We start from the raw sequence: 142,545 nt of genomic DNA on the forward strand, positions 1-142,545 counted from the left end.
CCGCAGCAGCAGGCGGGGGCAGGAGCTCTGCTGGGCGCGACGCCGGGGGTCGGCGGCCCCGGCTCGTAGAGCATGGCCGCGTTCGGGAGCCAGGGCTCGCGGTCGTGCTCACTGCAGCTCGGCAAAGCGGAGGGTCTGGCCTCGCTGCCCCTCCTTGCAGAGGAGGGGGGGAGGCACCTCATGGAGCGTAACAAAGGCGGTACCCAGGACAAGGCGTGAAGGCGTTTGCTAAAGGTTTCTGCAGGCGCTTCGTGGGAAGCGGAACCGCTAGAAAGCGGGTAGCTGCAGCGTGACAGCACCTTGATGTCTTGGAAAGAGGAGAGTAACTGGAAATTCCTAAATTAGCGAAAGTTACAGGCAACCTGTTACGATCCCGTTTTTCACTTTCCTTACGCTTGATGCTGAAACTCTGTAATTCTCTGCTGTAAGTGTCGCTCCTTGTGACTCATCTAAAGGAGAGCATATTGCCTTTTTGGGGAAAGACAGAAGGCAGCGCTGTCACACTGCTTCCTGGGCTTGCTGCCCGAGAGCATTGCATCAAGAACGTACAGCGGCTTACATCAGCTGCTTCCGCCGCTGGCCCCATCGGTGCGCGTACGCTGCTCTGGCTGTGGAGGAACCATATAGATTTCAGCGGGTGCTGACCTCAGGGAAGTTGCTAAAGCCACACGAAGTTGTTGGCATTTACAACTTCTGATTTTGCAGAGCAGATGATGGCGTCTGGACAGATTTCTCATCTGGTCCGTATGGCTGAGATGATGGGAATTGCTCTGCCAGGGCGGTATATAGAAACTACCATACAGCGTGGGTTCATGCAGTAGCAGCACTGCTAAGGAGCAGCTGGTACGTGTAGAACGAGGTGAAGCTCAGAGGGAGCTTTCCAAAGAGGCCGAATCTCCGGGAGGGGCACCCAGGGGTGTTTGTAAACCCTGGTGAGGTGCAGCCCGAAGGGTGGGCAGGCAGCCCCCAAAGCAAGCTGGAGCCGAGGGGGGCTTGTCCCCAAACCAGGGAGGGAAAAAGTGGGTTCTCTTACTCCCTGCCCCCATGGAGGAGAGGGACTGCGGCACAGGCAACGGGGGGTTGATGCCCCTGAGCTGGGTTTTATCTCAGCCTGCGCAGGAGAAACCTCTCTGTGACCTGAATAACTTGTGATGTGAGTGACCGGTGCTGTGCTTCCCCTTCCTGCCGCTGCGGCGTCGCTGGTGCCGCGGCCGGCACGTCTGCGTGCGTGGCACAGCCGAGGCCGGGCACCGGTTTCGTCCCTGAGTGTGGGAAAGGGGCAGAAGAGAGCTCTGAGAAATGTGGGAACTGCTGGAGCGTGTGTTAGTTAGCCAGGTCCCTTTTTTCTTTTGTTGGAGGATTTAAACACCTTCCCTTCTGAAAAACTGCCCTACGAGGTGCTACTGCCCAAATTCTGCCCTAAAATCACTGAACTGGCTTATAAGGGTTGGCCTAGATGATCCTTAAGGTCCCTTCCAACCCAAACCATTCTCTGATTCTATCATTAAAACTAGCCTGAAGTCTGGCTTGTCTTAGGGTCGCAATTCCAAACCCTTGTTTGCAATCCTCCGGGCAAGGACCGTGCTGTCGTTCTCCCCTCTTCTCCTGCCCTCCCCGGGCTGCAGGCACCAATGCCCTGTGTGCCGCTCGGGGAGCGCGGGCAGTGGCCGGCCTGCCTCGTGAAGGGACGTGGCGCTTGAATCTGTTGGTGTGTTGCTTGGTTTTGGTTTGTGGGCTTCCCCTCCCCTTCCTCGCCGAGTTCTGCTGTGGGCACGTGTGGAGCCCTGAGTCACCGCTCGCTCCTCACATCTCGCACGTCCGCATCGCAGGGAGGCTGGAGGCTTTCCCTGCAGCACCCGCGCCGGCGGGAGGGCGTTCACAGCAAGCACAGTGCTCCAAGGAAACTCTGCCAGTGAAAACTTGGGGTTTTGGGTTTTTTTTTTTTTTTTGCAAGTTTCGAATGTACTTAAGAAATTGTATTGCAAGACTGGCTGTAAAAGTTGCTAAAGACTTGTCTATCCTCCTCAGCGTCTGGGTTTTTTTCTTTAAATAAAAGGTCCTTATCTCCTCTGCCAACTTGGCAGCAAAGATTGCAGCTGATTCCTGCATTCAAGCTATGTTTTTCTCTTCTGCAATGCTTTGGAAAATGACCATTGCAGAAAAGATAGCTGGAGGAGACAGCAATTAGACAGGGAAAGTTCAAGGTCACCGTACCTCCAGCCAGGGCCGGCTGCACGGCGAGGCTCCCGGCTCCTCGCGGTGTGGGACGTGCGCTGTCCTTCCAGCCCGGAGAGCGATGAGCAGCGTAAGCTGTTCAGGCCCTGCACAAACACCCGTGAGCAGCGTGTCTGTGCAGTATGCAATCCCAGAAACAAAGGTCAGCGTGGAGTGTTGGAATCGTGACATTTTGCCTAAAATGAGGGGGTTTTGTTTTGTTGTGTGAGAGGTTTTTTGGTTCGTTGGTTTTTTTTTTTGAGGCAGGATTTTCTTTGCCTCCTGAACCTTATATTTGAAAGTCTCTTTTCCAACCTGAGGGCTAGGAAAGGGTACTTTATATTCGTTAAATAAAATGGAGATGTCTATGCAATCCCAAAGTACTAAGAGCTGGAGCGGTAGGCACAGCATAGAGCCCAGGATAATTTTGAGGGTTAACCAAGCAGCTGATAATCATCTGTGGCAAATGCCTCTTATAGCAGCACTCAGATTGTGTTGATTTAATTAAATAATATTTAATTCCATTTTGTTTTAAATTTGAGTAACAAAGTCTGTGCAAGCTCGTTGTGTGGACATTTAAATTGGATTAAGAGTGGATAAAAGGATTAATGATTAACTCTAACTTAGACTAATTTTAGCTGTTCCTAATCTTTAGGAGAGTCTGCACAAGGAGGTTGTCAGGTTTAATTGCAACTTCGATTAAACCAGGTTTTATATCTGGGAAAACTGCATGAGTTTAACGTCATCTGGAAGAAGAGCTCTGCCTGAATTCTCAAAGCAGCGTAAGCACCTGAGGCTTAACCTAAAAATTGCCGGCCGGGGGCAGGCCGAGATGTGTGACCGCTCAGAGCGGCTCAGGGAGAGGATGCTCTGCCACCCAGCTCCGCTCACCGGCTTTGCACGTGCTGAGCTCGATCGGCGCCCAGTGCACGGCACCGGAGCCTCCCACTCGGCTAAAGCTGCTTTCGAATTGCTTTGGAGGGTGCAGATGAAGTCGCGCTGCAAGCACTGGGGCAGCTCTGCCTGCAGGAACCCAAATTTAACTCTCCTGCCGGCGTGGCTCATTTTGCACGGGGATAGCCTTGGTGATGCTCTCGGGAGTGGGAGCGCCGGGAGCAAGAGCTCTGCCCTTGCTGTGGGCGGACGTGCTTCAGGAGAGGGGCGGTGAGCGCTTCCAGCTCTGCAGAAGGGCTGGAGAGGGCTCAGCTCCCGGGGCTGGCGAGCCGCGGGGCTCCGGTTTCAGCTGCGTCCCTTGGCCGGCGCACAGCTCCGTGCTGGCAGTGGGGTCACAGGCCGCTGTCCGTCCCGGGCAGGGGCACGGCAGGCGCTGGGCACGCTGCGGGTGCGTGCTGGTGGCGTGGGGGGGAGAGCACAGAGTGAAGGCCGGTAAATTTGGAGTGTGAGATGGACACCTGGCTTGGCTGCAGTGACCGGGCTGATTTGTGGCTGCGCTCTGCTGTGGCGTCTCGAGGAGCAATAGCTGCGTCCTGGAGAGGAGGAGGTCGCAGAGGAACGGCCGCAGGGACTTCGGTGCTTAGCACCTAATATTGCCCCTATTTCATGCAGCTTTGTGCCCGGGTGCTCCTCCAGCCGACCTGCCATAGGCCTGGCCAGGTTGTCTTCTCTGAACCCAAATTATGTATCCAATATTTTTTTCATTTAATATTACTTATCTTGGAGAAAGACGTTCACACACAATTAACCCAATGCTTTTGTGCAGGAATTGAGCCTGGGGACCCATCCTGACCGAACTGGGAGGCCAGCCCCGTGCCGAGTGGCACCTTGGCCGCTGGATGTCCCTTCGCACCAGCCCCGGCTGCGGCTCTGGGTTTTGCAGAGTTGCGGGGGGGAACTTGAGGCAAAATGCCAAGGTGACCTCTGCCTGTTGGTGACATTTCCTAAAATGTGGCATAGCGTTGTCGCGGCAGGAGCACTGCTGAGGTGGAAAGATATGTTGCCTCATCTTCCACATGTCCGTGCACGGATAAAGGGTCGGGCCCTGCCGGACTTTGTCCGTGACAAGCGTGAGCTCCGCAGCGTGCACAGGGCAGCAGTTGCACAGTGGCTGTGCCTGGAAAAAGCAGGAGAAGCCAAGGAGCGGTCTGGGATGCGGGGCTGTGCTCACCTACTCCAGCCCACCATGCTGCCCGGGGGAGGGAGCAAAGATGGGGCAAAACACTTGCGTTTTACCCCGGCGGGACCAAACCCATGCGCAGCCAGTCCCTTGTTTCAATTCCAGCAGGCAGGGGGAGGAACAAGGTGGCAACCAGGAGCAGAAAATAGTGTGACCTCCGTTTCAGTCATCACTCACGGTGTCAAGGAAGATAGGTGGCTTAAAGGGGGCTCCTAAGCACCCCGTTAGTTTAAACGTTCTGCCATTGATAGAATCACAGAATCGTTGAGGTTGGAAAAGCCCTTTAAGATCATCCAGTCCAACCATTAACCTACACTACCAAGTCCACACTAAACCAATTAAGGGTAGACTAGACTGAACCATGTCCCCAAGTGCCACCTCTACCCATTTTTTGAACACTTCCAGGGATGGGGACTCCCTCACCTCTCTGGGCAGCCTGTTCCAATTCTTGACTACCCTTTCCATGAAGAAATTTTTCCTAATTTCCAACCTAAACCTCCCCTGGCACAGCTTGAGCCCATAATGATGGTTGCAGGTGGAGGCGGGGTTGCTGTGCTGAGGGGCTTGCTGGCCGGCGGGAGCGCGGAGACCCCCTCTCTGCTCCATCACCACAGCCTGGAAAAGCCAAAATCCTCCAGACGGCAGCCGGACGCTTTCCTAATGGAATATTTTCTCCTTCAGAAAAAGGAGACATGACAAAAATAAGGATGTTCCCCTGCAAGGATAATTTTCTCTGTGGAAAGCAGGCAGGCTTCCCAGCCCGCTGACCCTGCCAGCTTTGCTGCCCGTACCGGTGTGCGCCTTGGGGGCTGTGCCGCGGGAGGTGGGCAGCCGCAGACCGTCCGGCTGCACGCGGGGTCTTGTGCCAACCCCGTGTGTGTCCGGGCACGTGGATGCGGGAAGGGGCTGGGGGAGGGAAAAGGAAATGTCTGACTTTAAGGGCAGCTAACGACAGCCTTGGCTTTAGCTTTAACCTACAGCTCGTGCATCGCTCCTGACGGACACCTCGTCCCGCCTTTACCGGGATTTGGGGCAATCGCTGTGCGCGGACCAGCTGTCCTCTGGCACGTGGCCAGTTGCAGCCAGTACGCAGCGGGCCCCACGCCGCTGTGCTGGGGAGGACCCGGCCGCCCCCGAGGCAGCGCGCAGCCTGCGCCCCGCTCCTGCCCGCAGCTGGCACCGGGCACATGCCACAGCGGGGCCGTGACGGGAGGCAGCAGCCTACGCAGGCTGAGTCAGCGGGCACTGCCCTCCGGAGCCAGCTGCCAGGGTAACTTGAATTTAAACCTAAGCTAGGTCAGCTGGCTTTTGGTTCAAAGTTTTATTTGCTTTCAGAGCAGGTGGAGGGTTTTCAGGACATGAATTGGAATTTCATTAGAAATTGCTGAAATGCTTTTAAAAGAAAACATGACACTTAGCAAAGATGGTGTTTTAACTCATTTGCATGTGCTGGGATGAAGAGGTGGTGGGCTGGTCAGGTTTTAATTAAACAGAATGTCTTACCTCTGAAAACACCTGTCCTGGTTTTGGCTGGGATAGAGTTAATTTTCTTCCTAGTAGCAGGCATAGTGCTGTGTTTGGAATTTAGTAGGAGAAGAATGTTGATAACACGCTGATGGTTTAGTTGTTGCTCAGCACTGCTTATGCCAGTCAAGGACTTTTCAGCTTCCCCTGCTCTGCCAGGGGCACAAGAAGCTGGGAGGGGGCACAGCCAGGAGAGTTGATCCCAACTGCCCCAAGGGCCATTCCATACCATACGGCGTCATGGGCAGTATAGAAACTGGGGGGGTTGGCCGGGGAGCAGCGATCGCTGCTGGGAACTGGCTGGGCATCGGTCGGCAGGTGGTGAGCAATTGCATTGGGCATCACTTGCTTTGTGTATTGTTATTACTATTATTATTATATTGTTATTATTATTATTTTACTTTATTTCAATTATTACACTGTTCTTATCTCACCCCAGGAGTGTTTCTCACTCTCACTCCTCCGATTCTCTCCCCCATCCCATCGGGGCAGTGAGTGAGCGGCTGCGTGGTGCTGAGCTGCTGCCTGGGGCTGAACCACGACAACACCTTCCCAGGTTTCCCTCTCCCCACGCACCTTCAGTGCTTCCAGCTCCCGGTCTTGCACCTCCTTCCAGGTTTTTGCCACGAACGTTTGCGAGTGGCTGGCAAGAGGCAGCCGGGCTGTGCCCGGCCTAACGATGGAGAGCCTTTGGGGTTTCATCCCAGCGCTGGGAAGGCAGGGGCCGGAGGGGACTGGCACTCCGGAGTCTGCCCTCGCCTGTGCCAAGATCCTGCTCGGCATCAGTAAGCAAATCACTCCTCTGCCTTATTTTTCCATTTGTAATAGCAGCTGCCCAAATAGCAAATGTGCTTTCAGGAATTGTATTCCGGCCATTTATTAATCCTTCAATGAAAAATGCAACAGCAGCACTAAATATTGTTTAATGTTGATATGCTCAAGCTATAAAATTATACTCTATTAGCATCCTTTTTCCTTAATGGAGGTTTTAGGTTTCAAGAGATTAAGTGTTCTTGCATGCAGTGCTCTGCCCCTGATTTCCAGTTACCCTGTGTTCCTCTGAACTCCAGAGAGAGAAGTTAAAAACGGATTGAACGTGATCGTTCCAGACTGGCCAGTGCTGACTACCTAGTGTCACACTTCAGCAACTGAATAGAAAGCTGCTGAATTTGATGGTGTCCTTGGAAAAGCTCCCGAAGGAGTAAAGTACTCGGGTGCCTTTTCCAAACAGAAACCGAATGTCGGATCAGAGGAAGTAAAACAAAGCTACTCATGCAGGAGTCACATCCTTTTCAACTTTGGCTGCCACCGCCTGAGTGTGCTCATTCCTGAGTTCACTCTGGGTGCAGCACCTGGGGAGCTGCCCAAGGATGATGAACCCACGGTGCCTCCCTCCACCGCGGCTCCGTCACTGCTCAGATCACACACGTGCACGGCAGAGCCAGAGCTCAAATGATCCTGCCCACACGAACGTCACCGGCTGCGAGGCGGCAGCGGCTCCGTGACGGTGCGGAGCGGGAGCTGGTCGTGCATCTCCTCCTGGAGAAGATGCTTCCAGCAGAGTAGTGTCCACTGACGCCGTGTTAGGGCAGGGTATGTCCCATGACTCAGAGCACAATTTCCTGCAGGAGCTGGTTTTATTTGTTTTCCAGGGAATGTCTTACCCACCCCCCCCCCCCCCCCCCCCCCCCCCGAGGCTTGTGGGCTCTGACACAGCTCGGCACAGGCTGGTGCAGCTGTAGGCTAAACTGAAAAGGCACTGGCAGTCCTGAGAGCATCTTTCTTGTCCCTCTCCTGATCACAGGGGGTTGCTTCAGCTTTTACATTTTATTTTTTGTAGTGCATTTTCACCATTAGGTCTCTTCTGTACGTAGCCGGCCCTGCTGTCTGGATGTGTCTCAATCTGTAATGCATCTCCACGCGCTGGCAGCCGGGACACCGCTGTCACCTGCGCATGGTAAAGTGGGCAGCGTTCCGCCCGAGCAGCGTTCGAGCCTGGATCCCCCAAGTCCCATCAGGGACACAGGGCCGGGTCTGGGATCCCCTGCACCGAGCCATGCTGTCCCTAAGCACCCAGCTGATCCCAGCTGCTTTTTTTTCTTTCCTGCTTTTATCAATTTGCTCTAGATATTCTGTAAATGAGACTATTCCTTGCTTTTGTTCTTGTTTGAACTTGCAGAGCCTGAAATTCCAGGTGATGGTTTACCTCGCTTTGGCAAGTCACTGGGGGCGGGCTGGAGGTTAGGAAAGGATGGATCAAGGTATTTTGGATAATTCATTTGAACACCTTGCAGTTGAGGTAGCATTTTCCAGTCCTACCCTTGTTCGTGTGGCAGAGCTGCAATGTCCTGTGCTGTACAGTAATTTGGGGTGGAGCATCACCGTTTCAGAGCGTGTTAATGCTCAGCATCGCTGGCTCTGGCAGGATGGATAGGTGGCATTTCCAGTCTTTCAGAGAGCAGCTTCAGCCTCCCGGGTGGCCTGCCGGTGCTTTAGGCTGTGGCTTTAAACCAGGCAGAACAGGCGCCCAGCAGTGGATGTTCAGTCAAGGCTTGCCAGAGCGCCACGTCCAGCGTCACCAGCAGCCCTGCAGAAACCCAAACGGGTCAGACCTTCCTCTCCTTTGCCTTCTCCAGCACAGTCACTCTACTAGAGGATGAAGTTAGAGAGATTGATGTGATTTCTCGCAGAGCCTGGGGTAGGTGGTTAGCACTTTACTGCACCAGGTTACGCTGTTGTTGGGTTTGACGGCGCAGGGGTCCGCTCGCAGCCAGCGTGCAGGAATGGTGTCGGCAGCTTGTGGCACGTCTCATCTCTGGCTTTCTCTGCAAAACGTTCCAGCATTTCTTCCCGCTTCCTTTTTGCTGCCAGCGGAGATGGGGAGGAGGCATCTTCACTGCAGGAGCAGGAATGTGGTGTTACCGCATTGCTGAGCGGTAACAGGGTAAGGGCAGGCACACCCAGCGCTGCGGGCACACCTCAGCGGAGGCGGAAGCTGAGCCAATGTTTCACATACTGTAGCCTAAGGGACAATATTTTTTTTACAGCTTCCCCATGTACCCTGTCTCTGAGCTCCTGATCCTCAGCTTGCACGCGCCCGTGTCGCTCGGCGCGAGGACGGGGAGGTAGGTAGCACACGTAGCGAAGCAACAGCAGCAAAGATCCGGAGTCGTCTGACGCGGTCTGCTGAGCCCCCCCGCCAGCGGGGCACAGGATGCGATCTGGGGGTCGTTTCAGTAAAGTAAATGGGAAAGGCTCGATGTAAGTTTTTCTGAGGATGGAAAACGGCATTTTAGCTGAAACGCAGCACGTGAGCGGTGCCCGGGAGCGCTGTGTATGGGGCGGGGGGTGGTGGTGGCGGCTGCGTGTGCGAGCTGCTCTCCCAGCTGCATTCACCAAACAGTCGCCAGTTTAAACAGATTTGTTAAAAACTTGTTTGCTGGCACAGTAAAAAAAAAAAACAAAACAAACAACCAACCACCAACCCCCCCCCCCCCCATTTACAATACTGTTTCTATTAATACTCATGTAAAGCAACAGTGACCACTGAAAAGCGTCAAGTGCAAGAGAGCTCCGAGTTAGGTGCGAAGGAGGGGAGAAGGGCTCCTCATCAGCTGGGGGCCTGGCTCTTCCACACTCCCAGGCTGATAACTAGAAACCATCCCGGTGCAATGTATGGAGTCCTTTTGGAAATCCTGGCACTTTTCTAGGTACCCAGACAAGAATTAAGTTTCTTAAAAAATCTGACGACTCTGACTTTTTTCACAGCTGGTGCGTTCACAGGATTGCGTTTTGTAGATAATCCTCAGGATCACCTTATGTAGTTTTGTGTCTTGAGGAATTCCGGTGCTGCAGGCAGGAGAGGGGCTGCGTGACTGAGTCTGCCTGTAAAGCCCCGTCGCGGTGCTCAAGGTCGCCTTCAGGCTGAAGTCCGATATGTGAGCACACTGTGATTATAACTCAGGTGGACATCCCTAATTAGGCTTCAAATGAGCAAGTTTAGGCGCTGGTAACGGTGCTGCCTTGTCACCACGATGCTAAGCATGATACGCAAAACCTGCCTGGGGGCGGGGGGTAACCATTCGGGTGTATCGCCCGATGGCGAGCCGTGCAGCGGCTCTGGACGGAGCTGCTTTCAAGCTGACTTGGCGATGTCCCGGCGGTGGCCGCGCGAGCCCCAGGCGGGGTTACCTACAGATGGGCTTTCGCTTGCTGGTTACCTGCAGAGCAGCTGGTTCACGCTGCGGTCATCCTCGTCCGAAGTGATTTATGTTTGCAGCCGTGCGCCCTGTCTGGGAGCTGTCATGAGTTATACGGTAACTGGGCGTGTATGTCTGAAGATCCCTGAATCACTCCCTTTATCATTACTGCACCCACAGGCACCTTCTCTCCCAGGTGAGGCTGCTGCATGTTAAAAGCCGGGAGAGGAGAGCGCCAAGGCTCAGAGGGCTCTCGCGGTTGCAGATCGGCTGCCGGGTGGCGCGGGGGGAGAGAGCCCTCGCTGCGAGCCGGGGACGCGTGGGACACCGCGGGGACTGGGGACGCTGCAGGGACCGGGGACAGTACTCGCGCTCCCGCAGGGAAGAGGGCAGGTGAGGCTGGGGCTGTTGGGGCTGTGCTGGCAGCTCTGCCTCCCTGGGCTCTCCCGCAGGGCTTCCCCGCAGAGACCCTGCAGGAGACACTTATTCTGCAGTGATTTTTTACGGGTTTCTTCTTTTCGTAGAACAAGACTTGGGGCTATCGTGTGTGCTGGTGAGTTTTGATCTGGAATCGAATCTGGAAACGCAGGGCAAAGGGTGGGGCTGGAGAACAGAAAGGGCAGCGTGCCGGGGACCAGGGCTGTGGGGTGCGCGTGGGGGGTGCGCGTGTGTGCACGCTCATTAGGGCATCGGTTCTGGGTGTGCATTGCGACCTGGCATGGGTGCCATCCCCCTGCCCGCTGCCAATCATGGTGCTGGGGGCTGCGGCTTCTCGATGTCCCCAGGGAGCCGGACAGTCAGAAATTACGGCTCTGCTGAGAGCAAGGTGCTGTGCCGGTGCCTGCGGTTCACTTCAGTGATAATATTAAGATCCAAAGATAGCGTTTGGGGAAGGGGGCAATCTTTTATACACTTTAGGAGAATCTTGTGTACGCTTTGTGAGTTAGATGAAAAGCTGGGATTCTTTGCAGCTCAAAAATAAATACAGGCTGAGCATCTGATTTTGCTCTTCATTATTCTTCATTTTTCACCCATGTTATTCTGTTGTAGATCAATTAAAATTATTTCCCCGTAAACTGAGAAGGAATGTGAAGGACGTGGACTGAGCTTTAGATTGGCATTTTCCGCTCATTTTTGCTCATGCTGCACATTCTTCCCTAGGCGTGTCCTTGGCGGTATGGAGTCTCGCTGCCAGCTTTGGCCATGGGCATTACTTGTCCTCCTGGGTAAGGCTCACCGTACAGTGTTTCTAAAAGGATATGGGGGGGAGCTGGCTAAATAGAAACGCTGCTAATGTAAGCTTTGTAATTAGCAGCAGTATCGTGGCAGCGGCTGGGAGACCGATGTTTGATAATAGCGCTGGCGTTTGGCAAAAGGCTGCTCTCTGACCTGAGCAACCGGCTACAGAGGCAAACAGGGGGCACCAGCCAGGGCTGTTCAGTAGGATGGGCGGGGAACTGAGCATCCCTGCAGCCCAAGCACTGCGGTCATGGCAAAGAAGAGTTTCAGAAATAACTGTTAGTACAAAGCACTTTGAAAGTGCCTTTTTCTTATTAAAAATAAAGGCAATTCAGGGGCAAAAGGCTGTGTCCTTTTTGGCACCTACATTTTGTAGGTTTGTCCCAAGCGTTGACAGTAGTTGGACTGCCGTAGAAAACGGCAGCCGTGCTGGTTGATGACTGCGTGCCGCCCTGACACAACCCCAAGTCCCGTTTTCCTGCTCTTCCAGCTGCCCCGCGGCCGCCGGGCGCGCAGGGAGCCTGCTCCCGGGGAGCCTGCTACCCCCCCGCCGGAGACCTTCTGCTGGGACGAGCCCATGACCTGAGAGCCTCCTCCACCTGCGGCCTCACCAAGCCCGAGACGTACTGCACGCCCCACGGAGAGGTAGGCTCGCCACCTCGCGTAGGGATGCTAACGCACCTGTCCTATCCTTCCTAGCCTTTTGCAGGGATGCATTTAACCTATTTCAGGTATTTATCCCGCTTCCAACCGTGTTGGGCCATTGCACCTTCCGTGGTGTCCCCTCGAGCCCTTCTCTACCATCCCCACGGTCGAGAAGAGGAGCTGGGCACAAACGCGGTGGCAGGGAAAGGGCAGCAAAGCTCTGGCGCGAAGCACTGGAGGCAAACCGGAAGCTTTTGCGTCCAAAATATCCCAAGCCTTCCTATCCCTGGCCTTTTTAGTTATGAACTAAACTTGTATTTCACTTGTCAAAAGTGGGAACGTTTCAGGTCTTTCACAAAGACTTGGAAAAGCTTCTGAACCGAACAACTGTTTTCAATTACGCTGGTTGTGCGGGGGCAGGAGATCGTGCTCGGGGAGCGGGATAACGTTTCAGCCAGCTGCGGATTCCCAGGCTCCAAAGCTGCCACCAAATTAGAGTTTAAGGATCAGTCTGCCTGAGCACAGAACTGAAAATGCTACAGGGGTGATGTTCCTGATGTGAGCACTTTTTAAAGCCTTTCTCTGTCAGTCTGGCAATGTTAACCCCGTCACTGCCGGGGGAGGAGCTCAACAGGGAGTGGGTTCAATGCAGGACAGGCAAAAAGGGTCTTGGAAGAGATGCTTGAGAGAAAGGAAATGGCAGACCTCTGGTGAGGCAGTGTTTTCTACAGTGAAGTCCAGCTCGAGTGAGTCAGCATTCTTCTGGTTTTCGTTCCCCTTCAAGTTGAAGGCCAAGATGTGGCAGTAAGTGCATGTGTTACAGAGCCGGTGTTCTCGCTGGGCTGGAGACTTTTTTGCTCCTCTATGGGCTCAGGGATGGCTGGGAGCTGTTGGTTGGTGTGAAACTGGGGCAGCTCCCTGGCCTGGATGGGCATGAGTATCGCGGCCTCCTGGGTGCTGGGCTGCAGCATCTGTCCTTCGTCAGGTCGTTCTCCAGGCTGACAGTTGCGGTCAGGCATTTCCTCCGTTCAAGCTCCCACTTGCTTTTCTCAGAACTCCTTTTGCTGCTCCCAGGGAGCGGGGCTCTTTGCTCGCCTCCCCAGCAAACCCCTGCTGTTCTCAAGGGTGCTGTGGCCCATGGACAGCAAAAAAAAAAAAAAAGAAAGCAATTATTTCTGCTCTGGCTTAATTCTTTTTTTCTTCCTGATTTCTGTTTATACTTGAGGAAAATTGTACATAAATGTACTTCTGAAATCTTAACACTGACTTTTGGTGGTGACTTTTGCTTGAAGAGGAGGCTTGTACTATGGGAAGCAAGTGTCTGCAAAACCTCGATGAAGCTGGTTGTCCCAATACCAGCTGGAGTGGGCTTGTTATTCCCTTTGCCTGACCTTGAGAGATCACTTGGAAGGGCCTTCAGTTGTGATCATCTGCATCACTTGTAATCTTCAAAATGGAGACTGGGTGCCTCTCCGATGGCTGTGATATACCTTGAGCAGAAATGATCTGTTCGGTGCAGAATTAGTGAGTGAGGTCTCGTGGCCGTACTGCAGAGGAAGGCAGATAGCAAGATTGCAGCAGTCTTTTGTAGTCTTAAAGTCCTTAAACTATTCAGTTTTCATATTCCTTATACCTTGCCTTAAAAGTACGAGGGTTAAAAGGGATATGGAACAATATGTTAAGTTGGATTCTCCAATTCTAGCTTTGGGAATGAGGTCTTTGCTTCCTTACATGCCCACGTATGTGATCGTTTCCTTTACTGAAATGAGAGATGCATCATTACTGCTAGGAAATTCCTCAAAGACCCTTATTTCTGTTCTGCAGCTGTGATGACTAATGGGAGTTATGAGTATACCAGCTCCTATTTTTGCAGGTCCCTATGCAGTGAGCATTTCCTAATTTTTTTCCTCCCTCTTTCTACTTCCCTAATTTAAGCAAAAATTAATCCCCTGAACTCAATTTTCCTATTCCCTCCCATCCCACAAAAAGCACATTTAACTTATTGACTCTCACAAGTCTTGCTCTTGTTTTGTTGCCAAATAGGTACAAATTTGGAGTCTGTTTTGCAATCTCAGCAGAGGGCATGGGACGAGGGGTTGCTCTCGCTGGCTGCCGGTGCCCTCGTGCCAGCTGGCGGGCGCACGCTGTCTGGCCTCGCTGCCAGCCCCCGCTGGCCCCAGGGCCCTCTTTTGCAATTCTGGTGGGTCACTTGCTGTGGGCATTGATTTCGGCCCCTGCTCCATTGTCTGCTCCATCTCCGAGTCCCTCTAACCTTTATACTGTGCACTGCTGATTGCCCCATCCCTTGGCTGGAGGCTTAGTCCAGTGAAATCCAAGAGGGACGCTCAGCATTGCCATTTATAGCGCAGGAGACTGCAGCGGTGATTAGAAAAGCGATGGGGGGTGGAAACCAGGCAGACCAATGTTCTGGCCTGGAAACCACTTAGTGCTTGGGAAATGGCTGTTGCGAGTAGAGCAGGGGAAGCAAAAGCAAGGGGGGAAACTGAAAATAAAAGAGAAAACATAAGTGAGCCTGGATTTGGAGTCATAAAGGCGCCGATGTGTGTGGAAAAACTCATTGACCGAGGTGCGATTCAAGGCCCAGTTAACTCATCTCTTCAGTTCAATGCGAAGTACAGCGCCTTGGTAGGAATATGGAGTAGCTCATGCTGCCTAGCGCTAGCCAAGGGAGGGCATGGTGTGGCTTTCATGCAGATTAGCAGGATCCCGGTCCCCTTGCCTGGCCCTTTGGAGTGACAGCACGAGGGCTGCGCGCCCCTTCGGCTCTTTGCCTCGCTACTGGCAGCAGCGGTACCCGCACCGTGGCGTGTTTGCACCCAGCACGAGTAGCACTCCTCTGGAGGGAGAGCGCTGCTTTCCTCTGGGCTGGTGCAATGCTTTCAGCATAAAGATGTTTTCAGAACTAGAAAATAGCTACAGACTTTTCCGGATGTTTTATTAATTTTGAAGAGTACCCAAAGCACCCTGCACATTGCTGTGAAATCTCTTGCTGGAGAATAGGCAAGAGAGGAGCGAAGCTGCGTGTCCTTGTGCTTGTGTTGCTGCTCCGTTTCCTGCATCCTGCGGTGGAGCAGTTTGTGTGCGTGGTGACTGCGTGGGTCCTCACGCCCCGACCCTGGGAGGCTTTGGATATTAAAATGCTGTTTGCATAAGGTCAAGGACCAAGATTTTCTGCCTGCTCTCACCTGCTTTTCATGGGCACTTGGTGGATATGAGCAACAAAGAGTGGGAAGTCGCCTTTATTGCCCCTTGTGTCGTGGTGACATGGGGTCATCCAGGTAGGAATCTAGACGAGAGGTACCCGAGAAGCCTAATCCCTCAATGAGTTAGTGGGAGGCAGTGTGAGCCCCTTGGGCAGGATTGCTCCCGGTGTGGCAGAGGATTCCTCCTGCTGACGGATGCTCGCAGCTGCCTGGCAGGGGTTGGTCTGTAGCATCTCTCCCTGTGGTGTCTCAGCACTGAGTTATCTTTGGCTGCTTCCAAAAATACGGGCCAATGCCTGCAAAAGAGAGTATGTGGAAGACTAATGCTTCTGTCTGCCTTATTGCTGCCGTCTGATGGTTACATCTGCTTGCCCACCTGCATGAGTCGGTCAGGGAGCTTGGTCCTGATCCAAAACCTGCTGCCTGCCAGGTGCTTCAGCGGCCCTAGGCATGTTGGAACAGGGGAGACCGTGCTGAAAAGCCACTGTGCCGCCCAGCTCGTGTGCTTTCTAGACCCACTTCATCAGTCAAACTCAAGTCTTTTACACAGAAAAATGCATCCACAAAATCGTGAAATAATTGTGGTCAGATGGGACCGCAGGAGATCCAACCCCCTGCTGAAAGCAGGGCTTCCAGCTTTGGGTATTGCTTCATAATGTCGAGGGTTTACACCGAATAATCTGTATTCCAGACCTGTTGAAGGTAATATGGGGCAGCTCTGTGTTTATCTCATTTCTGGCATTCAGACACACCCTGCTCTTTGCTGCAGGGATATGTCCCTACCTGTAGTGAATGTGCAGAAGAAAAAGCCTATTTCCCATTATATTTTTTCTCCTCCACCTCCCTTCTCTGTATCTTCTTTTGCCACATGACTGCAAATTGACACACATGCTGGGACACATCATGTCGTTCCCTCGCAGACAAGCCGCAGAGGCACCAGGACCCCGGCGATGGGTGCGGCGTGTGGCGATAAGCTGGTGCAGTATGGGGTTTGCAGCCTGTCGTCCTGGCAGATTTTAAATCAAGTTTCACTGAGGGGAGATGATGAGAACAGACGGGGTGAGGAAAATGGGCACCCACGTGCTTGCTCTTAATCAAGAGAAATGAACTTCTTTTCCTTAAACCCCCTACCTAGGATGTTTGTCCAGCTTGTGTCTTCCCCCAGCTCCGCTGCTGTCTCTGAATTTGGGGGTCACTGATAAAACCAAGCTGAGGGTCAGAGCCCTCTGTTCATGTTTTGAGCATAACCTCGGAGCTCGCTTCCCAGTGTCACTGTTGACTGGCCAAGCAAGGATGTGACATCAGATGTGACGGCTAAGAGATGCATCTATGTTTCAAAATGGAAGCACAGTCCAGTTTAGCAAATACCAGTTGCTGAGAAGTTTAACCACGCCGACAAAACCATGGGTAACTTCTACCACGTTTTCCCATGGAAAATGTACAGAGTACTTCACAGGCAAGACGAGCCCTGCTCCGTGAGCCTGGCGTAGCGATGTCCTACAGCTAGCGTTAACAGGGAAGGAAGGTGGGCTGGAACAGAGAATTGCATAACTTGGCTTTAACAGGTGCCTTTGTTCCTAAGGTAGTTTATTCTTGCTGCCCATCCTATTTCTTAATAGCCTGCAATCTCTCTGTATGCATATAAATTCCCACTGCCTTCCAGCTTGTCCCCAGATAAACTTGGAACGGTAATTACTGTCCCTATACAATATTAATTGTGCAAGACCACGCAAGGCTCTCGTATGGGGGGCTGCGTGCCAGGAGCCCGACTGACACAGTGCTTGTCGCTGACGCGGAGCTGGGTTGAATGCAGGACCACCAAGGTCTCCGCAGCTATGAAAGGTCTTCATTCCATGACTGGAGAGAAGCAGCTTCCCATTTTTGCTGATGAATAACTTCAGTTTATTTTGGGTTGCGCACCTATGCCAGGAGGTTTTATTTCAAGGGCTCTCTACTCGTATTAAAATGGCAGCTAGAGCTACTTAAAATACTTTGGTCTGAGTCCATCAGCTTAAAATTGTTTGCGGTTTTCTGCCCCTGCATGAGCGGGGGAGCATGGGAGGCTGGCCTGCAACTGGTTCACAAGGTCAGAGCAGGAGGAGAGCGGCAAAAACCCGCAGCGGAGCTGGGGAGAGCGTGCGGGCGAGGGCTGGGGCTGCACCCGTGTCGCTGCACGCACCGTGCAGAAGCGTCCCAGCATGATGTAATACGCGGGCACTTTTACAGAACTTGGTGGTTCTTCTACGTGGATTTTTTTTTTTCTTTTCCTTCCACCATTTATTTCTAAAGCATGAATCTGTATTCTCAACATGCTAGCTTTTCCTTTAAAACAGCTGCCTTCTGAATTACCTTTCCTGGAAGGAATTTTCTTTAATCTTTGAACCTCCATAACCTGTATTTTGGGTGACTCTTAAGAGCAGCCTGGGGGCACGGAGGGACGGTCAGTGGTTTCCGTGCAGACCTACAACTCCTTTTGCCTTCCTATTGGCCTTTGCAGCCCCGCATCCCATGCCCACCCAAACATGCCGGCTCTCTTTCGCCGCAGCAGCCCACGGGGGGACCACGTGCTGTGGGCTGGGGCTGGCCCAGGGGCCGGTGGCCCAGCTTAGACCGTGCCCTCCGTGCTTCCAGTTGTCACGTACTCCCGCAGCCTGGTCTATTCCTGGCAAGCCCAGCTCCGAGGGATCTACCGAGCCTGTTGCTATGCTGGTAAAAAAAGAAGGGGAGAGCTGGGGAAAGGTGTGCCTTGGAGACTCTCCCCTCAGCCCGGCGCTGGGCTGTCATTTTTGGTAATTCCCTCTGTCCCGAGGAACTTTGAGACACATAGGTCACAGTCGGTAATAGCAAATCCTCCTGTTGTGCAATAGAGGAGTTTCACAATTTGATCCAAGGACGTGAAATGAATTTTGCTTCCAGTGTTAATTTTAGCCTTAATTAAAAAGCGAGGGGGTGGGGAGAAGAAGTAGGCAAAGATTTTTGCAGGGAGCAGAGCCCCCGGGCTGCCTGGGGAGGGTCTCTCTCAGTTGAACCTTCGTTATTGCTTAGCACCACGTTTGAAGCGTGGCTGCAGCTTTATTGCCAACCTTGCATTGCAGCTACTGGGAGGCACAGGTGACTCCGGCGGTGTGAACGGTGAATAAGTGCGCGTGAATCACTCCTAATGAATAATTTAGCCAAGATTAACCTTTCCCCTTGCAGAAAGCCTTTCTTCTCCCTTTGCTAATCATGGTCAGAACTGCTGTGAAGTTTAATCATTATTGGGAATTGTTCACTAGATTATTTCTGTGGATAATTCCTGTAGGTTCCTGACAATTTGCTGCTAGTAGTCGTTATCTGAAATGAATTCTTCTGCCCGGACCTGATTATATTATTTCTGATTCTTACTGGCAGAGGCAGGAGGAGTTGGTAGAGCCAGGGAAATTGCATGATTATATACTTTAAATTCTTTGTTTGCTTACTCTGCAATATCGTTATAAATATTGTAGTTAGCCAACTCCTGTTCTGGGATATTTATAGACAGAGAACATAAAGACTGTGGAAAATGTTATGGAAACAGACCAGGTTTAAGTGAGGATCTCTCCTCAGTGTCTTCCCAAGTGTTGAAAGGTTCCCAGGTCTGGGGGGAGAGCAGAGTCAGGTCTGGGCTTTGCTAGGAATGAAACCGCCCCACGACCTGAGCTCGCACCAGCCTGCCGCTGCCCTCGCCGCGTGCTGCCCTCTGCTCCCGGGGCGTCAGCACGGCCACGGGCTGGGGGACCCGCCGGCCACCGTGGCCTGGTGCGTCCCAGTTAGTGCTTTCTGTTCAAAGCCAGCCTTTGCCTTGTGTGGTTTTGTGTGAGAGAAAGCAAAAAGGTAACTCTGGACAAGGCTTTCCATGACTTTTTTTTTTTTTTTTTAAGGAAAAAAGCTAGTTCTTATGTAGCCGAGTCCTTTTTTTGTAGAAATAGGAGTCTTGGCTGACTTAGGTGAGCCTGTTTTAGGACTAAGGAAATATGTGTGAACTGTGAATTAATCTTTTAAAGGGGAAACCAGAAATTTTGGTGCCACCGTCCCCCCCCGGCCACGACCTCCTGCTGCCTTTCGGAGGCACAGATGTCTCCCGACCCCAGCTTGTGTGTCAGGTTGTGTTTGGATTGGAATCGGCTCATTTGTGTAAGTATCGGATGGGGAGATTTTCACACAGAGGTGGATATGAAGTGCTTCTTGTCACTTGTCACCCGATGTCCCTGCTCTGCCACTGAAAGCTGATCGCATCAGTGGGGTCCCAAACATGCCCATGCCTCTGCTGTCACCTTATGCCTGCCCCAGGGACCGCCAGCCCTCACGGCAGGGTGTCCCGTTGCCTTCCCGGTGTCAGCTGTTAGACCTTGTGCCAAATGCGCTCCCCTCCTCTCCCTCAAACCCGTTTTGCTCCCAGGGCGACCTTTCTGAGCCGTCCTGCTCTGTGCCATCAAGACCAGCGCCTGCCATCGCTGGCAAACACTGTTCTTAATCTCCCCCGATTCCCTGGGCTTTGGGATGTGTCGGTGTGAGGCGCGTGTCCCACTGCTCCGTTTGGGAGGCTACTTTACTGCTCACGTCATCGACAACTTCAATTTCCAGTTGAAATGTTTCATGATCTTATCGCTCTCTACAACTCCCTGAAAGGAGGGTGTAGTGAGGGGGGTGTTGGTCTCTTCTCCCATGGAGCTAGCGATAGGACGAGAGGAAATGGGCTCAAGCTGCGCCAGGGGAGGTTTAGGTTGGAAATTAGGAAAAATTTCTTTACGGAAAGGGTGGTCAAGCATTGGAACAGGCTGCCCAGAGAGGTGGTGGAGTCCCCATCCCTGGAAGTGTTCAAAAAACGGGCAGAGGTGGCACTTGGGGACATGGTTCAGTCTGGTCTACCCTTGACTGGTTTAGTGTGGACTTGGTAGTGTAGGTTAATGGTTGGACTGGATGATCTTAAAGGGCTTTTCCAACCTAAACGATTCGATGATTCTATGTCACTTTTGCTTTCGGGACAGTGTTATCTGCAGCCCCTTGTGTTTGCTCCGCTCTGAGCGTGGCCGGTACCAAGCACTTCGGACGGGGCCTCCCCGCGTCCCCCGTGGGATGCTGCTGCGGGCTCTGTCATCACCTGCTATTTTAACATCCCTCTGGGACCTGCCCTTCCCCACCTTGGCCTCACCCGCGTGTCTCCCCTCCGTTTTGCAGTGGCCCTCGCCCAGGCTGCTTGCCCACCCCGTGCCCGCATCTCCTCTTGGCCCGTGTCCGGACCTTTCCCGCTCCCCCCTCTTGCTCAGTCTCCTTCCTGCTGCTTTCTACGCATTTCTGAGCCTATTCCTGTGCCTTGCGCACCCGGCGGCCCCGTGCTAGTGGCTGCACGGAGCGTTGCTTGGTTAGTCAAAATTTGGGTATTTGTTTGCTCCTCGGGGACCCGGTTTTCTCCCATCCCTGCGTTCCCCGTGCTATATCTCTGTTTGCTCCTTGAATCACTTGCTCAAGTGAAGGGCTGAACTTTGAGCCGCTCGACTTCCCTCCCGCTGACTTCTCACCCGCTGAGCTGTTTGCTCCCACTCTGCTCCCAGGGGAGAGCGCAGCGGGGCCGAGCATCGCCCGGGGCTTTTGGATGCGAGAGAAAGGCCCTTCTGTTCCCCCAAACAAACAGCCCCTCCACTGTGAGGAACAGGCAAACTGGTCCTGAAAAGCTGCAAAGAGCTTTCTATCAAGTGGTGTCACTGTGGAAAATGGTGGGTTTGCTTAAAAAAAAAAGGCATTTTTGATGGTTTGTCAAAAATGCATTTTAGTCAAAAGCATTTTGGTTTTAGTTTTTAGTCCATAAAAGTTGTGTTTTTTAACGAGGTGTGAAGGGGGCCACTTGAGTCCTGCGTATCAGTAGCCTTATTGATCGTGGTTCTCCAGATCTCTAACAAACCAGCTTTCCTGATGCCATTTGTTCCTCGGTGAGTCCACGCTGCGCTTGGGCCCCTCGCCTCCAGGGTCTGCAGCGGGGTCTTTCCCTCCAGCCGAGCCGGGGTGGTCGTGCCCACATGCCCTTTCTCTTCCAGTGGAGCATGAGATGCTGCCGGTGCGACTCGCGGCTGCCACACGCCTACAACGGCCACCGCGTGGGGAACGTCCTGTCCTCCGCCGGGCACTCGCGCTGGTGGCAGTCCCAGAACGGTGAGTACTGCGCGCATTGGGGTCCCCCTGCAATAAACCGCACTGCGGGGAAGAGGAGGAGGTGTTGAATTCAATAGATTGGAAAGAAAGGAGGAAATAAATGACTTGGCTCAGGCAGCGAAGTGGTTTATTTTCCCGAAGTCCGCAGCCTGCACCTCTGAAGCTGCCTCTCTGTGCCCGCAGGCGTCGAGCGCGTCTCTTTGCAGCTGGACCTGGACCAGGCGTTCCAGCTCGGCAGCATCCTGCTTCACTTCAGGGTTCGTGCGCAGCATCCCTGCTTGCGGGGAGGTCACGGACGAGGGTGGATGGGCCCCGCTGGCTCTCAGCGAGATGGGGGGATCTCGGCGCACGGCTCCCTTCGGGCTCCTGAGAGGAAGCGTGCCAGGGTCCCTATCCCTCCTTTTTCCCTGTTTTTCATGGCTGTTCCCCCGGGTGTTTTGGGAGGAGCAGAACAGGGTGGTGGGTTCCCACTGCGTGAACATCTGCTGAAAAATCTCCTCGGTGCAGATGCGTACTTTGTGGCTGCAGCAGGGCTGGCCGAGGGGAGGGGGACCCGGAGGCTGTGGGTAACCTGGAGGGGGGGGGATTGCTCCAGCAGCCTGCGGAGACCTGAGCCTGGAGGGAGGAGGAGGAGGAGGACAGGCATCCCCAGGGCGGGGTGTGCCATGTTACAGATGTGCCTCTCCCCGCTCTGCAGTCGCCGCTGCCCGCCGCAATGCTGATTGAGCGCTCCACCGACTTTGGCAAGACCTGGGAGGTGTACCAGTACCTGGCCTCCGACTGTGCCGCCGCGTTCCCCCGCGTCCCCCAGGGCTCCCCCGAGAGCTGGCAGGACGTTCGGTGCCAGGCGCTGCAGGGGTACCCTTTGCATGGGGGCAAGGTAGGATCTGTGGGGTTTTGCGGCAGGGGACTCCCACGTGTGCCCGTTCCCCCTCTGTGACCCTGGGTTCGGGGTGGGCGGCCTGCGCAGCACTGCAGAAATGCGTGGTGGCATGGAAGCATTTTCCACGTGTTACACCTGGCGAGGGATGGAGCCCGTGGACATCCAGCACTGCTGAGGGGAGTCCGAGGATTCCTGCTCCCCTGTGAGGAAAGCCCTCGCTGTGCTGTGAGAAGCGTGGTGTTATGTTGGTCTTCCTGCAAAATCCTCTGCAACTCTGAAGTCTTTTCTCCGTGTTGTGATGTTCTGCAGAGGCAGGTCCAGAGCACGTTCTGCCCAGAGCATGAGAAGAAAGTACCTTGTGTTTCCTGCTTTTTAACGTTTTTTTTTTTTTTTCCTTCTAAGGTGAAATTCAGCATCCAAGACCTGGCGTCTACCATCACTACCTCTTACAGCCAGACCGTCGACAGTAAGTGACCGGCCTCTTTCATCTCGAGAAAGAGAGAGGGGGACGAGGCACATGGTTCTTCCTACACGTGATAGAGGGTGCTGAGCTGGGGTGACCCCGCAGCGGAGCGGGTCCTGTGCAAACAAGGCCTCGAGCTGCATGTTGGGCTGCTGCCCTGGTGCCTCCGAGGCGTCAAGGAGCAGCGTTTGGTCTTTGCTGATGACTCGGTTCCTGCTCCTCATGCCGCTGCCTCTGTCTCTTGCTCCGAGCCCTCCACACAAATCGTAATGCATTTCTGCAGCCAGTGCCTGGGTGCCTGCTGCCCCTCACGCCCTCTCCTCGCTCCCCAACAGAGCTGGGACAGTTCACCAACCTGCGGATCAACTTCACTGAGCTCCCCCACGTTGCGCGCCAGGGCTACCACTCACCCAGCACCTTCTACGCTGTGACAGAGATGCGGGTGCTGGGGAGCTGCTTCTGCCACGGACACGCCGACCGCTGCGCCCCTTCGGCAGACCTGCACGCCGTGGTGAGTGTCGGGGCAAAGTTAAAAGCCTAGAGATGAGCTCTGTGGTATCGGACCATCCCTGAACCCCAGTGGGAACGTCAGGCTCTGCCACATGCCCAGGCATGCTCCTCGGGAGACCTTGGCTGGGATGCCCAGCACTGGGGTGTGGGAGTCTTTCCCCTGGCCAGAGGCTGCTCCTAATCAGGGGAAAACAATTCCCCGTCTTGCCTGCAGTAATGGGGTGGTGGCTGCGAGACAGCAGCCTGCGGTACCTCCATGGAACCCCCCTTTTTGTGTCGGGAAGAAGGTGGAGGGGCTTTGTAAGGAGTTATGAAGCTCAGTGGCTGTGGGAGGTCGTGCTCTGGGGGGGAGCTGCTCCTGCCAGCGCTGGGTGTCTCGGCTGGGTGGGGGACACGCAGAAGGTGCCAGCAGGCTCCTTCCTGCCCAGGAGGGTTTGCCAGCACGGGCTGTTTGCTGTTATGGGATTCTCTCGTCTCCAGTTTATGCTTGTCTGCTTTGCCTTTGAGCGTGGTGGAAGAGGTGGTGGGAGTTGCTGTGGGTGAGGAACAGCCTGTCCCTGATGCTGCAGCAGTGCTGTCTTGGGTGCTGGAGCTTCATCTCTGCTGGGGAAGGGTCTGGAGCACAGGCCTTGTGAGGAGCGGCTGAGGGAGCTGGGGGTGTTCAGCCTGGAGAAGAGGAGGCTGAGGGGAGACCTGATCGCTCTCTACAGCTCCCTGAAAGGAGGGTGTAGTGAGGTGGGTGTTGGGCTCTTCTCCCATGTAGTCAGCGATAGGACGAGAGGAAATGGGCTCAAGCTGCGCCAGGGGAGGTTTAGGTTGGAAATTAGGAAAAATTTCTTCACGGAAAGGGTGGTCAAGCATTGGAACAGGCTGCCCAGAGAGGTGGGGGAGTCCCCATCCCTGGAAGTGTTCAAAAAACGGGCAGAGGTGGCACTTGGGGACATGGTTCAGTCTGGTCTACCCTTGATTGGCTTAGAGTAGACTTGGTAGTGTAGGTTAATGGTTGGACTGGATGATCTTAAAGGGATTTTCCAACCTCAACGATTCGATGATTCTATCTCCACGCAGGGAATGGGGGCTGTGTGGGGGCAGGAGCAGGGTAGGGGGGTGCTGGAAAGGCAGTAGGAGGATGAAGCTGTGAACCGAGCAGTGACCATCCAGGAGGGCTAAAGCGTTGTCTCTGCAGCAGGTCCAGGGGCACTGCGTGTGTCAGCACAACACCGCCGGTCCCAACTGCGATCGCTGCGCCGCCCTCTACAATGACCGGCCGTGGGCACCCGCCGAGGACGACGATCCCCATGAGTGCCAGAGTACGGCGAGCCTTTCCCTCTCCTCTTCCTGAGGCCTTTTCTAAATCCTCCCTAGCTGTGAGCAACGGGACTGGGAGCGAGCTCAGAGACCTTTTACTGGGACACTTCGTGGGGCTGGATGTTAACAGGGATGTCTCTGCAAAAGGCACCCCGACACGTTTGCACCCTGGGCTTTGCCCCACGGGGCCGTGGCTGGGCGATGCCCCGGGCTGCGCCAGCGCTCGCCATGCTGTCCAGCTGTGCCAGCGTGGTCCTGGGGCGCTTAGCGGGTGTCACCGTGTCACGCGGGGGACTTGGGCACCCTCTAGTGCTGGAGCCGCCGCTGTTGGAGGGGTTTGCAGGTTGCAGCACGAGCTGGGATGTTTAGTTGAGGTTTTTTTTTTTTTTTAGGGTGCAACTGCAATGGTCACTCAACCTCGTGCCACTTCGACCCGGAGCTGTACCGTGCCAGCGGAGGGGCGAGCGGGGGCGTCTGCGACAACTGCCAGCACAACACCGAAGGCAACAACTGTGAGCGCTGCAAAACTAATTATTTTCGCAACCAGCGGCAAGATCTCGCCCATCCTGAAGCCTGCCTGCGTGAGTGCCTGGTTACCCGCTGCAGCACCTTCCCCAGATCCCCCCATCCGCCCCTCGCGCCCCTCAGCAGTGCTGTTTCTTGCACATTTCCAGCCTGCGAGTGCGACCCGGACGGCACCGTGCCGGGCTCCATCTGCGACCCGCTGACGGGGCGCTGCGTCTGCAAGGAGAACGTGCAGGGGGACCGCTGCCACCTCTGCAAGCCGGGGTTCGCCCAGCTGGCCAACGGCAACCCCATGGGGTGCCGCAGTGAGTACACCCTGAGACAGCCCCTGCTTCCCGGGGTGCTCCCACCCCGCCTCTGCGCTCAGCACCCTCTGCGGCTCTGAAAGGGACCTGGGTCCCGGCCAGCTTTGATTTGGGGTTTCCGAGCCAAAGGCCCATTTTGTAAAGGCTTATAAAACCTCCTTGCTTAGGCTGTGGCCTGTCTTGGGTATAAGTTTGGTAAAAAGCACCGGGAAAGCTGAGTTTGGGGCGCATGTAGGGCTGTAAGCCCTTTCCCAAGTGCCTCCGCGGGTGCGCAGGGCCCGGGAAGCCGCAGGTGATGCCGGAGGCGATGCCGTGCGGGCCAGCAGGGCTGTGCGCGGCAGAGGGCAGCCGTGGCTCGGGTCAGCATCGCGTGTGCGCCTGGGCTGGAGGGATGCTGAGGCCTCTTGGGCTGCCGAGTCCTGCTGCGGCGCTTGAGGAGGCAGCGCGGTGTTGGGGCAGGGGTGCGGGTCCCTTGTGCCCAGCTCAGGTGTGAAGGGAGAGACAGGAGGGCTCATCTCCGGGTGACTGCAAGGTCCTTCTGTGGACCTGGCTTCTGGGAAGCCGGGCTGGTGCTCTGCACCCGTTTTTAATATGACAAACCCCTCCCCGGTTCAGGATGCACCTGCAACGCGCTGGGAACGCAGCAGGACATGCCCTGCGACGACGAGACGGGGAGGTGCTCCTGTCTGCCCAATGTGGAGGGGAACGACTGCGACCGGTGTGCGGCCGAGCACTGGGAGATGGGGAGCGGCCAGGGCTGCCGGCCCTGCGGCTGCCACCCACACGGCTCCCGCAGCCCCCACTGCAACCAGGTACCGCCCAGCCCGCCCTCAGCGTCCTCAGGGTGGATTCGGCATATTCCAGCGATATTTCTTTTTCATTTCCCTGCCTTCTTTCACGTGTGCACCTGCAAGCCTTGCTCTCTTTTTTTCCCTGTCCCAACTCTGCAAACGCTGCTGTGAGGGGCTGCCCGGGGGCAGCGGGGGGGTCAAGCTGCACGGCCGAGAGTGCCGCTGCCAGCGGAGCCGCGTCCCTGCTGCGCAGCACTGTGCCGGGGATCGCTCCGAGCATCGAAACCACCGGCTGGGGCGCTCCGTTGTCCTGTCCGTGGGAGCCTCCACAGAAGGGCTGTGTATCCCCTAGCGTGTCCTGCTCTTTTCCTATTTCCTAGAAAACACTGTGATAGGCTATTCAGGAAAATGAAAGAAGGTGGTAATTATCGAGGGAAGGTTAAGCCATTTTAAAAGGCCTGATATTTAGTAAGGAATTCCTAATAAGAGATATTCACGCAAGCGAGGCAAGTTAATTACCCTCATTTGTCAATGAAAAGCATATGTGTCACTTCAGGCTTAAGAGACAACTGGGAAAATTAAATGTAAAAAAAAAAAAAAAAAACCAAGCCATGAGAAATTCTAAGAGCCAAAGGTGGGTCCCAAATGAGCTCAGTGCAGGGAGGAGACCTGAGATGGCAAACTGGCTGCTTGTGGGCGATTCCTTTGTCTTTGCAAAGCAGAATTTTAAGCTTTGTTTCAGTGCGTGGGCTGTTTGGAGACTGTTTGCGTCTCCATGGCTGAGCCTGCAGCCTGGCAGGAGCAGCACGGGCACGTCCTGGGACACAGGCTGGCTGGAGAAGATTGTCCATGTGCTGGCTTTAGTGCTCAAGAGCAGTGGAGGGGGGGCTTTCCCAGGAAAGCCTCCAGAGCTGGGTCTCCCTGATGTGTTTGTCTTTCCTCAGTTCACAGGACAGTGTCCGTGCAGAGAAGGCTTCACGGGACGGACGTGCTCTGCCGCGCAGGAGCAGGTTTGCCCAGATAGGCACTACGGAGACGTCCGGGTAGGGTGCACAGGTAGGGAGCATCCATTGCATTTTGGCTTGCTGTTGCTTAGCACTGTGAAATCCCGGGTTATCTGGGAAAGAGCACCTGGCCCGTGTCCCAACATCAGCATTTCCCACGCTATTTCGCAAGAGAAATTTCCTCTCTGGAACAGCTTCTTAGTTAATCCCTGTTGTTATCCCTCATCTCCAGGTATCCACTAGTCCCCTCCCAGCAGCCTTGGGCGAGCCCCTGGGCCGTGGCGGTCAGGGGCTGGGCTTGGGGCTCTGCCCGTGCCACCTCCTTCCCAGACGCTGCAGGGGCTGACGGGTGGGGTTGGACTTCAGATTGTGTTGGCATCCCATTAACAGGGTCTGAGATAGATATATATATAGAGAGATATAGATTAAAAAAAATATAAAAATATAAATAAAAAAATATATGTGTGTATATATATATAAAAAAAATTATTTCCCCCCCTGCCTTTTGGTGGACTTCACCTCTAGATCTCTCCACCTTTCTATCCCCCAGAGTGTGACTGCGACTTCCAGGGCACGGAGGATGTGGGGTGTGACAAGACCACGGGCCGATGCCTCTGCCGCCCGGGTGTCACGGGCCCCCGCTGCGACCAGTGCCAGCGGGGCCACTGCAGCACCTACCCCGGCTGCGAGCTGTGCCACCCCTGCTTCCGTGCCTACGACGGGGACATCCAGCGCCTGCACCTGCGCCAGGCTGGCCTCAGCAACTCCACCTCCCGGCTGCCCCTCGGGAGTGGGGGGTCCCGCTTCGGCGCCCGCCTCTCGCAGGCGGAGGGCAACGTGCAGCAGGCGGAGGGCATCCTTGGCCGCTCTTCCGCGACAGAGCAGAGCCTGGCCCAGGTGGGCAGCGCGCTCGCTGCGATCAGGTGAGGGTGATGCTGCTAACGGGGCGCATCCCTTAGCCGGGAGGGGTGCTGGCTTTTTTCTGCGTGCTCACTCCACTTGTCACGCTGAGCAGCTTGCACGTGTTCTGCTTTGTTTCTGTAACTGCAAATCCGGCTCCATTCACGCGGTGACGGTGATGCAAGAGGGCAGCGCTTCCACGTGTACCTGTCCTGTGCAGAATGTTGCGAAGGCGGGAGGCCAGCGGACAGGCTCCGGGTGGTCGGCACCTTGCCCGGTGCCCACGTGGGCACGGCGCTGCGAGCTGTGGCCCAGCCCTGCTCTCTGCTGCCTCTGCAAACGTGCGAGGCCGTGGCGCGTCCTCAGCCATCGGCTCTCGGGGCTCCCAGGTGCCTCTTCACCGGGCGTTGCAGCGTCCCAGCACGAGAGCCCCCTGCTCTCTGTCTACAGGTGCTTTGCTCTCTACTTGAACTCACGTTTTCTGCTTTTTCTCTCCCAGAGAGCAGGTCCGAGGTATAAATCCTGACCTTCATTTTCTGGATGAGACTGCCTCTCTGTCGAGGGTGCTCGAAGCCCTCAGCAGCAGCTTGCTTATCACTAATACCCAGTATCAGAGCAAGAAGGCCCAGTTTGAAACCAGCCGCAGCACAGATCTGTCAGGTACAGTGCTGTAGCTGTAATAACTCTTAATTTGCAGCCGTTAATTTACCTCAACGTGACTGTGCCTGGTGGTTTCCCACCAGCCGGGTGGATGAGATGGAGTTTTTAACCTGCTGTCAGCTTAGGAACAGCAAATACATCTTCCCTCCCCAACGAGAGGGATGCTTTCTACCCAGCTTCTGGTCCGTGACCCAGGATTTGACGCTATCGGGTTATTTGCTCCAGCGTTTTGGGGCTGGGCAGCTTGCTCCGCAGGCACCGCGTTCCTGTCCCCCGGCCAGCACAAACTCTGCTGCCGGGGCGCAGCGGGAGCGGTGGGATGGGGATCCCCGCTGGGGTTGTGTCACCGAACCTGGGAGGAAGCTGAGATAATGAAGGCTGTGCACAGATGGAAGGGATGGAGGGGTGGGGAAGGGAGCCAGGCGGCTGTCAGGCGCTCAGGGGAAGAGCTAATTAAGGCCTGTGATGGTGCTGGTGGTAGGCTGCCATTGTATCCCTGCTACAGCTAATGCTCTCCACGTGCCTTGTTGCTGCCTCCCCCTCCCCGCTGCAGCGCACGGCTCAGCCGGCCGGCGACGTGCGAGCTGCGGCCAGCGGCCGCTGCCTGGGCAGGTTTGCCTTGCGCCTTGCCATCCGAGCAGGGCTCAGAGGTCCGTGTCCTGACTGCTCCCCTTCCAAGCTGTGCTGGAGGGGAGTGGTGTGGCCGGCTCGGGAGCCAGGGAAAGGGCTCCGAAAGCGCCCTGTCCCGCCCTGCCAAAGCCCTTCGGGGCTGCACGGAGCAAAGCCCAGGAATCCAGCATGTGCACGTCGTCTTGCTTTTGTTCTGTTTCAATCTTTTAGCCCCAAACCAGAGTTCAGTCCTTCAGGAAAGCTCTGTAGCTCGCTGAAGGAATGGCTGAAAGCATCTGGAAATAAAAGGAGCTTTTTCATTGTGCCGTAGTGACTAATCGCTCCGGCTCCCTCCTCTCTGCACACATCCACTCGCAGGGTATAGTCAATGCCTTCGTTTAGGTAGCTATGCTGCATTTATGAGTCACGCGTGCATTTGTCATTTATCGGTTTTATTCCTGCAGGAGCCTTCAAGACAATTAGATCTGCTTACCAGACATCCAGCAATGCTAGCAGCCTCGTCGCCGGTGCCTCCGGGCTGCTGGCCGAGTCCCGGGAGAGCCGCAGGAGCGCCATGGGGCTGGAGGGGGGGCTCGCGGAGTCTACCTCCAGGCTGCTGACCCTGAAGGGCGAGATAGCCTCATCTCCCAACCTGACCCCTGTCATAAATAAGGTGAAGATACAAAGTGGTTTTATGGCTTCCCCGTTGCGCACATCTAGTTTTCAGGAGGGGCCCGTAGTGCTCAGGAGGCAGAAGTCTCACCCTGCAGTCATGCATCTTTCCTCAAACAGTCTGGCATGGCACAAGACAAAGTCTCTGTCCAGAGAGACTCATAAATGGCATCCAGGCGACCTGCTGCTTTGGGACGTCAGTGGAGAATTGTCTGAGCATCCCTTGCCTGGGGATCGCAGATACCGAAGCATTGCCCACCGCCCCCTCCCAAGCACGCACTTTTTCCTCCAAGGACTCTCTCACGTGTCAGTTCTTGTATTTCAAAGACCCACTTAATTTCTGGATGAGGTTTCTTTTATTTCTCTGTTGCTGCTTTGTTATTGCCATGGAGATCCGTTTCGGTGTCTCCTAATGCACGGTTGCTGTGGAGACCACCAACCTCCCCTCTTTGCTTTTCAGGGCAGCAACACATTCCCAAGCGACCAGCCTGCGCTGGTGCTTGCACTGGCTCTGGGTTTGCACGTGCCCCTGCTGCAGTGCACTCTTTGGTGGGTGGTAACTCACCAAGATGCCATGCAATTAAAATCACTGATGTCCAGGCAAGAGAGCAAGGTCTTCTCATCCCATTCTCTCTTCCAAAGCAAATTTCCCTCGTGGCAGGGGAACCCTGTCCAACCTGTGCAAGAATTTCTGTCCTGAGAGTAAATGGGACGTTTGCTCTGTGCAGACATGCTCTGTTGCTCTTTGTGAGCTGCTGGGGTTTAGCTCTTGCGTTGCTCTCGTTTATGCTCCGGCTTGGGGTGACGAGGAGATGCAGACCTTGTGTTGCTGTCTCAGGTGTGGGCATTCAGCACTGCCGTACCTGTGTGTAGCTCTGGCTGCTCGTCTCCGACACGGTCATGGTCTCTGGTCATTTGGGCTGTGCTGCATGCATTGCCGTCACCCCGTCAGGAGGGCTGGCTCCGTCCCTGTTGCCGTGCGGAGCCCTGGCTGCACAAGCCCAGCAAGTTCCCCAGCTCCCTTGCTGAGGGTCCGTCGAAACTTTGGCCCCTGCGATGTGCTGGTTTGCCTTCCCGAGGGCACCGAGGCCTCGGCAGTGAGGTGAGTGCCCTCGCTGCCCCACCGCTCTCTCCCTCTCCAGATCTGCGGTGGCTTCCGAGCGGAGACGTGCACGCCTGCCCGCTGCGAGGGGCTGCTCTGCCCCCGAGATAACGGCACTGCCTGCGGGGCCGGCCGCCCCTGCCGCGGCATCTTCCCGCTGGCGAGTGGGGCCCTCGCCACGGCCGGAGAAGCTGCCAGGGAGTTCCGCAGCCTGAGCGCCCGGCTCCGGGAGACGGCGCAGCTGGTGAGTGCGGGCAGCGCTGCCAGTCCCGCGGCCGAGCCCCGCGCTCGGTCCTTCGGTGCCAGGCAGCAGAGCCTGGGGGGGGCAGCTGTGGAAAGAGTGAACTGTGAAGAAATACCCAGTCTCAAATTCTATTTGAGACATGATCTTGCAAAGGTAAAGTGAGTTTTCAAATTTGTTCAAAATCCATTTCAAAGGTGTTTTAAAAAGCTAAACTGTACTGCCCCTGTTTGAGAGCTTACTTTGCAAATCCAACGCTCAATCTTTAACATTTACCATCCTTTAAAGTAGTGGCATGTTAAGAATGGGGAATAGCGTAATTTCAAAGTGCCTTGCGCGGTTCACTCAGAGTTGAGGTAGGGCTGCTGGGATTCCAGGTCAAGAAGAAATGGCTCCATCAGGATATCCTTGTTTGCAGATTGAAATGACAGAGACGTCTGCAAATCAGATTCAAAGCAATACTCGGCAGCTTGTGGACCAGATGAGTCTAACAAGGACCCAGATAGAAGGAGATGTCCAGCGCATCCAGCAGTTCATCCAGCAAGTCCGAAACTTCTTGTCAGGTAGTGCTCTGTGAGGTGTGAAGTATGTATGTGCAGCTTGACTTGTGCACAGAAAAGAATATTTTTTACACTGATATTACGTGTAAGAGCATAGTACGAGGGAGTCAGCTGAATAGCTCACCCCAGTTAAACTCTTGGATATCCAGTTTATCTGCACATGGGTATTTATGTAGCAAAGGTAATGCACGTCCTCTGAGACGGCAAGGCAGGCTTGGATAGTGTCTTCTGAAAAATGGAGAAGACATTTCAGCAGTACAAAAGTCCATGATTTTGTCAGGAGTTGCAGTTTGGCCAGCTGACTTGCTCAGGCTTGACTGTGCTGTTCAGATCCACCCAAATTAATCCTGGCTGTTTGATCTGTGTTGGCTTCCCTGGGATATCACCGGGCAGACCCTCCCTGCTTCCTTCTGGGGACGCTGGGGGCCATCTGTGAGGTCCGTGGGGCAGGAGGTACCGCACAGCCTTGACTTTCTGTGTGCAGGGCTTCATGGAGGGGTCTTGCAACATCCCCCCTGTGAACTGCTCTCAAATATTACCTCTAAAATGATGAACTGAATTAACATAAGTGGAAAGCTGTGATAGAGGAGGTGGTCTTTTGTCTGTAGCACAGACAACAGCTTGCTTTGGGTCCTGCTCTCTGCCGCAGAGCCTTGTGCCGTCTCTGGGGCTCGAGGACAAACCCATCCCTGCGGCTGGTGCTCTCCGAAGATTTGCAGTCAGCCTTGACCTGATGCAGAAAAGTTTACCGGCAACGCTCGCTGACCAGAGATAAACATACAAATCTTCTCTGGATCAGACTATTAATCAGTCGAGAATTCCTTGTTGTCCTATAAACCAATGGGATGACTTATTGTTCGCAGACAGATTGTAATAACATAATGAGCCTCATGAGCATTAGCTGAATAAGAAAATCAGATCATTTGGTGCTGCCTGGTGTTAATGATGAGTGAAGATATTTCTGAGCTAATTGCTGGGCTAATGTCCCTTGGGCTTTGCCTGCCTCCGATTCCTCAGTTGTATTATTTGTGAAATAAAAAAATAAAAAAAGGCTCGTCTTGAAACACAACCTCATCTGCTCAGTGAGGTCCACCCGACTCTGCTCTGGGCTTAGCCATGGTGTTCTTGTCACCAAATTAAAGGTATCATTTTGGTACTTTCCTGCAAGTTTTGCCGATGTGAATGAGAAGTACGTTAAATTCAAGGGGATTAAATTCAGGGTGGATCCTGGTAGCTGTCTGAAATGAAGAGCCTGTGTGCGTGAGAGCACACATGGCTGGATGCCTGCCCCCATCCTCCCTTGCATTTGAGCTCCTGCCTTTCCTGTCTCTCGTTTCCGACGCTGTCTGTCTGTTTGCTCTGCAGACAAGGACATGGACCCTGCCACTATCCAGGAAATCAGTGAGTACGTTCTCTCCCTACGTCTCCCCACGGATGCTGCCGCAGTCCTGAGAAAAATGACCGAGATCCAAAATTTGGCGACTAAGCTGCAGTGCCCGGAGAGCATACTTGCCCAGACAGCCGAGGACATCGCCAAGGCCAAGCAGCTTCAGCAGGAGGCAGAACGAGCCAGGTCGGTTGGGGTTCAAGGGCTTTCGGCAGCCGAGGGTCACTCAGCCGGAGTGAGTGTGGTGGTTCTCAGTTGGGTTGAAATCTCACTCTGCTGGAGCTGTACCGACTTGCACAATATGAAGCTTTAGCCTGGGATCTTCCGTGTCCATGCAGTGCCTAAAAGAATGAGTCTGCAGACACCTCCCTGGTGCCCCAATACAAATAAGAATTCTGGCTGCCAAGAATAGATCGTGTTATAGATACTAGAACAAGAAGGTCTTTACCAAAAGTAACGGAGGCTTTTCTCTATCTCGTGAGTCCCTGTGATGGGAGATGACAGGGTTGCCCTGGTATTACTTGATATTGGTGACCTACATCCTAATTGCACAAGAGAGCATGAGGAGATTAAATGGGCTATTTGTTTTCTGGGTGAAAGTTGGGAGGATTATCCCATGGTCCCTTAAAAAGGAATTACAGAGTGTCCTTGCAAATTTGGAGCATCTACTTTGTCACATGTTGACTTGCAGCAATATCCCAGCGAGAAGGTTAGCGGGATAAGTATGTAAACTCCTTGATAGTGTCTGACACCTGCTTAACCTGCTGGAAGTGATGAGACAAGGGAGTCTGGCTTCCTGCGGGGAGCTCTGTCACCCGGCCTGAATAGTCCTACTGCAAGCAGAAAAGTGTTCATTGAAACTGGTTCAGTGTTATTGCTTTCCCTTCAGTACTCTTCCTTGCACTACTTACAAAACAAGTGTTTCTAAGTAGTTTAAAGGAAGGCTTTTCTCTCCGCTTCTCGGTTTGTTTCCTCTGCTTGGGGTTAGGAAATGGACGTAACACTTCTCTTGAAAGGAAACCTGCTGGAGTGCAGTGTGTCCAGATGTGTGGGTTTGTGGCTTTTCGGGGAGGGAGATTGCAACCTTCTCAGTAACAATCCTGTCTTGCTTCTCAAGCTTCCTTATTTAGCCTCTGCAACCTTGACTTCCAGCCCGTGCAATTATCTACACTCACTCCTGGCTGTTTTCCACGTTTTCCCAGGAACCGGGTGAACGCCGTGGAGGGCAACGTGGAAGAGATGGTCGGGAACCTGCGACGAGCCAACATGGTGCTCCTGGAGGCCCGGGGTGCTATCAGGGGCTCTGGCTCTTCCCTCCGGTTCATCCAGGAGCGTGTCGATGAAGTGAGTGATGTGCGGTGACTTCCCAAAAAACGGTATCGTGCCCTGCTCACCGCTCCTTTGAAACTTCCCCACTTGGTAGAGTCCTGCACCAGCACAGCTGGGAAATGGGATCTGGTGAAGCTTTTGCTGTAAAAATCTCTTCTTTCTGCCATGCCTCCCTTGTGTGCTTCTCCAAACTCCAGTCACGGTCCCTGCCGGAGCCTGCTGAGGCAAGCCCCGGCGCTGCCGTGCTCAGCTGCGCAGGGAGCAGTCCCTGCTCCCGGCCAAAACCCCGCTTCTGCGATGTGTCTGCCAAGCACCGTAGCTGGTCCTTGTACAGAGGAAAAAACCATTAGGCGTGGGGTTTGGATGTCATTTCCTCCTTAATGTGGAGCACTCTGCTTTTTAGATTGAGGCTGTTCTTGGTCCGGCTGAGAAGAATGTGAAGTCCATTGCGGGCCAGCTGGATGGGCTGATGGAGAGACTCTCGCAGCTGCAGCGCGGAGTGGACCAGAACCGCCTGCGGGCCACCGACGCACAGCAGACGGCCAGGGAGGCGGGCGAGCAGGCCAGGAGCGCGCAGCAGGTACCGCGCTCGGGCACGTTGCCGGCCAGGGCGGTCACAGCTGTGCTCCGCTCCCCTGCTGTCATTAGACAGTGAAGCCAGCTGTGTCCTGGCATGTTTTTGGATGAGGCGAGGAGGCTTTCCCGTTCGGGCCACGGCTCGTGCGTTGTCGTGTCACTTCTTGTTAATCTGATGCAGTATCCCACTACTGGATTTTTCCAGGACCTTTCTCAATCCTAATGCTTTTTGCTGGAAACTTCTCTCTGCTGTATGTCCTGCCTGAGGCAGAGCAGCCCATGCAGCTCTCAGTCAGCATCTTTCGGAGTGCATCACGAACTGTTACGCGTTTGCGTAACGTTGTGGCAAAGTTCTAGTGCAGTACCCGTTTAAAATGGAGTCAACATTGGAAAATCTCCTTTCCTCCACTCTATTTGCTTGATCCTACCTGCACTCCTTATTTGCTTTTCCACAGGCTTTCGAACAAGTGAAACAAATGTACGCTGAGCTGAAGGGAAGGATGGAGCAGAGCCCGGCTCTGGGAGAGCATGGCAGCAGGGTGCAAAGCATAGACCTGCAGGCACAGGCTCTCTTTGAGGAAATTTTGGCCATGATGGTCAGGATGGAAAGTAAGACTCTTTGTGAACTCGGTGTAATAATCTCACGCACTGGGGAAGAGCTTTTGACTCCCAGCGGGGTGAGGGAAAGAAATTATGAGGAAGGTGACATACTTCTGGCAGTGAGATGGTGCAGATTTGGGCTGCATCTGTTGGTGCTGTGCCAGTAAATTTAGAATTTGCAAGGGTGCATGGGTGGCTGTGGAAGGGATGCCCTGCCTGTGATGCCAACGTGCCCCCGTTCTCCTCCACACACTCACTTCCATTTTTAAACGTTCAAAAGTAATGGCTTTGGAGCAATCGGGTTTTGAGGGGGAAAAGGGGGAATGCAGGAGGAGGAGGAGGCAATATTTGTTTTCCTTGCCCCACCAGAGCTGTGCAGGAGGGAGGTGGATGCTCAGTCCAAGCTGCTGGGGAGGGTAATGGCCATGATGCCTTCCTCCTGTCCGATCTCTCATCGTGTAACCCTTTCCTGCCCTCTCTCCTCAGCTTTAGAGAAGGAAATTCAAGAAAGCAACAAGGCTTGGATGTCCAAGTCGGCCAGGCTGTTGGGCCTGGAGGAGCAGGTGGGAAGGATCCGGGATGCCATCAACAAGCGAGTCGCCTACTACGAGAGCTGCTCCTGAGCGAGCTGCCCGCGCTCCAACGGCACTGCCTTCCTCCTCTGCAGACACTGACTTGTGTATTTATTCCCATTTTCCGGCTGGAGTTCTCACGTGCCTAGTATCTCTATTTTTAGTAAATTGAGTTTCCATACCTCTGGAAAATAGCTGCGCTGAGCAAAAGGAGCAACCCCTTGGAGAGGGCTAACCTTGGTTGGACTGGCTGAAGCTGCCCAGTGGTTGGAGGGAAAAGGGGGAGAGACATCAATCTTCCATTGCAAATAAAAACATCCCCAAAGCTGTTATTTCCAGAGGGATTTATAAACCAAGACATGATTTCTTTTTTTTGTTTTAGCCAACTCAAGCTCTTTTAGCTGAATGTCACTGTTCAAATTAAAACCCTCATGTGGGGCCTTTTAAAACTTTTTATCTATGCTGCAGTTAATCCTTAAAACTTGCCATGGCTTCAGTACTTCCCTCCTAGATCTTTCTTCAAAGAACCAGATCACAGAAATGGAGAATTTTATCTCCATCATATCTATACAACATACTCGTATTTATACAAATAAGAGAAATGCGATCTCGTACTCAAAGGTGAAGTCAAATGTCTTGTTTGACTTTCTGCCACAATCTGCTTATTTACCATGTAACGCTTTGCCAGAAAAATACCAGAGGGAGCAGGTCTGCAGATGCGCAGGGAATGCTTTAGAAGGGACTTAATAGACCGTTTCCACATCAAATTTCTATGAATAACCAATGGGCACTTTACAAAACAAAACTCAGCTTTATTAAGCAAGTATTTATTGTGCAATTACAGACTTGGAAGCAAGGAATTTAGAACTTGCTGTGATTATTATCAGACATATGGAGGTTGCTAGCAGGTTGTCTCTCCTTTTGTAGCTGAAGTGAGAACTGCGCAGCCTGGGCAACTGGTTGATGCTGAACTTCAGCGTGCCAAAGCCTGGGACTAACCAAAATCCAAGGAGCGGAGAGGATGCAGATTGTAAAAATAACTGAGCTGCCACTGAGTAAAACTCTGCATGGCTTTGGTTTATAGGATTTACGTTGTGCAGTGCACTTATGCATTGGACAACTAAACAGTAAACAAAAGCTTATAGCACTGAGCGATGTCGTATGGATAATATACACTGAATATGCTAGCAGTAGCCTCAGACTTTCCTTTGCTAACGTGCCTTCTCCCAGCTTTAATGATCCAGAAACACCCTGAGGACACTGCAGTGATGGATTCCTGGGACTAACGTGCCGCTCGTCACCAGTCGGTCGCTGATCTCTGAGACGCTGCTGCCCGCCTGCTCCTGGCGGGACACAGCCGCCTTTCTTGCTTGCGCTGTTGATGTCTGGCTTTGAAGTGCAGAAAAGAGTAAAACAGCCCTTCTGTTTCTGCAAGAGAGAGAATTTCAATTGAGGATTGAACTTTGTTTCACTAGACTGCTACCTTCTGTTAATAAGCAGTAGCATGGGGATTAGGAACAGCTTAGATCCCTTTGTGTGCCTTATTTATAAAGGGTTATTGCATGACTGATCATTGGAATGGACCTTTTTGGAGCCTATGGTAGATCTTGCTTGCATTTATCTCTTCTATTAATCCTTTGTATATTAGAGTTCTTACATGTTCATATAATCTCATCAGTAGAGAGCGTCATAAGACGACAGGATGTAGCTCACTTCATGTAGCTTTTATGAAGAACTATGCTAGCATATGCTCACCTTTGAGGAACATTCTTTATTGCAGGATCTAATAGCAATACTTCTTACTGCTCATATATAACGTGGTGCAAATGATAACAGTTTAGCTAGCCCAGAATTAATCCAAGCTATGGTCAAACAGGATGAAACTTTCATGATTGTACTCTGCATACCTACAAAACGAATGTCTCCATGCTCTGGTAACAAAGCAACTGAAGCTGACCTGCCTGGACTGAATTCTGGGAAAGGGAGTGGCCCTTCAGGCTGCAGAGATGTCCTGTCTGTGCTTGGCCGTGGACCAGCAGCCTGTTGTCAGTCCTTTGCTCATGGTCACAGCTGAGACCCAGCTGATGAAGCTGTTTGGTTCCAGTGTGATTCCACTGAGCAGCTTTGAGTAATTGTAGAGTTTGATATGATAGGTCTGTGCTTGGCTTCCTTTCACGTGCTCCTTGGGCAACCCTCTTGTAATTGTAGAAGTTGGATTTGGAGTCACTGGACTGGCCTTAATGGAAGCTGAAAGATGATTTCTTCCTTGAAAGATGGTTTAGTTAAGGCTTTTTCTGTTGCAAAAAACCCGTGGTTCAATTTATTTCATGTACAATCACTTCGCTATTTGTGCCTTTCCCTTTTTCATGCCATAATGGGATTAATTAAAAGCAGCTAGTGACTGGATTGCAGAGCACTTACCAATGTGGGGAGCCCGGTGGCTGCCTCCTCATCACATGATCAAACAAACTCCAGTTTGCCCAGTGCCACAGTGAGAAGAGTGTTTACTGGTTTTCATTGGAACAAGAACTTCTGATTTGAAATGGCTGGTTGGAAATGGAAGAATTGGATGAGAAAGAAGAAAAAAGAGAAATAGCAATATTTACAATCATTCTGCAGGTGAACTGAAGTTGTGTTTTTAATATAAAGAATATCAGCTGCCGAAAGCAAAGCAGAGCTGGGTGCGAGTCAACACTGCAGCAAAGACAGGGTCCAGTCACTCAGCACCAGCTGAGTAATTGGCATCTGCAGCTTTAAACACAGGCAATTGCAGTTTCTGGAAAGCAAATGTGCTCAAGTCAATGGAGTGTGGCAGCTCACTGCAAGCTTTGGGCAATGTGCCTCACCTGATGCTCCTACAAGCATGGAAGGCACTTGGCTGGGTACTGCTATCCAGCCAGTCAAAACATTTGCTTCTGTCCTTATTCCTCCCTTCTTTCTACCTCCACCTGGTGCTGGCAACTTAAGTGGTGGCAACTCCTTCCAGAGATGGTTATTCCCATATACTTTGTTGGAAATTATGGCTAATGACTTGGATACCTACTGGGATTTTGCAGATTTTTTAAGCAGCACTGTCTCGGAGCAGAAGGATGTCTTAGTTTTCTCGTGCCCCACGCAGGCTGGACTGCAGCCACAAGAAGTTCTGGTTGGCGGGCTGTGGTTATCTGGCAGGACCAGGCTGCTGCCCGCGGGCAGCGGTCCGCTCTCCGAGTGGCTTTGCGGCTTTCCCTCTCTCATTCCTGCATCTTGCTGCAGCTGAGCGGGAGGGTTTGGGCAGCCCTGCATGGGGACCAGAGGGAGCGGCGTGTCCTTGTCTTCATTTGGCACTGCTGGCCGGGTGGCCACCGTGGGTGTGTTGGGTCTGGATGCCTCTGCGACTTGGATAACGGGGAGGGTGCTCTCAGCCGCTGCGTGACCGTTCATGTGGAGCTTCTTCATGTGGTGCACAACGGCTGCGGCGTTGAAGGCTTGCTGGGGAAGGAGACAAAAACCCCACAGTGAGCACCTAGCGATGCCAGGCTGGGTGGGTGCCGCGGGGCGCACGGACTGTCCCCCTTGGGCAACGGCTGCGCACGCAGGGCGGGCAGCGCTGTGCTGGTTAGCGCTGGCTGTTTGCACAGCGTGGAAAGTGGGACGTGCTCGTTACTGGCATAAACACTGCGGTTTTCACTGAGAGCAAGCTGCAGATGCTTTTGAACACTACAACCACTCCTATGTGAGGAAATTAGGGGGAACAGCTGTAAATTACCCCACAGTGTGAAATGGCGACTAGAGCTGAATTTTGAATGCAAGTATTTAAAATGCTATCGTACATGTGGTTCCTATGGCATTCCTCTCTCCACCTAAATTCTTACTAAAACTCTTGATGTCAATGAAGTGCCAATTTATCTTCAAGGCTGAAAGGAGGAAAAGCTGGATTAAGCTCCCAAAAAGATCTGCTGATTGAGCCCCAATTTCACTCCCTCAGTATAAAGGCAGTAATCCTTTCCCCTCCCCTCTGCTTTCTTGGCGAGGCCACTATAGTGCAATGTTTGTGGTAAATCCACCAGTATGCGTTGCAGCAGGGAGTGTTGGTCCAAACGTGCTATAAACAGTAACTGCATGCGATTTTCAGGCAGCCTTTGGAGGATCTCAGCTTTTGGGTTCTTACCCACACAACTGAAGCCTTGTTTATTGCTAGATGGCAGCAACTGGCATTTGTTAGTGAAATGGCTCTAGGCTCCCACCAGCAGACGACTTACCCTCCATTTGCTCTTTGCAAAGTTTTTCTGAATCTGAGCGCTGACAGATGGGTATATGTCACGGTGAAGGGCTGTATTTCCATTAATCCTGCAGATGGGGAGAGAAGAAAATGGGCTCGTAGGCAGATGGCATTTGTAAGGCATTCCACATTCTGGAGGCAACTAACTGCTTTGTACGTTCAATCAGCAATAATTAAACCCAAAGGAAAAACAGCAACAAAATGTAACACAAACATGCACTTCAAAGCTTGGAAAAGCTCAGGATGGGATTTCTTCTTTGCCTCTGTTTATGGAGGCAAATATGCACAAATTGCGTCTTTAATTATTCATCATTTTCTTTCTTTGTGCACAAAAGAGAAACACCCAGGGCCACGCGTGGGCAGACGGTGACGTTAGTAAGGGGGGCTGGAGCGACGCCCCTGTTCGCAGCTACCGCCGAGCACGTGGGGCGAGGCGCGGCGGCCGGAAAATCCCCGAGGCCCCGGCCTCTCACCATGGGTGCCGCAGGGCTTCTTCGCAGGTAAACCTCGTGTTTGGGTTTTTCTCCAGTAAATGTCGGATGAAATCCTTGGCTGTTGGGAGGGGAGGAGAAGCAGAGAGAAAAGGTTATTTTCTCCTTGTTCCAAGATATGATCCTCATAGGACATGGCAAACAATAGCAGATAAACATTGCAAAGCTCAGCCCCGGGAAGGAGGCGTTCGTATCGCTTCGTTACTCTGTTAAAGGGAGATGCTTGTAGCGAAGGGCTCCAGATGAAAAATGTTAACTGGGGACGTACTAAACTTCAGGCTTAGATTACATGAATTTGAGCTGAATTTATTGAGCTAAAAAATAACCCTGAACCCTGTAAAAACATAAAGTGCAAACTGTGCAGATTTAGAAGTGGCCCTAAAGAGCAGTTGCATCCTTCCCATTTTTTTTCTTTTTTTTTTTTTTTTTCTCCAGGGAGGATTGCAGTGTTTGTTATTACATCCTAACAAACCTCAGGCTAGTTTCGTTTGTGTGTATAAAAGGTTGATATTCAAAATATGCTGTGAAAATGCTGGCTTTGGTAAACTCTGCGCAGGCAAGCTCCGCAAGCAGGTTAGTCTGGTGGAAGGGTGCAGTGGTGGCTGACACGGTTTGCTGTGTTGCTGTAAGGAAATGTGACCTAATGGAAGAAAAGCAAAGGGGAAAAGGAAAAAAGAAAAAAAACCCACCCACCCACCCAACCAAACAAAAAAAAACCCAGAAAAACAAGGTGAAAAAAACCTGGAGTTCCCCTGCTTCCAAGGGAAACCTAAGCCCGCTCCGAGCTCACTAATCCTTTGTGAAAATCGGGGTTACGTTAACAGAGGCTTCAGCCGAGGCTGCTGGAGGATGCAGAGTACCCCAAGCTCTGCCAGCGCAGCTCAGCTTTGGCGGTGTCGCCCCTGCCACCGCGGCGCTGGGAGCCTCTGCAATCCGTTCCCACGTCTGGGGGGTTGCGGCTGTGCGAGTGACTCAGTTCAACGCTCCGTCCTTTCCCGTCCCCGCTGAGGCAAGCGAAGGGCGTCCGGGGGCTGCGTGGGGGCTCGCCTGCTGCGGGCTCGTGCCCGCGGGCTGCAGGGCTCTGGATGCAGCTTGCGGGAGGGAGCGCGGTGCTTCCTGGTGCCAGAGCTTTACCTGACTCGGAGATGTCATCCCAAAACGGAGATTCAAACTCGTAGTAGCCTTCCTTAATCTTTTCAAACAGTTTGGATTCGGTCTCTTCGTAGAAAGGAGGATACCCGCACAGCCTGGAACAGAGCAGAAAGCCAGCGGTCCTTTGGCGCTGCCATCCACAGGCTCCTCCGCAGCCCGGCCGGGCTGGGCACGTGCGGGCAACACGAGGGAGTGAGTAACAGAGGAGGCTGCTCTACCCAGCTCTCTGTCCCTCCCATTTAAGTGTATTGGTAAAGCTGCAGAAAAGAGTTAAAAATTTAACTGCAGCAGAGAAAGGACAAAGCCACAGCTGGTACATAGCTGTATGGTGTGGGAGGAAATGAAACAAAAAGTACTGAGGAAGATTGAATGATATTTGTAGGCAACTGAAAAAAAAACAAAGCATAGGATGAGGCACATAATAGAGAAAATGCGATTCCTTTCATCTCTGCTCCAGTACTTGATTCCTCGCATCCCTTTCATTTCTATGGTCTAGTGAATCTGTGCAAAGGAAGAATATACCCCTGCTGTATTCCCGCAGCAAAATGGGAGGTCTGGCATCACCTCTGCTTGCGCTGCCACTCTGCAGAGGTGTCTGAAGCAACGGAGGAGTTGGGAACTCATGGAAAAATAAGTGGGATGCTGTTTGCTCTTGTTCCTATGATTCTGTGATTCTACTCACAGGATATAGGTGATGACTCCAATGGACCAGCAGTCTACGGCTTTGCTGTATGGCTTCTGGGCAAGGACTTCAGGGGCTGCAGAACAGCAAAACCAAATGAAAATTCTAAGCAATAATAAATTATTCAATACTGGGAAAAGCGGTAGTTCTTGTACACTTGGCCTCTCCTCAGTGCAGGAGAATTGGCCAGTAACAGCCCCATTTCCCAGTTGGATTGGTGTGTGCTTTTTGTATCTATTTATGCCTTTGAATAGAAGGAACCACTGACAATTTCTGCCTGCATCCTGAGGCTTTAACCAGTAAGCTGTGGATCAAGCCAACACAATCTGGTGGACATCAAACAAAATTGCAGCGTGTTAAAGTTTCAATAAATACATGACTAACGCAGAATTTTTTTTTTTTAATCCTTTTCTTTGCACTTTTAAACATTCTGGGATTTTGCAGCCTCTACGCTCATCTGTAATCCAGTCTTTATGTGGTCCACGCAGTGCATCTGTGAGTAGCATGTTATTGTTAATGTAATTATATATTTTTTTCCTTTTTGCTAGGCAACGTACTGTACATGCACAACCTTTTTTCCAGACAGTCCACCGGCACGAGCCCATTCCTGATCCTTGGCTTACCAACGTATCCTGGAGTCCCACAGGCGGTGGACATGATGCCGTTCTGTTCCATCTTAGACAAGCCAAAGTCTGTGATCATGATTTTGGAGTTCTCTTCGGGAGTAAGGTAAAGAAGGTTTTCAGGCTGTGAACACAGGGTGGTCAGCGGTTGAACTTTGTGTAGGAAAATGGAAAGGAACAACAGAAAATCATGGGGTAGAGCGGGTAAAGCCTGCAGTCACGCCAGCTCCCGGAGGCGCTGCTGTTGCTGGGGGACAGGTCTCACCTTCAGGTCACGGTGAACTATTCCATTTTCGTGGAGGTACTTCACTGCCGTCAGGACCTGGTGGATCACCACACTCGCATCTTTCTCAGTGTAAACGCCTCGTTCCAAAATTCGGTCAAATAGCTCTCCCCCAGATACCCTGTGGAAACAGTAGTTCAGAAAGAAAAAGACTGAAAAGAAAATTAAACAAAGCTAATCATGCTGTCGTGTTAGGCAAGCTAATTTTCTGGTCCTTTTATGGCTCCACCTACAGCAGAACTGTTCCTTGGGCAGCAGTTTTTGTGAGGCTGAGAGGCCGATGGACACTCTTGAGTGCAATTTCAGGGTGCCAGTAAGCATTACTGGGAAACCCTAGGGGTTTGGGTAAGGTTACGATGCAACTCCCAGCAGGTCTGAGCCGCGGGCATCCAGCACCGTGGGCAGGACTGCCTCCAGGCTCTGCTGCACAAGCAGATACAGGTTTTTGTGCAATTGCTTCCTTTTAGCTAAATTTGCAAGTTAGCAGTAGCACCAGGGTGCTCAGAGCTGATGCCCACAGCAAGCTGCTTTCTCTGCAGCTGACATGTTGCCCATTCTCATTTCTAGAAACCCTGCATGGCACAGCTTTAATTAGAAATACTTCTGTCTCTGCCCTGCTAAACTGTGATGAATTAATTTGCATAAATAGATCCTAATCTTGGTTTAGAAACTTGCTGCTAAAGTGAGCATGGGCCAAGACAGCATGGGAACTGTCCAGGTTAGTTCAAACCACGTGGCGCTCGCTCTGTTAGTGAGCGGTGTTTGAATGGCCCTTGCGCATGCAACTTTTACGTGTGAGGGACTCTGGCGTGTAGGTGCTGAAATACGGTGCATCACCCTGGTCCTGCCACTCTTCTTCCTCTGCAGCCCACAAAGAAATGGCTCTGCTGATACTTACAGCTGCATGACCAGGTAGAAGTGGGTTGTGCTCTCATAAATATCTTCTAAAGTCACGATGTTTTCGTGCTTTATTCTGCAAAGATAAAGATGGGTCAGAAACAAACCTGGCAAGCACAAAGTGGCTTCTCAAATGGAAAACCCAACGGTCATCTTGCTTTAATTGCCAGTGAAAGTTCACCGGGCTGTTTTGTGGCTGATCTCCCTTGCCCTGCGTGGCAGAGCATGGCTGATGCCACTGCAAACCCCCTCCGGAGCACCAGGCACCGACAGCACAGGACCAGACCCTTCATTTTTAAGCAGTTGCGTGCTCTGCATCTGGTCTGTTACTTGGGCTGCAAAAGCATTAACTCTGGTTCTTCCCTCCCCGAGTACTGCTTCGCTTCATCTATCTCCTTCCGCAGGTCTGGGGCAGTACGGCTGTTCGGTTCCAAGTCCAGCCGAGGAATGAGAGAAGAAACTTTATAATTCATAGTAATATTTATATATTCTTTAAAAATAAATACTTATTTCTTTATATTATTCTTACTGTAGAGCCCACATGTCTTAGGAAAGGACATTTGTTCTACTTTACATTACGATGCATATATACTCACTTTTTCAAGACTGCTATTTCATTCTCCAAGCTGCTATCCCTTGTGAGAGGGGACTTCTTGATGCATTTCAGAGCAAAGAGCTTGCCAGTGCTTCTTTGCTTCACTAGGAAAACTTCTGAAAAGGCACCTCTGCAGAGAGGAGAAGATTTATTTCAGTAGGTGCCACTGCTGTGAACTGGAAGGATACTTACAGAGAGAAAGAGGAAATAGCAAGAAAAACCAATATGGTAGTAATTTAACTCTAAGTAGATGCTGATTGTAAAGCTAGAACTACATCTCTAGCAGCCCCAAACTTAGGATATTCAATGCAAGGTTATGCAATATGTAGAAGAAACCCCACAATTTCCTCTGTAGAGGAAAAGCTTATTTTTACATAGTTCACCATGAAGCTGTGTTGAGGTAGTGGACAAAAAAAGATCCCTGCGATGCAATTAAATCACGTTCTTCAGGGCTGTCTGTACAGCCAGGTGTGTTACTCCTGTGCGTGCCAGGCTACTGGTGCACTCCAGCCGCGCCGGGTTCAGAGCGCGCCTCCGGGCAGGCAGACGGCAACCACGGTTTTCAGCGCCTGCCTCGGGGCTGGGTGCAGGAGGAGGCACCATCCCTGGTCTCACAGCTCGCTGCCTTTCAAGGAACCTTTGCACCTGAATCCATGGGGAATGGGGGGATTTTGCCGGGCTAAGTGCAAGCCCAGCCAGGGGGCTGTATCGATAACCACCTCGCTAATGGGGCAGTCTGCAGCTCGGGTGCTCCTTGGGATTAGCAACCCGCTGTGGAAAGATCTTGACAGCCTCCCCTCTAATGGGGCCAAATTCCTGCTTAATACAAATTGTGTCTCCTCAAAGCCCCCACGGTCTTAAAGTAGTCCTTCACTTGCCCCGGTCAGCATTGCCCCGAGGCCCGAGATAGCCCAACCACAGCGAGGGGGCCCGATTATGTTGCCATTTGGGTATATCAAAACGTTTCGTGTCTCTAAAGTGCAAAACAACTAGATAACCTCAGTTAATACTTTCATTCAGCACCCAATGTGTTTTCCTTTCTTCAGAGACTGCTAATAGCTGCGTATGCTCGGTGACAAAGCGACAATGAGTGTCTCTTGCATTCCTGATACGGGTTCAGCCCAGTGCAGCGATGAGCAGGTATTTATAACGCGCCTGAGGCTCGCAATCCTGTTAAAGGTTTGTCTTAGGCAGCTGAACACGTGTCTTGGGATAGTGACGGTGCATACTTTGCCAGGTCAGTCCTCAATAATCCTCATCAAATGAGCAACAGATTAATTGATGGCAGTTAAATGGAACTTGCCAGTGAGTCTGCGAAGCGCTGCAGGGAGCTGGAGGGCAGAGCGAGGAAGGTGAGCGCAGCGGAAGCACCTTCTTAGCTGGGATGCTATTGCAGCAAACCCAATTAACAAGGGCAGAAAACAAGCATCTCCCGTAACGCACTAAAAGAATCCAGCATGCTGTGCAGATAGGCTGGCTGAGCACGGAGCCGTACCCATCTGGCACGCGGCGCTTTGCTCCTGTGCCTGCGTTAGGGAGCAGCAGCCGGCGACGAGGCTGGGGGGAGCGGGAGCTGAAGGCAGCTCCTTGCTCGGCTCAGCTTTCCTCCTCCTCCATGGGCCCCTGAGCGCTGCTGAAACCATGTGCAAGACCACTGGGGTTGTGAGGAATTGGGCTGTGCCAGGACCAGTTTCTAGCAAGGAACAAAAAACCCCAAACCAACAAACTGTGTGTCCTCCCCCCGCCCCACAAAAAACCCCATAGGTTTTTATGACCCGTTCCAAACCCCTTCCTCCCTGGGAAGGCAGCCCAACGGATGAATTTGAATCTTTGTTTCACTCAGTAAATTATATGCGATGTTTTTCTCTTTTCTGGCCCCCAAAGCAGGTGGTGTTGGGACCTTTTCCTTGTTTCACACATTTTTCTCCTTTTACGCATTTGAGCTCTGAAGGCTGTTTTGTGGAAATGCCTTTCGAGTTCCTGAGAGCTCTCGGGGAACAGGCAGGGATGCCCTCGCTAAGGTCCCTAATGCAACAGTTGTGGGTGCTGGGGGAAGTTGATAGCAAGGCTCCGGGTAGTTTTAGGTCCTAGATCTTCATTTTTATTCTTCAGCTAGCTGAAGCGGTGCATGTGGAAAAAGAACCCCATTTCTAATGCTAAATTTTCCTATTAATGTAAAAGTAGGAAATGAACAACCTACAAATCAGATGCTGGGGCATCTGTTCTGTGTATCTGTCCCAAACAGTTTATAATAATTATGCCCCTTATTAAAAGATGATGAATCAACAAGTTGGCTAGGAGAGAATAAAGCTTTTTCTAACCTCATTCCATTAGAGAAAGCTGCTGGATAATTTAACTAATTTCTGAGGCTGACCAGGAACACGGTATTTCAAAATGTCACCAGCTCTGGAGTTGCTGTTTTTTGGGAGCTCTGCTGTGGGTTCTAAAGTCACAGAAAATTTGGCTGTGACAGAACTCACTGGTGGAGGTAACTCAATTCCTCCTCCACCACCTTGGAAATGTTTTCTTGTCTCATTCGCATGAATAGGCAAATCAAGCTGTTAACTCACAGAGAAGCATTGTACAACTTGAACATCCTTGTTCTTGTTTCATCCCTCCACTGAGTCAGGGCTTATGAGCTAAATATAAGACTTATTATTATAATACCGCTCTCAGAGCCATCCCTTGACCTTGCTTGACGTTGCAGCAGCAGCAGACCAGTGTGCTCAGCAGCAAAAACTTGAACTAAGCTGCCGTGCAGGCTTAGAGGGAAAGGAAGAAAGGGCAGAGCTGACCCGGAGCCGTGCCGTGGGGCTGGGTGGGAAGGAGCTGCTCCGGTGCTGCTTGGCAAGCGTGAGCCATGAACCGGAGCAGCAGCAGCAGCAGCGATGCGGCAGCCACCGCTCGCCTGGTGACGGGTGCCTGTCTCGGAGGGAGCCGTTTTCTTGTGACGTTGGCCAGTGCCAGGAAGGGAGTCGCGGCCCTGGGCTGGGAAGCCGCTCTCTAGAGGTGGCTACTCTAGAGGTGGCTCTGTGCAGAGAGCAGCTGTGGTACTTACGATCCCAGGGCCTCCATGAAAATGAATGTTTTTCGGATGTTGCTCGTCTGTTTCTTCCAGGAGCTGCTGTTGTCCTCTTCCTTGCGACCCATCTCCTCCAGAGTGGAAGCAGGGAAGGCTGTGAGGAAGAGGAGGAGGAGAGAGGTGACTGGCGTGGCAGGCGCTCGCATGAACAGGACTACCCAGGAGCTAGCTGGATTCAGGATGCCGTGAATGGTGTTTGCTTGGTCAGAGGAGTCAGACTTTTTAAGCATGTGAAATTTTGCGCTTCTTTTGCCGCTCCCAAATGCTTGTGCTGACCATGTCCCTGCTGTCCCGTCCCTCTCTGGCCGTCAGTGCAGCGTAATACCAGATCAGCTGGGTAGGAGCCGGTGACCATATGGTAATACTCTCTTGTCAGTATACTCGGTTAGCGCATGCTGGCAATTACAAATGTTTATATTGTGCTTCATATTTAGTGGTTAAAAAAGCCCTGCTGAACGGTTGCTAATTTTAACTAAAGCATCCATGACTTAATGGATTAAAAGGTAGGTACAACTAGTGATGGAGATGGATTATAGTTGAGCTGCTTTATCGCTCAAATAATAAATAGTTTAAAGAGCTCATGACTGTAGGGAGGGGAATTGATATAAAACATTTTGTTGATCTGTCTTGTACAGTTTGTACTGCTGTCATCTTTAATTTTTGTTAATTGACAGATTGCTTTTGCTCTGAGTCATAACCTTCCCATCGCCTTTTTCTCGCAGGGCTGCGATGCCACAGTGCTGGCTGGTGGGAGGCCGCCGGCGTGGTGACGGGGTGCCAGGCCCCGATGGTGTGCCTGTGCGCTGCGGCCGTGGAGCCAGCGGTCCCCGCTTGCAGCCCCCCACTCGGCGTGCGGCGGGGCGGCGAGAGCGGCTCACAGAAAACGCAGCTTTCTGGAGTCGCCCCGCGCTGCGGGGCGGTGGCTGAGCGCGTGTTATCGGTGCTGGAGGATGTAACTGCAGGAAATCTGGTCTGTCTATAAACGCAGCCGTGGGACTCCCAGCTGACCCGTGCATCTGAAACGCATGCTGCCGTTCACGGGCAGCTTGACCTTGGTCAGGTCCCAGTCCCCCACTGCTAAGCTCTTTAGAGCGCAGCTGGGCGGCACGGCTGTAATACAGAAAGTAACGCTGTCAGCCTGGGGCGAGCTCTCCGGAGCGGTGGGAGAGTGACTTAGAGCTTGCACAAGGTCTGGGAGGTGTGAAATGTTATACAAACACCTAAGTACTCTTAATAAGATCAGATCTAACATTACAGAACTGGAAGTATGCTGGAAGGTGAGAAAGAAGCTCTGAGACTAAGGAAAAAAAAAATTTAAAAAGTGGCTCATCCACACTATCAGGATACGAAAGAAATGCGCTGAAAATATCCCCAGGCAGCAGGGGCTTGGGTGCTGACAGCAGCACCCTCGGTACGTGGAGCTTCCCCTCGGTACGTGGAACATCGCACTTCCCAAGAGCAGGAACGGCTGCCCAGAAACCTGTGAGATGCAGCTGAGCCTTCGAAAGACAAAGCATAATCTTTTGTGTAAAAATAAGCGTTTGGTAAAGGCAGAAGTATTAAAGCAGAGAAAGCTGAAAGATCTTGTTTCATGACAGACAGTTTAGACATTGAATTTCTCCTGAACCTAGTTTATCTCCTTAATTAGCACAGTTTCAGAGTTTTGAGCTCCTTGACACATTTTTTTAAAGGTTAATTTAACATTACTGAAAACAAAATTGACTGAATTGTAAACAGTTGAAGGCTTCAGTCCATAAAGTCATGAAAGGCCAGCGTGCACTTGACCTTTATTTACCTTCTGGATTCTGATGCACTTGTGACTCCTAGAAATACAACTCCTTATACAAAACAGCCATATCTTGCTGGTTAGAATCAGTGAAGAGCAAAAGTTCTTCACAAAAACACTGATCAATTAGTAGAAACCTTTCTGCCAATATTTTGAGCCCCAGAATGAAGTTTTAATTCGGAGTTATCCACCCATCCTAAATCTCTACAGAACTGGAACGTCGCAAAAAGAGAGTTCTCGGCAGAGATGCTCAGCTGCTGGTGGAAGGTGAGTTTTACCCGCTTTAACCAAATAGCAAATGCATGATGCCAGCGTGATGTTGAATGACGGGTAAAATTCAGATGACCTCCCTGTTTCTTTCCCAGTCTACTGTCAAACAAAGGATATGAAGCTAAAAAAAAAAAAAAAAAGTAGGTCAGCCTGGCTGCAGGGACAAGCAGTGTGTTAGTCCCCGGTGCTGTGCAGCCCCCGCGCTGAAGCGCAGCCCGGTTGGCACAAGCTCCCTGGGGCAGCCCGCGCGTGGCGCGGTGCGGTGCGGTGCGGAGGAGCCGCTCCGGGGAGGCTGGGCCGTGCCACCGGCACCAGGGCTGAGGTGACAGCTCGTGCCTGTGAATTTGGCCTGTTCGAGCACAAGTGTCAAATTTGCCCAACATTTGCTCATTTAAGCTTGATTCACTTATGTATTCTCATGTTTAATTCCTTGTGAATTCAAGACATTTCTTTTTAAAACGGATTTTGCTTCTAAAGGAAGGTAGTATCGTGTTTTCTTTAGTCTCCTGTGAATCATCTGTTCATCTTATAGTTCCTCCTTCTGTCACTCTCTGCGTACGGCATTTGGTTTTGCTGATATCTGGAGGAAAGGCTGGATGAATAGCTCTGACTCCCTACACGTGTATTTGATTTCCTGCTTTCTCAGTTTTTCTGTGCCATCATGAGCAAGTCATTTCCTGCCTCCCCTCGCCGTTCTGCGAGGAAGGGGAGTAAGTGCTGCTATTTTGAGAGCAAAATAATGAAATGTTTGAATTGCCTGAAATGTAAAGCTGCGTATGTGCTCGGGTGATGAATGCTTGCCCACCTTCCTCCTTCCTCGCGTCGGATCATGTTATTCTCAGTACTTTTTCCTCTTTTGATACACAGGAAAGTATTTGCAAAGGGGACTGGTGCAGGATGCAGAGGCTGCGATGTCAGGACTACGAGACCTGTGACTTTCCTGATGCAGGCTCTGGGAACTCATCTTTACTTTGCCTCTCAGTCAGGTTAAGCCACTTGTTGCGCTTTGCAGCAGTTTGCGAGAATGCGATGTTCGATATATTTGTTGTCTGTTTTTTGTTATTTATTCAGCCTCTGGCCCAACAATGTCCTGACCTTTCTTGGTGCTAGTACACAGTGTAGGGGTAAATGGGGTTTAATGTATCTACTCGTGTAGTTGAAGAAGCTTTACTTTCCACAGGAATAGAAAATATCGTAACAAAAGTTGGGCAAACAGACTTCGTGCTTGGACTGGCAGGTTTTCCCCATACGATGTGTCCGTCTACGCGCTTCCATCACGCTCCTGACGTACTTGGTTTGTCAGATCCACCCTGGCTCCCCATTCACATGTGCATCACCCCCAGCCTGGTGGGCATGTCTCCCAGCCACAGCAGTGGGGTACGGGCAGAGTGCACCCAATATGCACTTGAAAAATGCATTATTTTAAACACCTAATCTAGAGAAGGGTCTGTGTTCGCCCTTTTGCCCATCCACCTTTTGACAGTGCAAGAACAGTAGTGTGTTAAGATCGCATAAGAAAATGGAAATGCTCATTAATTGATGTAGGAAAAGACCTTCGGAGATTAAAATGGAGTACATCATATTGCTTTAATTTGTTTAGCTTTCCTCTTCTCCATCATAACAAATTAAGCAACATGCAGGACTTCAGTCTGATGAGTATATGCTGAAAGTAGTAAATAGTTTCAATATTAATGTCTAACCTTTGGGCTCTTCTACAGACTAAGTCAATAAATGTGACTGCTGCTATACTCTGTCTGATCCAGCAAATGACACATCATTGCTTAGAATGTAATGAATGTTATTATGACCTTGCTTAAATATTTCCTGAAGAAATTTGTTCCACTTTCATATCTCACAGTAACAAATCCATCTGCAGACAGATACTCTGCTTCTGAATGGATATACTGCATTAGCAAAATTATTGTAAGACATGATTAATAGTCTTGTGACAAAGTTACATGTGGAGGGGGAAGATATGTGCCGCTTTCATGATTTTGCCTTTAGAATTAGACAGAAGTTTACAGGGGAAAAAAAAAAAAAGGAGAATACAAAGTTAAAGGGCTTTGTTTTAAAAAATACACCAAAACAAGCAATCTGCATGTGAATGAATTAACTGCCAGGCCAGCCTCTGTGTTCAGGGACAAAAGAACAAGAAACTGAAAACATGAGCTCGCCATTAGAAACAAATCCACATTAAACATCTTGTATTCATCCCACCACTCCATCGATTCAAAAGCAGTGTGTTAACTTAGTAGTCCTTGATGAACACTTGCAAAATCACAATTTTCATTATAATATTTCAGATTCCTTAAAATACTTTTGAAGTAAAATGTCAGAAGGCAGCTTTCTATGAAATTGCTAAATATAACATGAGTGCTGTAGGATACTAGGCTAACAGTCTCTGCAGAGAAGTCCTCCGGTATTTTCCTGTTACGAGATCAAATTCATTTAAAAAGACCAGGTTAGCCGGAATCCCACCTGCTTCACTGCACAGAACAGACAGGAAAAGCAAACGGCTACTAAGGAAATAATATTTTGCTTACCCAAGTCAGCACAAACAAAGCAACTCCTGTTCGCTGCTGCTCCGGCTCGGCTCCCGCGGTCTGCAGGGATTAGAGCCCGCCTGGGTGCTCCCCGGCAGCGGGGAGGAGGAGATGGCTGTGCCGTGGTGGTAACCAGGCAGCACTTCACGAGGAGTAAACTGCCACGAGCACGAGCTGCCGGTGGGTGTGCGTGTGCGTGCACGTCGCTGCCAATAACGGCAGCGGTACCTGGCAGCGCGGACACGGGAACCCGAGCGCTTTGCCGGCAGGAATTGATTCAGCTGCTGCCGGGAGAAATGGTGCACGGCGTGCAGCAGCAGCCGCTCCTGCGAGTACCGAATTTGGTATTGACATATTCCCGGGCGGAATGCAAATATAATTTGCTTTAATCAAACAAATGACTCCTTGGTATTGAAAAAAATGCCCTGTTTTCTTTTGTATGACGCTGGGAGGTCTGCGGGGCCGCACGGTGTGGAGCGGGACTGGGCTGGGACGGGATTTCCCACCAGGATGCTCCCAGCCCTCTCACCTCCAGCACTGGGAAGGTGACGCTCTCCACCATTTTTAGATGGTACAAAACCAGGGAGAAAAAGCATTGCAGCAGAGATTAATCTCTATCACCAGAGTTTTGGACTATTTTAAACCATGTGATGGCTCTATTTTGACTTTCAAAACCTCTGCGTGTGCCTTCCCAAGAAGCACAGCACATGTGACTCTAGGAAATATTAATAATTCTATGGATCTTTTCTATACTGTAGGATTTTTAGAGATGGCAATAACAACTTTACTGACTGCGCTCACAATTGATTTACACTGCCATCTAGAATAAGGCATGAAAAAGGTACATGTGTTGCGAAGTTTAGTTTTATATCAGGAATAAATCAACTCTGAGGCAATACTAGATGACCACATTATTTTTCTTCACATTTTTTTCTTCAGTAGCTTAGTTCCAAGGCGAAGGCAGTTACTATTCTCCATTTCTTTGTTGGCTGAACTCCATCACTGTGAACCCCATGGTGTTGGGGATTTTGGTCAGAATTTCTGGATGTGGATTTGAATGTTAAGCTTTTGTTTAGCACTAGGTTTCGGTACAATTTGCATTATCTGATCTTGAAACCCTTGTAAAGCTCCACCTGTTTCTCCCTTTAACGTCTTTCAAAAGCCTTTGCGTGGCCTTGTCTGTAGCTCCTCTGGAGTGGGGGGGGGGCAGTCCCGCTGCTGGCATCACGGGTGAGACACCAAAATCAGGGTAACGTGAGGTCATTTATTGGGGTGTATGTTTACACCATGCATATAGATATATGCCCCTATATGTATGTATGTATAAAGACGGACACGCGGGTCAGTCCCTCTGGTCCTGCTGCAACACAAACGTTTCCATTTGCACCCCGGTGCAGAACGCGTGGCAGGCAGCAAAGGAGGCGCAGTGCCCGGGCAGGGGCTGCTCTGCCCGCCGTGCCTCGGGACAGACCTCGAGCGAGGGAGGTGCTGGCCGCTTCTGCCTCTTGCTCTTTCATTCCCATCTATTAATTCCAGGTTTTAAAACATAAAAACAATTTAATGCTTTCAGTATTACTGTCTTTGTCATATTCAGTTCTCAGCTCATCTGTTATTATTTTACAAGATTCTGGATTGTCTTATTAACTCCTTTTACTTTCCCAAAAGCTATCAGCAGTTGTATCCTAACTAGAAATTTAATAGCTGCGGTTAAAACTTGTGTTGTGAGGTAACGCAGAAGCAAAGGACCCCCTGGAGCATGGAGGGCATTTTAGGACAGACTCAGCTGAAGGAACCCGCGTACCCGCAGCAGAGCGCTGCCCGCAGGCGCTGCCCAGGTGGCCGGTAGACGGGCACAGGGGAGGCAGAGGAGGGAAGCAACGCGTCCTTTATTGAAAAAGGCTCGTGATGATGATAATTCCAGATAGTTTGTTCTCCTTGTTGGCACTCTGGCACCTGTGCATGAGCATCCCTCTTCCCTGTGATGCTGGTGTCTGACCCCGGGTTCGTTTGCCTGGCACGGAGGAGCGCTCGCTGGCCCCGCGCGGGGGGCACCGGCTCGGGCCAGGAGGGGTTGGCTGTAGGGTGGTTACGGGGTAGAGAAATTAAAAACGACACGATTCGTGAGAACGCAATTGCTCTGGGGGAAGTTTAAGGCGGAGATAATGAGAACAAGAGGGAAGCATTTACTGCGCTCCAGTCCTTGGGGTCTGTGTGGTGTTATTAGTTGTGAAGAGGAGACGGCTGTGATAAACGGGAGTGGGTATGCACGCCTTGCCTTGCTCTTGTAGCACTTGCTGTAAATGTATTATAAATCTTACAGAAAGAGCACGACTGCAGCAGGGCAATGCTAGGGACAGCCATCAGTTAGCAGCAGGAAGAAACTTGCCTGAAAAAAAGGAAAGCAGAGGAGGGCTCTTCAGTATGCAAGAGCTGCACCATTCCCCACAACAGCAGTGTTTAGAGTTTGGCCTTCAGAAACACACTGAGAAAAACACCAACAATCCAGTGGGAGCGAGAGGGAAAAGCTCCTTTGTGTGCTTTGCTGTGGAAAGAATCAACCGAGATGGTGGCTCTCGACCCTGCCTGATAGAAATCTAGGATAACAGGCAATTCAGTTCAGGGACTTTTGCTGAGGTCTCATTGGGCTTGAGTTAAAATAGCAGTTATTAACCAAAGACACTCAGAGCAAGCAACAATCTAGTTTTTAACGGCATGAATCAGAAGTGAGGAGGTGTGATGGAAACCAACAGCGCAATGTGCAAATTACAGCAGCCCGTTTGCAGAGGTGTTTGAAAGGCGCTGTTAGCCCCATCCCTGCGGGACCCGCTCTCCTGGTGAGAAGGGACCTGGAACAATTCTGTGAGTTTTTGCAAAGAAGCGAGAAAAGAAAATATCTCCTGAATATTACCAGTGAGAGGGCAAACAGGGCAGCAGGGCTGTTTGTGCAGGAAGCACGTGCACAGAGGGTTCAAGCAGAGAAGTTTTGAGATGTGACACCCCGAACATAAATGCAAACTCAGAAAGCAAATACAAAGAACCGGTGTTGGTAATCTCAGGGTTTTCCAGGAGCTTGACTCACGGGTTGTAAATCCTTGGGCCTGGCAGCAGCAGAGGTGAGATGCCCAGGTGGACGCGCTCGGGGTGCGACAGCCGCGTCACTGCCTTTGCCCAGCTGCAGCATCCCCAGAACTCCCAGGTTGGTGCCAGCAGAGAGCACTGCAGCACAGCCAATGCAAACAACGTGGACTTCGAAGCAAAAATAAATAAATAAGGACTTCTATAAGCAATGCAGCTGGGATTTCTGAGCAGTTGGTCAGGGGAAGGTGTTATTCTAGATAAGCTCCTTGAAATAACATGCAACGCAATAACATATTCCTCTCAAGTGGAATCTCCAAGCGTTATTTGCTTTCCTTTGTTGCCTTAAAACGCAGACACTGACTGTAAAGCAAGGAAGTTCCTTCATTTACAGCGTGATTGGGAACGAGCTGATGTGGAACTAGATGCTGCTGCTTTGAATCTGTGCTGTCTCTGTTGGAAAGCGTTGCTCTTTTCTATAGGCTTTATTTTTATAAATAAAGGGGTTAAATTGGTAACTGAGTTATCCAAAGAACTCAGCCATAGGTTTTGCACGTTCTTCTTAACCTGGTAATTATGGTCCTGGGAATTAAGTGGTAACCATTCATTTAAAAATAGTAAAGAATCATGTAATTAGCTCCTGATAGGTACACGCTGTTAATTAAGCTGTTCAGTGGTACATTTACTGTACAGCTTGATTATCTGTCCCTAAATAATTCCACATAGCACATCTCTCGTCTTGCCATTGTTTTCGTAGAAAACTGTCTTGCTGGGACATGTCCTGACCCACTATACAAACCACCATCCCAAAATTTACAACCACCCCGTGACCTAAATATCAAACATTGTGAGTTTGAGTTTGAGACTGAGTTTCTTCAACTGAAGAATGTCTACTTTTGAATCACGTTTAGTCTGTGTTGCACAACGACAGTCATATATTTGATCATGCCCCCAGATGCTTGGCCATCCTGCTTGTCAGCTTTCAGCCTCCCGTTCCCGGTCTGCATGGTTCCTGTCACATAGTGCATTTCCTATGTTGATAGTTCATACTCGGAGTTGACTAATAGGAAGTAGCAGCCAATTAGGAACCTAAAAGGGCCTTTCATTAGCTTTTTGAAAAATTAAGTACTAATTATGTAGGTTTGAATAGATGTTTACTCGAGGGGTTAATTATGCATCCATGAAATGCAAAACTTAATTTTGTGCATCTGGGGAGGAGAGGCTCAGGAAATCGTGGTGACTGCTGGCTGGCGATGCATGTGAAGCCTTGAGAAGTTCATCCTTTCCAACCGCGACCGCTCATCGCTTTGGAGAGCCGCAGAGAGAGAGACCGTCTCTCGCTGGAAAGACAGAGAGACTTGATGCAAAGGGTGACAAGGACGGCCTGGGTCTGAGTTTTGCTTTATTTCCTGCGTCATCACCACAGAAGTGCGGTGGATGCATCGAGGGCTGGTCCCGTGGCTGCCTCGCCCGGTGCTCTGGGGCTCCGCTGCCCACCGCTGTTCCTTGGCCTTGGGCTTCCCCTGGCGATCGCCCCGGGCCTCGGCGGTGCATCTGGAGCATCCTCTCAAAGTCACAGTGACGTGCCCGTTCTAAACGGGAAACTGGTTGCCTTTGAATGGCAGGACACCTCCCTGCTACGTCATCCTGGTGGGGAGAAGGTTAAATATATCAGTCATTACAGAAAATAAAAGATAACAGGAGCAATAAAATTCAGAATTTCCAGAACAATTATTTTTATACCATGCGATGGCTGTTAAAACCTAAAACTATTAAGGCATTCCCAGTAAAAATATAGCTTGCTTTTTTTCAGTTAAAAAAAAAATCTTTCAGGATGCTGAAATTTGGCTGAAAGACTTTACCAAGAGCAATTTTTCTTTGTTTGCTTATTACTGCGTGCAGTAAATAATCAAGGAGATAACAGTATTGTAGAATTTAGCTTAAGAAAGAATCCAGTTTGATTCTTCTGGGCTTGTGTCATATGTGATTAGGTGTGTTTCTGTTAAGATTTTTTTTCCTCTTGGGCCAGATAGCAGCTTCAAATCACTTTTTCTGTTTTATCTGTGATTACAGGCGCAAGAACAAGAAGAACAAACCCCTCTGTAAGCGATACACCACCAGCACCTCCCGACCTGCTCAGCAGTCCTGGAGGAGGATGGCGACAGCCTTGACCTGGGGTTCCGTTCCCTGCCTCGCTGCTGCCGGTCACTCAGCCGGCCGCGCCTCGGCTCCACGCGTGCCTGGGGAACAGCAAAACGCCAGGAAGGGCAGCTAAGGTACAAGGAGAAGATGCTGAAAAACTGCATGTGTCACTTCTGGAGAAGTACGTGGAAGTCCTGCCAAACCAGCTCCACGTTCTGGAGTATCAGAAAGATGAGAAACATCATGAGATTTGGAGAGCTTGTTGAAGTATCAGAAAGAAAATGGGCATTTGTAATAAACTGATTTCCTGGCTGCTTTTGTGCTATCCAGAGTGTGTAGGTGGCTCCGCATACCTGTAAAACACCCGCCTCGAGGTACAGGAACTCACACTGAAAATACTGACAAACACACTGACCAGGAAGTTACTCATGAAATAATTTTTCATGACTCTCTATGGATTACCTTTTGCTCTCAGGTGCAATACAATGGCATTCTAGATACTTTTTACAAGTGACACCTTCAGCGTAATTGCCACATGGACTGATTGACCCAATTTCCTGGGCTCGCTATCGCTGCTTCTCTGGCACTTCACAGGAAGTTTTAAAGAACATGGGACCGGGCTATGGACCAAAAGGAACTGTCATCCACGGGGAGACCGAGCAAGTGCGCAGAGTGGCGGGACACGAGGGCTAAGTTTTGCAGGAGCAGGAGTGTTTGTTTTGCTTTTTGAGTGATGACAAGTGAGCAAACAAGATCTGAATTTCACATCTGCTCCAAAGACTTTTCTTACTCTCTGTAAGTAGCCAAAACATATCAGGAGTTGGTAAGACAACACGACTGATGGATTTATGCTTTTTTTTCATCAGCTTGCTGAAAAGTGGAAGCTAGATGACAAAACATTTCATAAGCAGTCACAGAGTCCATCTCTCGGCATGTGGGAGTACTGATAAAAGCCAGCTTTGCCTGAAATTGCAAACTGCACTTTAGTAGCCTTGATTGGAGCTCTGTAACGTTGTCCTCACGTTTCCCACGAGACCTGGCTGACCAGCAGCACTTGGAAGTGTTCACTTTACTCACCTATGCGTAAGGTGACCAGAGACACAGTTTAGTATAATTTCCTGAGGTGCTGTTACCCATAAAGGGCCATTACCTGGTTTTGGTGATGCTCGGAGAAATTTTTATCTGCCTGGATCCTGCTAGATATAACTGTTCAGAATATCTGTTTTCTGACCATTTGAAAATAGCTGTGGGATGGCTGCTGGCAGCTAACATGTCTGCTATGACACAGGGAATATATCCAAACCTATTTAAATAATCTTTTTTCTGTTCTGTTTAAAGAGATGGCAGTTATCCTTACGGGTAAATAGACTACCTTCCAGGTACTCTGTCATCTTTAGACACACCATGCAGTTCGTTACAGTAGCACTAAATCAAAACCATTTCTTGTCAGAAGGAACCTTCCCACCGCCTTCCTATGAAATTTGACAACATACACAGCAGATAATGGCTTTCCTGCTCAGATGACCCACTGGTCCGTCTCAGCTGCACCGTCTAAGTGGGTAATTGAGATGGTGACATAATATTTTTTTTTTTCCCCACTAGAAGTAAAAATTTTCTAAGCATGTTAGAGAATAAGGCTAGAATAGCTGAGTAAAGAAATGGATAAATTACTCAAATATGTGCTGAATGTCCCTGGGATTTTGCATGCCGGGGAGGAAAACCACGGAAGGTGGCGAGGGAATAGAGCCGATGTGCCCGGGGAGGTGCTGGCTGTCGGCAGACAGACGAGCACACCCCCTGTTTGCAGCCTTTAGTTAGCTAAGCCCTTGTCGCAGTTGTTTCAGGCAGGCACGGTTTCCAAACACGCAGTCCCTGCTCCTCACACAATCGCAAAAACACAGTGCCTGCCGTGGGGGTGTCCCCTCTCCAGCACCCCACGGGTCCCCTTGGCCTGCATGGGTGCACACGTACAGACCCTGTGGACTGCATGGCAGCGATGAGAGAGGTGCTTAGATATCAATGTAGTGAAAATGATTATTTATTATTAAGGTCTAAAAGCGAGTCAAGCTACCTAGGCGGCCAAGTGGAAGAAGGTGATTTTTAGGTCCATTTTTCCCACTCCCAAATATCCAATTTTTTAGTGAAATTGGCAGCAAGGAAGTTGTCCCCCAATGAATGGCAATGATGTAGGATAGAGAGATGAACATAAACCCCAAAGTTAGAGTGGTGCAGGTGCGTTTTTTAGCCCAGCCCTTTGCCAAGGATTTTTCATATAAGACCAGAATTATGACAACGCTTAAAACTGGCGTGAAAAGTGTTATAGCTGCTAACATCTGAGATTTATATTGATGGATTTTGTACCAGAGCCACCTCCCTCCTCATAAAGCTGCATGTCAGCTTTGAGATGCCAGACAAGAGACCACCTGCCTTTCTCCTGATTTATTACGAGAGTCATCTGGTGCCATTTGATTCCTCCCAGTATGAAACCATTCATTATTTATACTGCGAAGAACTAGAAATAGCTGTCAGGTGTCCATTTTCAGGTTGGCATTGGCAGAGAGGAATGCAGGGTATTCTGAGCATCCCTACCAATGTGCAAGATGTAAAAGAGAAACTGCCCTGAGGCTGCCTTACAAGGAACAAAATGAGGAATGAAAGTGGTGTTTCTATGCGAGATGCTGCTTGGGACTCCCGTGCTGGCATGCAGAGCTCCAACACGCTGTGAGGAGACGCACGTCCTGCTTACCACCACCCGTACACTCACAAACAGCTCTAGACAGCATGGAGAGGACTTAGTACTTTTCCTCTTTCTGCTTAAAGCAGTCTGTATGTTTTAAGCTCCGCTGATCTCGGTCTGTCAGGTTCTCCTGAGTTTAAACAGCTGCTTTGGTTTTGCTTGGTAAATAGGTTTCTTGGCTGTGATCCTTATCGTTTTACATCTTAAAGTTTCATTTCAAGCTTCTGGTTCATAATAATCTCACAGCTCAAATCACGGCAAAAGCTTTAAGCATCTCTCACAAGGATATGGGGGGAAATCACAAAGAGACTTTAAGTATGAGATGGTGACGGCACACCAGAGCTACCGCCACACAAGGTGAAGGTGGATTTGATATGAAAGCTTCATGGTTACTGTGCCAAATTCTTTATTTCTTGTGTGCATGTGGGTGATTTGATCAGTGCTGCCTTCTCTTGAGTTACAGTGTAAAACCAGACAGGATGGGAGCTGGAAGGGGGCATGGGATTCAGAGCCAGGAAAATCGGGCTTCTTCAGAAAAGGTGGTCCTTCTGGAAGAGAAAGGCTTCTGTAGATGCAAATGCAGACTTGGAATCATTCTCACATGGTGTTTCACTGAATTAAAACGTTGTTATTTTCTGCAGATAATTAATAGAAAAGCAGATGAATGGCAAAGACCAGTGTACCAGATACTTCCTAGCAAAGCATTTTCTCCTTATTATTTTCTATTGCCTTCCTACTCGGCTTAAAAAAATATATCTAATCACACATGATCTATTAGTGCAGATCGCTGCCAGTGTAAGGAGCCAAACAGTGAGCATCCTGGAGGATGTGGATGCCAGCTCCTCGGGGGACAAGAGGGACACTTGCCAAAAGGAAGATAGTTTCCAGAACTTAGTAATGAATTTGCAGAGCTATCCCAAGATGATATGTCCAGGCATCTCACTAATATGAAAGCTATTTATTCATCCTGTTTTTACTTTGTGCTCTCATTCAGCACAAAACACTTCATATCTGATTTATTAAGCTCAAATGAGCGATTCGACCAGCACTGGGGTGCACCAGTCACAGGCGGGACACGGGAGGCGCGGCTTTGACCCGCGTTCGGTCCTGCTGAGCAGCTGCACTTGTCACTGCAGTTGGCAGGATGACACGGTTTGCTTTAGATGACCTCTAATTGCTGCCCTTTCCTCTTCGTTGTCTTTTTAATGTATTTTGGATCCACCTTTAGCAGATAGTGACCATTCTCTGCAATCCACTCTCTGGGTTCCTTTCAGCTGAAGCGTATGCAGGGTGCTGCTGCTCTCTGCCTCCTCCTGGGGAGAGGGACTGTCCCAGGGCCCGCGTGTTCTGCTGCAGCAATAACGGATATTATAGTCGGTCAGCATACTCTTGATTTGCAAAATATTTACTACTTGAGCAAAGGCTTTGCTACAGAATGGCTTTTGCCGTCGGGAGAGAGCAGAATGTGGGATAGTTTCCCAGGATGCTTAGGAATAAGATTTCAGCCCGCTGCTTGCCATACGGCTCGCCGGGAGCAGGTACGGTCCAGCGGGCTGGGCTGGCACTGTGCTCGGATCACAACCCCCCCGTGCTTCACATTCTGCCAAGGAAATCACGTTTCAGCAATAGCGCATTTGAACATTATTAATCTTTGAGACTCGATATTTGTTTGCTTCCCTCCCCATGCTGCAGAGGCCTACGCTCACTTCTCTCCCTTAGGAAAAATAAATTTAAAAACTTTTTGTGCAAGAGAAGGAGGAGAAAATCAGACCATTTTCCTGAGGCCACAGAATTTCTCAGATACCCATTTCAAGGTGTTTATTACAGCCTTTCATCCCGTCCCCCGACTGTTGAGACTAAATTCCCTGCCTGGCAACAGATGGGATGCCAATTTATTTTTAGCATTTTGTTTGCTTTGATTGAACCCTTAAACAGTATCCTGCTTTTAAGTCCTTGAATTACCTTGGGGGCTAACAAGCTAGGCTGAACTTCTCTGTACAAGCAAATTCAGGAGAGAAACTACCTGTGATGAGGAACTATCCTGGCTGCATAAAACCAATGTTTTACCCTTCATCTAGGGGACCTAGAGTATCTTATAACTATTAACTGGCACGCTTAGCAGCGAGTTACTGATTTTATTTTACAGAAAGGAAACCAGCAGAGATTAGTGCCACATCAGTAAGGGCAGGATGAGTGTGTAAGGTTGTCTTCAGCCTTAGTCTTAGTCTCCACAAATCTGACAGAAGATACATAAATGGGTCAAATGGCCTTAAGGCAGGCACATTGCCCCTGTTTGCATGATCCTGTGCATGCAATTTTTCCTGGGAAAGCAAGTTATATACAAACCTTCTCATTCTTTTGTCTGAACGAGGAGAGCCATAGACACCAAGAACTTACTTGAAATTTAGAAGGAAAATAAAGGAAGAAAGATAAATTTATCCGTCCTCTGTGCTTTTCAGACTTTTGAACCTACCACTGCCATTATTTGTATGAGACATTAGGTGTGTTGGCGGTGGACTGGGCTGTTGGCCTTGCTAGTCTGATAAACCCTCTGGATTAAAAACGGTCCCGTGGCCAGCGGCTGGCTGGAGCCCAGCCGCGAACCCCTCCCAGCGCCCCGTGCTATCCCAAGCACAGCCCCTTCCTGCGCAGGGGAAAGGCGATGGGACGGCGAGAGAGCCGCTCCGGCACAGGGATGCAGACAGAGAATTTTTGCATCAATTAGAATATCCTGCTGTGCTGGAGTCTACTACATATTTGGAAGGGCTTACTCCTGCTAAACATATTTACATATAAATAAAGTAATATTGTCCTCTGCCTTACGAATTTGTGAAAAGGTAAAGCAGAGCGAGGAAAGAGGCGTGCTGCTGGGAACAAGGCTCTGCTCAGGTGGGGTGACACACAGCACCTCCGCCAGCCCCCGGCGCCTGCTTCCTTGCTCGTGGCTCTGCAGAGAGGCTCACCGCCCCAAGCTGCAAACATCTAGCCATTGGCTTTCGGCTAAACAAACAACGCTAAGTCCCATTCTCAGTCATTACCACAAGCATTCAGCAGCAATCTTGCTTTCTCCCTCTCTGGGCTGGGAGGTACGCCTTTGGAGGCACAAATCCATGCGAAAACTCTTCGCAGGACTTCTTAATGCTTTCCGTAATGAATATAACAGGGATCGTTTCTTTTAATCGGCCAACGTCTCTGCAAGCTGTCAGTCACTGCTGCATGGAGAACAAAGCGCCTCCCTTGCGTTCCACCGAAAAGGTCTTATTGAAGCTCTGCGCGTTTCTGGGGAGCCTAAAAATCTTTGTGCTCCTTCCAGCATAGAGCTGTATACAAAATATGAGAGTTACCAAGTCTCTCTATTGGGGCCTGGCTAGAAAATGAATCGCTTTTATTAAAAGTATCTTACTTCTTGTCTCCTTTCATCTATTTGTTCGGTTCTTTGCTAAAATTATCCTTTGAGTCATAGAGAGCTCTCTTAGACCCCTCATTTTGGTTTTTCCCCTCTAAATTGCTTTTAATAATTAAGTGTAATGGAGAAGCTTTGATTGGATTCCTCACTCAGATGGTTAATTAGGTATATCTAAATAAGTTATAAAATGTACTCCTTTGGACTCATTTCCTTTCCCTTTAGCCAAACTAAAATACACTGTTCTCCGGAGAGTTCTTGTTTGAGAATTGACTGAAGGTAATTATTTGAGATAATTAAGATCACTAAGCAAAGTAATTTAATTTTCTTCCCTGCCTCTTCCTCCCTCCAAGAAATGTAAATGTCTGTGTAACACTTGATCAATAAAAAAAAACCTCTTCAAAGGTTAAGTTGGCCAACTATGCTGTTAAGTTAGGAGAGACGAGCATGAAGTGAAATCCAGTAGCGATGTTTAGAAAAAGAAGTGAAATTGCCAACTGAATGATTTTTTTCCTGCAAGTTGTGTTTGTTTGTTTGTTTTGTGGGTTTTTTTTGTGTTTTTTTTAAAAATTCTACATCTTTGCCAAGGGCAGAGCAGGGACAGCAGGCACAAAGATCCAACCTCTATGGCCAAATCCGCTGTATGGAAACCAGCTGCTGCGGGGCGGGGTGGCCTGGCTGCGGCCCGGCAGGTGACGGCGATGCAGCCCCACAGCCCCGGGTGAATTGCATTGGGTGACGAGGCTGCACCGGCACATGTGCAGCAAACCCTGTTTAGCAAGGCCTGTGGTAGGGTAGCAAAAGCAAAATGGAGGTTCAGGGCCTTGAAAGACTGAAAAACCTGAGCAAAAAAAAAAAGGTATTTGGGGTTGGTTTGTTCTTTTTCTTTTTTGTTGTCTTGCTTGTTTTATTATCTCTGAGTGTTTGGTTGCTACATGACTTAGATATAACGTGTGGTTAGGGAAGTCTGAAGAAATTTGCTTGGACTTTTTTGTTGGTGTGAGTAATTAGAGGAAGAGAGGATTGTTTTTCTCTAAATCGTAATGTTTTTCATGTTTACAAACTTTTCTGCTTAAAGCTGGAGAAGGGCTGAAGTTGGGAACTCTTTGCTTTTGTGCTTGGTCTTGGGGCTGTCAGGCGGGAGCCTGTTTACTAAACTACTTTTATATAAGCAAAGAAGCTGCGAAGCAATGATGTTTCTCTTTGTTCAGTGAGATCCTGAGTCATTCTAGTTAGTGCTGGTTTAATGTACTTCTTGTTTCTTCTCGTCTCAGCTGTATCCTGTCTGTCCCACGCTGCTCGTGCAGAGAGTTGCTGATATTTATGTAGAAAGCATCGTTTATAGGTCCCTTTCCCTGTAACTCTGGTATCTCAAACAGCAAGTTCAGAAAGTGCTGTCTCTCATCAGTACAGTATGTCTGGCTACAGACAAGCAAAAAATAGCAATACTAAGCCTTAAGCAGCTTTCAGGATTTAAACTTTATTCAATCCTGTATCCTGGGCTGTGCCTGAAGCTCAGACCTCATCTACAGCTGGGTCAAATCTTCCTGACCTGGTTCGTGTTGTCTCAATCCCAAAGCCTTGGGCTGTGCTGGGGGAGTTCAGCTCCTGCCTGTGCAGCCCAGTTCAGGTGTGTGGGCAAGGAGGGGTCACTGACAGGAGACGAGCTGGTGATCTTGTTGGAGTGGAAAAACCTCTCGCTGCTGCAAAACTCTGGGCTCGACTCATGAAGAAATGAGCTAGATATTGAGACATGCAGACACATCCCCAATGTTTTAATTGCTTCTAAAAATCACTTTAGCTCAGAGAAGACGGACTCCCTGCTTGTGCGTTTACCTTGAACTGCTTTGGCTTCTCTTTCCAGAGTCTACTGGAAGCCATTGCTGCTGTTAAGGTTGGTTGTAATATGATGCAGACTTTAGAGAAGCAAAAGGTCTGGGGCCATTTAAATGTGGCCTTGTAGAAAGGACAGCTCCTGGACAGAGTGTCCAGGTCTCTACCGAGTGCATGCAGAGCGTTTGGGAACAGTGGCTACTTTCCATAGCACCAAGCTTCCCACCTGTTCATTTCCAAAGCTTAGCTCAGGTTTTTTAGTTCCAGTCACTTTGTAATGACTGCATTCTTCTATTAAAGCTTCCTGTTCATTATAATTTCTGTTTTACGAGGGCCACCCACTGAAGTGCACAAACACTTCAGCAACCTGTCAGTGCTTGGCTTTGAAGCCAGCGTAGTGGTGAATACCAAAGATCTGCTATCTTAATTAGTACAAGAGGTTACAGAGATGTTAATACCTGATCTTGCAGGGCTGACAGAAAGGATTAAAGGTTGTGGAATCAGGTGCCTGTAAAACAGAGGGTTCTGGGCGCTACTGTTCTTCCTGAGCTCAAGTTAGCAGATTGTGGCTTTGCTTGCTTGGGTGAACGTGCTTGTTGGTGCGAGTCTGAGTTGGAGCATACGGAGACGCATGGCTTGCGCTTGGGCCAAGGGTGGGGACTGCCAGGAAGGTCTTAATTCCTTCAAGCTTTGATGGTATCAAATTCTATCAGAAATACTTGAAATAATGCCTACACCTTGTGGCTATGAAATATGATCTTTCAATTCCTGTGTTTTCTAAACAGCCTTGCTGCTGTGGTTAGAAGCTTTATGGGGTGCTGGCACACAGCACGCACCTTATCAGCACCTATTCCTGCAGACTCCTGTGACCTGAGGCCAGCAGGGCCCCAGTGATGTGACTGCTGCCCACAGCACCTGCATCAGGTCCGCTAGACAGCAGCCAGAAACATTTTTTTCCACCACTGTGGCACACCAGAACACTTGTTTCCGTAGTGCCGGGATGCTGAGCAGCTCATGTGTGAGGGTCAGCAGAAAGGAAGAGGCACCTTGGGAATCCCAGCTTGCTCCAGGGCTGCGTGCAGGGAGGTTACAGCAGGGAAAGGGTCACTTCAAGCAGGTACTTGTGGCAATTAATAGAAATCAGATACTGGACAAGATTTACCTTTTGCAGACCTGTTCTCCCTGGCCTTGCCCAATCTGTTGCTGTGGTTCATGTGATGAAATTCCTGAGATGCAGGCAGTCCTCTCTACCAGCTGGAAGCCCTGCTTGAAGGCCTACAGCAGTCACTGTGTGCGCATGGAGTAACAGTGATGCTTCAGTCTTCGGTGTAGCTCTTGGGATTCTGTGTTGCAGTAGGGTGTGTTGGAGCCTTTGCACACACTGCTTCTGCAGTCCTTACCCTGAAATGTTTATACTTTCAGGCCCCAATTCTGCAGTGAGGTGGTTTTGGCTGAATCTTTCAGGATATCTGTATGTGACAAGTAATACTCAACCTGTCTAAAGGTGGTAAAAATCTTGCTGTAATTAATTAACTTATTGTATTTTATGATGTTTGGTGTGCCTCCTTGGCACCCAGAGGATCTCCGATCTTTGATCCAGAGGGTGTGATTTATTGAGCAATTATACATCTACACACCATCACTCATGCTGGAAAGAGGCGCTGTGATCTCATCAGTCTGGGAGAATGTGACATGGAAGGACTTTTATCAAATGAAGGGGGAGCTGATGGATGGAGAAGTTGGGGAAGTATTGATTCAAGCCAATATATTATTTTCTACGTTAATATTGTGCAGACAGTAGCAAATAGAGACCCTGCACTAGTGTTAGTGTGTTTTCCATGATGAAGAATTGCCCTTCTGCAAAGTTTCATTTCAATGAGGAATGATGCTTTGGGACATTAAATGATTTCTTATGGAAATGTTCGTTCTTTCATTATACAACGAAACAGGCAAAATACACAATTATTTTTCTTGCGCTATCAGGAAGAAATGGTGTGAGGTGAATCCTTTTGGGAAGAGTTTTCTGTATGTGCTGTTCTGTTTTGGGGGATGACTTGGAAAATAGCATGCTGCGGGTCCTAGCATGGGTATGTGACTGCTGGAGCCCATCTGAGTTAGCACAACCAGTGATAGCCTGCGGGTATTTTGTCTCTCCAAGAACAACAAGCTGCAGAAGTTGCAGTACGTTTCTATAGGTGCATTAAAAGGAATGGTGGCCCAGGTCATCCACTTGTAGGTAAGCTTTGCTGCAGGTCTTAGGCCTGGATGGTGACTATGGGAAGGCGAGATCAGGAGACTTTTAATATCTTTAGTCCTGTTGACTTTCCAAATGGCAAATGGCTTCTGAATCAGGGCCAGAGTATGTATTATGTGACACAGGTTTTCCCCTTCTATTACTATTTCTTTTTAATTTGAAGGTCATTCCACTGAGTTTAGCAGAGGCTTTTCTGTTGATGACTGATGCGTTCCTCCTGCTATCTGTTCTACCTTGTAATACTGGATTTATTGAAGTAGCAACAGAGTTCTTCCCATATTCATCAGGGCCAGATGGTGATAAGAAGGACTTCTGCTTTAAAAATTACCCTCTTCCTTTTCTTCCCTGGCCCCCAATAACAAAAGAAGGGGAGGGGATTAATCTTAGACTAAAAGTGTTTCAGTTGATGCCTGCCTCCAGAAGTCATTAGTGAGATAACCAGGTAATGAGACTGATGTAAGAGACCTTGACATGTGTTGACAGGAGAGAGGGTGAACCACTCTGCAGCGTTTTTGTTTTCGTTGGGCTCAGGCTGCTTCGTACAAGATAAGGCACAACCTTACAACGGCGGCTGCTGATGGAGGTGATCTTTGCTCTGCAGACCACACATATTCTGTGACTTTGGCGCAGATAACCCATCCTCACTGGAGAGATTCAAGGGGTGTCTTGAATGTCTTTGTAGACTTCTCATGGCTTGTATTTCTTGAGATACTAAAAATGTAGGGTAAAACGACTGAAGATGCTATATCAGCATGCACAAGTTGAAGAATTCTGAACTTAGACCATAATGATGAACTTATTTACAAATAAAGTATCCCTATTTCCAGTAGATTAATGCTCTTGAGCTGAAAGGAGTTAATGCTGCTTTGCTCCTGGCACCAAGCATCCAGCTGTTTCACATGCTTTCCATGCATGTTGGCTCATGTTGAGTTCTTGTGTTTCCTGTGTCCCATGAAGACATGAACCCAGGCTTAGAGAGCAGCAAGGTCTCCATGTGACTTCCCACCCCCTGTCCTGTTGTCAGAACAGTGAAGACTTTCACCTGAGTTGTCCACATGGTAGAAGGATATGAAGGTTAGTTTGAACTTATTTGGAGAAAAATGCTGAGGAGGATATAATTTGAACCCTTGGCCTGCTTGTTCATCAGGCAATAAAACTCAGCAGCCTCTGCAGGGGCATCTCAGCCCAACTGTCGTTGCTCCAGGTTTTGCAAACAAAAAGAGTTCTGTTACACCAAGCAGAGGATGGGTGTATTTTCCCCTGGTCCCCACTGGAGGTCACTGGAACATTGTTTACCATTGTCCGTTAGAACAAAGGAATTGCAAAACTGAGGTTTTGTGAAATTAACGTTTTAAATTTTCAGAGATTTTATCAATTTTAGATATGAAAATAAATATCCAAGTTGTTTGTAATCCCTGTGTGTAATAGGTATTTTGTAAACATTTCTTATGCCCTGAGGAGACATCAGCAGAGTCTTTATTTTACAAAAGTGTGAATCAACTGATAAGAATTTTGAGAAAGGCTCCTCTGTGCCCCAGCTTTCTTTGTCATACCCTGATGGACATGTCCTAAGTGCAAAAATATACCTTAAGCCATTCTATGTTTATCAGCAGGAAACCTAAATGTTGCCATTGCCAATAACTTTATTGCATTGTTGTGGTTTAACCCCAGCCAGCAACTAAGCCCCACACAGCTGCTTGCTTGCTCCCCCCTGGTGGGATGGAGGAGAGAATCGGAAGGGTAAAAGTGAGAAAACTCATGGGTCGAGCTAAAGACGGTTTAATAGGTAAAGCAAAAGCTGTGCACGCAAGCAAAGCAAAACAAGGAATGCGTTCACTGCTTCCCACTGACAGGCAGGTGTTTGGCCATCTCCAGGAAAGCAGGGCTCCATCCCACGTAACGGTGACTTGGGAAGACAAATGCCGTCACTCCAAATGTCCGCCGCTTCTTTCTTCTTCCCCCAGCTTTATATGCTCAGCATGATGTCATATGGTATGGGATCCTTTGGTCAGCCGGGGTCAGCTGTCCCAGCTGTGTCCCCTCCCAACTTCTTCCAGCCTGCTTGCTGGTGGGGCGAGAAGCAGAAAAGGCCTTGACTCTGTGTAAGCACTGCTCAGCAACAACTAACACATCCCCATGTTATCAACACTGTTTTCAGCACAAATCCAAAACATAGCCCCACATTAGCTAATATGAAGAAAATTAACTCTATCCCAGCCAAAACCAGCACATGCATATATGTTGTTATATATGCTGGAAAGATGAGCAGTTTGGTGTTCTGCAAAGGTCATCTTATTAAAATTGGTTCAGACCAAGGAGGCAAAGAAAGTCTCTCCCCCCCCCACCCCCAGCGCAGGCAGCAGTTCCTGCCCACTCAAATTTTTGGGAAGTCTCCTCAGATACCGCTCCTGTCCTAGATACAGATGCCCTCATGCATGAGGAGCCCTCTGCACTGGGTGCTGGAGTAGAAGCAGATGCTAGACTAACAGGATCTAATTATCAGTAATAAGAAAAGTTTGGCAACTAGTCATGGAATCAGCAATTAAAAAAAAAAGAACAACACAAAGCTGCTTCTCAACCCATCTATCAAAGTGTGTGCAGTTGCTGTTAATGATAGACTGAAGAATAATCACTATTAACTAAAAGGATCCCTTTATATTTCCCAGTGATATTTAAAGCCAAGAACTAGACTCCTGACTTTTGGGCGATATCCAGTTTCAATATAGCACTGGGATTTATATTTAGTCTTTATACATAAAGTGCATTTGTGAAGTCTATCAGCTTATGGCAAATTAGGTGCCATTTGCTGTCAGTTTTTGACTGCGAGAGTGCATGCAGTCAACCAACTAGAGCACTGCTTGGTCTCCTTGGAAAATGTGTGGGAGGAGTTGGGGATTTCCATTTCAGATGTAAGTGCTTCCTTTACATCTGTTCCCACAGACAGCTGATGGATCCAAAGACCATGCTGGAGTACTTCTCAAATAGATATGCATACATGGAAAAATCTCAGACTGCAACGCTCTCCACAAACATTTCTGTTAGAGAAACACAAGTTGCTGTTGAAAAATTTTCAACAGAGGCTTAAACTGCTTGCAAGTCTATGGGGAACTTGGATTTGGGGCAAGGAAGGAGCAGGGTCAGTCTGAGCAGCCTTCCTTGGTAGGTGCTGCGTAGGTGTTCTGCTGCCTTTTCCTGATGCCATTACCAAATACATCAGATAGAGTCTGTCTGGTGACTTCAGGTAATATATTTCTTGGCCTCTGACAGTCATCAGAAGCCTCATGGGAAAGTTGTTTTGTGGGGTGGTTTGTTTGTTTTTTTTAAACAGCTGGCAACATGTTTTTCTGTTCTCTCATATAGCCCCCTCCAAGCTCCTCACTGAGAAAAAGATGGGTAAGGAAAACTCCAGTTTCAGTTCTGCTGAGTACTGGAGCAGAAGCTGTGCTACTGCGGTGGCACCGCAGCCGCCCCGGGGCAGCGTGCGTGGGAGCGCAGCGCAGCGGGCTTGCGGGGTTTTGAAGGGGCCTCTAGCAGACAGAAAATGCTAAAATTAGTCTGGCTGGAGTGTCCACTTCCGATGTGCGCTCCAGGTGAAGAGCTAAACTGAAGTGAGGTCAAGTCTTACTAGAGGCTCTTAAGACGTCTGTCCTGTCGCTGCTACCTGCCCTGGGCTGCGGCTCCGCACTCCCGGGCGGCTGCAGCAGCGGCTGCAGGAGGCCCAGCCCAAGGGAGGTCTGCTGTCAGGCTCTTAACAATGAAAACACTTGTTATAAAGATTTCAGGAAAGTAATGCTTGATTGTGTTTAGTGAGGGATTTTCTGAATCTAAATAATAGGTTCATATCAAATCGGTGATGAATGCAGGGACTTCAGTCCTGAACCATGGAGATTTGATTAACGCATTAAAATGATGAGGTACTCGGTTGGAATAAGAATGTACTTGCCTATAAGCTCTCTGTAATATGCTGTGCTTGAGAGATCCACACTGGATTTTTGTGAACACAGTGCTTTTTTTGTAGGCTCAAATGAGGCAGGCCATCTCCTGGTGCTGGGTATTAAACTCTAGAGGTGGAGGTCTCTGAAATTAGAGAAATGCAGGTCTCTGGTGCTGCCCTTGTTTGAAGCTTTTGGCAAATGTGGGGGACAAGAAAGCTGGCTTGATGTAAGCTGCCACTAACTCGCTGCCCAAGAACCACCCCTTCGTTTGTCAAATTCATCAGCCTCAAAGAGGTTCAGATGCCTCAAAATGGGATGTGCAGGTATCCAAGCAAGCCAGGAGGAGAGATGGCTCCATTTGCACCACAGCACCAAATCCGGGCCCGGACTGCGTCTGGAGCAGTACTTCTGCTTTTGCTTCATTTAAAAGCTTATCCTTAAATGTTTGCACTAAAGCCCTGGAGCCCTAAGAAAGAAGATGCACATAACTTGACTCTTTTCCCATGGAAGCAATTAAGAAACTGTGTTAATAAGAAATCAAGTTGTTTGTAAATTTTAACGGTTTAAAAGATGCCCTAGGGAAATCACAAACAAATAGGACACTTTGATGCGGACTCTCGCTAGCCAAGCAGCTCCACCTATGTTGTAGATGTGATCAATTAAAAATTATCAGGAGAAAATGACACATTTGTTTAATGTGTTTAGCCAGAAGGATTTTCTAACATAATGATTAGAGGCTAGAAGGAGAGTATAATTTTATTTCCTCCTCGCTTAAGAAAAAGGGAAACCATATTGCATCTTGCAATAGGCTGGCTGGGAATGCTAGGAGCAAAATCAGTGGGAAGTTGCATTAATATTGCATGCAGTGACCAAAAATGGATTTAACAGTGTGCTGGTAGGCATGGCATAAACTGCATTTATTTGAATTATTGGGGCCTGTCTCTGGTGTGGGTTTGGCATTTGCTGGTGTCGCCCGGCGCTGCGGGGACAGGCAGATTTGGGGGATCCTCGGCGGAATGGCGACACGACGTCGTTGTTGCCTTCAAGTGTTATTTTACCGCGTGTCTCTGCGTTTCGGGTCGCTTTAACCCGTTAGCCGTAACTGGGCCCCGTGGCACAGGTAGGAAGCCCGGCCCTCTGAGGCAGCAGCCGGAGGCGGGAAGCCCAGGCCTGGCCTCGCCGCCTCCCCCGGTGCCGGCAGCGCTGCCGTGCGTGCGTCCAGCTCCCACTGCGTCCGCTGCGCTGACGGGCCCGGGCGTGCGGCACCTGGCCCCTGGCCGCGGCCCGTGGCGGAGCAGGGCCCCAAACGCCGGTGGAGAGCAGCCGGGGCGAGATCCGTCCCTGAGTCCCTGCCTGGGGCCCTTGAGCCAGGGGAGAGGCCGTGTCTCCAACAGGGCTGGAGGTGCGAGTATTAAAACATGGTGCCCAGAGGTTCTGCTGCTCCTCTGCTGACTTCCCCTCCCTGAGTGTTTTAGGCAGGCAGCTGGCACCTCCTCCCGGCCGGGGTTAACCCTCTTCTCAGCCGCGCTGCAGGGCTGTCTTGCTCCACGTGCTGAAATGGCTTTGCTGGGCGCTGGCTGAGCGTGCGCCGTCCCGCTGTGCATTCGTAGGGGAGCGTCCGTGCTGTTTTACACCTCTGTTGGGTGTTTGAGTCGCCTGCGAGTTCATCGTTTTGTGAACCTTTTCACGTGCATCTTGCTTGCCGACACCAGTTGGTGCTGCGCTTTGTCACTGGTACATGGTGGGCTGAGAAAATGTGAGTACAGGTAGCAGTTTAAAAGCAGAAAAAAAAGCCACCCAAATAAACAAAAAAAACCCCACCAAAACACAAAACACCATTAAAATGCCAAATTTCTTTCTTCTTTCAATTCCATGATTGCAAAGCCCATCCCATTATTTTGAGGGCCCAGCTTGTGCTTTACGTAGCATGAGGGTTGGCAGTGCTGCTTCTGTGGCTTGGAAACGGTCCTGCAAAGAAGTCCTTTTGGTTGCTAAACGTGCTAATATCCGACATATGCGAAGAGTGTGAGCGGAGGCTTTCGTACTGCCTTGGTAGCTGAGGAAAATATTAATGCGACAGGAATAGAAGATGGAACTTAAGGCACGGTACTTGTATTTGAGGCAGGTGAGAAACGGGGAGTGAGTAAGTGACAACTCTGTTTACTGCTGCTTGGGTGTGCGATACGTATGTGGTCTCCACAGGGCTGAATTATTGTGATTTATAAGAAATTCATGGAACTCCATTTAGTTTTATGTAATATATGTCTACACATACATGAAAATCAACAGAAGATTTCGTTATTGCTGTGACATGTTCCTTCCAACTTGTTCACTCCTATGATTATTGCAATTTGTTTTTCCTGAAATTTCTGTAAGGCATGACAAGACACCAAAGTTATGGTGAGTTACACAAAGGACTCCTTTGCATATTAAAGACTTTGTATTGTCACTTGACTAAATTTGGGAAAACATCTACCACTGTGAGTGTCATTAGAGAGAGATGAATTCCAGTGCTCATTACTGGGGTGCTGTGACAAATAGGTGGAGGAAGGACTATAAAGTGCCAGTGTGCTCCCCCCCCCCCCCCCCCCCCCCAAGCCTTGTCGAGGCTCGTTTTACTTCTCTCCATTTCTAGCAGTCTCAATCCCTTGATAATAAATGCAGCTCGCATATGAACAACCCCCCGGACTGATTTCTTTCTACTGGAAGAAGCGATTTGGAAGACGATGAAAAAAGACATTGAATGTGTTCATTATTGATAATCTTAAAGATTTACTGGGGGCTTTCAGAAAAGCTGCTGCCTTAAAGCAAACTGCTTTTATCTCCTTTTTGTTTGCTTAGTTGGCTTTTGTGGGTTTTGTGTTTTTTCGTTCAGTAGCTCATGTAGATAGAAGCTTGAATATTTTTTCTTTTTTCTTTTTTTTTTTTTTTCTGAGGGGAAATTTCCCAGCCCCTGCTAGCAGTGGGGAGGCTCAGTGGGAACTGCACAAGGATGTGCTTTGCCAGTAGAGCGGGGTGTGGAGTACATCAGATCTGGCTTTAGGTGCCTGTGGCCACTCAAGGCAGCTGGATCTCTCTGGGCTGGGGAGCATCGCGGTGTTACCAGCACAGCAGCTGAGTGCCCTGGTCTTTGGGAAAGAGCTAGGCTCCTACCCTTGGGCATCAGGCTGCTTTAAAGCATTCTGAATTAGACGTTAATTGTAAATATTTAAAAAACACCACCAAAAAACCCTTGGCAAAATAGTGGGGAAATCTGCTCAGCAGCTGACGCTGTTTCCAGTCTGGTCCTTCTGAACCCACCTGGTAATGCCTGATCTCTATTCTTGCTTGCGTTCCCCTGTACCATTTTGGAGCACCTGTCCTGGGCTTAGGGTTAAAATGTTCTTCACGTGGTACATAATTGCATTAGAGTGCAAGAAGCTAAGAGGAAATGGAAGAGGGAGTTTAATTCAGATAAATCCCCAACTGCTCCTTCATGCTAGCTCAAGGAAAGATGTCGACAAGGCAATTATGACAGTGTTTTGTGTTTTGTTGCTTCTAGCTTTCTCCTTGAGGGAACAGAAACAGTTGGTGCGGTGTGAGAGATGGGATGGCAGATGGGAGTCAGGTGCATACTGACTAAGCCAAAGCCTAGGAAATTGGGAGAATGGGAATCCATACTAAAAAGCCCAAGAACAGTGAGTTTCTCCTTTGGGTTCTGACCTTTCTCAGTGCACATCAAAGGGCAGAGGCAGTCACCCTGTGCTCAGGGTCATTAGATATTAGGGATGTTTAAAGTACAAGATATCAAGCTGGGAGGTGCAGACCAGATGTGCTCAATCACCTCTCTGCCCTTCAGTCTCTAGAACTTCCAGAATCTCTAATTAAAGCCAAAAATAGGTTCAGGGAGGAGCAGATGGCAATAGGAATCGGGAGGTGTGAATGAGCTGCCATGGGGATATGAACTTTTCACCCACGTAACCTCTTGATGGGCCTTGAGAGCTCCATGCTGTCCTGAAGCTGCTGTCTTTTAAGAAGGTCACTGCCAGAGCCAAAGAGGTGGTAGAGAGATTGTCATGGGGACAGCAGGTGGGTTGCAAGCTTCTGCTTGGTTCTGTGCAAAGCATGCTCCTTATTTCAGAGTGATAATGTTTCCTATAGGAATGACTGTTGGGAAGCAGAGAGTACTGACCCAAAGGTCCATGAAATTCAGAGAAGCAGCAGGTGCTCAATACCTTGAAAAATCAGGACTTCTACTAGAAGCATGTTCACCTTTTTTCCTTATGTCTGAAGATAAGCACCCCTCAACTTGAGAGTATTTGTAAACAAATACCAATTCTCCAGAATTTAAATCCCAAAACAAAAGGGGAGGGTCCCAACTCTTGTGTGCAGTGGGGAAGGAACAAAGACAACCTGGTAATATCTTAGCTAAGATGAGTTGTACAGATGGATACTATAAAAGCAGAGCAGGGAAAATTTTACCCTGATGTTAGAGCAAGGAAATAACTTTGGTAATCTGCTTGTTTGGGGACTCTGGGTGCATCATCTTTTCCCTGTTTATGCTCTCCTTTTGCAGAGAGTGCTTTCCTCAGTAATACGATGCAGGATCTTGGGAGGAAAGTGCCACGTAATAGCTTTTCGGCACAGAAAGCGTAATTGGCTGGTTGAACGCATGGGCGTTTAGAGGTCTGATGACTAAAAAGGTTTGCAGGGTTCAAAGTAAAAAAGCTGGCTAACGTTTACCACAGTATTAATAGGAAATACAGAGAATTTGGTGTATTTTCTTGTCAGATTCAGTACAGTGTATCTCTGTAACTGAGTCCCTCTGCTTCAGGGGTTTTCTGCATACATAAGTGGAAACTTATTAGGGAGATGTAAATTTGGTGAAATGTTGGAGCAAAAGCAGAACTGAATGAACTTTGTTTTTTTTCTAAGTAGTTCAAATGAGCCAGGTAACTTGTGCAGAAATTGGTTGATTGCATGCTCTCTTTCGCCGTTTCCTAGAGTGCCTCTGCCTTCCACACCATGGTATTTGCTTCTGAAGCAAGAGATATTTCCCAAAGGTCTCTGAGCATGTGTAGCTGTATATCATCCCTATAGTTAATTCAACAAAGAATACTGGAACACAGAGTATCAGAAAACATTTTCTCTGTGTTCAGAAAGCAAAACCATATGCTCAAACCCTGTCATCAGTTCAGAGGCATTTAATAACCTCATACTTCACCAATCAGAATAATTAAACAGGCTCATTATTTTAAATATTCATTGCGTCCAGATTCCATGTTTGGCTTTCTTGGTCAATTTGGTTCTTGCTAATCTGGGGGAAGGAAAGAATGTTCTCTAGTGCTTAATTTGCATTAAAAACACTATAATTTGTAAGTAAATTGGAAAGCTTTTAAGTGAAGAGGGAACATCAGTGACTTGACAGTCAAAGCTCTCCTTTGTTTTTCAAGCATAATGTTCCAGAAAGATGCTCTTCCTTTCTTGGAATTACATGGCGGTAAGAATGAAGCCTTGTAATTGTTCATTAATCCATGGTTATTAGGAGACTGGTGGAAGAAAGCACCAGAAAAGAAAAACAAACCCAAAGAGGGTAGTATCTTGCCTGTGATACCTTTACTAGAAAATTGATTTAAAATTTCTTAAGTTATTTAAGGGGGGTAAATTATCATCAGAAGAGCAGTTGCTGGTCTGTGTGGTGGAAGCTGGGGAGGTGGAAGAACGTGGTGCCTTTCTGCAAGGTGCCCAAGACCTCTCTCTGCCTGCTCCTGTGCTGAGCCAGTCTGGCTGTTCAGCCATGTGTCTTGGATCTGATTTTTTTTTTTTTTCCTTTCCACTATTCCCAATTGTGCAAGACTTCCTCTTACTGGTGAGCTGATAAGAGTGGCCCGCAAGGAGTAATAACTGAAACTTGGCCAAAAGGAGTAAAAAGATATAAAGACATGTCACCATGGCTAAATAGTGGTGGTGGTGGTGGGAAGTTTCTCCTGTTTTTTTACTTGGCCAACCTGACACAGAGAAAAATCTCTTAATTGGTTTGATTTTAAAAAATACCCAAACAGGCTCTATTTTTCTTCCTTTTTGGTATACGATTGCATGGATATTTCTTGAAAAATTCTTTCTTTCTTGTATTAAAGATGTTGCTTCCACCTCTTTATTTAGGAGGAGGAGGGGAGAGGAGTGAGAAATGCAGTGGAGAAGCTTATTTCAATGCAAATCTATTGTTGATAATTGCAGTTTTAAAATCTTCTCAGCCTTCAGCTGAACAATGATAAAAGAATAATGGCTGTGAATTATTAGCTGTTGACTTACCTTCAAAATAGTTCCTACATTGTTGTGATACTTTAATGTATTTATTTTTGTACATCTTGTTTTTTAATGTGCGTGCGGTTCCTGTGGTCTTCATTTTCTTTAGGACCTCTGATAATTCTGCATCCATATTCTTGTTATGGATACATAGGGCTAAAATCAACTAAAAATCTCTACTTTCTTTCATGTTTCCAAAGTAATCGGATCCATTTTTCCATTATTCTGTTTCTAGGCCAGGATAATGCAACAAATATTAGTACAAAAATGAAGCAATCTAGGGAAGTTGAATGGGCTAGTCTTGTACTGCTTTGAACCTTTTCTGTAGGTATTTGCAGAGGTGGGCTCAATTCTGAGCTGCTAAGCTGCATCGAAGTCCAAATTTCTGCCAGCTGTGGCACTCGCACAATGAGTGCAAAGGGAGCGCAGAAAGCAACTGGAGCGGGGTGCAGCATTTTACACCCATTATGTATTTCTTCTGCATGTAAATGACCCTCCAGGTTATGAAGTGTAGGAATCCAACCCAAGGCATTCTCACCTTATGTATGTGGATGTGTGACTGTATCAACTCACAGAGCAGAGAGTACTTGTTCGTCTTCATTCAATTTTCAGATTCCTTGATTTTTTTTTTAATTTGAAAATATTTAGAGATTTAACAGCAGCCATGAAAATTTCTCAGAAGGAAAGGGAGAGAAGATTGGAATAATGGTAAATAATAACAGAAAGAGCTAAGGCTCCTAAATACATGCTCTTAAAACCACGAAGCTACAAGCTTTGCTTTTTTCCAGGCTTAGTGTTAAACACCTTTCCCTCCAAATCATGCAGCCTTGCTTGTAGCAAGCAGGCATTATAACTGATGATTGTATTTATCTGCTGTGGCAAAAGAATGGCAAATCGAGATGGATATGTTTCCACCTGTCTGAACTGACAATTTATCACCCTAATTCCTAATGGATCGAGCATTTGTTAAAAGAGGGTAATTGTTTGGATATGAAACTTGGCTTTCTGATGCAAGGGATTTATGATGTGTCAGGCTGTGGACATACAGTATAACATCATATTATGCTAATTCTTGTCATGCTTATGCATGTCATATGACAGTGTAAGACTGTGACTATCTAATGTGTAAAAGGAGCAAGTGTCTCTGAAATGGGGAGTGCCCACTACTAATTCGGAGGGTGAGAGTCGTACAGAGGCGCATTCTGGAAGTAGAACAACCGTATTAGGAGAGCTGACTGACTGAGGTGGGGTGCTGGGTTATTGTGCCTCCATGCCCGGAGGTGGCTCTTAGTACAGCGGACTCTAAGCCATGGAACTCTTGCACAGAAAGTTCAGTGCTGTCTGGTTTATGTGTGGAAATGATCTCTTCTTCACAAAAAAAAAAAGGCATTGTGGATTTTTTTTTTTTGGAAGTATGTGAACAATATGAGAAGGTGGTAGCGTTTTCCTTAGCAGGAGGCATTTGTGAGAGGAACACCAAAGTTCCCAGTGACTTGGTAAGAATGACATTAAGGACAGAACTAATAACAAGCAGGTGAAGGGAGCTCTGCCCTGGTAAAATGGCTTTCACTGCTTGCAGAGGTAGCAAAGAGATGCCTGATCTCCATCAAGAAGGTAGGACCAGACTGCTAATGTAGAAGTAGGAAGATAAATTATCAATGTAAGGGGCAGGATCATCTTCTGAAACCCTGTAGTTCAGCATGTTCTCCTCATTAAGCCTTTTAATAAGCCATCTGGATGGGGCGGACTGGGTTTGGAGAGTAAGAAAAGCCTGGCTCATCATGGAGGGTATTACACCCATAAAATTCATGCACCTTTGATTGGAAGCTGCTGCTGGCATATGCTATCCATGGCTGTTGAACACGCATTTGATTCAGAGGACAAACATGGAGTTGTCAAGGATTCGATTGTTTTTTCTTAGCTGCCTGAGGAGTGTTAGACCCTATTGTTTTTGACAACGCACCTCAATTAGGTCTTAAAAATAAAATTGGTAGTACATGCTCTGTGAAATTGGAGGAGCTGTGGTGGATTCCTCAGAGAACTGAGCTGCTTGATTTAGGCTTAAGGATGATGTTTCTCCACAAGGGAGTCACCGGTCACAATAATTACATTGCTGTCTTCTCATAATATGATTTATTTAGATGTTGCCGTATGAATTAATTCTCTCTAATTGCTGCTCTTCTCACTGTAAATCAAGGTTTCTTGCTTTCTGGAGAGTCGTGAACATGATCCTATGCTGAAGTAATTAGTCCAATTAGAAAGGAAAGCAGATGTGGAAAACCAATTACTTTCAGGAATATGTCTGCTCCTATGTAGTGCAAATGCTATTCAATCAAAATGTAACAGTAGTTTAATAAAACATTGTTTTACTCATAAGCTCTATCCAGCATTAAGACTACAGCAGCTCTTTTGGAGAAGTCGGTTTGGGCTAGCTTTGTGGCTGGTGAGCTTTCTTCTGACTTGCTCCTAGCTTACAGAACTCCAGTGAGGGAAAGCACATGGAGATCACTGCGAGCGACGGTAGGATCCCCTTTCCTTCTCGGAGGCATTGCCCTGCAGTGAGAATGAAATCAGCTGCTGTTCACTTGTCAAGAAAATACCCAGCAGAGAAAATAACCAACAGCGGTGGAAATGGGTCGTTACAGTCGCACCCCCTGTTTTGGATGGCGAGTCCCACCACAGGCTTTGCTTGCAGCTAAAACTGCATCAAAGGGATGAAATCAGAGTGAGTGCGTGGCCCCATCCTGCCCCATGGGCGCTTCCCGGAGCTGTGTCAGTGCTCGCTGCTCTCCAGTCATCTGGGACACGGGCACAAACTGGTCAGCAAATGCCCATCGGCATCCAGATCATGTCCTGACCCACATAATTTAAGAGCTGCTGTTAAAAAGGAACCACAAAAGAACAATAGTTGTTACGCTGGTGGTGCGAGAGCCCACAACCCCTGCAAGATCTGACTGGAAAGCTTTCAGTGAAACACAGCTTTTCAGTGTTTTGTGGTATGTCATGGGTGTGCACAGTGCAAGTCAGGCTTGCTTGACCGTATCAGTGGGGTTACAGTGATTGATGTGAAGAATCTAAACCTCTGAAGCTCAAGATACTTCACAAAACTAAATAAATCTGGAGGAGGAGAAATGCAGGTACCAAAGTGAGAGAACCATGGTGTTCAGCAGAGATTTGAAAGGAAACCAAGAGATGACAACAGTGTTGCAGGAGTTTGAGGATGAATCGTGCTGCTCAGCTGAGAGTCTCTGGGGAGAGAACTGAACTTGAAAAGGTGTGAGGAGCAGGAGGAAAAAGGGAAAGAATAGAAAATCCTAATGCATGTTGGAGAACTGAAAATGTGAGCAAAACCTAGACGTCTTTATGCAGTGCACTCATTAGCTGTTGCTGTTGGAGCAGGATGGGCCCAGTAATGAACTGGCACTCACCAGCAGTAGCACTGCATGTGGGGCTGGACCTGTCAGTCTGCCTCTTGTGTTCTCATTTTACATCTGCTGATAAATACTGCAGAACTCGGGGAGTTCTCAAATTTACAAGCAGCAGCAAGGTTCCCCCAGTCTCTTCAACTCAATGTAGTTGTCAAATCCAGCATTTGTGCCCAGCCTGAAGTAGGGTATGAAGATACCTGTTTATTTCTGAGAGAGAATGGCCACCAGCCTGCAGCTAGCACTTGCAGTCTTATTTCATCAAAGCAGTTCTGCAAAGTTTTAGTCTAACAAAGATTTCCATTAGACAGGGAGGAGCTTGTGTAGTTGGAAGAGGTGGTTCTGTGTTCCTATGCCCATCATGCCTCTCCCAGTTTGGAAACAGGATTTATTTTACAAAGGATGCACTTTGTTTAGCATACAGAAGTAATCGATAAAACATCAAGTGCAAGAAATGGAGGGAGGCAAATGCTCAGCACTTTTCCCTGTAATTAATTTCAGAGTGCGGTTCTCAGAGCAGTTGCTGTCACAGCCCCGCACCAGGAGTGGCATGACCAGAGAACAGAGCAAACACAGCTCCTCTATCCGCAGTGCGAGCCAAACAGAATCAGAACGGCCTCTTTGGGGGCTGTTTTTTAAGCTCTTCATTAGCATACCTGCAGAGGAGTTTCGCATTGGAGGCTCACCCATCTATTTTCTTCTATCTACTGCACAGAAGACAAGTGTTCTCATAATTGGGCCATTAAAGGAGGTGTTGAAATGTTACTAATTGTCAAAGGCAATTAAGTGTAGCAACATGTCACAGGTAAATTAACGAGACTCCAGGTGTTTTGAGCAAATTGCATTTATGTGGGTGTAAAACAATTCTGATCATCTCTGCTAGTTGTCTGTACAGTTTTGGTGTGCTCTGTCTTTTGGGGGTTTTTTAGAGTAGTGCAGCTATGCCTCGGCACCTGAGCTGGCTGTTATTTATAGGGTCTCTGTGATATGCTACATATTGTATAACCTTGACTTTAGATATGCTTAAAATCCATAGCTACTATTTTCTGGAAGATGTTCCTTTTTCTAACCAGGCCTGTATATCCAGGCTGTTTTCAGACTTGCTCTGATCCAATGGAAGCAGGGATTGTGCCAGTTTCGGTGACTTTTCCAGACTAAAAGGTGCTTCAGAGGGAGATCCAGCTATTGAGGAAGTAACTTGCAACCAGTGTTCCAACAAGTTTAATTTTCTTTCTTTCCAAATCTTCATTGGTCCTTAATTCATAGAGAGTTTTGGTGCCTCTTTATCGTGGCCTTTAATGAGATGTGCGAGCAGCTGCTGCACGTGCCTTGGTGTGAAGAGTGGATTTGGAGGCAGGAAACCGGGTCATAAATTCCACTGCAGCCTCTGTGCTTTGCAACAGACACCCTTCTCTTCTCGTTCCGCTCGCCATCGTTCAACTCCCCTTTGATCCTTGCATCTCAATGCCTTGTTGCCTTTCACCTGGTGCTCAGCTGCTGCCTTTCCCCTCCCAAACACAGAGGTCTTGCTGCTGCAGCAAGGGGTGGCATCACTGCATCTGCGATTGCCTTGCTGTAACCGACCTGGGACTGCTGCCCTCTCATACCTCCGAACAGGCACGTGGAGCTCTGCTGGTCTACGCACCAACAGGCATGACGTGTAGCCGGGGAGGGAAGTCACCTCCTTCCCGACACCTCGGGCAGAGGTGTGCATAGCTAGATGTGCATGGGAGTGTGCAGCCAGGCAGCGCGGGGCTGTGGGGTGACCCTAAAAAACTTCCTAGGGAGCACTGCTGTAAGGATGCTATTATCTTCAATTATCCCCCCTTTTGGTCACTAGTCTAGGACTTGGCACCAGTTCTGCCACAGGCCTCGTAGGTGACCCAAGATGACCGCTGGCCGGGAAATCTTTCAGAGACACAGATAAGAATTACAGGTTGGTCGGTCTCTGTGCTTGGATCCTTGTCAGGTGTAACAGAGTTGTTGCTTGGAAACGTAGCAAAGGTAAATGCGCTGATGATGTTGTGATTCCTGCAATGATTTGTGTGCAGCAGTAGTGGAAGTACCTCTAATACCCTGCAGCCACTTGTTTTTATTGACTAGCACATCTATTTAATAACAAGATTTTGTAAATGTGACTTTATTGGTAAAAATATTGTGAGGAAAAAATGCACACACGTGGATTAGTTTCTGCTTATTTGCACATTGTGTGGGCTACACATACAAGCTGTTGTAGCATGGGTTTAAGTTTTGTGTTCACTAAAAAACTAATTTGTCTATTGAGAAGTATGGGAGCCATAATAACAAAGTTCCTGCAGACACTTCTTATTACAAACAGTGAGAATGCTGTTATCTTTGCTCCATGCATAGCTATTTTCAGGAAGACCTGCAGTGACCCAAAATCACTGCTGAGAATATTCAGAGTTTTAACCTTTGAACAAATATCATGGGTTTTATTTCTGGCTACAATTTTAACGTACAAAATCTGGAGTTACTAAATTGAGAGTGGCCAGCAGCTGTATCGCTCCTGCCAAAAACGATGGCATACTGCCCTCCCCCCGCAGCTCACAATACTGTAGATATTAGGAGAGACCACAAAAGGGTGGAACTGTCACATGGTCCCATAATTACCACTCTTTGTTTCTTTTCTGTTCCTGATGTATTAGATGCCCTCCCTGCAAAGAGATTTGTGATTGTATGTATGTGCACGCGCGTGTTTGAGGGTGGGTGAAACCCTAATTGTATATTATTAAAATATTATGATTTTTCCCCTTCCAAGCTGTAGCAATATGCAGCACCTCCCTGATGTCTTGTGCAGCTGGCTTTGACTGGCACTTGCAAGGTTGTCCTCCAGGTGCTGCATCAGAAATCTTTTGACACAGTGTCAGTAATTAAGTGTACAATTAAGAGAATGTCTGCAATTAAGTTCAATCAGTCAGTCAATCAAATCTACATTTGTAAAGGGTTTCTAAAGGGCCTCTTATCCAAGCCTCCCCTCTGCTTCAGAGCTCTGCAAAGTTAACACCAGACACAAGGCAATATTTATTTGAAGCAACTCAAAGAAAGGGCTATAAGCTTCATATTGAGAAGATATTTGAGGCCTAGCTGTCTACTGAATAAAAAATGACTTTAGGTAAGGAATTTAGGAACAACACTGAAATGTAACCATTAAAAAGGTTGAAAACTTTCAGGTTTTCTAGCTGTCTCCCTCCCTGGGAGTTCAGTGCAGCTCAGTATTATTATTTCTCATCTTCCTCCCTATGGGATAGAATCAAAAGGGATGGATATTTTGCTGGTATAAGCTAGCCTGGTTTCACACCATTTCAGGCATCTTTCGGCTTGTGACAGTTTTATTTTTTTGATGGGGAAGTTGGAGTGGCTGTGCACTTGCTGCTTTTGTGCTGCCCAGTAAATGAATCTTGAGTGAAAGCACTGCCCTGCTTGGGGGAGCTATTTGAAATAGTTTTCCTCGACTATACCAGTTACAGCCTATACCATGCTTGAGGCTTTTTTAATGCACCTCAATACGCCAAATGACTTAAACCATGGCACAGTTCTCGGCACGTGTCTGTGCCAAAGCCCTTTCTGGGAGTGGAGCAGCCCACAGGTTGCAAAGTGCATGGTGAGAGCCACCAGTGTCAAAGTGTGTGTTCGTGGTTTGTGTGTCTTTGTAATGGGAGCCTAAGAAATGCCGTCTTTGAAGTCAAAGCAGTTGGCGTGGCTCCTGTTCTTGCTAATGTGCCCTTTTCCAGAAAGAGGTCTCTCGACAGGCTCAGCTCCCACGTTTGTTTGGCTTATATTCTGTACTCTGCAAAGTTGATGCTGAGGCTGTCGGTAACCAACACTTCAAACAAATATGCCCCGTATCAACCCATTTCAACAGGGTTCTCCAGTTCCCCCTCACCAAGTTGCAGTGACAGACGCTAGTCAGGACTTGGCATTCACAAATAGCAGGAAAGGGCACCAGGTTTTAAGTTCTTCTATGCATGTAGTTAAACCTCATGTCACTGAGTGAACCTGCGAATAGGCAAGTGGGTGGGGGTTGCAGCTAGAAAGGGGCTGTGCTTCTCCATACAGATGTACCTGCTGTTAATAAGGCCCCTTTGATAAGTAGAGGTTTAACATAACGCCCCAAATACCAGTGCTGGCAATGCCAAGACAAAGCTTCCAAATGCACAAGCTAAGGTGGCTAGTGGCTGGTACTTTTTTGACTGTTTTGCTTTGATCTCATTCCTTTTGCCTGAAACTAAGTTGTTCTTGTCTGAATTGCCGTATCTTTATCATCAAGTTGCTTTCTAAGGTCTGGAAATACTGAGTCTTTAGACTGCACATATTACTCCAAAGAGTAACTTGAGATTCTTCTTGCCTCTGGTGCTACATCAAGGTGAGCAACGAGCCATGGTTTCTTTGCTAACAAGCTTGCATTTACATGGCACCTGTCATCTCTTAAAGGAGTTTTGCAAACTGCAGAGTGTATTGACAAAGACTTGTCCATAGCAATGTGGGTCTCTGGCAGTTTGTCTGCTGTCTCATTGTATTCATTGCTTTAATGTATGGAAAGCTGTTAGCCAAAATGTCCTTCATGTGGGGAAAAAAAGAACAAATGGCTAAGTAATATATTAATGGTTGTGCTGTAAATATTCCTTAGCATATCATTAATACCCAACTATATTTCTGTCTTCCTCCGCAGAGCTCACTGTGCCCTACAGATGAAGGCCTCTTACACCTGGGGAGCTGAAGCCAGCCGGGGAGGGAAGGGCAGGAAGGCGGTGAGTGCAGCATCCTGCTTCAGTGGTTCTTCAGCAAAACCCAGCGGAGCGCCCTGCCCTCTGGACCTGTTGCTGCCTGGGCAGTGGGAAGGTAGGTACCCTTATTTTATTCCCCTTAATTGGTAAATAAGCAAAGTTGTGCCTTTTTCATCTGCTTATGCTTGACACGTGATACTTGCCCTCTTGCACTTTTGCTCTTTGTCTCGCTAAAAAGGCAACAGGAAAAAATGCCGATTTGTTGTCAGTGTTCTCGTTAACCTCCGCCGTTAACCACTACCAGAACTCTGGGGAATGGCTTGTTAAGGTTTCAGTTGTTCTGGGATGCCCTGAAGAAAAATACTTGGGGAAAAGCTATCAAGAGCTCTTTTTGGTTGTTTCAAGATAGATGGAGTATTAGATGGATAAGGAAGTATAGAAAACTGAAACAGTACAGGGTTGGCTAGATTCTGGTTTGAAAATATGTTGTGGTCCTGTTATTGTAATGATTTGATTTGACATGGAGTATAACTTTAATTAACACTAAGGAGGGAAATCGGTGTTTGTAAGAGATCCAACACGGGGTGTGTGTTATGCTTAAGAATGAGCCTGGAAATAAATGTCAGAAGCTCTGACAACTTGCACTGCTGACTGGAAGAGCTCAGCACCACTGTATGTGGAAGCTGGCTGTTGGCTTTTGAGAGCAAACCCTTCAGTGGTCTGCGTTTCTAAGAAAAGCCATCAGCAAGGAGTTTTTGAATGCTTTTAAAGTCAGTCAAATAGAAGGGGGAGGGGGAAAGAAGGATTAGGCAGGCAGCTGAGAAATAATACAGGACAATAAATTCTTGAAATCTGGTACTAAATCTATCAACGCAAATAATACATCTTGATGGTAGGAGGACATTATTTGTTTTTTGTTTTAAATTTGCCAGACCTCATTTTTTGGGGCATTTGTCTCAAGGAGGTAAGGACTTTGAAAAGGCAATTACAATTGGTGAATGATTAGTGTTAGATGTGACACTTTTATGCATCAAATATGTTTGACTGCATTAACCTTCGAGGAATTTACGCTGACACCTTAAGAGATGTATCTCCATGCTCAGCCTGAAGAAAATCTAATTTCTCCCTCAACTTAAATCTTATTTACATGATTCATCTTATTACAAAATAAATGGGTCTAAAATTTTAATGGAACTTTGCCAGATTCTGAAGGCAGTGTGGCAGGAGAGTTGGAAGGAAGCGGGCATTGCTGGGGTGATTCTTTACAGAGAGATTCTCAGGGGAATGTGGAGTGGTACATGTGCTGTACTGAAACAAGGTTACATTTGGGTTTCTTTAGTGGATATACCATCCTAGAGGGAAGAGAACTGAAAGTGATGAGGTTACACATCTAATTTATCCACATTAGGGTTTAATTTCCTGCTAATAAGGTATTTAAGCCTTCCAGAAAGCAGCTTGTGGTCTTTGTAGACTTTTAATCTTTACATATTATGCAGAAAGTAAGTACATTCTCAAAATGGGTTCTTACTGGAGACTTTCAAGAAATATGCAGGTTATTAAAATGCTCCATGTACTGCTCCTCTCCATTTCCCAGCATGCTTGATCTCTGAATGCCTGGTGTATCCAAATTTCCATGTGGTTTCCCTTCTCTGTCAGTGGGAAGCAGTTCCTCTTGTTGCTGATTCATCTCCATGTCTCTTGTGCTTCACTCCACTGAAATCTGGTTAGGTATGAGACAGACTCCGGTGGAATGAAGGACAACAGAACCCATGGATCATCCTTATTTCACTTGGAAAACGCAGAAGAGTTTATCGCATGTTAACATACCTTTTAGGGAAGCGCAGCTGGTATACCTGCGATGTTTGAATCTTATGTTGGAGGCATGAAACTCTACAATCAGTGCTGATGGGGATGCCATGGGCTGAAACTCTGCTTTGCTCTTCCCCCTGTCCCCCTAGCCCTGTTTTCATTTGCTTTAGTTTTAGCCTGTAATGAAGCAGCCAGGTACACTTTGTAATGTTAACTGTGGGAACAACTTACCAAAAGACTGGGCAATTCTCCATCTTTTGAAGGTCTTAAATAAACTAGCAGGACCTCCTCCAAATTAAATGCTCAAGGGTTTGAGCTTTTATGGCTTTTACAAGGGAGGTCCAACAAGATAATCACCATAGTCCCTTCTGGCCTTAAACCCCTGAATTGGCAAAATCCAAAGAATGCCAGTAGGCAATTTTCTTCTACGTGCCCGTTCTCTTTAAAGACCTTTGGCAATAATGAGAATGTGTTAAGCTACTACTTCCCTGTAGCCTAGATAGGGGAGAAATAATCTTACTTAGTCACAGCCCCACATGATATGGTAATTGGAGTCTGCTTGCTTCGGGCTTCTTGTAAAGCATGGGCAGATAGCAGAGCAAGGAACACATCACTTGTCCTGACATGGCGTTGCCAGGCTGCCACTGCCTATGCACACACCTTGCTGCATCTGTGAAATGGATTATGTGCATTATGGGATTGCCTTAAGGCACTATGAAGATTCAAATAAGTTAAGCTAAGCACTGTCCAAACCCTCTAAAGGATGTGAAGCCTCTTCCAAAGAACTTCCAATCTGTGAAAGAGACAAAAGTAAAGAAAATTAAGAATGCTAGAAATGTTCCCCCCTGAAAAAACAACCCAGCCCATCCCTGCATCTATGCAGTAAAGATGTTTCAATAGATTGACGTATTTTACCCTTTTTAGATATGTTCTGGTTTTACCTGTAAAATCAATACTGAAGTCTGAATATAATGCATATACTTAGCATTGTATGTTGCTTCTCATCTAAAGAATTGAAAACATTTTAAAAAAAAAAGTCTACCCTGAAATAGACAAATCCCATGTGTGAAATGGAAGTTCACCATATCCCAGCAAAGAATGGCAAATATTGATTCCAATTTGGGTGGCTTTGCTTCACAGGGGCATGAAGCCAAATTACAGGACCCAGGCCACAGTTCCTGCCTCCTTGATACCTGGGACAACTGGGACTTTCAAAATGCCTAGTGAAATTAAGGGCCCAGTTCTGAGTAGCAACATGTTTTGGCAACTATCCCATACACTTGGATAACTTTTAATTTGCTTCTACTTTGCAGCTTGGGAAAAGATAGGTTGGGATGCAAAAACTTGACTTGAAGATAAACTGAAATACTTGCCTGTACTTTTGGGGGGGAAAAAAAAAAAAGCCAACCCACAAAAGCCCCCACTATGGAGGTGCTGATAGAGGATTTAACAGAACAAATAGCTTAGGGTGTTTCTCTCTCACTTTAGCTTTTAAATATAACCCTCCTGCCTGTTGCTGCATTGAAGCCTCTCCCTTCACTTTGTCAAGACATGTTAAAAGCATTTGGGTAAGTCCTGAGAAAGGGTGGCCTAGGCAGGAACCCATCAACTGAAATTCCTCCATGCAATCCTGGCTTATTTGAAATGCCTTTTATCAGGCAAGTTACAACGGGCTTTAGCACCATAAATGCCTAATGCTCAGCTTCCAACTATTAACCACTTTGTGCCTGGAATTCACAAAGCCAGTATGCCCAGGAGAGAAAATAAACAGCTGCAAGGCTGGCTTTGGCTTCAGCTTCCTTCAGGAACAGCTCAGATTATTAAGTAAAGGTGCTTATCAACAAAATCTTACATTAAAACAATGGTAATAAAAACTTGAAATACAAGCTCCAGGGACCCACCTCCAACAGCTAACTACCCCTCAATCTTGAACAACCAATTTAAAGTAAATTAAAAGTTACCAGTATGTTGTGTTGATTGGCTTGGTTTTTTTTCTTCCCCAACCTTTTAATGAGATACCACTTGGTTTTTGCTTCTCCCTGGGGAGAAGTCTTGAGAGTCAGGCTGCAGTCTTTTGCATCTACCTGACTAGTATTAAAGATCTGTTGCATGCTCAGAAGTGACAAACCTTTAACTAAAGGTCACACAAAACTCTACTGGACTTCTCTGAACTTTCAAGTGAGCAAATGTTTCTGTATTTCTTTTTCTATAAGGGAACTAGAAGATAAAGGTGGATGCTCTGAGCCACAGCTCATTGCGTTTGTTACATTAAATGGACCTTGCATTAGGCCCGCTGATTGCAAGCCCTTGAAATGTTCAGTGCAATGCACTGCGTGCTCATAATCCTGGCTAGAAAAGTATATAATGCCTTGTTTCACTGTAATGGAAGCTTTGTATTTAAAATTAAGCATGAGTAAAAACTGCGTTCTGAAACTCAGATCTGACACTAAGTGTGACTTCCAGAGGCAACGCTCTTCTGCAACCCCTACCCGATCCAGGTGTTGTGTCTGAAAATGACCTTTGCCTGGGCCTCTTCAAGGAAATGTTCCTACTCAAGGCATGTTCTGCCGCTCATTCAGGCGTTTCCATTTTTCTGCCTTACTCTGGTGTTACCCTCACACTTTTCCAAAGCCTTTGCTTGAAATTGGCCGTTACTGGTTTTTAAAAGCAAAACGGCCCTGCATATCTCTTGATTTTGAGCAAGTTTTACAACATAGTAATAAGCGCTTGGCTTTACCGCTGCGCATTGCTCTTGGAGAGGAATCTGATTTTACAGCAGTAGCTGAAGTCTTTTACAAAGCTCATGATTCTCTGTTTTAAGAGTGAGTGAGAAGGCCTTTGGACTCTCCTCTCTCGCTGGTACACAACAGCCAGCATAAACAACGACCTCCACAGACACGGAGCAGGGAAAAGCAGCCTGAGCCCCCGGCTCCTCTGATCCCAGAAATAAGCTCTGCCTCTTTGGGAGAGAGCTCACCTAGCCTAGCGCTCCAGCACCCGTAATGCCACAGGGCAACACAGGGCTTCTGGTCTTCAAAGCAACTGGCAAACTTGTCAAACTAATGCAAGTTAACTTTCTCTATAAGGAAAAATAACAAATACAACTAGTTTCATAAATATTTCACTTTTTCATGATATCTCTGGATAGGTAAGAAAACATTTTTCAAGTGATTTGCATGGAAAATCAAGAGAAAAAAATCACCCGATTGAAACTAAGCTAAAGTCTTGCAAATGGTCGTTTAGATGGCTGCTCAAGTCTGGTATTCACTGCACCAGTGTAAATCCAGAGCAACTCCATGGGTTCTAATTGGATGACACCGTTCTTAAAGGCCAGCGATAACCACATAATTCTTGCCAGTTTAGGAAATATTTTTTTTAGGGAATCTCTCCAAGTACCATCAACTGCTGCTTTGAGTAACTTTGCTATTACTTATGACTTAAAACGCCCATAGGAAATGCTTAGGATGCTTGCATTTTTCCTTTTAAAAGCGGTTTCCTGGCCTCAGTTTCCAAACAGCAAGGGCAGCTGCGTTGACGTTCATAGGGACTGAGCAGCGCTTCTGCCGTAGGACCGGTGTTAACACACCTCGTCACCTCCTGCATCTTCTCTCCAACGCAGCGGCCTTCCCCAGAAGCCGCCTGCACCGAGTGCTCCCGCCACGGCGCTGCCCCGCTTCGCAAGTTTTATGCAATATGTAAGAAGACGAGGTCGTACCGCTCACTCACCTGTCTCGGTTAACCGGGTACCAATCCCCTCTTGCGACTGCTTTACTTAACTTTAAACCAAAAAAAAAAAAAAAAAAAAAACCAAAACCAAAAAAAGGACTAAGGAGACGGGGAGCTAGAATGAGCCGGCTGGCGCATAAGTGCATTCGGGGACTCCTTTTCTTCTCTTTCCGTCCTTCTCTTGGAACAGAATCCCAGGGGAGGCGAGGCGGAGGCAGGCGAGGGCTCCCTCGGCGGGGCGGCGCTGGGGGAGCGGAGGCAGCGGGCAGAGCTTCGCGGGGCGGGGGGGCCGGAGCGGGCCGGCCGGAGCGGGGCCCTCCCGAGGCGCAGGGGCGCGCGGCGCCGGCCCCTCGCAGGTGCTGCCCGCAGGTGCACTCTTTATTTGCGCGCCTGCTCCGGAGGCCGCGCTCCCCCGCGGGCGCAGCCAATGGAGAGGGCAGCGCGCGCCGGCTCCTCCCCGCGCTCCGCGGGCCGCGCGCGCGCTGCCCGCGCGGGGGGCGCAGGGCCCGGGCCGGGGCTGGAGCCGCGCTGCGCGCGCGGGGAGGCGGCGGCCGGGCCCCGGCCGCGGCGGGGGCGCGAAAAGCGCGGGAGCGGGGCGGCCTCGCTTTGGCGTCGCCTGAGCGAGCCCCGGCGGGAGCGGCCTCAGCGCGGCGGGTGCCCCGCGCCAGCCGGGGAGCCCTTCTGGGCGCCCTCAGGGCATCGCCTGTAAAAGCGCTGATACCGTAAGCGACTGGTTCGGAAGGGAGCGTTGTAATTTTTTTTTGTCGGGTCGAATTGCCTAACTGTTGTGTTTGCTTTTCCGTGTGAGAAACGTTTCATTTTGCCTTTCCAGAGCTCGTAGGGAACTGGCAAACCTCGTCCAGAGCTCGCTCTGGAGCGTCAGTGCCGTGTGAGGCCGGGGCTGTAGAGGAATCCCTCTAAACTGGTCATGCGGGCGGCAGAAAATGCCGTGGGGGTGTCTGCTCGCAAAGGACTTGGGTAGAGGGACTTTGTGGAGTGTAGGAATGCTCCGTCAGCGGGCTCCAGCGCAATGGTTCCAGCTCTGAAGGAACTCGCTTCATAGCGAGACTCCCACCCTTGCATTGTGTGTTACGTGAACCTGTTGAGTCTTTTTTAATTTTTAATTACCTGTATCTTTGCCCTCCTTTTCCACGGGCTGCAGGGGTGGAAGGAGCCCAGGCACCTGCCTGGCACCGGCGGTGCCGCGTGGGAGCGGGCCCCGCGGCGCTCCCGGAGCCCGGGCTGCCCTCCGGCCTCCCAGCCCCTCGCTGTGGGAGAGCTCTGCAGGCCAGGCTTGAGGTGCCCCTGCTTTGCCTTTTGCAGAAACGTTCTGGAAGGCAGGCTGCTTCTGCATCTTTTAAGTCTGCTAATCTGCACAAATCGAAATACTTCAATTAGATTGCCTTTCCAGCGGAGCAGGGTGTAGACAACTAAGTAAACAACAAAAAAAGAAATTTCACTACTTTATTTCTTTTTGTAGTGCTAACGACTTACTACCGTTCTTCCACGCTGTTTTCCATGTAAGGACTGCACATGAATCCTGCTTTTCTGTTTGTTCATTGGGTAAACCAGAGATTCTAAACTCAGGCTGCCTTGGTTGTGACGCAGGTCACACGGTTTGCTGCTTTAGTTTTGGTTGTGCTGAATTGCACCAAGCAGCAGTGTCCATCCTGACTACCCACAATTATGAATGAAAAGTTTGGAATTTTTTTTGCCATGTTTTAAGCATGGAGGTGAACATACTGGTCTATAAATGTGTCTGCTGGAATACTTTTAGAGAAAAGGAAGTCAGTGTCTTTCATATGAGAAACATGTACTGAAGGTTTTCACTGTTTATTGCTGGCTTTTATTTTCTTAGGGCTGTGTCAAACAATAAGCCAGACTCTCCACAGTTTTGCACTGCTGCACAGATTGAAGCCAGGGCAGTACTTTTACATACAAATCAGTTCTTTATTTGTTTTATTTGCTACTGCAAAATAACAAATACCTTTAAAGTTTACAGCTACTGCTGTCAAGAGGAGGTATGGTGGGACTGGCAGTGGCATGGATAGCTGGGTAGGAATGTAATGTTGTTCCATAATACCCAATCATTTCAACTGTCAGTTCCCTTAAACTTTCAACACGTACCCGTTAGGTGGAAAAAGCTGCCAACACATCGTAAAACTGCTGCTGTAAGCTCTCGAACCCTGCTGATGGAAATATGTCAGGGGATGAAGGCTCTTCCCTGCAGTATCTGAAAGGCACATTCCACCGTTTGGCTTCCAAGGAGGAAACCTGTGTGGTCTTGAAGGCTTGTCAGCTTTGACCTCTAAATTTGTCCAATAAATGGAATCAAATTATTTACTTGGTCTGCAGGTTTGAGACATCAAACACAGCAGAGGAAAGCTCAGGGCCATGTCTCCTGAAATTGCCCACTATAAATTCAGTCCACAAGCAGGTGGAGAATAATTACTTGAGGGTTTTCCCCCGTTCGCCTCCAAAGTTTATTTATGATTGTGAAAAACATCTTTATAAAGCGACTGCCTACATAGGAGTAAGGATTAAATGGAGCCCTCAGACTATGCATTCTTAATATTTCCCATCACAGAAAAATGAACCACAGGGTAACACCGTGTTTCACTTTTATTTTGCATGGTTTCTTTGACTCTGCTGTACTGCAGTGTAACCAGCCTTCCTGCACCCTTTCACTGTGCAGCACTTACTCTCCCCACTTGCATAAAAGGAAAACTATCTTGTAACCTTTCTGAAGAGAAGCCAAAAAATGTTGTTTGATCATAGGGAGCCATCTTCCCTGCTCCGTTCTCCTGCAGTCTCCTCAAACCATAGCTGTGGTGAGACCGGTAGTGTTTGAAGTCATCTGTGGGAGCACGGTTCAGTCTTGCTCAATGCTGACACGAGCACATGCATTAGTCAGTCAGGCCATTTCTTCAGCTGCTCCTGTCCCTGTGGAGATGTGGATGTGCTGAGGCTTATCGCTGTGAATAGCAAGAAATACTTGTTGCAAAATTATGGCTTAAAGCTTTAAGAAAGTCTTTGTATTCCAGAACAATAGAGAAAAGGAGAAAGATTGAGACTTGCTTAGGTTTCTTTGAGATTTGTCCCTGTACCATCATCTAACTACTTGAGACTACAGCTCTGTGACTTGAATTACTGATTACTGTTAACTTCTTTTTAAAGCCTGCTTCACAGGTATTCTTGTTTTCTGATGGTAGCTGCTCAGAAATGTATATTCTTATTTACATTGCAGCAATACAGGAAACATGTAGTGTTTCACTAGTCAGATGAATTCTGCTCATTGCTGACAAGCAGATGTCTCTGAGGTGGAATAGGGCACCTATAGCAGCTTTAAGAATGCATCTACTGGAACTTGCAAGGAAAAAGGCAGAACATGCCAAAATGTTTCTGGGGCACTGGTCCTGATGAATTCACATCTGTGCTAAATGGCATTAGATCCTTAATGGTTTGATATAGTCAAGACTCTAATCATACTCCTCATTCAATGAGATATCTGTGCAGAGGTCAAATCAACAGGTTCCAGTAATTTTATTTCAAATATTCTCAGCCATAATTGCTCATTTGCAACTTGCAGAGGAGAGAGAACAGATTACACCAACCTGTCTTGTCATCTTCACCCCATCCCCAGGCTCCATGCAAGTTTACTTTTTCCCTTTCACTTCTAAATTTGAAAGAAAACACTGCCTCTGTTCTGTTCCCATTCCCCCTTTGGCAATGGGAGTTGGCATGAGCTAGCACACCTGGTTCTGCAGTGTAGTTAAGTATCTGGCTCTTTCATGTTAATATGTTTGGCTCTTTTCTTCCTTTAGAGGCATCCGATTCGACTGCAGTATGTATCCTTGGCAGTCCTGTGCATCTTTCCTGAGAGTTCAGTATTAATGAGCCTGCAGCAGAGCAGGAAGGCTCCCAGCTTCTCCTCGCTGTGATATCCGGGCAACAGGACTTCTTCCATGCTCAAACTCTCCCAGCCTCTGGTTCTGGGGAGCATACGGCAAAGCAAGCCAGAGCGGGTAGGGTCAGTGCTACTCTGAGTGAAGTCCAAGTGTGCAACAAATAGCAGGTGGTGTTTCCAAAGTAGAGAAGTTACAAAAAAGGTGCCCGCGGGTGCTAGGGCAGGATAACTCATGGAGCCTGCGCTCCTTGCGGAGAGCTCCCTGCACAGAGGTAGAGGTCTTGCCCTGTTGTTCTCAGCAGAGCTCCTCTCAAACTCTGGCCCAGTGTACGAATAAATACATGGTAGCATAACAGAGCATTGGACTTCTCATTCTGTTATGACTTCTGAAGAAAAGAAAAAGGAGACTTTAGAATCTTTTTGTCCAAGTTTGGTTTTGCCACTTTCCCCTTGTTCTCCTCTCTCATCACTAAAGTAAAATAAAAAAATAAGCAGAAAAAGGAAAGGATGGAAAATAGAGAAGTAGGGGAAGAAAACCATTTCCAGGAGATCTAATTCTGTCTTTGCAGCAGGGAACATTTCCATGGAAATACTTGATTCTTTAAAAGAAGGAGGTTTTTGAGGAAAAATTATTTGTACATATTTTTTTGCTCGGCTTCACTTAATTGCTTCAGAAGGTACAGTTCACTTAAGACACTACTGAAAAGAGCCAACAAGCTGTAACCTGCTCTCCTGCACTGTTACTTCTAGGTGCTACGTCCATCTTTCAGCACAGCACTCAGGGCTTATAGAAGGACGCTGGTGACACATCACATTAGTTCTGTATTTCCCACCAATATTTATGGGATGGTAAACTGAGGCTGAGCTTAAGAGCATGCCTGTGGGTGCTGAGACCCTGGAAAGGATCTTTCTGCCTTTCCAGTAAAAGTAGAAAATTGGAAACCTCACTGTTTCTTCCATAGTGTTTTTCATTTTACTGTTTCCGACTCGCACGTTCTTGGAGGTATGAAGTATTAACCAGCTAAATCCTGATGTGTTAAACCAGGAAAAAGAAGGAAGCACAACCTTTAACTGTAGATAAGATGGTCTTTTCTGCTGTTTCAGTAACTAGAAAAATAACAGCCCCCAAACAGTGTTCATGTGATGCAGGTTTGTCGGGGGAAAAAAGTGACTTTTGACAGGAGCAACTGAAAAAGTACATAAATCCAAGCATTAACAAAATGCCAAGTCTAAAGCTGTTGATGGTGTGGGTGTCGGGATGCAATTGTGCTGCTGAAGTGAGCTAATGTGGACACGAAGCTCCTCGAGAAGACAATGCGGTGCCTCTGTGCCAGCATCTCTTCTCTCGCTAGGTGATGTGCCGCTGTTCTGTGTAAAAACTGCGCGCTCTGCCAACATAGCTGCGCCGATAGGAGATCCGTGCAGGGACCGAAGCTGCAGCGTGGCAGTCGGCTCACGCCGCCGCTCCAGAGCACCTCTGGGGGAGGAGGTGACTTGGCGGCTGCTGCCCCATCTCTGCTAAGGCTTTCCAGCAGGGCTGTCGTAAGGGAAGGGCTTAAGTAACCTTCAAATGAAATAATTAAAGATTGATTATACCTTAATTGTAAAACAGTATCCCAAGGCTCTAAATGTAGCAGGCCTTTTCTCCTTGGCCTTTGAAGGTAAGACAGAATGGCTGTGTTCTAATTACTGGAAGGTTACTTGCATTTTCTGTGTCTGCAAGAGGTCAAGAACTGAAATTTATAGTAATTCTTGAATTTCTACTTTAGAACATAACTATATGCTATTAAATTTTTGCTTGGTCTTTAGAGCTGAGTTTAAAAACAGCAGCATTAGAAGATGAATAAAATGCAAGCTTTAGTCGTCAGTTTATCTCCTCCTGCATTTGTTACAGTTCTGCAATAACACATCGCTCCCTGGCTGGCATTTGGGAGTAACCCTAAAAGCCAAACTGCTTTATGCACGCTGCAACGGATTAGTGCATGTGCGCAAACGTCCACGAGCCACACGTGGGTAACTGATCAGACCAACAAACAATCTTAACGTAGAGCGTTTTGGCTGCGATAGCTCAGACTTATTGCTCTCAGTGAGTTTCAGCTGTAAAGTCTGTCTAAACCTTATTGAACAAAGATATTTGGGCTGAGATGCGTGTTCCAGACCCACGCGCCACAGAGCCATCAGGCAAAATAGACTCTGCAGTCACAGGTCACTTCAGAATTAAAACTCTCTGTGCCCACTTGGGTCTGCACGCTTGGCTTGATAGCAGGAAGGCAGAATGTATCATCCTGCTGACAAGACTAATGCAACAGTAAGTTAAAAATAAACCTTTTAAGCTGATGTATGTGGCCTAAAGCCACCAGAGCACTGCTAAGGAGTATACTTTTCAGTTTTATGTTTGGAAAAAAAAAAAGGGGGGGGGGGGCAAGAAAAAAGTCTTGGCATCTACCCTCACAGAGAATGAACTTTTAAGAAGAAGAGATGAAATTTCTGTCTTCTCTGTGAATTTTAATGCCTTAGTGCCCTTTCAGTGCCCTGAAAGAAACATTTGGCATTGGTTTTGCTCTCGATCTGTGGAGGTCTCTACCTCTCCGTACACAGCTGTGTTTTAAGAGCCCTGTTTGCCTGTTCCCAGGCTGGAGTCTTGCTTGCTGCATGCTCCCAACCAAATGAAAATACTGATGGCAGAAATTCAGGGCCAAGGAGGGAACATATCAGGAAGCTGATAGAACTGAATCACAGATACAGATATATGTCTACAGAGATCTGTGTTATTTATGCTATAAAAATGTACAGAGAAACATAGCACAGGGTAGAAAATTAAATTACGCAGAAACCTATTTCCTGGAAAATATGGAGGTAATATTCCTCCTTCTGTTCTGTAGTTTAGAGCAACACTAAAAAGTTACATTCCACAATAACAGGCATTTTAAAGGATCTGATAACTCTTGTGGGTGGGAGGGACAGGGGATAGCTTGTTTTCCAAGGAATCTGTGGACTATAGGCCCAATTTCTTTTTAAACTAGGAAAGCCTTAAACAATAAAGACAAGCCTCTTTGAAAGCACTATGGGCATACGTCTGTAGCTGCATGAACTGTAAGTCAGCAGTATGTCTGAGGAAGATAAATGAATTATATTGCTGTAAACCCACTATAATAGGAGACTTGGGCCCAAAAATTACGCCAAGCCCCCACTCTCAGGAATGAGTTGCTATCTTAGTTATTTTACCTACATGAAATGCACTGCCTGCTCTTTTAGAAAGCTTTTCCTAAAAGTCGTTGGGTTTTAGTTTCATTCCTGTTACCTGCTTCAAAAGAGGCCATTCCTGGGAAGCTCTGTCAGTGCGCACATAGAGGAAGAGAATATTAGATTTCACAATTCAGGAAACAAAGCAACATGAAGGCAGTTTTGCAGCTGGCAGGCTAATGCTTGAGCGTGACAGCACGTTAGTAAGCAAGGTGTTGCAATGTGCGAGGCTGATCTTATGCTTTCAGCAGCAGCTAAGTCTGACTTCTACCATCTTCATACTTAGGGCATGGACGGGAATGCTACTGGCAGGTCTGACATTATTTGCAGATAACAGTTTTCTCCCAGTTCTTGCAATTAATCTGTTTGTGATCCCATGCTGGCTAGGTTTTGTTTCCTGTGGTGACATTTTCGTTACCTTTGGCATGTCCCAGCATGTTCCTTCTAAAGAGGAACGTAGAGAGCCATACAGCCATGGCTGTGCCCTTTCTGCGCTGGTTTCTGAATGATGGATTTGGGCACAAATATCTTTCAGACCCCTAATCTTGGGTTGCTCTCTTGGTGGAGCACAAGCTTGGGGGGAAATCATAAGCTTTGCTCTGCCGTTCTATCCAAAGGGGTACGCCAGCCTTTAGCGAAAAACTACCTGCACTGGTGAAAAATGTTTGTCCCTCAGTTTGAATGAAGCAATTATTAGATAAAACACTGTTATTTAGTACTTGTGCCATCTTGACTGTTTTCTGTGAAACTTAAGGTTTCTTGTGAAATGGTGTGTGCTGCTGCACTGGGATTATGCAATTGCTGCTTATGAGTACCTATGTGTTACGTGTTCACAGAGCAAAAATACCAGCAGTTGTTCTGACTCCTTATAAAACTACAAGTGCTGACAAAGCCAAGTTTCAAAATGTAGTAGTGAAAAATTGGAGTTTAGTTTGGATAAGTATCCTTGGCTTCTGGAGGCTTTTTCATAACATTCTAGCCTTTTCTGATACTCTTCTAAACCCATTTACCGGTAACGTTAAGAAGTTGGGATGTGGCAAAGTGATTTTTTTTATGACTGGAGGGAAGCTGAAAATACTGAGAAATGTGTTTTCTGTTTTGGGTTCTTTTGGTGTTTTCACTGACTAGAAGTAGGAAACAACTCTAAAAGTTTCTGCAGCCGTTGACTACGCATCTGCTTGTGACTCTGTGCTGGGGAAAAGTCTCTCTTAGCATTTGACGTGTGCAGTGAAGAGAGATCCTTGGAGAAGTGGCCGTCTGAGGACAGACTTAGCAACACAGGTCCTGGTTCGACCCGCTCCCCCCTTTAGCCTGTTCCCTGTGACCTTGGTGCCCATCCACAGCATCTGCTCCCTGCCAAGCTCTCTTTGTGGGATGCGCAAGATCCCGGTGCTCCCTTCCCGGTGGGTCAGAGACAGACCTTCCTGTAGGCCGGCTCCTCGGAGCTGTTCCAGCACGCCGAGCTGCAAGGCTTTGTCAACTCATTCCTGGCCTTTTGTCTGCAGCTCAGAGTGCAGTTTGTGAGTAACCGGAGCCCTTCCCTTTCCCTGACATGAAGGTACATGCTGGCTTATCTGAGCAGCAATTCCAGGCTGGGCCAAGGACACGCCTTTGGGAACGCTCATTTCTTTAGCCTTATTCAGCTTTGCATTGTCTCAACTTGTTCTGCGATGCTCTCTAGGCTAACAGTGCATCTGCGAGCGAGCCCTGTGTGTGAGCTTTCCGTGCCTGGCAATGCCTGATCAAATCCACGTATGATGGCTTCTGAAAAGTTGGGGCAATCCAGACACTGCCATGGCTAATGTGTACTTGTGTGCATGGAACCCAGCTTTAGCTGAGTGTGTTAAAGTAAGAACCAGATTCTTTTATATGGTGTCTAAATAAATAATTTTTAATTTGAGGCTTCATTCTTCTGACCAAGTCTAGTACTGGCAGTGTTAAGGAGCGTGCACACGGAGACTGGCAGCTGTTTAACACAGGCTGAAATTTGAAGCTTGCTGTGTTGAAGGGAAAAACAGTCGTTTCCATTTCTGTGTCTGTAAGCGACATCTGCAAAGGCAAAATCACTTTCTTTGGTGGGCTTTGAAACTCTAGTTGAAGGGAGGCCCCGTGCAAACCCTGTACCACATCCCACCTGAAAACGCAAGGAAGCGGTGAAGCACAGCCGGAGGCTGTACTGCAGGGTCAGAGGCAGCGCGGTTCACACTTGCGGGGTGAACTCGCAAGCTGGGGCTGTCGAAGGGGGCCCCTTCAGCTCCCTTCTGTCTTCCTGCGTGTGGGAATGATGGCACCTCTCTGTTCAGAGCCGTATATTAAAATAAGGGATGGATAATTTTAATCATTCTGCATAATAGCTGATGTTCTGATCTTTATGTAGATTGGGGGGAACAGAGGAGTGTTCGTATATGCGTGGCTTTAGTTGAGCAGGAGATGAAAGGGTTCAGAGAAGTATTTAAAGTATATGCCTCAGCTTTGCTGGAAGTCGCAGGGACTGAGGCCTAGCCAACACTAATAATGCTAATTTAATTATTTTGGTTAGAAGTGTGATGTTTTTACCAGGGTAGTTCTTTAGACACATCCCCACAGGTGGTGAGTTGCAAGCCTGCCTCACTCCAGTGGCGCTCTGGGTTGACAAAACCCAAGTTGCGTTAGAAATAGCATCAGCATAACACCAAACCTGTACATGCTCCGCATGGGCTTCACTGATTTCAGGCTGGGGTGGCTGGGGCAGTAACGAAACTCTGTTGGCAAGGTCTGAAGCACGTGGTTTAAGTTGCATACCTCTTAGAGTGCTTTGCTGAATCAGGACCGGGACGGCCCGTGCGTGTTAGTAACAGCCGAAGTGCTGATGTGCTGGCTGCCACCTCTGGGGGCTTGTGGCTCCCATTTTAGCTTTTCCCTATGTCTTCTGCCTCTCCCAGTGTGGGATGCGTAGCTTCAGGGCGTATTTGCTCAGTGAACAATGTCTACCTAACTAACTTTGACCACACCTTGGGAAAAAAAAAATTATGAACTGCAAGGTACTCTACTTGCAAATGATGGGCTGTTATTACCTTCCAGCATCATGCAAGCAAAAGACATAAAACGGATGCTATGTACTAATATTCTTCTCTTGCATTATTTACTGTTGCAATGTGTATTCCCATGCTCTCCTGTCTAAGGTGACATCTCGGCTCTGGGTTTTTGATGATGACAATTATAATGAGACAAAGGAAGAGAGGCAGTTCAGCTTTGATTTGGATCCCTTTGCCTTTTTAAAAATTGAACATTTCTAACTCTCAGCAAAATCCTTACCACGTGAGACCATGTTTTATATTCTGCCTGTTTGCAGACCTGATATATAGGGGCTTTATGCAGAATCCCAGTATGGCTTTGTTCTGTTAATGATTGAGTGAGGCGTTAGCTTGCCTTTCCTGATGCTATCTTGTATTTTCATGTTCTGGGAGGGCATTTGTGGATGTGTAAGCAACCAATGTTAGATAGAAACATAGATGCTACTTTAGGGAATCTGTCTCATTCAGCCAAGAATGAAAGAGCTGTTTCACAGTTAGAAAGTCTCTCTCTTTTTTTTTTTCAGTTGACTTCATTTCATGGACAGAGAAAAAGTCCGCACTAACTGCTGTAAAGATACAAGTGATTTATCTTGACTCGGGAGGGACAGAAGGTAATTTTGCAGACATTGTAGGTGTTCCCAGGAAAAAAGCAGGACTCGGTGCCCTCTATCCCATTGAGAAAAACACAGAATTCTTCCGTTGCCCCTGTGAAGCTCAGCCAGAGCACCAAGGGGCTGAGCTCAAAAGCTATCAAGAGAATTCACACCCAAACCCTGCTCCCTCTGTATTAGCTGTGCTTTTTCTTAGGAGGGCTGTGTAGGCAAGACTCTGACACGGGAGACTGCTGCGAATTGAAAGTCTTGTGTGCTCTGTCTCCTTTTCCTGCATAAGGTTGCCCATGTGGCTCTTAAGGAATAGTCTGGGACTTGGAAGGAAGGTTTGCTCCTGCTCCATCCTGGCGATGCTCCTGACAGGCTGTCCGCGTGTGCCCAGCCATATCCTGGTAAACTGGGAACGCTTCACCTGTCTGCAGTGAGCTGGCTGTGCCAGGGGACCGTGCCCTGGGACCACTCGCTGCACTGAGGGATAACCTGCTTTTAAGGGTGTCCTCAAGGCACCTCTCGGAAAACAGAGTTCAGGGACAGCCAGCATGATGTGACTGTCAGAGGCTGTTGTGACAGGATGAGCACAAGTTATCTCCTTGTCGGCGTGTGCCAGGGCTGGTGCGGCTGCAGGGTTTTATCTGACACCACTCTGCCCCATTTAAGCTCCTTTATCTGAATCTGATTTTTGAGGGAGTTATTCCAGATCTCTACCAGAACAAGGAAGTAGAAAGTCAAGCTGAAACGTTGCAAGTATTTCCATACTCTGCCTCTGCCTGAGGCTTTTCATGGCTGAATGTGGCATTAGCTGGGAGTATGTCGAGTAGCACCTTTGGCTGAAACTGAAGAAAGTCGAGGCAGGATCAGGGCGGGACGTGGTCCCTGCCTCGGAGCTGTCAGGCTCTTGGCAAGGGCTTGGACCTGATCAGGGAGGGTGTTTGCAGCGGGACCTGCTGTGCGCCCTCCCCGCATCGCGCCGCGTCGCCCACGAGCTCTCCGGTGGAAGCAGTGGCTCTGTTGCTGCTCATCTTGCCTGACTTGAACAAGTGCCATTCTTGCATCAGGAGGTGACTGCCTGCCTGTCTGTCTGCCTGGGCCAGATAAAAATCCACCTTAGGGCCATACCAGTGCCTCGTGCCCTGGCACCAGGCAGTCTGTCACACGTCCCCGAGCCAGGTCAGTGACTCGAGAAGACCTGCTGCACACAGGTATTTGAAGGTCACATAACAGGGTTTTTGGCTGGTCCTTGACTTTGTTACAGTTTTAGAGCATCTGCCACTGATTTCACAAGACTTCCCCTTTTCAAACAAATCTGAATACAAGTGCTGCAGGTGCACAACTCGCCCTTTGCAGCAACTGTCCTTCACTAGGCATCCAGCAACACTCAGTACCATAGCTAAAGTCTCATCCACCTTGAATTAATTACTTTTTTTATCTCGGCAGCAAACATGAAGCGACTTGCTTCATCAATGTATTGCTGTGGAATTACTGTAGCAGAAGCATCAAGCAGCCGGGGGAGTCTGACATCAGTCACTGTCTTACAGGTATATTCAGTTTCTCAATCACATGCAAACTGTTCTTTGTCTGTACTTGCAAAACCTTGCAAAGCCACTGACTTTGAGAAGCTGGTATTCCCTCCTGCTGCAAAGCTAAAATAAACTAGACCCGCCGGATCCCACATTTGTGTTATTTACAGTATTTTCATTCTCTGTGTAGTGCTGTATTTGCCTACAAGCGTGCAGTGAGCTGGTCTGCTTTCGGGGCCTCGCTGAGGAGCTCTGCGCCAGGCTGTGTGTCGGACGGTGGCATCTCCGAGATGGTGGAGCGGCTTGGTGGCAGCTGCCTGGGCTCAGGTGACTGTTCTGAAAGACAGAGCAGAGCTCGGTGCGCACGTGCCTTACGCTCAGATCTCGTTGATGTCGCAGGAAGGGGTGTATGTGATGCATAGGTGACACGTTGCAGATAAGCAAGAACTCTTCCTTAGGGGACGGTGTCTGCCTGTGCCTGGCCCTCCTTAACTATCTGGTGACTCTCTTTAGGAGCATTATGTGAGTTGTCAAGGAGCAGTGGTATCGTCTCACCTTTGCTCTGTGTCTGTTCTGAGAAAAGTCTGGTAAGGGAACAAGAGATAGCGGTATTTGTGTCTCTGCTGTTCATTTATTCCTGTTGCCAGTGTGCAGAGGTATGGAATAAAACGTGCAAAAACATTCAGTACGTGCATACATCTTCAGAGGCAGTGGGCAGCCAAGCAGGTTCCTGAGGTTAAGAGCAGGCACACAGACCTGAGGGAAACAATCCCTTTTAGTTTTGCATATATCCAAACACATAACTAAAACATTGTTCCAATAGGTGTTAGTGAAGGAATAAAAATCAATGCTTAAACCCCCACCAACCAAAAAAAAAAAGACCAGTATTTTCAGGTTTAGATACATACTTAACCCCCCCCACACACCCTGATGGGTAGTATCACCCATTGCCCCAAAGAAAGCACAGCCTGTGGGATGATACAAGGTGGTCTGGGAGATCTGTTTTTCCTCCTTAGTTCTGTGAGTGGAGAATGTTTTAAGGGGTTCATGCTCATTTGTATTTTAAAGCTTCTTATTCTGAAGTGCAAGACCAGGGGCTACGTCTTCAGCTGGCATAAATCTGCCTGGCTGCATGGAGATAAACTGATTTACGCTGGCTGAAGATCTGGCCCTGGATGTAAGAAATGGAAGCAGGTGGATGTAATTTCTCTAAATTTCCACTCAAGCTGCACACGCCTGGAGCACCAGAAATTGAACAGCACTTTCCCTAAGAGTAAAAAAGTTATTAGCTTCATATTTGTGTTAGTGCTTCACTGCCCTCCCTCTTGACTTGATCATCACACGTAGCTACGGGCTGTCTCTGGCAATGACTCTGTCTCCCCAATAAAATTAGAAATCACTTTTGTTTAATATCTTTTTAATAAGACGTGTCCTTTTTAATAAAGGACTTTGCTCTTTAACGGGTGATGCGCTGATGAACAGCAGGCTCCGAGATTATTGCATTTCCCTGATTTGAATTTCTCTTTCTGTATTTCAGCTGTAACAATAAAGCTAAGTAAAAATCCCCAAAGACTCTGCACACGCAGCACAAACACGGTTTTGCTACCACCGCTGGGGTGAAATTGATGTCCAGTGTAAGTGGATGCGTGGCTGTTGTGCAGTTAGGTGTAAAGAATAGATTTTATTCTTGAATGTACAATATAGGAAAGAAGAGAGGCACAGGTTCAGGAACATACGGTCCAGGTCCACAACTGTCACAAAAGTTAATGGCATTCTGAGAGCTGAGGCTCTCTCCCATCACAAACAATTAATGCCTTTAGCCTAAGTGCTCATAAAGGAAATGAGGACAAGGCACGGTGACGTGCAGGAGGGAAGGAAATATTTCAGTGAGGCCACTGGCTGTGTGCACAGGAATACATGCACAGGCACATGCAGCTGCTCACCACCGTTTGCTTTTGTTTTGCGGGGTAAATGAAGTCTGTATCTATTTTCTTAATTTTTTTTTCTCCGTTGTTCAGAATTCTTTCATCTGCAGTAAAGTGCTAATCCTGCAGCAAAATCAGAGTGAGCCCGTGGGTAGGACAGTCTCACGGTTTAGCTGTTACACCACAGCTGATATTACCACAGCCATCCAGCTCCCCTGGTATTTGTGGTGCTTTGTATCCCAGCCGTGGGTCACAGCTTTGGGCTGCAGACGCCACCGAGGGTCTCAGCGGCAGCACACTGGGAACACGAGGAAACTGGTGGGGTATGCTCTGCCTTTAACATCTGGGCCGTTCGCACAGCTCGTCTCAGATCCTTGGTGCTGATCCAGGCAGTGAAAAATAACCTGCTGCTTCCCAGCAGTTCCCTACCAGCGGGAGTGGAGCTGGGAGCAGGGACCATTTGACAAAGCTTTCAGCAAAGTTTTCTCTTACCCCTGATAAAAGAAGTCCAGTAAAATGAGCTGAGGAGCTCTTAACGACCTGAAAGCGATGAAGAGGATGGGATCCCTGGAGGCCCTAGGCTCAGGCTGCTCTCATTGCCCTCAGTGCATCCACAGACATGCAAGGCTAAAAAGTCGGGGTGGAATGAAGCAATTTCCTTGTCTTTTAGCATAGAGCAAAGAACATTGCAAAAGAAAGTTATTTTCAAATGATTTTTTTTAAAAAAACATGACTAATTTGATTTCTAAAATCTACTCAGAAATTTTTACAGGATTCTGTTTGATTTTATTACAAAATCAGTTCAGTGGTCTTGAAATGAATTTGCAAACCTTTTGATGCTATTAAATTATACTGGGAGCAGCTTTGGTTAAAATTACACAATCTATTCCTTAGCACAAAAGTAAATAGACTATCTCTAGCCCCAGAAAAAAAGACAAAGGTTAAATTCCAGGGATTTGCTGAGTATTAGTTTTATTCAAATAATTTATGCAGATTTTCTGGCTCTGAATTGTTCCACGTCTGAAGAATCAAACAAAACCAAACACCTCTCTGTGTTTAGCTTCTTATATTGATTCATGTATTCCTGGGATCATTTCAAATGCAGACCTGAAGTAACTTTATGAGCCAGATTTTTTTTCAAAAGTGAACAGTTAAACCTGAGGAGTTCAGGAGGCTTTGGAAAGTTATCCCTGGAAGATAACTTGGAGAGTTATCCCTGGAAGAGTTCAAAAAACAGGTAGACGTGGCACTCTGGGACATCGTTTAGTCTGGTCTACCCTTAATTGGTTTAGTGTGGACTTGGTAATGTTAGGTTAATGGTTGGACTGGATGATCTTAAAGGTCTTTTCCAACCTAAACGATTCTATGATTCTATGAAAGAGCATGTTTATATCCTGTCCCCTAACGTGTGTAATCTGGATTTCTGGAGAATGACACTTTCAGGTGGTCGGCATCCACCTGCCTGGAGGTAGATACTCATAGAGACCCATGGTCTGTGTGGGGCTGGGAGGTTGTGAGGTGCTGAAGCAACGTGTACAGCCATTCCTGCTCCAGATGGGCAAAACTGAATTGCTAGGACATACGTGAAAGTAATAACGCTGTTAATAGCAGGAAGTAGGGCCAAAGGGGACCTTAGCCTTAGGAGACTGCAAAATAAAATATACAAATGAGACAGGCTGGACTTGGGTGCACACGGCTCTCCCCAGCTTTCCTCTCCAAAGCCGTGCTCTTGGTTTCAGAGCAGTGCACCAGAAGATGCGCATCCTTGGGGCAGGGGTTCTCCTTCTCCCACAGCAGATTCTGCGCATGAGGGATAGATTTATTCGCCTCTTGAGGCAAACAAGGACAAACTTCCAGTGCTGTCAGATGCTATCTACGTGTAGGTCACTCCAGAGCTGGGTTCCCTTTCCTCTTACACGGGTGTAAATTGAGATAATTAAGAGAACGCAGTGCCAGGCTGTAACACTGTTGAGTCTCTCTTGTATTTGTGGTCCCATCGCCCCGGTCTGTCTTATTCCAGCTCTTCAGGGGGAATGAGACAAATGAGACACAGCGGAATGATTCGTGCAGATTTTTCATTTCTTAACCCTGTAAGTTAGACATGATTTTCTTTAAACTGTATTGAGAAAATGAGGTCTGATGCGCTTTTGCTAAAAAAAGTAGACGGGGCAAAGGCTGAGAGCATCGTTGCCCTCCTCCCTTCAGGGCAGTCGCATCACTCGTGTGCAGGTCAGATGGTTTAGCTGGGAGCAGAGCGCCTGACGGGCCCGGCCGACCTCCCCCAGGCTTTGGGTCGGGAAGTGCTTGAACCCTTCCAAAAGTGAGCTCTGTGCCACCCCTGCTCCTCCAGCCCAGAGGATTCTGTAAGTGATAAAACCTTCCTTTAATTAAACCAGAACCTCCAGCTCCGCTGCTACTCGTGTGCTGTGGTTTCTGGGGTTTTCCAGCACAGAAAGTATAACTGTGGGCTATGTTTTCAGGGATGGCAGAGCAGAGGCGATACAGTTGCAGTCTTTTTGCATACTTCTAATCCTTAGGCTTTTCTGTGCCAGTTCATTGCTGCACAAGTTACAACAACGCCGGGCTCTCCTCTGCCCAAATCCTCCCTGGGAGCTGCCGAGTTCGAGGGAACGTGCTGCGGCCGTGGGGGTGCTGGGGCCGGCGCTCTGGCCGGCTCCCGCCTTCCTGGTGCTATGGACTGGCTTTACAGAATCGCTCAGCTGTCGCAAAATCCAGGTGTGCAGCAAGCAAAGTTCAAACCGGAAAATAACCAAAAATAACGATCAGTGACTACAACAGGTTTTCTTTTGCTTATCAGCCCCCTATGGCGCACCTGGCAGTGACGCAAAACTGCCTGTGGCAGCACTTTCACAGTTAATTCGAACAAGATGTGATGGTTAGCGTTGGCCTGTCGCACATTGGAGGATATCACACTCAAATGCCCATCCTGCACCCAAATCTTAGATCTGAGAAGTTCTTAATAGTCAGACTAGTCCAGGCTTTGCAGCGCTTGCTCCTTCTTTGTTCTGGGCACACAGATTTGTGCATTAATAGATGAAGCGCCTGAGCACCAGGCTCGGTTAGAACACAGAGGCAAAAACCAAGGCTAAGGATGGCTATGCTGGAGCACAGAGACATGGGACAGGCTGCCAACACAGCAGAAACACACCGTTTACACTGAGTGTGTAAACGATCCTAAACCAACCCTTGCAATTACAAAGCTCTGAACCAAAACATGTTCATGTTTACATGTTCTCTTGTCCAGGTGAAAACTGTGTTGTCCTACTTAAGCCTCAGGGACCTGGTTGGCTCAGGGTGTAGATGGAACTTGCTGGCACAATGAGCTGTACCCCTGGGGTGTTCAGCAGCTCTCCGTGAACAGCACTTGCTGGGAGAGCTGGCTGGGAAATGCTCATTTTAGCGCTGGGTACGGAGCGTTGACATATCGTCTCTCCAGCCGAGTGCCACCGCTTCTGGAGTGTCACTGAAGCATCTGCTGATTTTTAGAAGGGGAAACAATTTGTCTTTATTGTGGACTAGGGCAACTAAATGGAAAGACAAGTTAACATTAATTTTTAAATTTCTCTGCAAGTTTAAAATATTATGGGCATTCATCTTCCGGAGTAGCCTATGGTATTTCTGTCGTGGCTTTTTGTGTCCTTCCTCCCACTATTTTTCTTTTTCCATGTCGGAGCAATGATGGAGAGGAGTGGATTCCAGGTGTGTGAGCCATGCGACGTTTACTGGTTAAGGTTCAGAAATTCCTACCCTGGGGTGGAGGGGGAAGTTAGAAGGAGGAGAAGAAAAAGAAGAGAAATGAGAAAATAAAGTAGGCTCCACCACCTGCCATGTAATGATCGGTTCTGGAGATAAGGCTGTTTTAAGGTGCATTCCAGACATATGGGTCCTGCCCAGACACAGCACAAAAGAAAAAGGAGACTTAAAACAACAGCCAGCTCCTCCTACCCTCAGATCAGGTGCGCACACACATAAGAGAATAGCTAACCCTAATAAAAACCTCTCTCCTGGCTGATGTTTTCTTATAGTTTTAATTCAAAGCCCCCTTTAAGCACACATGCACATACAGCCCCTCTAATCAAGTTGATGCCTGTCACTGGGGGTTAAATGCAGGGGATCCGAAGCCAATCCAAATATAATATCACCCCGGAGAAGCTGCGGGCAAGTGCTGCATGAGGGCTGGAAAATGCCCCATCCCCTTCAGTGATCTGCAGGGAGACTTGTCTTCTTCGTTAGGAAAGGAAATTAAAAACAATTGCACATTTCTCCCTTGGAATGGAAAGGTTCCCTACAGCTATCCTGGATGTGTGTGCGTGCCTCAAAATTAAAGCAGGATTAGACTTTAATGTTACTCCTTATGCAGCAATTAGGAAGAAACGGGGCCTGATCCTGTTTTACGCTGAGACTCCTCTGTGGTTGTGTGAGATTGCAGTTTTCTAACGAGGGGCAGAGGCATGAGCTATAGAGCTGGGAGCGTGGTAAGAACAGCAAGATATGTCTTCATGAGGCAGTGCTAACCTCTCTGTAATTAGTCTTCCCCCGTGTTATCTTTATGCTCCTGTGATTGTGAACCGTTCGCGATGGAGACAAGAATAAAGCCTTTATATTTCTTCGAGATGCTGCCGGTGGCACTATAAATTTACATCTCGGGGGTATGCGGCGTGTCTCTCATGGTGACAAGGGTAATATAAAGTTGCTAATTCACTGGGATTTGTCCCAGTGAAAACTGAAGAAAGAACAATGGGTAATTGTAACAGCATCTTAGGAAAATGCCAGTGTGATAAAAGTGGAATCACCCAGTAAAAATGTGTCGTAAAGCTCCTAAATTTCAGCCTCACTTGTCATGCTATCTCTAAGAAAAATTTGTTCTCTGTTGGACTGTAAAAATCAAGTGGTAGACACTGGCTTTTGATGCAAAAATAGGAACGTAACTCTGCAAGACAGAAATTCTATCTTGAATCTTAGATTTTTTGGGGGGGTGCTTTCTTTTCGAAAGGCAGTTATTTTTAGAAAGTAAGAGAATTACTGCTTTAATCCCTTTCAATCTTCTCTAAAATTAATATTGGTGTGAATTTTAATAAGTGCAATAATAACAACTTGTAAGATCATGCACTGTGCTTGTGTAAGTGATAAAACAAACTAGAGGAAAGTATTTGAAGAGTACTGTAATCTCATTTCTGTTTTTCACTGTAGTTATGGTAAATGTGCTCTGGTTAATTACAGCAAAAATGATTTAATTTATGTTTAATCAATGCATTATTTTTCTCTGAAGGACCTTATTAGAGTTTAACCGTGTTACTATTTACGTTCCGGGCCGTAATGAAGCAGGGAGGCCCGCAGGTCAGCAGGGTGCGAGGAGCAGAGCAGCGGGCTGCTCCTGGGGGCATGGCTCAGCATGGGCAGGCCATGGGCATCCCCGACCTTACCCGGGATGGCGCGTACCTCCTTGCTGGGCTCCATTGCATCAGTTCTGCTGCTTCGGTAGCACAGAAATCCCTATTTATTGCCAAATCTGCATCAGAGTTTGCTTGCTTAAACTTTGTGTAGTTATTTCCTCTGTGCCTTGCATGTGTGATAGCTGTTGACCCAAATGGAGGATGAGAGGAAATGTTAGATACACTTTTTATAGGATTTTTTTTAGGAAATTGGGGTCTTTTTTATTTTCAGGTTTCACTTTTAACATGGGGGGAATTATTTGGAAAGAGTATAGCAGTATTGAGAAGAAACTACAGACAGATGCAGCCACTAATGCCGTATTACTGCATAAATATTCAGTGCAAAAAGTAATGTAACTACAGAACTTAATAAGAATTAAAATCCCTGTTGCCATTTTATGCTCCACTCCTGGCATTTCACCCTCAGTAGCAGATGATGTCTCTTTACAAATAACTTGCTTGAAAATGAAATCCCTGCGAGCTTTCTTGTGCCCTCGAGTAAAAGGACTGTATTTCAGCTGCATCTTCAGAAGCCTGCGATGAAGGAGGCCAAAGGCCCCCAGAGCTGTTGGGCAGTGGTGGGAAGTGTACGGAGGAGGCTGTGCGGCACCTGAACCTCTCGGAGCCGGCTGAAAGGAGGTGTAGTTGTGGTGCTGTGTTAGCCCTTGGCATAAGAGCAAATTCCAGCTGTAGCACACTATTTACAAGGGCTGCTGCTTGGGAGGGGCTAGCGAAGGTGATCACCTTTCTTCAATATAGGGCTCAGTTGTCTTGAAACGCTACCGATGTAAAGCCCTATAGAAGATGGCACCGTTGAGCTGCTGTGCCTTCCATTAACAGCGCTTTTTGTGCAGGGATGTGCCCAGCCGGGTACAGCAGCATGGTGAGCGTGATGGTGTCTCTTCCTCCTCGCCTCCTGCTTCATTGTCCACTCATACCCCATGCTGCACTGTTGCCTTTTGTGGGGATGATGTGATCTCAAGGAGCCTCTGCCTGTGCAGGACCTCGGAGGAAAAGAAGTGGCCATAGCAATAAGTCACTGAAGCATTTTGATGTGGAGACGGACACTCCTCCACGCAGTCTGCCTGAAGGGCACAGCTTCTGTTTCTCTTCAAATAAGGAGGGGGAAAAAAAAAATCTTTCTTTTTTTATTAAAAAAGATGTGTCAGCTAGTAATAAATGCTTGTGTGAACTGCTGAAGGCAACTCTATATCTATAGGTGATGACTTTTCAAGTAGGTTGTATTCATAAAATTTTAACTTGATTCCTCTCATCTCCCAGAGCCCTGCTCAGTCTGGCGTTGGTTGCACTGCTCACTGGAGGTGGAGTAGCCAATGTCACTGGTGGTGCCATACTTTTGTACCCCCACTAAATTGCTGCAGGCACCCCATGTGTAGGACTTTGATGGCATATAAGCATTCACTGTTTGCATTAGAGGAACTTGGAGGTAGTGCCCTTCTCTGTGCTGTCACCTGGGCACAGGTCAGCGAGGCGGCGGTGCGGTGGGTGCAGGAGTTGCAGTCTGAATCTGAACGACAAATGGTCAAATTGGACGAGAAAGGAATATCGTTTTTTTGTTTTAAATATGAAACTGAGAGCAGGGGATGCAACTTCTTGAGACTTCGGAAGACTGTGTGCCTCTATCTGCTGAATCTTTGTCTTGTGTTTTTCTAGATGTGGCTTTTCTTCACTTTCTCTGCAGTCTCTTATTTACTCTGACAGCACGTGCTCACTCCTATGGGGCAGCACTAATTCTTTCCCCGAATTTCCTCTGGACAACTTCCATCTTGTGAGCTCCCACCCTGCTAGGTTTGACTTCTGGTGGATCCATGTGCTTAACTGCGCAATTTTCACTTATTCCAGAAGTACTTTGCCTCTATTCATCCTTTCACATGAAGCCAAAATTTCCTTCCAAATTTTGATTCTTGTCTCAATATTCATTCCCTCCCATTCCCATATTTCAGCAGATTTGGCCAACAGTGGAGATGTTGGAATTTTATTAAAAATAAGCGTGAAATTCAAATTAAGGTCAAAATGGAAAATATGTCTATAAATATTTTAAAATATCTGAGCTGAGGCTGGTTTCTTCCCCTTTGGGTCAAAGGCAGTGTTGATGTGCAAAGGTGTTTTGGCATTTTTTAGCAGTTTTAAACAGCCTTTAAAATATATATTCAAATCAATTCAAAATGTGCTAAAGCCCACAGAAAGGTTAGACTGTCTTTTTCAGACATTTCCCGAATTTTAGTTTCCTTATCTTAATGCATTGTATAGCTTTCTGCCCATTCAGTCCATTTCTATTCAACTCATGGAAGTTTCCTGATAATTACTTAGCCCCATCTAATTCCCTAAGGTCCCAAAATGCAAAACAATTCTTCACAAGACAGAGATTACTTTTTACAAGCTTTTAACAGGAGAAACATAAAAAAGGCATTAAAATGATGTGATCTAAGGTAGAGTTTCACTGCTGAACCATTTTCTAGAAGACTTCATTTAGTAGATAGCAGATATTACGTGATTGCATGTAAGAGAGGGTTGGAGTCTGTCCTTGCTCAAGCCAATACCAAATTACCTTTGATATCAACAGGGCAAAGTCATGGAGGATGCAAACTGACATTATTTCACTGAATTCAACATAACCTATGCAATCTGAGGACCCTACTATAAGAGCTGAAACCCAATGTAATAAGAAGAAAATCAAGCCCAATGGGGTTCTGAATCTGTAGGTGTTAGGAAGAGGCATTTGTGTTTATCTGTTGAAACACTTGCTCACCTGACATACTTTGCCCCTCACATATTTGTCATTGGAGCCAGGAATTGCACCCATTTTCACCAATCAAAAAGCTAGTGTTCAATACTGCTGTGCTGACCCTCTTCAATTCCCTTCATTTCTGTTGCCTTATCTACCAAATTGATAAAATGGTTTTCCAAGTGCAAAACTTCTAAAGTTTCAGTGAAAGGAATTTCTTTCTGCAAGAAAGAGAAAGCTTATGTACCAATCTGTAGTGATGACATGGCACAACTTGTAAAAATCAATGGTTTTATCCTGTACTTCACAGAGCAGCAATATGGTTAAAGGTAAAATTACGTTAACGCCAATTTCCGACACAGCACTTCATTCACACGGGTAAGTTGCTGTGCAGACATGATGCTAGACTGCAAGGCCGATATATCTGCAGGAACTGGAAGGACTGCAGGGGGTTTGCCTGGAGGGTTATTTACATTTTACTTGCACTGACAAGCTCCGTGCCAGACCAGGGCTGTGCTGTGGGGCACATGCTGAAACAAGAGATCACTCGCTACCGTGAGTAGTGTGCAGAGTAAACTGAGATGGACGGCTGGACGACCCTGCAGACCAGTGCAGAGTGTGTGGAAGGTAGCTCTGAGAGCTTCCCTTTCCCTCGAAAATGCAGAGCAAGGGAGTGGAACAGGCCTGGTTTTAGGAGAGCCTAAAGGCAAGTTATGTGGATATTTGAATTAATGTTGTGACCACATTTGTCAGGAGCAAGAGGTGAGAAGGGAGGGGACGTATCCTGGGAAGGTTGAACCCATGCTGCACATTCTCTGAACCTGTCCTGAGGCTCAGTGCACCTGAAAGGAGCTCTGGGGCATGATGAGATGGTGCTCTGAAGGTACACCATGTTGTCTTGCTCACATGGTATAGAAAAGGGCTCGTCTCCAGCTCCTTCAATCCTCTGGGATTGTGGGAACCTTCATTAGTCACTGCAGAAAGGAGTCTCAATATTTTATGAAAAAAGCATTTTACCACAGGACTTTGGTGAATATCAGCATAATTTAACTGTGATTTAACAGAACTTTTCATTGACTTTCTAAATTACGCCTCTCCATCACCTACCCTATGGGTTTCGTTGCTTTTCATCTTGCAAATCCCATTACTTATTAATTTCCCCATAATACGTAATAGAGGCAGAAAAGCATACAGCATCCCATTCAGCAATGATTTACAAGTCTCCTAGTTACGAAGCAACATAAGAAAGAGCAGACATTTTATGAGTTTCCTCTGTGCATGTTTTCTTTTGAAAAATGTATAAAGCAACGCATACGAACCTAAGGCTTCTTTGGACATGATCTCATAACTACAGCTATTGCAGCTTTACAGAAGATGCAATCTGAAGAAGATTACAGAAGCACAGTCAGGGCAGAATTAGCAAGAAGATGGTGAGCAAGATTTACCTCATACTCATTATGATAATGGATGTAATATCCATGGAAATGCTGATGGGCTTTGCTTAGAGAGGAAGAACTGCAGGCAAAGAACAAATACACAAAACAGCATTATTTACCCACATTCCCAATCAGGCTTTTGCTAGCATGTTAATCTTTCTACAGGGGGCCCATGAGAAACTTTGATTCCCTCGGCGTTTGGAGAAAATGACTAGCACGTACCATGAATCAGAGGGGCTCATTTAGGAATGAAGAAACTACTCATCCTGCTCTGGCATGAATGAGCATCTGGCAGCATATTCTAAAATTCTGTGAAGACAACAGGAGGCAAAAGAAAAAAAAAAAAATCTAGCTCCAGTACACCTCTTGTCAGCTCAGCAGGCAGCATATGAGAATTGGAAGGAAGTAGCACAAAGACAGATCTGCTGAACTTGAGCCTTTATACGCTTGCTTTCTGTTTCCATCCATCTATTCTTTCCAGCTTTTTTTTCAGTACAAGCTGGGGATCCTAACAGAATACATGAAGACAAATTCACCTGGTTAACTCTGCACGAGATCAGTCCTGGAAGTTGTGTTCCAGAAATTCACAGACTGGAGCGGTTCAAGGAGACCGCTCCTGGTCGATGCTCTGGCCCCATTGAACTGTAGCTGGTGGAGTCCTGAGTTTAATCAGATCTGCTTATGTGTGCTTAGAGCCCTTATGGTATAGATAATGTACAGGAGAGCGAATGTGCTGTATTCCCAGGAACAGACACGGAACAGTAAGCATCAGAATAATGAGTGCTTATTAACATTTTTTTGAGGTGCAACCCACATCTAGGTCACTAGCTGATTAAAACCCAAAGTTTCTCACAGCAGAGAAGCAGAGGGGGCTGTAGGAGTAGGAAATAAGTAGTAAAGTAGGAAGTAAAGGCTTATTTGGAGTAGGAAATAAAGGATCATTTTATCTTTTAATGATTGCATCCCATGATCATTTACAACTGCTGTGTTGTCTCCTCTGCTTCTTTATCTGTGTGCAGAGTTGAAATGTAGGCTGAGCAAACCATTGCACACGCACATTGTTCTTTCTCTTACAAATGAATATCCAAAGTCACTGTGACCACTGATGGAAGCTGAGGTTACTCAGGGGCCAGGACACTGTCCCACCTTGCTGCCCTGAAGGGGCTCTGCTTGCTCCTCCGCAGCTCCCACCTTTACTGAAAATCAGAAGATGCTGTGTTGCTGCTCCAGGATTTCTAAGGAGCCCCAGCTAACCATAAAGTCAGAGCTGGGGCCATGTTAGCAGCGTATGTGTATTTTATTTCTTTTTGAAAAGCAGCAGAGCTGGAAGCGTGGAGCGGGCGGGCGGTGGAATGTTCCCGGGGCTGCAGGGACTTGCCTTCACCGCAGGAATGCTCGCAAGACACAGCATGTTGCCCTGGCCGCCGTCTGCATTCATTCACCCTCCAGGTGTAGGCAGCTGCTGATGCTGCTCTCAAAGTTTAATGTGACATTTTTCTCATTATTATTATTTCTTGCTGGCCTTCTTTTCTCTCTGCTGTATTTTTTTTTCTTTCTTCCTGCTACTTTCCTACAGCCACTTGCCTATATCATAACTGTCAGGTTTCCCGAAATGGGCATTCCTACGGGCAAAAGCATATTGTCAAAACAACCCCATATCTGTATTTTTTCTTGTTTCCTCATCATGGCAAAACCTTCCTTTACGAAGGAGTCCTTTTCTCCTGTTCACTTCCCCTAGGTATTCTGTTGAATTGCTTTCGCCTCTCATTTTACAGATGAGATATTCCAGGAACAATTGAACTAATATTAGTTCTGTCAAGCTTAATCTAGGATACATTAATCTAGGATATGGGGGGAATCAGATCCAGAAAACCTTGACTTCCTTTTTTATCAGAGAGCTAATAAAGTAGAAGGATGATGACCGGCTACTGAAATTTAAGCAACAGAGAACAGGAAAGATATTTTATTCAATAGTTGGGATAAAACTTGATTTTCCAGAGATTTCAAGGAGTACAATCAAACAGGGGAGACGAAAGAAGACTAACTGATTTTATTTTTCAGAAGTAAATTAACAAGTTTGGGGTTTTAGGCTGTCTCTGTACTTACCACAGGCACATACACATTTTCTCATCTAAAACCAGACATTAAGTCAGGAAAAGTCTGATCCCTCAAAACACCTGAAGTTAAAACCCTTCACCAAGGTCTCTGTAGTGGCTAGGCGGGGCTGGGTAGCCCAGGCTCTGCTTATGCTCAGCTGAGAGACGCTTCCAAAGGGCCCTTTGTGGGACCAGTTTTAGATGTCTGCCTTGGGATGAGATGAACCACACCTTGCAAGTGCTGATTTCTCTCTCTTATCTCTCAAGGGAGCCTAAGGTGACTAGTTTAGATCCAGATATTTAGACAGATGAATCACACCCTCAAGGCCATGGAGAAAATAATGAAAATTTGCAAGCCGAGGCCCAAATCTTTCTAGTCATCTTGAATAATTTTACCATTTTACTGAAATAAATGATCAAATGTCTTTAAATAGCTTCATGGTTTACTGGTAAAAAATGAAGATAAATAAATTCTCTCCCAGAACAAAACCACTTTTTTTTTCCCCCTGAGACAGCATAGGCAACAGTGTTCCTTTCAGTATGTACTTTCTGTAGTTGGCCTCTTTCTTTTCTAAATAAACACATAATTTACCTCTGTGTGCAGCCTCTGGAGCTCCTCATGCCTTTCTCTGAGTAGCAATTTCAAAGAGATTACCAGATCAGACTCACTTTTAAACCATCTGGTTTCTGTACTTCATGTCAAGGTTTCCAAACTGCGTTGATGTTTCCCAAGCCTTCAATGGCTTGTTTCAAGTTCTTCTGTCCTTTGAAATGCATGTGTTCAAGTGTGAAGTTCTTACCCAGCAAACTCTTCCCCCTGTATAAGTAGGTAATATAATGATGGTAGAAAACTTCATTCTTCCGGGAGACCAGCTTAAGTGTGTTGTCCTATGGGAACTAAAATCCACAGTGATAGACTGCCTCCTTCCACATCCCTTCTTAAAAGTAATTTGTGGTGGTGACAGGTCATTTAAAAACAGGGTAAGGAGACTAGAAAATGAGGGTGTGGAAAACAATACTTTATGAACTGGTCAGGATTGATTCAGCGCTTATCATTTCCTCCTTGTTTATTTCTTTGCTTGGTGCCTATTACTGAATCACCCTGTAAATGCCTTCTGATCTCTCTGAGCAGGGACTATCCATTTTATTTTAGTGGAGTATTTTGCACAGAAGGGTCTAGCCCTCTGATGGAGTGCTGCAATGGCTGCTGTAATAAGAAGTTAGTGCTACTAGAAGCAAGGCGTATTTTCTTGTGCATCCCCTTTGCAGAAAGGTATAACCCAAATATTGACTTCAAAGGATACATCTTTGTTCTAAATGTAATGCTCAAAAATGTTTTACAGTCAATTATTTGCAATTAGAATTAAAAGAGAAACCCCCTTCCCCAAACAACCCATAATTACACCTGATCCTTTCATGAAGTATAAATCCAGTAATTAAGTAGTTTCAAAAGTTTTAATTCACTGGGCAATTAAAAAGAAAAATGTTGGGTGTTGAGACAGAGAACAATACCGCTGTATGTTTGGGGTCTTAAGTTATCAATGGAACTTTTAGCAGAAAGATTTTTCTATTGATTCTCATGGTTTTAAGAGGTAATCCTTCAGTGTGCAATCATTACCAGTTCTTAACGATTTCTCTCATAAGCCACCACTGAAGCTGTGATCAATAGAAGCAAACCGACTGTCAGAGTTGTCCTGACACCTAGCTGCGGACCAGCCCCTGAAACTCTCCCTCCTCCAAACAGCCTTGTGTCCCCAGCATCTGCACTGAGTCCGGGTTATAGTGTACGGAGGAGTGAAATCCTTGTCTTCATCAAACGATTAAGTCTAAGGGGAAGTCGTGCCAAGGTTTTCACTGATGGAAAATTTAACTAACAAGGCCTTGTCTCAATAATTTTGGTCATGGTTACCAACAGTGATCTATCAGTGCAGCTTATTCAGTAGACAAGACAGCTTTCTAAACCCATGCCCTCATTCTCATCTTCAGTGTGTGTTCAAAATACAGACTGGGATGGTTCCTTGTAGTTAAGTTGCACATCTTGGTGTTTCCTTCTTATGTTGAGCTATAAAATCCCATTTTTGGTTCATTCAGTCTTGTCTTTGATATGTTTATTCTTTGCACAAAGGGTGTGGGAAGAAAGTATTGGTGTGAGTTCCAGAAAAAGAAATACTTCCATTTTTTTTTCCAGAGAATTTACTGTTTCTCAGCTGCTTAATGGAATTTGAAAATATGGTCAGAAAAATATGTATTATTTTGTAGACTTTTTAAGAAAATATGTATCTATTCCTCAAGATATGTCTTGGCTGTACAACAATTTAGAATTCCAGTAAAATTATTAGCTTGCTGTTTAATGCTGAAAAGGCAGAGCTTGTAACAGGATTTATACACCCCATGTCTGCTGCTCTTTACGTCCCACTGGGAAAAAAAATGAGCAGGGATTGTGAAAGTGTCAGGATGAAGTAAGTTTAAATAGTCTGTAGCAACTTTCTGGTTGTGCTGTTGCTGTCAGAGAGCTGCAAGGGTGTTTGAAACATTGGAGGAAGTAACAAAGAAAGTGGATTTAAGATCAGTGAAGATGATACCACATACACAGCCGTAAAATGTCAGTAAGATCTTGGACAAGTTTATCTGGCTGTTGATAGCAATAGATGTCAACATATTTGGCAGTTTAAATACGTAAAACATTAATTACTAATAATAACTTGCTGAGGAAAGAAGCTAAGGCATGGCGAGAACGTAGGAATGTCTGTTATGTCTCTGGCTGACATTGTTTAGCTACTGGAAAAGATTGTTGCTATACAGGACTGTTACAAAGTCTAGCATTTTATATGAAAACAAAAATACAAACAGTTATCTTAAAAGTAAATTACTGCATGAATTTAGGATGATCTAATACAGAATTGAGGGACATCAGTGGACAGCCACATAAAATAAGTATGTTGAAGCACTAAAACCTCAGACTAGCACAGAATGTATATTTTCAACAAAAACTGAACTAGAATGTAACTGAACTGGTGCATGTGCAATAGAATAAGAATTGGAAGTAATTAATTATTATGGCAACAGTAATGGTTGGCTAATATATTTTCATGTTTTCCAATATGGCATTATTACATAGAAATACAGTGGAAATAAAAGCAAAATAGGTAATTTGAGTTTGTAAATGATCTTCCTCTGTTGTTATTTAATCCTATGATTTACATTTTCCTTCCAGGATGATTATGTTTTAGCTAGGGCTGCATACTAAGCTGAGTTACTGAAGTAGGACATTCCAAGCATAGTATCTGCTGTATTTCCATTAGACAATTTCAGTCCCTCTCCTTGCCCTTTTTCCTGTAAGTGCATAACAAAATCCAAGCGGTACCTGTCATCCAGACTCCCATGAGGTGTTGTATTCACGTTTGGACACATCGTTAGGATGGAGTCAGAATGGAAACTGTAGGTCTTAATCCTCTCTCCCAGACTGTGAAGTTTGGAGGAGGAATAGAGTTATTGAAATGTTTATATTTTGAAATTGGGACTTAAATTTATTGACTTCATTGCATAAGGGAGGCCTGCTTCTTTCTAGATATTTACTGGTCTTTGGTAATGCCTTATGTGTGAAATCCCTTGGCAGCTGCATTAAGAGAAGATGTGAGCTGAATCCATAGGGTTCACAGATTTTTCCCGTCTATGCTATAGGTATTTTTTTGTTTGGGTTCATGGTTCGTAATGCTACATCATGTATTCTTGACGATCTGCTGTGCTGCCTGTGCTATACCCTGCATATGTTCGTGGTGCTGTGGTGAGTGGAAGTGCCACTCACAAGGAACAAACCAGAGAAGGCTCAGCTGCATTTCAACATTGTGGATGTAGAAATGTACCCAAAGAAGTGAAGGTAATACCCACAGAAATTTTGGAAGTCGAATCCCATTTAACATCCAGCAGTAACCTGCTTCCACTGAGAGACACTGCACCAATAGAAAAAGGAACCCAGCAGCTTTGCAATTCTTTTCAGGGTCCTCATTCATCCGTGCCATTTTCAAAGATGGTGACAGATGCCACATCTGAAAAAATGCACGAATGAAGAGAGGACAGAGCTGTGTGGTGTTTGCATTTTAACCACCTGATGGAAATACTTAACTTTGACTTTTTACTTGGTTCAATCACAGATCAGGTCTGATAAGCCAAATTTAGGGATACTCAAGTGTGTGGCCATGAAGGAGGAGCTGTAATTTTTATCCTCTGAGATGATGCTCGTGTGCTTTTCTGCAGGCACAACAGTAAAAAAATTCTGATTTTTTTTTCTTGCAATTTCAGTGTCATTTAAGGTATTATTTTTAGATGCCCCTTCAACCAGAAAGAGTCATACAGTTACCTCAACAGTAACTACATATTTTTTCCAGAACAGGGAATATCTGTGTGCCTCTAACATATGCAGTGTGTTACCCTTCTCCAAGTGTGAGGACAGCATTAGAATCACTTGGAATCGTATTTTCAGGGGTACTGAACAGTCCAAGTTTCCAGTAGCTTCAAATGGAGTTGCACATTCTCAGCATATCTGAAAATCAGGACATAGTCACTTTTCTGCCTTGTTTGCACACTACTGTTTAGAATCAAGATGTCTGGTGCTTCCTGACTCTGTTCTTGCTAAAATGTTTCTTAAGGTCCTTGAGTCTGATTTGGAGGAAAGTCTTCCACACCTTCAAGAGCCCTACTGAAGCTTTGTGCTAGAAGCGGTTGGAAAGCCAGAGACCTTGTGTAAAATCGTAAAGTCTTTTCACCTTTTCCCTATTTGGTAATGCAGTCTTCTCATATGCTTTTTGACTTTCCACCCTCCCCCACTGCCTCTCCCCTTCCCTAGCGCAGGTAACCACACATTTTGATGGAGGTTTAATCTCCTTTCTTCCTTCCTTTGCAAACCCACCTCCTCCCTTGCCCAAGGCAATCTGTCAACTCAAACGCATCACAAATCAACTTGACAGTGGAGATCTCCCCTTGAGCAACAGCACTGGGAGTTACGCTCCTGCTGATTCTCAGATAGAGAGGGTGGGGTGCATTTTCCACATAAAACCCAGTCGCAGCTAAATGGAAGTAAATTTCCATTCCCCATTCCCTTTGTTTCGAACTTCTGCTTTCAACAAAGTGAATCCACAACCTCGGGAGGATGCGCAGGACAGTACATAAACGCAGCCAGGTTAGGAGAACTGCAGTGGCAGTCCTTGTGCCTGTTGACTACGTTTGACATCTGCTCATGTCTTTGCCACTGCCGTCTCTAGTGCCGTTGAGCTGAGGATCTCAGGCTACTTCAAAAAGTTGAACTAAACTGCACAAATCGACTATTACTAGAACACTCGTTATGCCGATATGGAAGCTGAAGGTGAAAGAAAGTGAAAAAGATGTTCAAGATGACAACATAAGGAGTCATGTAATTTTCTTTTTTACTTCTTTCTCAGTGTTAGAAGCATGGAGAAGTCACACACGCTGAGTCCTGTCAGTAACACAAACCAGCCAAACTCACTGGTTGCCGTTGGACCTAAATCAGCAACTGTACTGACCTTAGGCAAAGGGCTCATCCTTTGTTCAAGGAAAAAGACCATGTCTTCCTTGTTTTTGTATGTATAATATTATTACTATTGCAAAGGAAAAAAGCTAGAAACTAGCCCTAGCTTGTGTTGCTTTTCCAGGACTTTTTCAGGTTGGTGGGAGAAGCCTGCTCATGCATTCTCATGAGAACAGCCTAGATACACCGTGAAAATGTAAGCATCGACTTCCTGTCCTTAAAAGCTTTACTTTTATCTGTAAATTGATAAGAGTCTTTGCAGACACATTTGCTAACCTAGCTAAAGTCGGAAAAAACCTCTTATGTTGTATATGAGAACATATACATGGCTTGTTTTTCAAAAATGTGTCACCATCAATGCTCAGCTTCAGAAGAAGTTGCTCTTGTCTGTATTGACAAAATAATGGACTCAGACCAAGACACGAGAGAGAGAGAGAAAGGAAGGAAGAGAGGCCACTCTTGATCAGCTTCTCATGATAAACTGTTTTCTGTGAATCTTTGAACGTCAGTCTGACCAGACATTGCAAAATCTACTGCTGATTCAATGATTTTTGGAGGCAAAGTTACTTCAAGTGCATAACCTCTCTGTGATTTGGGGAAGTGAAGCTGCACCTATTATCTAGATTTAGCCAGAAGTTGAGCACTTACTATGTTTGATTTATTAGTTTTGTAAAATGCAAGGTCTTTAATGTTTAGTGCTTGGAGCACATTGTAATTTTAGCTACGTTATTACAGTTGTTGACCAATGTATGAATTATCTTCAAAGGCTTTGAGTTCCTCTTAGCAAGCTTTCCCACTCCCAACTAGCAAGTCAAAGGAAGCCAGGAAGGTCTGTTCTTTCAAGGAAAGAAGCAAAGTGTCTCAGGTTGAATGTGCATGAATGTTCTGGAAACACAATCAGCAGAAGCCCTGGAGAAAGCACAGGTATTACTTGCTAGCTCAGAAACTATGATCAGTACCACTCAGAATACATAATTTTGATGTCTGTTGAATAGCTTCTTAGAAATAAGTTATTAGTCTCAAAATCCTGGAAAAGAAGTTGCGGTAAAACTCTCCACCAGCTAGCCTCTTTGCTAAATTCATTGGACCGTGTAGGCTGAACTTGCATCTGAACGCAAGTGTCTCTCCAAGCCACGTCTGAAATGGCAGCACAGCAGAAGGATGTTTGTGCTACTTGTCCCTGCTTAGCCTCTCTTCTAGAGCACTTTGCCTTCAGGAACTGTCACAGTGAAAACTATTCCCACCAGAATTAAATGCATTTAAACTCATTTTTGGGAATTGTCTGGGCACAGCCTACTGTAGAAACGAGATGGCACAGAACTGATTAAATAATGTTTATGCAAATACAAATGTTGTCAGGGCGTTGTTTTCTTATTCTTCAAGATCCAGCTTGTCAAAGACTTTTGGCTAAGTGTCAGGTTTATTGAGCTCAACTGAGCTAGTAGGAGCTTGATTTAGGGTGGGCAATTGCCAGAACCCCACAGAGACTTCTCCAGTGCATCTTCTTCCCATCTCCGACCTCAGCGATCTGTGGGGCCTCCGGACTCTCCGCCCATGTATCTTGCTGCTGACTTCTCGTTAGTGCTCTGCTGACATGCTAGGCTTCCACTTTTCACCTTCTCTTGTTCCTTAAAAGTCCCACGTTGTTCAGACACGGTGTCTATTATATAGTAACAGCTGCCCTGCTTTGATTTTACAACATTTTGGTCCATCCAGTGCTCAAGTAGGTGGTTTACTTGTTAGAGGAATATTGGCATTGTTAAAGCTGTGATATTAGGAAGTTAATGACAGGTGCTAAGACGACAGATGTTTGCAACAGCCTTGGGATATACAGATTCCTGCAGAGAGGAATTCGGAGGCTTTTAGATAAATTGGGCGATATGAGGAACAGTTTCCAAAGATATTAAAGTGACTTTCTAATCAGGTGAAAGATGTTGGATTGAATCTTAGTAGAAGTACTAATAAATCCTACAAGAACATCTTTCTCAAACTGCAGTGCTTTTTACTGATCTGTGTTATTTTCCACATGGTACATTCTAGACTCCTAGGCAGATGACTCCCAAGTTCACAAATAGCATGAAAAATCATTGGTGTCATTAGTCATCAGAGGAAATATTTGCGTAACTGCTCAGATTTGAGCATGTATTTGCCTGTGTTTTTATGACGCTTTGTCTGAATATTCTTTTAAACAACAGTTCATTTGTGCAAGTACTCCAGGAGAGTGTACAAGAGACGTTGTGACTCGTGGGTGCTATTGAAACTAATTCCAAGCCTTCATCTGAACAAATGTTTGCAAATTCTTTTCTATAGTATTTACACAGTTCTGACCTAAGCTTCATTAGCTCAGCAGATTAATTTCTCTACTCCAATACCTAGCTGGCCAGCTGGAACCGCAGAATATTTTCATGTGGCATTTTCAAGGGGAACCTTGGGGAAAGTCAGCTACTCGCTGATAAGAAATACAGAGTGGTAAAGCACCTGACTCATGGTGGTGTCTCTGCTGATGAGCCTCATCTGAAAGGGTGACTTCTCATGGTACTTCTGCCGAGAGCAGTTTTGCTCCCTTTTAAAATGCAGTTTGAAGTTAGGAAACTAAGTCAACTTTTGTAGGTAGATATCGATTTTATTGTACATACAGTCTATTTCCGGTAGCATAACAATCTTGGAGTGACAGCAGTGTGGTCAGATAGGCACTGGAAATATCAAAATGACAAACGTGATTTTCTGTGCAATTTGGAAGGATAGAAGGCAGCTCTCGCATGTGAACGGTCATTAGTGTGCACGCTCTGGACCCCTAAAGTTTAGGTGAATTAAATTAGCAATGAGTTCTTCACCCCACATTGTATATGAGTCAGGTTTAGATATTTCTGATGCTACCTGGAAAACATAAATAGGTAATCAGCCATGTAGCTGCTTTTTGCCATTTTAAAATGGCTTTAGGTGCCTGCCTGAGATAGCCCCTCATAACGCAGACTGGCCTAGGGCTTGAAGCTGATCTCACCACAGTTGCACTGGCAAAAGTCCGTTGTCTCCTGTGGTGTTGATATTGGTTTTGGTTTTACCATGCTGTGAATGAGATCAGAATACATGCCTGATGCTAGACTAGATAACAATATGAAAAGGAAACTGAATGCGCTAAGGTTCTGATGGATGGGCTCACCTGTGTAACTCCCAGCATTTACCTTTGCTAAATTCCAAATTGCCTTTACACAAGTGGATCTTCTGTAAGTCAATCTAGTAATAGAGTAGTGGGGCTGATCTATTCAATCTTTATGTGTTTTTACTGCTATGAGGAGTACTTCTGTGATGCCAGTAGAATTTTATCACATAATTTTTGCATGAAATGAAAAATTTATATTTCAGGTGAATATTTGAATTGGGCTAGAACCGGCTAAATCAGGAAAGTGGAATGTAGTTTTTATAGTCATTTGTATTTGTCTTTTCCCTGAATACTTATGGTTTTGGCCAGTATTGGAAACAGAAATATATCCCAGTATGTGTTTATTTCTTGTGTTATTTTGTCCAGTTTAAGCTTCTTGGTAGGAGTCAGACTTCAGAATTTAGCTGGGATAGTGCTGAATCCCAGTGGCATGGATCTGAATTTCATGTCTTCTCTTCCCACTAAATAGTTGGTTCAGTTTTAAGCTTCAGGCTTTGGCCCTTCTCTGCCTTCTAAAAGCACACTTTAATCTCCTGAAAAACATGAGCCTGATAGCTCTTGGGTGCTTTAATTAAGTGAAATGAAAGACATTAATTTCCATAAATAGAAGAGCTTCCAAGAACAGCACAGGGCTCCAGCCCAGCTACCCACCCCGAGGTGCATGGTGAGAACCACCTCGGCCAGATCAGTGCTCCTGGAGGCGGGGAGCGAGGGGGGCTTGAACCTTATCACCAAAGATGCTGCTGATACGGTAATGAGAGACAAAGAAGTCTGGGACTTGAGCAATATGATAAAGACCAGGGAAGACCGAAAGCACGTCTTTCATCTACCCAGCTGCTGGGGACCGGAGAGCTTCCCCAGCCCGGCTTCCGTGGCTCCCTTTGGTCAGGTCATGATCTTGAGTCAAGACAGACACTTAGTGACCAGGGAGCTGGAATTTCCCCAGGCTTTGTTCCTTGGGGAGATTCTCTCCTTGCACTATCTTCCTTTCCTTTTTCTTCATATTTATTTATTTGTTTATTTTAAGGAAGACGAAAGCAAGTTCTTAATGCTGATACTTATCTATGTGCTGCATTTCCTTTGGTCCTGATTTGCCTTGAGCTGTTCTTGAGCTTTATCGTGGGAACACTACACTGAAAATTCAAGGCTATTTTCATAGGAATATAGATTCCCTCCTGGAAACTTGACATATCTCAGCATTGCCACTGAAATAAATTTGTGCAAACTAACAACTTTATCTGTGCTGAGGAAGTGAGGTTAAAAATTGCTTAAAACAAAACTGCTAAAAGAGGGGGACCCATAAAGAAGAATGGGATATGTTGTGAGACAAGACAAACGATGAGATAACTCTAGAGAGAGTGCTCACCAAGAATTGTCCCAGTAACACCAGCAAAAAGCAAGGCAGGAAGCTTCTTGTTCAGTTTGGCTGCATCTAGTTTTGTCCTGTCCAGCACACCTGCCCCCCAAGAATGGACACCAAGATTTATCTGTTCTCATAAGTGGAAAAATATGATTTTCACATTGATTGCTGTAAGCTCTGAAGTCCCAATGTGATGATGGGATTTTATTTTGGCAGCCAGCATAGCATCCTTGGCTACATTCAAACTGCAAAATTAAGTCGTGCCATCTCTGCTACCTGTGCAACCATACTTACTGTCTTTGGCAGCAGCAGAGGACACACTTGCTCTGCAGAATCCAGAATCCTTTGTTAATGGTGCTGAAGGCATCAACTGAATTTGGCAAAGGGTGCTCCACCATCAAAATGCAGCAGATCAAAATCACAAATATTTCCCCCCCATGCTGTAGAATGTTCTTCTAAGCTGGCATCCAATTTGAATAGTAAAAACTTCCTGATTTGGCTGTATTCACTGAGGTTGTCTCAAGGAAAGGGTAAAAAGCATTAATAGGGTGAATCGAGCCCAGTGATGTGAAATCAAGGCTATAATTAAAGCGTTGTGGCAGCATTAAAATTCTAAACTTAACACAATATCAAACCAGTTGGTAGAACAATTCCAGAAAATTTATTTTGTGGCCAGTGGTTATTTCTTTGTGCTAATGAAATGGGCATTTTTCTTCAGTGAATTGATTCACAACTAATTAGGTAGTAATCAGCACAGGCCCCAAGTTCAGATAAATGTTGCCTTCCTAATGCTTTGCAGAAATGCAGAATCCATTAACTATCTTCAAATGAGATTTTTTTTTTCAATTAGTAGGATCTTAGCAAACCATTACAGACAGCATTCGTGCTGTCACACAAAACTTTCCTGTTTGCTTAACACCGAGAGGGGAAAATTTTTTTCAATTAATTCAAGTGCTGGTAGGGTTTAGTTTGTTTTAAAATTAAAAAAGTAAGTACAATTTTGTGATAGGTGAGCAGGCCTGTCTGTGCAATTCATAATGTTCTTTCTTGTGTCTTCAGAAGGCAACAAGTTACCCTGCTGATAATCTGTCGATTCATCTCAATGAGCCTTAAGTGCTGGGAAACTTTTTTATTGCAAATCTGCTTTTGCTTTTGCTTGCTGCCTTTACCTAAAAGCCAACATGGAACCATTCAGCAGCCCTAAATTTCCTTCAGAAAAAACACCCTCTTTCCATAATTCTTGATGCTCCTGAGCTTGATGATCCACATTAGCATTTCCTTCAGGTAACATCAAATTGCAGGGCTCAGACTATCTGCCAGCACAGGGATGTGAGCCCCTGCCCGCCCCATCTGCACTTGGGCCTTTGCATCCAATCCGTGCCGCCCCAGGACCGCGGGGGGAGATACGTGAATTTGTCTCTATGGCAACTTAAGAGAGCTTGCAAGGTAGCCAAAAAACAGGGGAGTGGGGAGGGGCAGGATGGAATCGGTGGATGGGAAATAAACAAAATAATGTGCTGATGTGTTGTAGAAGAATGGATTTATGGGTTATGACATTCCTAAAATATCTTTATTTAATAATGAAAACTTCATTATCCAGCCCTGTGCCGAAGTGTTGCCATGGGCCTGCTGCAACTCCCCGGAAAGATCTTTCATCTTGACAGAAGTTCTAAATTACGGCATTAGTGCTCTAACGGAGAGGAAGTTATGGCCTATTTTGTCTGTCCAGGGAAATGAGGCACACATTACTATGGAGCGGGTTATTGAAATCTAATCACTGAGAATATTAAAAATGGGGTAGCAAAAAAATTTTTTTCTGTGAGAGCACTGGGGATAAATTAAGTGATAAACCTTGAGTGTTTACCGGAGTTTCATTATTTTATTAAAAAGTAATTCATCTTTATTACAGTTGAGGCTATTATGTTTCACATCATTAAGAAAGCAATGCATGGAGACCCTAAAGCTAATTTTCAGTCCAACTATCAGAACACATTGTGGTTTTGTTTTTATCAGAGGTATTGCAACATCCTCTGCGGCTGCATGTGCTGACCTCCAGAAATGTTTGATCCCTGGTGTTTCAGGGACAATGAGGTAAAACCAGCCTGTGCTCACCGACTAATCGTCAGCACTGCGTGCGCTTGGGCTCCTGGTTTGGTTTCAGTCCTGATGTCCGAGTAAGGCGTCTGTTTTGTGGATTAGAGCCATGATCCTGGGCCTGGATGTGCAATCTCAGCTGAGCCAGTTTAGCCCAGTGGCTGAATGACTGGGAGAAAAATCCTGCCTGTATCCATAAGCAGTCCAGCAGCCAGACGTGCGCAGTGTGGCTGAGAAAGTCCATTTCTGTTTTAGCTGCTGTGGGTTTGTGCGAGTCCTTCGTCTGGTCTTCTGACACAGGCTGGTTTTTGCTTTGCATTTTGGGTTCAGGCAGAGCCAAACCCATCAGTTCCACACAGGTCCCTGGTGAACACATGCTGCTTTGTATCAAGCTGTGTGAAAACTTTCCAAAACTTGCATTTTTGGGTGTGCAGCTTCGGCTGGCTTCCTCTGGCTAGGAGAGGTTCACTGGGTCCCTGTAGCTCATGGACAGTCATACTCACAAAGGTTACTCCTCATTGCAAAGCAGAAGTAATATTGTTGCAGAGCTGGATGAATACTTCTGTGAATGCTCATTTTAGCTTTTAAGCTGTTTGGCTGGGTTAGTGTCCCTGTTCAAGTCCATGTGCCAAGAATATCAGTGAAGGTGTTTACTGGCAAGAGGCTTTGCTAAAAGGGCAAATTTTAGATAAACACTGGAACACGTTCATAGGAAATGAGCCTGGAATTTACAATTGTAAATATTCCCACCAAAATCTCAGCATTTGCGTGAAGCTTGCTGGCTGTGGATATGCGTCACCGAGAAACTGATTCAGTGTACTACGTCTGTATGTATATAGGGTGTAAGGGACAGTGCGTGAACTGGAAACACTCAGGGCTCATTGCTCAGCCCAGTAATTCAAACTTGTTCTCTGACACGGGCGCTACACGGGCTGATGGAGAGCATCGGGTTTTTTTTCACGGCGCTGGTGTCTGAGACGCGTTTCCTCGCCCGTGGGGTCACCTCTGCCGCCCAGCAGTTCCCACGCCCCCTCCGCCACCTTCTGTGGGACCCGCTTCAGGCTCTGGGCTCCCTCAGCTTTGCTCGGCCGTTTCGTGGCACAGCTGGGAGCAAGGGAAGGTGTGCCACGCAGAGGTGTGCACCCCGGGCCCCGGCTGCCGAAAGGGCACAGGTGTTAGGCGAGAGGAGAGCACCCTCTCACGCACGGCACTGGTAGGGCAGACAGGGAGCACCCTGTCTCCATCGTCCTTCTCCCTGCTGCCTCTGCCCATGGATCAAGGAAACACCTTTAATTTTGTCTATCAAGTCGGCCTGTGCCCCTGCTATGACTTCTATTAACGTACAGTAAGTTCTGAGTGCTTATGTAAGTTGTAATTCCAGCAGCTGGTAAAGATCTTTGGGTTCAGATAATTTTCTCCTCTGGAGGGTGGCTGCTAGGATGCCGACAAACAAACAGCATTGTCTTTATGAGAAAACAAAAAAATACTGCTATAATTCAGCAGGTCACGTAGCTATAGTATGCCAAAAGTGAGAGGAAAATGGCCACGTATCAACCCTCAGCATCTGAAAGCAAAGCAGACAGGAGTTTTCTTTGATGGATACACTAATAAAAATAGTAACTTACAGTTGCCTGTATAGGAAGAGAGGACATACGCTGTTCTTACACAGAGTGATAATTTAAAAGTAAACCCATTGGCTCTAGGGCTTGTGTACACTCATGTAAATGAGTTCCAGCCAGTTCAGTTAAAACTTTCCAGGTAAAACTGCTTGTGTAAATGGTTTATATTAATTTGATATAACTTAAACATACTAATAGAAATATTAAAGCATTAAATATTATATTAACTTTACACCTAAGCAGACTGCTTCTTAATGTAAAATACTTTTTAATCCACTTCGAGAATGTCCAGGCTGAGAACTTAAGCTCTATTAAAACACAGTAGTGGGACTGAAGTGAATCCCCATATTGACAAAACCACAGAATAATTCCGTTGGCTGTCTTCACATCTATTAGGTTATTCCCATTTATGGCAGCCCCGCTTAGGAGAAAATTCAGGCTGGTGTCATCTGGCCATGCAAAAACAGCAAGAGGGGTGGTAGTTTGTGAAACCTGTGGGTAGGGAGGCGGTTTGCTGAGGAAAGGCAGTGTTTGGCCAGGGCTGCCCTGCAGCAGCACCCACCCTGGGGCTGCGCCCAGGAACGAGAGCTCTGCCCAAACCCGACCCCATGGCCTGGAGCGGGGCTGGCGTGTGGGTTTGCTCACGCTGCGACCGGACGGGGTGTGATGTGCTGCCTGCCGGGAGCCGGAGGAGCTACGCATGCAGCACGGGGGGAAATCGCGCAGAGAACCATCACCCGCACTGATTCTTTCCTGGGCTTTTAATTTGGCTTATTCAACCTGTGTGAAGAAGAAAAGTCTGATTTCAAGGTAAATGCAAGAACAAAATGTGTCCTGTAATTGGATTGTCTGACGGAAAACATACCTGCATGTGTGTGTATATCACAAAGAAATCTGGCTTTACTGCTAGGCCAGAGCTGCTCTCCGGTTATTACTTAGGGAGGAACGTGAGCACGAGGAACACACCTTTGGGACAGGAGGAAGAGCAAATCGTGTTGCTCCAAAGACAGACTCTGAGTCACCTGCGTGAGCACGAGTGGCCCAAAGAGCCGCAGGGGTCTCATCTTGCAGAATGACTGTGTTTGGGAGCAGGGCGGTCCAACCCCTCGTGCCAGGCAAATTGTAAGGTGTGCCCTGTAGAAATGGTCTGTGTGTCAGATGCGCGGCAGAGGCTGTCATGTAGGTGCTAATGCAAGTGTGTGTGTTGTCTGAGAACATTTCTGAGCACAGGGATCTGCAGTTTAAGGTCGCTGCTGTTATCTTCAAGTAATACAAGTGGCGATAGGGGATCAGCCTGAGAATTATCTGCACATTTTATGCAGACCAAGAGGAAGTAATTGCTAGGAATGCCTCGCTCAGGATTTTGAAACAGGTAACAATATCACTACCATAAAATACAGACACAGTAAAGAGAACAGACTGCTCCTGGTGTCTGGTTAATCAATGGACTGTGAAGAGACTGAGGTGATAAACTGACTATGCTCAGGGCTAATTTATGCGATATAATATGTTCGTAGGATTAGTCTATTTAAAAATAATTTTAATCAAACTTTTTTAAATGCAAAGCCGTTCTGCACTACTCATTTTCAATATATGGCTTTAAACAGATGAGAAAGGCGGAAACATATCCTTATTATACATGTATAATTTAAAACAATATCATCAACTGAGTATTGATTGCTAACTAATGTGCTTATTAATTAATAGATGTCTTCATGTTAAATACATTTCTCAGTGCTGTTCTGGGACCATTTAATAAGATAAATGGGGAGTTGTAGTACAGTACTTTGTCATTAAATGTATAAGTCACATCAGAAAGAAATGTAAAGCCATGCCTGGTGTAGCTGTTTGCTGGAATGAGCCACACAAGGGCTGCCCGAGCAGGGGTGCTGCAGTGGTGGAACCCGTATTTCAGATGCCAACTTCTGCCTCGTGGTTCTGCTTATCCAAAAAAAAAAAAAAAAGTCCTCTCTATTTTCTAAATTAGACCAAGCAAGCCTCCCAGTAACAAGGCAAGCTGGGAAGGGCCTTGCTCTGCTACTCTAATTTGTTGAAATACTACACCTACAAATGCCACTACAAAACCAATACAAAGAAAAGAGATGGAGTGTTAGAAAATTTGCCATGGATCAGTAGTTTATTCCTGCAGTAGCGAGGATGCAAAGGAACTAGCCATAAAACCAGTGATCATCATGAGCCCATTGCTCTTGACCTACAGCTTTTGTAAGCTCTGTAACAGTCTGTGAATCTCCTCTCCTCTCGCTGTCGTTCCCGTAGCAGGCCATATGCTCTGCCAGCAATTACCCTTTATTCTATCTGCAGTCAGCCACTGCTTTGTTATTATTGTCTTCCTGGTTTTATTTGCTCCTTAAAGGCAGGGTACAGCCCTTTGGCTGACACCCAAATATCTTCAATTCCTTTCTTGTGTAGATTATTTCCTGTCTTCCATTATTCCTACTGAAGTTGTGAAAACTTGCCACTGACATTTCCTGTCTTTGGCAGTGAGAGAAACCGCCACATCAGTTTTGAGCCAAGCACCTGTTTGTTGAGCACTTTGCCATCCCTCTCGCATCACGTTCACCAAACTGCCGTGCTTTACATGTGAAGCAGATCGCTGAAGGTTATGGATGATAGCTTGCATGTCTCAGATGCACACCGTATCCAATTTTCTTTACTCCTTCTACTCTCTTGTGTGCTGAGCAGACTTTTTAACTGACTGTTTGATTGATGGATATTCAAAAGGCACCTTTATGAGCCCTATAAATAATCCCTCAAAGGTTTTTCTTTTCTTCTTCCCCCTGAAGGTGCCACTTAATCAGTTCTCCAAGCAGTGGTCTTTGCCACACCTTTCAGCTTGCTCGCTGTTTGAGCAGTATCTGCTGTGCTCTGAACGTACCTGGCTCTCGTCTGTGGCTGCAGGGACTCCTGGCGTACAGCACTTTGGCGTTTGGTGGGATTGGCCTTGCTGGGCTTTGTGTTTTGTTCTCAAAAGCCTAACTTGGCTTTTTTTCATCAGTGGTTATTGGCATATAATTTAGGTACTTTGTGTTGAGGGGACAGGGGGAGAGTGAAGACAAATTTCCTACTCTGAAACTTGTTACAGACTATAACTGAAGTGAAAACTGAACTGTGAACAGCAGGTAGGCAGTCTGGTCAATAAGCTTTTTGTGTATGCATAAAAACATACAGAGCCATTTCCAACATCCAAAGCCATCCATGCCTCTTGATCAAGAAAGCACCACATTTTGCTAATCCAAAAGTGTTCTTGTGTTGCAGTAAGTGATGCGTCGCAAAAACCCTCCCTAAACCTGAGGTCTCTCTCATTTTTAAGCAGCAGCAAAGCCAAGAGAACGCTCCAATAACTGTTGTGCCACCTCTCAGGGAGGATGTAAGCCCACCTTTTTCGGGTCTGTGTACTACATCCAGGAGCAAATGTCACTGCCCTGCTGAAGGCTGGGAGCTGCAAGGAAGGGACTGGGGATGCGCGAGCACCGGCGCTCTCCTCGCTCCTGCCCTGTGCTGCTCTCTGCTGCTCGGTGCAGCTGACAGTCGAAATGACTCCAGTTTCATTTTCAGCCTCCAAGACTGTAATTCTAGCTGACAGAGTGTGAAGTTTCATTTTTTTCAATTACTGCATGATTTGCGGTGGGATCACTTTAAAAGAAACTCCCCTCCCTATGTTTTTATACCCACCGAGTTCATTGTTTGCAAGAAAAACTGTCGGGACAACAGAATCATAGAACACCAGGTTGGAAGGGGCCTCAAGGATCATCTGGTCCAACCTTTAAGAACCGGAATGCTGTCCTCTGAGCGTTGCATCTGGTCATGCGTTTTACAAATATCGTACAACCTCTCTTCCGTCATGGCTTTGATTAATATCTGGCTTTTAAAAAATACAGGCTCTTTTCATAAGAGCCACTTTGTACATCTGTTATTTGCCAGCTGACAATGAGAACTGCGTCAACCTGGGCAGGCAGGCAACGGCAAGATGAATTAGAGGCCGAGCAGGTAGACATTAAATGTGACATCAGATATAACGACTGTTAGGGTAATTGAACAGAGATAGATCCACGGTCCTGATATTCATTTACATTAGCACTTCCATACTCCGCTCAGCCAGCATAAACAGGCCTTTGAAATGAGAAGTGATTCCTACAGCTGTGTTAAGGGTGGTGTAAAGGGTCCTTGCACCAGTGAGAATCAGTCTGTACATATTTAAAATAAATAGACGTGCACATAAAAAAATAACCCCTATTATTACACAAGGATGCAGTGGGAGTACCAGGGGAATGGCTAAAGTAACAAAACTTGACACCAGTGATAATAAAAGAGGGAACTAAAGCAAAGAGATCACCCCAGTCTGCTGGGTTTTGAGTGCTTAATCAAAACTGACTTCTACTACTGCAGCTGCAAAAGAAATGTTTCTAGCCTCCCATTAATTTCCATACAGTAACCCTCTAATGGGGGAGTTGCCGGGGAGAGGAGGGCGATCAATCTGCTGTAACGACACACTAGAGACTAAGGGAAAATGCAAACCTGGAGCAATTTCATGGCAGGTGCAACCTTGGAAAGTACGGCCATTTTTCTAACTTAATTTGTTCCCCTGATATGTTTGAAATCCATATTTGTACTTTAAAGGTCTAAAATGCAAGATGATTAAAAAATATAACCGGATTTTTGTAAGCTTTTTAACTGTATCAGGTGATACATTAATGCCCCTCCTTGGAGCTAGGACAGCTGGATATCTTTTATCATTTGCTGCCAAAAAAAGGAACAGGATTGTTTATTCTAGCGTTCACTTTCTGTCTTTAGCCTTCCCATTTACCTCCCTAGGCTCATGCTCATTTGTCTACTAGCTGAATTGATCCCTAATACTCTAGGAAGTAATAATAGTAATAAGAATGGTAACTAATAGCAGTAGTAATTATTATTCTTGTTATTGTTAGTAATAACAGTACTATATAATGATAATGATTATTGTGGCTAAGAGTTTGAAAATGCGTAAATGAGTTAACTCAATTTCTGATACGCTTTGGGTGCCTGCGTCTTTTGGACATTTCTGAAAATTATAGCTACAAATTGTAACAGGAATGAGCATCTTCACACACGAACAGACACTGAGGCACAGAACTTACTTCATTTCGGGTCTTGTCCCTAGTTAGCATTTTGGTAAAATCCGTGTTGTTTCAAAGTGCCTTGCACTCTCATAGTGGGGTGGAGCAGCGCTGGGGTAGATGAGAGCATTACCCTTTCTGGGTCACCTTCCCCTGGCACCGTCTGGTAGAAGCTGTTGGGAAGGACAGGGAACGGGGGCACAGCAGGCGCCAGCCCAGGTGTTCACTGGACAGGTAACGGGTAGCCCATGGAGACTCGCTTCTTGCAGCTCCCCGCCATGGTACGTTATGAGCACCCCTGGGGGCTTGGTGCACTTGTAATTCCCTGCTACGCTTTTCCCACCTTTTTTGACAGCTGCTGAGTTCGGGAGGAGGCTCTTTGCCTTCTCCTCCTGCATGTCCAGACCAGAGGCAGCACAGCTCGGGCATGGTGCACTGGGAGCTTTCGGACACAGAGCTGCTGGGGCGTCCCCTCGCAGCCAAGCTCCGCCAGAACCCGGAGCCCAGCCACTTCGGGCAGCCGCAGGGTCAGCCTCTCGCTTCCCTTGTCAAACCGGCAACCCAGTCCTCTTCACCTTCTGATTTGGGCTTCTGAAAGCCAAGCTCATTTATGCTGATTACTACTTTTTCTTTCTCGGCACTTAAGAACTACAGCCAGAATCTTAAAAGTGTTGAATTTTCAAGCTCTGGAAAGTGCAGGGGCTTTGCATGAGAATTGGGTACCTGCTCTGCTCAGATGCTTTTGTACTTTCCACTGAGTACCTATCTGCATCTTTACATTTGTGTCTTTGTGATATGGCCCTTTGCAGCTAAAGTTAAGGTGTATGCTTTTCTACATGAAACGATGCTTATTATTTTACTGCGATGCTGCATTTATGTGGTGCTTGTGGCATCTGGAGAAGCTTGCTGTTACTATTCTTACGTTCTGGTTTAGATACCATTTTAAATACATACTCTTCCCCACCTGCCCCAGCTTAAAAATTCTTTCAGCTACACCTACAAACTTCACACTGGATTAAGTGCCTTGGTTTTTTTCCTGCTACCCTACTTGGCTCCCATTAGCATGCTTAAGTAGATAAACAAAATAATTGATCGTCTAAACAAGATTGCAGGATTCGTAAAGGTTCAATTATGTCTTCCTAAGTTTGATCTCAAGTCAATGTAATGAAGTATCTGCCTAATTCTCAGTACATCACCAAAATCAATTTATTGGAATCAAATGCTACAAGGAAGGTAGACAGAATGATTTGAAGTATGAAACGGCAGCTACAAGAGGACAGACTAAATAGACTAGAGCTGAAATGTGGTGACAACCTCCTTTTCTGAGTTATTGCTCTGATGATTACATATATAACTTGAGGGCTGTACATTTTATCCCCAGGGCTTTTAAAAGCTTGGTTCTGACTTCCTTACTCTCATAGAGGAGTTCGTTGAAATCAGCTGTGTTTCTGGAGCTGTCATTTTTGGCTCAGTTTGGGTGTGCTTTCTCTTGAATGTTGATGTCAAAATCTCTGATGTTGAATAGTCCTTCACATCTCTATCAGGTCCAAAGGGTAAAGTGAGAGTGAGACAGGCAGGTCATAAAGCTCTTTTAATGCAGTGAAAGTAGATGCTATGAAACCTAATGTCTGAGTAGTAACGTTAGAAAAAATTAACTTGGAAAGAAGACATAGTGTTTAAATGAGGAGAACAGACCTCTGGAGTAAATTCCTAAGGGAATAGAGCAGAGTCACCATCACTTGCAACCTTTATATCCATGTCATTCATCTTTCTAGGTAATTTAACCAGTTTGAGAGGGGGCATGGCATGGGATGTGTTAGTCTGTTATTCATGTGATCAAATTAGGACTTCAGCTCCTTACTGAAATAAGACAGGATTTGGGTGCGTGACTTGCTTACAACTTTTGAAAAACCTGTTGGAGATTATAGGTTTTGAGAAACCTATTAGGTGATAAAGTTTGGTTGCTGTCTTTCTTACTTTATCCGTAGTACCGGTTCCATCAAACTACATTGGTTTTCTCCTGCAAAATCCAGATACTTCCACATAAGATGGGTTTGCTGTCAATACCTGACAGGCCAATGCAGAGAACAATTTGCATTAAGAAAAGAGAGCTCAGGTTTGAACAGCGCTGGAGGGTTATGCGATGCTTTCAGATCGGTTCAAAGTTTTTCTTCCCACTGGCCTGTTTTCTTACTCTCTCTAGTGATTTAGAATATGGATTTTTGCTCCTTGCCACCATGTATTTACGACTCTGTAGTGCTGGTGATCTGCAAAGCAAGGCACGTTCCTGCTGAAATTATGTGTCTGAAACTTGTTGGACCTCTTCAGTGGAGACCAAATAAGTAAGAGCTAGCTCTGAAATCCGGGCTCCCTGAGCTCCTGGGGAATGTGCACCTTTAATCAGACAGCACAATATCTTCTCTTTTGCTGGTAGACTTTAATACTCGTCTCCCATAAGATGACAAACCTTCTCACTGTCCATCCAAAGGTAAGGACCTGTAAAAGGCAATTGAGTTTCACAGGCCATAAAGTTATATGTCCACTTCTTGCATTTCTTCCCTTTTTGTTTATGATTTCAGAAAAATCTCTAAGCCTGCAATCTATATTTTGCCTCTGAACATCCCTAATGCAAAGCTGGATTCCAAGCACTTGTTCACTGAGGAAAGCATCAGCAAAAAAGCTGGCTGAGTTTGCAGTGTGGCTTTCTGGAGGTGGGTGCCAGGCGAGGAATTTGGGCTCTCTTCCCAACAGAGGCAGCTTGTGGTTATAGGCAGAGACCAGCCCCGGGACTCCTCTTCCTATCCCTGCCAGCAGTTCTGTACCGCTCTTCAGGAACTTCCTAAGTCATCTAGCAGCAATAATGTTGCCAGTTTTAAAGCAGTATTTTTGTACATAGGAAGCAGTGGTTTTGAGAAAATCCAGATACTTACTACTTCCTTTCTGCAGTTCTGTAGTTTTCCCTTCGAATAGCTCCCATTTTCTCTTCTGAGAATGACTCTATGCATAAACAAGCCCTAGATTAAACAGAGGAAAATGCTGTGACATTTAAAAAAAGATGTAAATAGAATAACTCATTTTGCCATCTAGATGAGAGTGTCGGGTCTAACATGTACATGTGATTCTGTGCCTTGCTCGTTTCATTACTCTTCACCTCTGCTCATAAACCTCCACCTAGAAAATAATGTAATTTAATTATGAATGTGGAATTAGCCTATTGCAGTCACACTCGGTTAAGCTGAATCAGTTTGTAAATTCCATTGTCATTGGGGCTGAAAAAAATATATGTTACATTAGCAGCCTAATCTTACGTGCGTGTTAGGAGAGGGATTGCAGGTGGAGCCGTTCGCAGCCCCGGCGCCTGGAGTGGCCAAGAGCGGCAGCGAGCCGCCCTGCCCTCCTGCCTGCATGCGTGGGGCGGTGCGGGGAGCACGAGGTGGGGGCCAGCCAAGTCCAAGGAGGAGGACACGGCCCCTGACGCTGCGGGCGGGTGTTCCTAATGGTCTGCCTCAGGAGGCAGGAAGGCAACAGAGAGAAAGATAACGAGTCTGCGCCAGTGACCCCGTACCCCACGAGCTGGCTGCGATGGGAGGGTGGAGAGTGGGGCACCGCGTACCCAGGGGCGGATAGGATTTTGCATGAGAGAGACATCCATGCTGCAGGACGTTTGCACACCTTCTGTGGCCTCCTTCGGTTTATGTGGAGGTGGGACAGAGGATCCTGCTCTGCCCGGTTTCTGTGTCAGAAATGTGTGGCTGGTTGTGAGCTCCCACCGCGAGGTTCTGCCAGAGGGATGTGAGCATCGTCTGCCTCTCTCTGAAAGGATAAGATGATCGTAGTTACAATCCAGGCAATAACTTTAAGGAAAAACTGAAACGCTTTCATTTTCTAGTCCTGCGGGGAGATGTCCATTAACACATTTGTGATTATGCATACTTTCATGACTGTAATTACATGTGTGCACACACATAGAAATTTAGGAAAAGGAAAATTGTAGCACTTCTGTACACCGCTGCTGGAATGCTGAATCTTATTGTGATTCTTCACCACTCTCTTGTGATACTTGCAAAGGGAAAAGGCGTCCGATGCTGCCTTCCAAACCGGACTGCGGTAGTGTGCAAGAAGGAGCTGCTGCTCTCCCCAGCTCCTGGTTCTGCGCTGCCTTGCTCTGAGCGTGATGGGGAGGGTTAACCTTCTTCTAAAGACCTCACTAAAGCACAAGGATTGCAGGGATGACAAGTTCGATGGATCAAGTGTCTTACCTGAAATGGCAACCGCTCTTTATTTCTGTAGGCAACTTGCACATGACTCCAATCATTTTAATCTCTTTTATTTCCTTCTCTCCAGGCTCATAATAATCTCAGTAATTTGTTTGAAAACACAGAACAAGAAGGCAGCATCATAGTCTGGGAAAAGTAAAGGAGGGAGATTCACAGCAGCGGCTGGAATATCTCTTCTGTGCCTCTTGACATCCTAGTGGAGGAGGGTACCGGGCTATCAGAAGGAAGAGCACTTCCTCCGCTGTGCTGGTGACGATCACCACGAGCTCACTGCAGTTCCCAGGTGCTTAGACCCGCCCAGACCATGCATTCCACCAAATACTGAACACAGGCGTTCTTAGCTCATAGATTTTAGCAGCAGACTCCCCGCATCATCCACCATATATTCTGGTTTTATTTGCTCCTCTGTTCTCCAGCTGCTTCCATCCTCATCCACCACAACCTTTCTGGTTTTCTTTTGGAACTTCCCACATGTGCCTGCTTGTCCATAGGACCTGCGCTGTGGTGTGTCAGTTATGGCAGCTAGAGCAGCAATGCTAAAGGACTACAACCGGGTCATCCTTTCCCTTAACGTGTTTCTATATTATCAAAAAAAAAAAAAAAAAGGAAAATTGTAAGGACACTTGTATCTTTAAAAAACAATATACAAATAAGCCATCTTGGTTTGAAGTTCACAACTATTTTTGAAGGCAAATGGGATAGGAAGAGTTTAGCCTGCAGACTCTTGTCATACAGTCTGACTAGTGCTTTTCAATGTGCTTTGATCCTCTTCCTTTTTTTGGCCCAGGCATTAGATAATGCTTTAGAAGCCATTAGAAAAAATTGTGACAATTGAAATGCTTTGAAAAATGACAGTTTGATAGTCTAATAATAGCCCCTACACTGATCTGGAGAAGGTTTTCTTTTCTTTTTTGTGTTCATTATGTACAGTACATTTCAAAATGTCCTTTTCTCCCCAGCAAATAATTTAACCCTTTCATGACCTGCAGTCCTGGAAATGTGAAACATGTAGATGCT

General features: G+C 47.2%; 2 protein-coding genes across 2 annotated transcripts; one reads left to right on the top strand and one right to left on the bottom strand.

Annotated features, from left to right (window-relative positions):
• Window positions 1-8,926: 8,926 nt before the first annotated feature.
• On the top strand, window positions 8,927-36,392 carry LAMB3 (laminin subunit beta 3). The gene is given in 26 exon segments (XM_075722400.1): window positions 8,927-8,997; window positions 10,070-10,166; window positions 10,168-10,188; window positions 10,268-10,464; window positions 11,233-11,297; window positions 11,801-11,955; window positions 21,230-21,344; window positions 21,528-21,601; window positions 22,042-22,224; window positions 22,630-22,693; window positions 23,026-23,201; window positions 24,387-24,510; window positions 24,901-25,089; window positions 25,183-25,338; window positions 25,954-26,150; window positions 27,074-27,185; window positions 27,684-28,056; window positions 28,533-28,693; window positions 29,767-29,975; window positions 31,117-31,320; window positions 31,736-31,880; window positions 33,243-33,450; window positions 34,467-34,608; window positions 34,997-35,173; window positions 35,625-35,778; window positions 36,256-36,392. Coding segments are annotated over 26 exon segments (3,906 nt in total).
• A 2,401-nt stretch (window positions 36,393-38,793) lies between these two features.
• Window positions 38,794-48,475, bottom strand: CAMK1G (calcium/calmodulin dependent protein kinase IG). The gene is made up of 11 exons (XM_075722312.1): window positions 48,384-48,475; window positions 45,327-45,455; window positions 44,732-44,806; window positions 43,816-43,954; window positions 43,551-43,674; window positions 42,928-43,003; window positions 42,228-42,340; window positions 41,076-41,154; window positions 40,583-40,670; window positions 39,385-39,812; window positions 38,794-38,887 (listed from the first exon to the last, which is right to left on the bottom strand). The coding sequence occupies exons 1-11, from the start codon at window positions 48,473-48,475 to the stop codon at window positions 38,794-38,796; spliced, it is 1,437 nt and encodes a 478-aa protein (XP_075578427.1).
• Window positions 48,476-142,545: the final 94,070 nt, after the last annotated feature.

This window comes from Pelecanus crispus, chromosome 17, assembly GCF_030463565.1.
Source record: "Pelecanus crispus isolate bPelCri1 chromosome 17, bPelCri1.pri, whole genome shotgun sequence".
Classification (NCBI taxonomy): Eukaryota; Metazoa; Chordata; class Aves; order Pelecaniformes; family Pelecanidae; genus Pelecanus; species Pelecanus crispus.

What these genes read in the sequence shown, in the direction of transcription:
- CAMK1G (XM_075722312.1), bottom strand. Translation starts at nt 48,475, where the DNA reads ATGGGTCGCAAGGAAGAGGACAACAGCAGCTCCTGGAAGAAACAGACG. An exon ending in GAAATAGCAGTCTTGAAAAA is followed by an intron (nt 44,807 to 45,326) that starts GTGAGTATATAT and finishes TTATCTTTGCAG; the next exon opens with AATAAAGCACGAAAACATCG. An exon ending in AAAAAATCTGCAAAATCCCA is followed by an intron (nt 38,888 to 39,384) that starts GTAGGTATCCAA and finishes ATTTCCAACCAG; the next exon opens with CCATTTCAAATCAGAAGTTC.